The following is a 121896-nucleotide window of genomic DNA, read 5'->3' as shown; positions in this document are numbered from 1 at the left end:
GTGACAGGAGTGCCCCTTCCATACTCAGGTTTTGTGTTCACCACCTTCCTCGTGCATTTCTACAAAGTGAGCCTCCCCTGTCACTCTGTCCAAAATTGCACCCCTCCCACTGCCCACCATTCTAGGCTCTGGAGCGAGAGCAGAGAAGAAATCTGACAAGGATGCTATTTCCTGTTGTCACTGATAACGAAGGCCATAGAGAAGCGAGTGTGTTTTGGAAATTTAGCTCTTCGGTCAACTGACATTTGAGTACCGACAATGAGCCAGGCACACCTCTAGAATCTAACACTGGGCAGTGACAGGTGCCAGGAAGGGAGGCAGAGCCAAGGTGTTGAGCAGCTGCTGTTCTAGGTGCGGTGGGGGGAAGGGCCTCTTTGAGGCTGAGACACTTGAGTCATTGATCACAATTTCCTTTGCTGCATAATACAAAGGGTGCTCAAAAAGTTCACGGAAAGTTGTGCATTATCTTTTAATTCTGTTTTTCCATGAACTTTTTGAAATACCCTCATATATTAGCACTTTTTGTAAATTTCTCAGTGGAACGAGAACACATATTCTCTGTACAGTTACACAGTTTGATACGTAGTTAGAAAACCAAAGTCATGGATTATGGTTTTAGCCAATGTATATCCTCCTTTTGGTTTTGCCCCAAGGATAAGACTCCATTATTTTCCTGTCCATGTCTTCTTCACATATTTCCTACAAATTGTGCTTTCTCTACTTGAATGAGATGCTGCTCAGTTCATAAAGATTCATTATAGTTACCTCTTCATGGTTAAGTGGTCTCTTCATTGACATAAAATTATAATTTTTTTTTTTAAAGATGACCAGTAAGGGGATCTTAACCCTTGGCTTGGTGTTGTCAGCACCACACTCAACCATTGAGCTAACCGGCCATCCCTATATAAGATCCGAACCCGTGGTGGTTTTATCAGCACCGCACTGTCCCGAGTGAACCATGGGCCGGCCCTTAAAATTATACTTTTAATGCCCTTTAATATTCTTTGCATTCTCCTCTGACACTAATATTGCTTTTTCCATTAATTTACATTTGTTGGCCCAAACCAAAGGAGACTGCTCAGAGCAGGGAGGTCTCTGAAGAGTTCAGACAGTTATTCAATTAACTGGCATGTCTGAGGGACAAACCAGTGGCCCTTTGCTTGGAATGGCAGGTCCATGGGGTATAGGTAGGCTAAGGGGGTGTCTTTAGTAACCGGTTCATGTGGAATCATTTTCATTTTAGAAAGAAGTAATTACCTGAAAGGAAACATTCCAGAACCTATGCCAAGATGCTTGATAACAAAATCTAGCAAACCCAGTCGCACAGAGCCACAGCAGTCTGAAGAATGACGTTAGATCCATGAAGGCGCAGAACTCTGAGAAAGCCAAGCATCTGTGGAGCCGCTCTTCCAAAAAGAAACATAAAGGTCTGAAACCATGAGGATATGGGAATAGTAATTCAAAGAATAAAAACAGAGATGGGGGGAGAAGAGGTGGGAGGAAGTTTAAGTGGGCTGATTTTCTTGTCTTTCGATAAAAAATGGATCTTATCAATTGATTTTGGTGTCTTATCAAATAGATGTTCATTGGTCAAGTTATCAAGGTTTAAATTATTGTTTGAAGGTATAAATACAACCACTAAAAATATGAAAGCAATAATGTAGACCAAAAAGCGAGAGGAGCAAGGGCTGGGAAGGAGGGAGATGGCGAGAGTGAACATCTGCAGTAGAGCGTGGCAGGCCCGGCCCTGTTTGTCCTCGAATCCATTCTAACAACGAGTAAAAAGCTGAACAAACTGAAAAGTCAACAGCTATTTTGGACACCACAAGAGAAATGGGGCCACAGGGCAAACCACCGCCCCTGGAATTGGAAAGACAGACAGACAGGTATGGAGAATCACAACGTAGCAGAGCAGAAACCTCCGTGGGAATCAATGCTGGGGTAGGAAAGCCTGATCTGTAATTCACGAATTGCTGGGGGCTAGGCACCGACACATCTGAGAGTTCAAAACTCCAGAGGGACCGGTCACAGGGGACACCTACACTTTTGTGAGTTTTACCTACAGGAGCTCCACCAGGTTCTCACAGTAAATATCTGAGTAAAATCCCCTTTCCCCCCCCCAGCAGGAGGAGGGGAAAAGGAACCACTTAAAAATAACTACATCCTACTTCTCAGAAACCATAAAAGATGAAATACTCCCATTCGCAACGACCTGGATGGACCTAGAGAAAATTATATTAAGTGAAACAAGCCCAGCACAGAAAGAGAAATGTCACATGTTCTCACTTATTTGTGGGAGCTATAAATAAATAAATAAATATACAAACAAACAAAGGGTGGGGGAGGGGAAGAAGACACAACGATCACAGCAATTCGTTGAACGTGTTAAGACAAGTGATCAGAGAGGACGTAGTGGGGGGGAGAGGAACAGGTAAAGGGACACGAACATCAACGACAACGTATATTGAGAAGTTAAAAAGAAAAAAAGAAACCTTAGAAGAAGAGAGTGGAATTGAACGTGTTGAGAGAAAAAAAACCCACAACCTAGAATTCTGTACCTACGTGAAGGAGAAATAAAAACTTTCTCAAGCAAATCCGTATTGCGGGCATTTGTTGCCAGAAGACCTGTCTTGCAGGAAATGTTAAAAGAAGTTCCTTAGAAGAAAAGTGACACAAAGAAGTCGTCAGTGAAGACAAAATAAAAACTTTCATTCCTCTTATTCTCAATTGATAGAACAGATAACACTTTGTTCAAAATAATAACACAGATGTCTTTGATTATGCACACTTATGTATGACATTAATGACACAAGGGATGAGAGGGAGGAATTAGAATTATTTTGTTATTATAAGACACGCTACTAGTGAAGTGGCACAGTGTTAGTTGAAAGTAGGTGTGGATTCGTGGTAAATGTATGTTGTAAACTCTACGGCAGCTGCTAAAAAAAAGCAAAAAAGAGAAGTATAACTGATATGCTAAGAAAGGAGAGAAAATGGAGCCATATAAAATGCTCAATTAAAACCACAAAAGGCAGCTCTTTCCTTTTGCAGCCATCACCGAGGTGGCAGCGGCCAAAATGAAGTTCAATCCCTTTGTGACTTCTGACCGAAGCAAGAACTGTAAAAGGCATTTCAATGCACCTTCCCACGTTCGCAGGAAGATTATGTCTTCCCTTCTTTCCAAAGAGCTGAGACAGAAGTACAATGTTCAATCCATGCCCATTCGAAAAGATAATGAAGTTCAGGTTGTGCAGGGACACTATAAAGGTCAGCAAATTGACAAAGTAGTCCAGGTTTACAGGAAGAAATATGTCATCTACATTGAACGGGTGCAGCGGGAAAAGGCTAATGGCACAACTGTCCATGTGGGCATTCACCCCAGCAAGGTGGTTATCACTAGGCTAAAACTGGACAAAGACCAAAAAAAGATCCTTGAATGGAAAACCAAATCTTGCCAAGTAGGAAAGGAAAAGGGCAAATATAAGGAAGAAACAATTGAGAAGATGCAGGAATAAAGTAATCTTGCATATGACTTTCATTAAAAACTGCTAAGGCCGAAAAAAACCACAAAAGGCAGAAAAAGAGTGAAAAACATAAATAGGAGCAAGGGCAAAAAATAGAAAACAGTACCAAATATGGTAGATATTAATCCAACTATATCAATAATTACTTAAATGTCAATAGTCTAAATACACCGATTAAAAGACAGACATTGTCAGAGTGGGTCAAAAAACATGACCCAACTATATGTTGTCTATGAGAAACCCCCTTTGAATATAAGCACCTATATGGATTAAAAGTAAATAAATGGAGAAAAATATAGCATGCTAACACTAATCAAAAGAAATGAGGAGCAGCCAAAAGAAACCAGCCTTGTAACACCAAGGTCACAGATTCGGATCCCCATACTAGCCAGCCACCAAAACAAACAAACAAACAAACAAACAAACAAAACCCCTCAAGAGTAGCTATGTTGATTTCAGACAGAGCAGATTTCAGAGTAAGGGAAAATTATCAGGGATAAAAGGGGGCATTACATAATGATAAATGGGTCAATTCTCCAAGAAGACATAATAATCTTTAACAAGTAAGTACTTAACAACATAGTCAAAATACATGAGGCAAAACCTGATAGAACTGAAAGCAGAAATAGATAAATTCACTATCATGACTGAAGACTTCAACACCCCTCAATCAAAAATGTATAGATCCAACTGGAAGGAAGGACATAGTTGAGCTCAATAACACCATCAATCAACTGGGTATAATGGCCATCTATAGACTACATCATCCAAGGATAGCAGAATACACATTCTTCTCAAGATCACATGAAACATTCACAAAGATACATCACATTCTGGTCCATAAAACACACCTTAACAAACAAACAAACAAACAAACAAACAAACAAAAAGAATTACATAATGCCTTCTCTCAGACCACAGTGGAATTAAACTAGAAATTAATAACAGAAAGATAACTGGAAAATCCCCAAATACATGGAGATTAAATAACATGCTTCTGAATAACACATGGGTCAAAAAAGAAATCTCAAGAGAAGTTAAGAATTTTTTTTTTTTTTTTTTTTGGTCGTTTTTTCGTGACTGGCACTCAGCCAGTGAGTGCACCGGTCAGTCCTATATAGGATCTAAACCCGCGGCGGGAGCGTCGCCGTGCTGCCAGCGCAGCACTCTACCAAGTGCGCCACAGGCTCGGCCCTTTTTTTTTTTTTTTTTTTTTTTTTAAAGATGACCGGTAAGGGGATCTTAACCCTTGACTTGGTGTTGTCAGCACCACGCTCAGCCAGTGAGCGAACCGGCCATCCGTATATGGGATCCGAACCCGGGGCCTTGGTGTTATCAGCACCGCACTCTCCCGAGTGAGCCACGGGCCGGCCCCGGAAATATTTTGAACTAAATGAAAATGAAAACACAACTTATCAAAATTTGAGGAATGCTATGAAAGCAATGCTTAGGAGGAAATTTATAGCACTAAATGCATATATTAGAAAAGAAGAAAGATCTAAAATGAATAGTCCAAGCTTCCACTTTAGGAAACTAAAAAGGAGAGAGAGAGAGATAGAGAAAGAGAGAGAGAGAGAGAGAGAGAGAGAAAGAAAAGCAAATTAAATCTAAAGTAAGTGGGAGAAAAGAAATAATAAAAATTAGAGCAACTCCAGGTGGCCTTCAGACTTGAGATTGCAGCATCAACTCCTCCCTAGGCCTCCAGCCTACAAGTCTACCCTGCAGATTTTGGACTTGCCAGCCCCCACAATCATGTGAGCCAATTTTTAAAAATCATATAGATAGATAGATATGCATATATTTAGATATAGATATAGAGATATATTGGTTTTGTTTCTCTGCAGAACCCTGACTACTACACCCACTAAATAAACAAACAAAAAAGTTAGAGCAGAAATCAGTGAAATTGAAAACAGGAAATCAATAGAGAAAATCAATGAAACCAACAGCTGGTTCTTTAAAAAGATCAGTAAAATTGATAAGCCTCTAACTAACTAGAGGACAAAGCAAAAGAGAGGGCACAAATTACTAATACAGGAAATTAAAGCATATACATCACTACAGATCACATGGACATGAAAAGGATAATGAAGGAATGCTATGAACAGCTCTATGTCCACAAATTTGATAACCTAGCCGAAATGGACCTATTCCTTGAAAGACACAAACTTCCAAAACTCAAACAAGAAATAATAAACAATCTGAAAGGCCTATATCTATTACAGAAATTGAATCAATAATTAATGTCCTTCTAAAACAGAAACACCAGGTCCAGATGGGTTCATTGATGGATTTTACCAAATATTTAAGGGAGAAATTATACCAATTCTTTATAATTTCCTACAGAAGATTGAAGCTGAGCAAATAGTACCTAACTCATTCTATTAGGTCAGCATTACCTTAATACCAAAACCAGAAAAAGACATTACGAGAAGAGAAAACTACAGAGCGGTATCTCTCATAAGCATAGATGCAAAACTCCTCAACAAAATATTAGCAAATTGAATCCAGCAACGTATAAAAAGAATTATACACTATGACCAAGTGGGATTTATCCCAGGTATGCAAGGCTGGTTCAACATTCAAAAGTCAATTAATATAACCCATCATGTCATAAACAAGAAAAGTCACATGATCATATAAATACGTGCAGAAAAAGCATTTGACAAAACCCAACACCCATTCATGATAAGAAAAACTATCACTAAACTAGGAATAGAGGGAAACCTCCTCAACTTGATAAAGAATATCTACAAAAACAAAAAACAAACAAAAGCCTATAGCTAACATCGTACTTATGGAGAGAAACTAGAAGCCTTCCCAGTAAGATCAGGAACAAGGTAAGGATGTCCTCTCTTACTACTCCTTTTCAACATTGTCCTGGAAGTCCTAGCTAATGCAATAAGACAAGAAAAGGAAATAAAATGTTTATTGACTGGGAGGGAAGAAAAAATGTCTTTGTTCACAGATGACATGATCATCTATAGAGAAAATCCAAGAGAATCAACAAAAAGCTCCTGGTACTAATAAGTGATTATAGCAAGTTTGCAGAATACAAGGTAAATATACAAAAGTCAGTCACTTTTCCATATATAAGCAATGAACAAGTGGAATTTGAAATTAAAAACACAATATTGGGCTGGCTCGTTAGCTCAGTTAGTTAGAGCATGGTGCTAACACCAAGGTCCAAGGCTCAATCCCTGTACTTCCCAGTTGTTAAAAATAACAATAATAATAATAATAAATTAATTAATTTAAAAATAAAAATAAAAACACAACATAATTTACATTAGTACCTCCAGAATATGAAATCGATTTTTTTCTCCTCTTTTTTTTTTGAAATAGATTTATTTAGGTATAAAAATCTAACAAAATATGTACAAGATCTATATGAGGAAAATTACGAAACTTTCATAAAATAAATCAAAGAAGAATTAGATAAATGGGGAGAAATTCCATGTTTATGGACAGGAAGACTCAATATTGTCAAGAAGTCAGTTTTTCCCAACTTGACCTGTAGATTCAATGCAATCCCAACCAAAATCCCAGCAAATTATTTTGTTGACATCAACAAACTGATTCTAAAGTTTATGTGGTGAGGCTAAAGACCCAGAATGGCCAGCACATAAGGAGAACAAAGTTGGAGGACCAATGTCATCTGACTTCAAGACTTACTGTAATCAAAACAGTATGGTATTGCTGAAAGCACAGACAAATACATCAGTGGAACAGAATAGAAAGCACAAAAGTAGGCCCACATAAATATAGTCAATTTATCTTTGACAAAGAAACAAAGGCAACACAATGGAGAAAAGATAAACTTTTCAACAAATGGTGCTGCAACAATTGGACATCCACGTGAAGAAAAATAAGTCACACAAATTAATTCAAAATGAATCCCAGATCTAAATGTGAAACACAGAACTAGAAAATCCTAGAAGATAACGTAGGAGAAAATCTAGATGAGCTTTTGTTTGGCAGTGACTTTTTAGATACAACATCAAAGTCACAATCCATGAAAGAAAGAACTGATAAGCTGGACTTCATTAAAGTAAAAATTGTCTGCTCTGCAAGACACTGTCAAGAGAATGAAAAGACAAGCCACAGACTAGGAGAAAATATTTACGAAGGACGTACCTGATAAAGAACTTTTGTCCAAAATATACAAAGAATGCTTAAAGCTCAACGATAAGAAAGCAAACAACCGACTAAAACTGGGCCAAAGATCATAGATGCCTCACCAAAGAAGATGTACAGATGGCATATAAGCATGTGAAAAGATGCTTCAGGGCTGGTCAGTTAGCTCAGTTGGAGAGAACACAGTGTTATAACACCAAGGCCAGGGTCAAGGGTTCAGATCCCCATACCGGCCAACTGCCAGAAAAGAGAAAAAAAAGAAAAGATGCTTCACATCATATGTCACCAGGGAAATGCAAGTGAAAACAGCAATGAGATACCACTACACACCTCCTAGAATGGCCACAATTCAGAGCACCGAGAACACCAGCTGCTGAGAGGATTCGGAGCAGGAACTCTCACTCATTGCTGGTGGGAATGCAGAATGGTTGCAGCCACTCTAGAAGACAGTTTGGCAGTTTCGTACAAAACTAAACATACCCTTACCATACGTTCAGTCATTGTGCTCCTTGGTATTTACACACATAAGATGAAAACGCATGTCCACACAAAACAACCACACATGGATGTATATAGCAGCTTTATTCATAATTGTCAAAACTTGAAAGCAAGCACAATGTCCTTCAGTAAGTGTGTGGTTAAATAAACTGGTATATCCAGTTGATGGACTATTACTCAGCACTAAAAAGAAATGAGCTATTAAGCCATGGAGGAAGCTTAAATGTACGTTACTAAGTGAAAGAAGCCAATCTGAAAAGGCTACAGATTATATAATTTCAACTGCTCAACTCTGGAACAGGCAAAACTATGGAGACAGTGAAAAGATCAGTGATTTCCATGGGTTTGGGGGAGGGAGGGAGGAATAGGAGGAGCACAGGGGATTTTTAGGGCAGTAAAAATACTCTGTATGATACTACATGTCATTATCCATTGGTCCAAACCCATAGAATGTCCAACACCAAGACCGAACTCTAATGTAGAATATGGTCTTTGGGTAATTATGATGTGTCGATGTAAGTTCATCGACTGTACCGAATGCACCACTCTGGTGGGGGATGTTGATTATGGGGGAGGCTATGCATGTGTGCGGCGGGGGGTATATGGGAATTCTCTCTGTACCTTCCTCTCAGTTTTGCTGTGAAGCTAATACTGCTCGACAAAATAAAGTCTTTCTTTCTTTTTTTTTTTTTAAATCCGTTTCTCACCTCTCCGTCACCCTGCAAGGGCAGGCCCTACTGCCTGCCTTTCCCAGGCTCCAGGCCCAGCTGGTTTCTGGCTGGGCTTGATGGTGGGAGGCATGGGCAAGAGACTAGCAGGTGGGAGGAAGGGGCGAAGCCGGGGTATGGCCTCCCTGCTTCTCTGCTCTGGGGGCATCTCAGCAGCAGCTACGGCTCCTACTGAAAGGCTAGGAAAGACATGATTCCAGGTCTTCTCCCCGTGTCCCTCTGGCCTGGTGATGGCTGTGGCTTCCTGCCCATGCTGGTCCCCAGCTGCCTCACTACTCCCGCCCCACATCAACCTCCCATTAGTCCTAGTTACTGTTTTCCTGGCATTTAATGCCCTCAGTTGAAGTGGTTTCTGTTTCCCTGGGAGGACCCTAACTGATGAAATACCCATTTGGAAGGGGCAGATCGTGCTTCGCATCATGGAAGAAGGGAGCAATGGAGGAGCCATTGACCAAATGTTAAGCCAAAAACGGTTCTCAAGAAATTTCAAAAAAATAGAAACGAAATAATACAGAACACATTCTTGGAATAGAAAATTAACAACAAAAATGGAAAACAAACAAAAGCCTACCTTTAGAATTTAGAACTCCCTTTAAAAAACTTCAGTGAAAAAAAAAAATCAAAGAAAAAGTTGCAGAATATTTAAAAAAACAGGAATGATGAGAACAGCGAAAGTACCAAGTCAGAACACGAAGAAACCAGACAATTAATAAATCAGTCCCAACACTGGTTCTTTGAGACACTAAAACAAAACAAAAGATAAAACAGTAGCCAACCCAAGCAAAGGGAAAAAAAAAGAAAACAAAATAAATCACCAAAACTCACAGAAGTAGCCATAAGCCCCCCCGTGGATCGCAAGCAACTTATGACCAAAGAAACTGAAAAAGTAGTTATGGGGGGCAGGACCCTTGACCACAGAGAAAATTCTCATAAAGAGACACTTGATGCCTGAGTGAGCTACTGCCACCATTTGATGTCACCTTCAGACTTAACCCTGTCCAGGAGGAGCAAATGACTGCAGCTTCCCAGAAGCCCCTGGTAGACTTGCCTACACTTCTTATTGGCTAGAACTAGGTCAATGGCCACCACAGTTCACATGAGAATTCGTTCCTGAATCACACGGATGAAAGAGTGGGTGCTGGAATATAACCAGGGCTCTACTGATAAGGCAGAAGGGACATCTGCCCCCACTGTGTCCGGTTCTCTTTGAGGCTCAATGTGGTTCCATTGATCATTTGTCTGTTTCGGCACCAAAGCCGCACTGTTTTCATCAATGTCATTCTGTAGCGTGTTTTCCTTTGTCAACATTTTCTTGGCTGATCTCGCATGTGATGATCCTTAGAATCACACTCAGGTAGGAAAAACATGGCTATCATTTCTTGGGGCCCTTGAAACCCCAATATGCTTTGGTTCCTCTTTCTCCTACTCTCCCACCTCTCCCTTGGTGATTATATTTTCATCCTTATCAGGATGGGATGTAAATGTTACCCCTGACAATGTAAAATTAAATTATAGCTGATACAAAATGGTCAAGGATAACATGACTATGGAAAGTTAATGGAGCGAGAGATTTAGTATTATTTAATACTAATCCCACATCTCCGAAGAACTAAACTTACAAAGAACTAAAGATAACAGTATGAATATCATACATAGTGTTTCAGGGGTCCTCAAGACCACCCTCAGGAGCACCCAGGCCTGCTGAGTTAACCCTTTCTACACAAAAGGGGATGAGAGGTATGTCCCATCCTGCAACAAAAACCTATCTCTCTGTGTTTTGTGCATAAGTTGACTCTAAAAGTTGAAATCTCCCCCAAAAATTCACATTATGATGTCTATATAAATATTTGTCAATGCCAGGTCAAAAAGAGGAATGCTAGGATTATATTTTCTTTTCACAAGTCTAATTTAATGACCCCTGGGCCCTTTGAAAAGAGAACATTCCTAGCATCAAGGTCCCAATAGATTCTCTTTTCTTATGCACCATCAATTGGTAAAATTATGATATATTTTACTTTGCTTCTTATTTTGGTCATAATTTACTTGTACAGTTCTTTTTTTCATGGTGTTTCTAATTGCTTTTCCTTATTTTCTTGTACTATTTACCATCATCATACCCAAGTTTTCCAAACTCCCAATCATACCAATTAACATGTTGAATTCACATACACACATTAAAAAAAAAATGTTTTTGAGTCCTCTCTCCCAGAGCCTACCATTCTCCTACTCCAACCTGGACTGATTGCCAACCAGGCCTTCTGCCCGGTTGGCATCCCTGGTATTTCCCATCACTGATCTCCTGGATTAGATTCACTGTCCTGTGGATCCCACATCTCCATTTTCTTGGCTTACACCCTTGTTTTGCTGCAGAACATCCTCAAGAAGCTTCTTAAGAAAGTATACTTGAGAGGTAAATTTTCTTAGCTCTTTATGTCTAAAATTTTTATTCCATTGTCACACTTGATGGATATTTTGGCTGGTATAGAATTCTGTATTGAAATCATTTTCCCTTGGAATTTTGAAAGCATGACACATTTTTTCCTTTTTTTTTCTTGTTCCTCCAGTGCTATTTTGATTCTTGTTCCTTTTTCTCAGTATTATTTTTCAAGAACTCTTGTTAGTTGTTTGCTGGACTTCCTGGATCTTCAGAGTCCTTATATTTTCTCTCATATTTTTGTCATTGCTATATTGTTCTATTTTCTGGAAGACTTCCACAGTTTTATCTTTCAATATTTCTATAAAAGTTTGAGCTTTAGTAATCATATTTTAATTTCCAAGAATTCTTTCTTATTCTCCAATTGCTCTTTTCACACAATATTCTGTTCTTGTTTTATGAATACAATATTTTCTCCTAGTTCTCTGAATATACTAATTCAATTAAAATGATTTTTTCATATATTCCCTGAAATATAGGATTCCAAGTTCATTTTTTTCTATATGTTTATGTTGCCTCTTTTTCATGTTGAAGGCTTTCTTCAAATTTCTTATGAAACTTAATGGTTGGTTTATATTTAATAAAGAAGAGCTTAATAGCTATCATGAATTTAATCTGCTGCTGGGCAAATATGTCTGTTTTCCTGCTATGACTCTTCTCTGTGTAGGGCAGGGGGCTGAGGAACAGAGTTCCTATCCCCCAAATGCTACAATTAGGAAAAAATTGTTCAGGGGTTGTCAACATCCATGCTGAAAGCTGTAGCTCTTCACAGACATTTCAATTTCTTTAGAGAATGGTCAAGTGTTTTCTCTGTAGGCTTGTGCCAGCTCCTAGCTCAGCTGTCTGATGGGAGAGAGGAGGTTACAACTGGTAAGGTTATCCTGTATTGGGGCCTTCAATTAATCCCCATGTGTTCAGTCCTATCTAATTCTATTGTTTTCCACCACATGCCTGCTGATTCTGATTCTCTTGTGTTATATCTGGCAAACAGGCTCCCACCTCCTCTGAAGCTCCCATGTCAAATATTCTCAGCTGGATTTTTCCTGCCAATTTTATTCATCAACCAATTCCCATCTGCTGTCTAAAAAATTGTTGAACTCTGTACATTTTCACCATGTTCTCTTCACTCTGATGGGTTTATTCCTCTCTGTTCCTTGACACTTTTCTTTCACTGAGCTTCTAAGAGTAAAGAAGGAAAACTCTGTGTGTATGCATGTGCATATACTCCTGAGCATGAGGGTGATGTCTTCTCTCAGAATCATTTCTTATCTGTTTTTCTATTTTTGAACAAATATAGTTAACACTATTAATTTTTCTACATGACCACTTTGACTACATCTCCTAGGTTTTGATATGTATGGTTCTTTCATTGTTGGCAGTTTCTAAAGAGTTTATAATTTTAGTTTTTGTTTACTGTTTAACCAGAGTTATTATTTTATCTTAATTTATTTTATTTATTGAATCAAAATTGATTATACATATTTTTTGTGTTCAACATTGAGATACGTTGATCAAATCAATATTCCTAGCATATATATTGTTACAAATCGTAATTATTCTTTATGCCCCTTGTCCAATCTCTCCCTCCCCCTACCCCCTCTAATTACCCTAGATTTCTTCTCTCCTTCTGAGAGGATAATGGTTACTCTGTTGATTTGTTGCCTACATGACCTGTTCAATGCTAAGAGGTGTGTTCAGGTCCCCCAATATTATCATAGAGCAGATGCTTCTTCTGTCACTCTGGAATGGGCTTTGTGGAGAGAGACATCCTCTTCTTTTCCTTTTCTCTGCTGGTGACTCTCCTTGTGTCAATGCACTCCAGTGGCTGGTGGACCATCTGCGTGGTGGTTGTGGCATCTAGCCGCTTTCACAGCAGCCATGGTTATTGTGGTGGCTGTGGTGGGCCACCCACATGGAGGTGATGTTTTTGGCATGCTCCTTGGCACTGGCAGTGCGCCTGGTTGTGGGAAGGGGATCTGGCCCCCAGATCCAAGCTTCAGGTCCCCAAATGGGTCCCAAGGCACTGGTGCAGTGTGCCTGGTTGTGTGTGGGGGGTCTGGTCCCCCCCAGATTCATGCCTCAGGTCCCTGGGCAGGCCCCAAGGGGCTGGTGCAGTGTGCCTGGTTGTGGGAAGGGAGTCTGGTCCCCAGATCCATGCCTTGAGTCTCCAGGCAGGCCCTGAGGCACTGGCACAGTGTACCTGGTTGTGGGAGGGGAGAACTGTCCCCTTCTCCATGCCTCGGGTCCCCAGGTAGGCCCCAAGGCACTGGCACGGTGTGCCTAGTTGTGGGAGGGGGGATCGTTTTCCCTTCTCCATGCCTTGGGTCCCCAGGCAGGCCTCAAGGCACCGGCATGGTGTGCCTGGATGTGGGAGTGGGGTCCGGTCCCCGTCTCCAAGCCTCTGGTTCCCAGGCAGGCTCCAGGGTGCTGGTGGTGTGCCTGGGCCAGAACTAATTTTTTGTCCTTTGCTTACTTCTAAAATGGGAGGACTTCCTGTGGGAACCAATACTTGAGCTGTGTGGTTGACCTAAATTGCTGCTTTGCTGCTGTTTCTCTAGGGAAGGCTTTTTGTGCAGCTCAGAGTTTAATGGTTGACCTTACAGGTACTTCCAGCTCTCCAGAGACCTGGTGGATCTGGGTTGTGTGGAAACTCTGATCTGGGCCTGAGTTTTTTCATCAAACTGCACCCCATGCAATTCTGCATTCCCTTCCAGGCTCCTCTGAGTGGTCCAGTGCTGATTCGGGGGCAGGTGGGCTGTCCTTGCTGTATCCCAGTGTTCTCCTGGTGGGCCTGTCTCCCGCACCACCTGTGCTCCAAACACTTCCCATGGGATGGGCCCTGTGCTGGTCTCTTGTGATGACTCACTGGCCTCTGAATGGCTTCCTTTTTTTCAGTTGTTCTGGCTCCTCACTCCTGCGTGGGTTGATGGGAACCCTATTAGTGGTCTTGCTGTCCTGGGGTCCACCAAGGCCCTCTTCTCCCCTGCCACCTCCAAGTAACTACATCTGAAGGACACAGCTGCGGCTTCTGCTGGCTCCTGCTCCATGCGCTCAGCAGCTCCAGCCTTAAAGCAGCTGCAGCCCAAAACCCTCAGAGCAGTTTTTTCTTTCTTTGTGGTTTCTCCCGCCTTCATGAACTCCATAGGTCTCTCCTCCTCTTCCCCTGAGCTCTAGCAGCCCCAGCTTGGCTGATGTTACATTTTTATAGTTGTAAATTGGTTGATTTGTGGGAGAGAGTGATACTGGGAACCGTCTATTCCACCATCTTGGCTGGAACTCTCTAGCCAGAGTTATTTCAAAGCACATTTAAAAAATTCCAAGTGGAGAATAGGTTTTTGCTTTTTTTTTTTTTTTTTTTTGCTAATCCTTTGTTCCTAATTTTAAATTTTATTGTATGTTGCCAGAGACTGTGATCTACATGATTTCTACATTTTGGAAATTACTGACATTGGTTTTTGTGGGTATAATGCATGGGCAACTTTAGAAAATGTACCATAAATGTATTTTGTTGTTGCTTGTTGTTGTTGTTGTTGTTGTTTTGGTGGCTGGCCAGTGCAGGGATTGAACCCTGGACTTTGGTGTTATCAGCACCACACTTTAACCAACTGAGCCAACTGGACAGCCCCTCCAAATTTGAGCAAATTTATGTTTCTAATTTTTGTAGTGTCATCTGAGAGGTTTAGTTCCAAAATTTTGCACTGTGTATTTTACCCTTCTTGTTTGCCATTGTCATTTTGGATCTGCTCCTCTAAAGTATACATTTTTTTATCAGTTCAAGGGATTTTTTAGACAAACAGAGTAGACGTTTGTGCTCTGTCTGCCATATTGATAAAATCCTACTGACTGTTGGTTTTCCATCAAGTGCCATCCATATTATATCTTCCTGATTTTTATCTTCTACAGTCCCGTTTTTAAGGGGACCTATTTTAAAAATGTTACAGTCCCGGTTTTTTAAATGGCCCATTACTACTAGTGAATACTTTTGATTATAGTGTATTTTTCTATTTTTCAATGGCAAGCATGAAATTGTATCATTTAAATCCTTTTACTCAATCTAAGGAATTTGGCAAGACCCCTTCATTGTTTTTCTCCTTTAAAAGTTTCTTGACATCTAGTCTTGTACATTACTCTTCCCAACCTAGAACTGATTTGTTACAGTTCATAAAAACTCTTGGATTTTGATCAGAGCAAAGAATTTCCAGATTAATTTATGAAGAATTGACATTTTTATTATGTTGACTCTTCCCTTTCAGGAATATAGTAGTTTCTATTTTTTCAGGCCTTCTTTTGTAAAGTTTTATAGTTTTTTAATATAGGTTTTGACATTTCCTACTAAGTTTATTCTCAGCCATTTTATAATTTTTGTAGCTAGAGTATGTTGAATTTTTTCTTCCCCATTACGCTTTTCATCTTTTTATTACTGGCTGGATCTACATGCCTGCATCCTAACACCAGGGAATTGGCTTGGGATTAATGGGCCTTTCTCCTCACAGTGAAATGCCAAGGATAAAGTTTAAAAGAGAATGGGAGAAGTATGAATGTGTTTTATTTACATGAATGATATTCCACCATAGATCTTGTTCTGTTTCTTGCTTTGTTCCCACTTAACACCATTAAATGTGATCTTTGCTCTAAATTTTTATAGATATCTTTGATCAGATTAAGAAAGTTCTCTTCTATCCATAATTCTCTAAGTTTTTTTTTAATCATAAGTAGGTGCTGAATTTTATCAAATGCTTTTTCTGCATCTATTGAAATAATCATATTATTTGTTCTCCTTAAATCTGTTAAGGTTGATTTTCTAATTTTAAACTATCCTTGCATTCTTAGTATAAAACTCAACTTGGTTATGATATACCATTATATATGAAAGTACTTCAAAAAGTTTGTGGCAAAACAGAACTGAAAGATAATATGAATCTTTCCATGCTTTTAGAAGTACCCTCGTACTGCTGGATTCTGTTTGTCTTGAATTTTTCCATTTCTTTCCACATCTTGTGTCATGCTTTCCTTGGCTCATCATAGTAGTTATATTAGTCTTATAAAGTAAGTTTGGAGAAATTTCTTTTGCGTGTATGACTGGAATTGCCAACTCATTAAAGATTTGGTAGAACCCATCTGCAAAACTCTCTGGGCCTGTTTGTCTGTGTGTTTGGGGGGTGTGTGTGTGTATAGGTTTTTAAATATATAGTTAATTCCTTTGTGGTTATAGGGGTCTATTCAGGCTTGCTGTTTCTAGAGTCAGTTTTGGTAAGCTATACTTTTCTAGGAATTATTCATTTTGCTAATGTTTTCAAGTTTACTGACATAGAATTGTTCATAATACACTTTTTAAAAATCTCTATTCTTCTGTGGTTATATCTCCTTTTCACTTTTTTTTTTTTTTTTTTTGGTCTTTTTCGTGACCGGCACTCAGCCAGTGAGTGCACCGGCCATTCCTATATAGGATCCGAACCCGCGGCGGGAGCATCGCCGCGCTCCCAGCGCAGCACTCTCCCAAGTGCGCCACGGGCTCGGCCCTCCTTTTCACTTTTAATATAATTCTCTTTTTATTTATATCCAGCTTGTTAGGGGGTTGGCTTTTGTCTCTCAGCTTTTCAAAGAAACAGCTTTTGATTTTCTCAATCCTCTCTATCGTTTGCTCCTATTTCATTAATTTCTGCTCATCCTTATTTTCTTCTGCTTTCTTCAGGTTTACTCTGCTGTTCCTTTGACAGCTTCTTTAGTTGGATGTCTAGCGTGTTGACTTGTTGGCTGCTTTAGCTGCGTCTCTAGACTCTGGCATCACACACCCAACTGCCTGCTCAACATCTCCACTTTCTCACTGTTAAAGCTTGGGCACCCGAAGCTTAATATGGCCAAAACAGAATTCTTGGTCTGCACCTCCAAAAATGTGCTTTTCCTGTAGTTTTCCCCATCATGGCGAAAGGCCTCATTCACTCACTCAGGCCCCAAACCCCAGAATCATCCTTGTTTCTTCTCTTTCTCTATATCCTACATCCAATTCTTTCTGCTCAACTTTGAATGTACATCTTGAATTTCACAACTTCTCAGAACTCCACTGCTACCACCCTAGTTGAAGCCACCATCATCTCTGTCTCCTAGACTGTTGCCAGGGCTTGGCAACTGGTCTCTTGCCCCTAGTTTTGTCCCACCATGGCTAGTTCTCCACTGTGCACCTACAACATAGATCTGATGATGTCAGCTTCTGGCTCAAATCCTCCAAGGGCTTCTCATCTCAGAATAAGCTCCCAGTTTTTGTGGCCCCAGCTGCCTCTCCAACCACCTTTTCTACCACTCTCCAGCCACACTGGCCTTTTTGTTAGTCCCCAACATACCAGGCGTAGCCTCTCCTCAGGGACTTCAAACTTGCATGGAATGTTCTTTCCTCAGATATCCATATGGGGGAATAAAATGCGGGGGAAGCCAGTGGATATCTAAATAGCACCCCCTTCACTATTGCTTTATCTATCTCAAAACCTTTATCACTATATGAAATTATACATTATACTTATTTGTATATTTAGCACGAATCTTCCCCACAAGAATGTTAGTTCACTGTCTCGTACAGTACTGGGAGCCAAATCAGAATCAGAAAGTTTCTTGTTAAGCATAGAACTAGCACAAGGAGCACTGGATGGATTGGATGATGACTGGTATCAGGGTAAGGTCGCCTTAACAAACACTTCTGTCCTGAACAACCCGTTGCCTAAAACTTTTCTCGTACTCTTAAATATTTTCCTGAAACAGAATTGCTGGATCTCAGTTCCAAATCACCTCTTCTATTAAGAAGAATTGCTGGATATTAGCTCCCAAATCACGTCTTCCAGGCAAAGCTAAGTGCTGCTTCCTCTGTGCTCCCATTGCCCCTTATCCACACCTCCACCAAACCATCTGATCCAACGACAGGTCTCACGCGGCCTTGGCATGCACCCTCTTCTCCCGCCAGAGTTCCGCGAAGGCCAGTGTTGTGATTTGTTGTCAGCTTAGTCCCCGCCCCTATGAGAGTGTGGCACCGGGCAGGCTCAGATGAAATAATGCAATGGGAAGGCCTCTTATACCAAGATCCCTCGGCTGGAACAACGTCAGGCTCCAGGGCAGGCAACTTTGCTGCTTCTACTGAAGGTGGAGAAATTGAGAAAATGCGGGTGCAATGAAACACTTATTGCAGCGTACTCGGTGCGTTTGTGGTCAGCGAGTCAACCGCCCGGCTGGGCAGCGCAAACAGGAATCCCGAGCCTGGGCCTTCACTTGCCATGGCATCCGCAAGGGCCCTTTAATCCTTAACATTCAAATTCCGCCCACTAAACCAGCCTCTCTGCGCCCAAGCCGCCTCTTTTCCCCAAATGACTGCCGACAGCAGCCAACCGGCAGCTGGACAGGGCCCGCCCCCTTTTCCCTGCTCAAAACGGACAGGAGCTCCCGCCAATTGACGGCTTGCCGTCGAGGCCCCGCCTCGGCCCGGCTGCCGCAGCCAATGGCGGGCAGGCTTGCGGCGGCACCTGGGGCGGGGCGCGGGCGCGCAGGTGCAGCAGCGCGCGGGCCGACCCTGAGGGCGGGGCGCGACGTCGGCCGTGCGGGGTCCCGGCGTCGGCAGCGCGCGCGCTCCCTCCTCTCTGAGAGAGGGCTGTGGTAAAAGCCGTCCGGAAAATGGCCGCCGCCGCCGCCGCCGCGCCGAGCGGAGGAGGAGGAGGGGGCGAGGAGGAGAGACTGTGAGTGGGACCGCCGCAGCCGCGGGCGGGGGCCCTTGCCGGGGGGCGGAGGACAGGGGCGGGACGTGGCGCGGGAGGGGCCCGCGGGGTCGGACGACACGGCCGGCGGATGGCGTTCCTCCTCTCGACCCTCCCCCTCCCGTCGCCGCCGGTGGTGGCTTTCCCCTAGGCCCGTCACCCGCACTCGCGGGTGACCGTCCTCGGCGCAGCCTCCCCGGGGCCGCCTTCGCCTGGCGACCCCCTCCCGCCCTCGGGGCGCATCCCGGCCCCCGGCCCCGCAGGCGCCCCTGTCGCCGGGGCTTTGCCTGTCGGGGCTGCGCGCGCTCCTGCCCTTCTCGGGGCTTCGGGCCGCGGCGACGTCGCGCGCCCGCGGGCCCGGCCTCTCCCTGGATCGCGCTCTCCCCTCTCCCTCCCTCGCGCGCCCCCTCTCCCGTTACTCGGCCCCCCCCACCGGCGCGCGTGCGCAGTCCGCCTCCCGTCGGGAGAGTGCGCCACAAGGGCTCCTGCGCTCTCACCCCCATCTCCGGGCTTTGCCTCCCCCTCCTTCTCGCCCATTCCATGACTTTCTGCCCCCACTTCGAGCGAGTCGGTCAACCAGTTCCTTTCCTCATCTGGCAGGAACAAGTAGGTGGAGATTGTGGTCCACCCACAGAAGGGACTAGACATTGTGTTCTTGGATCCCACAACTCATCAAAAGAGGTGGTTATAGTTCCCATCAGTGACCGTGCCTAGGGGACTGTGCGTTCGGCAGCATCTGAGGCTCTTCGATGGGAGCGTGCCCCTAGGTTGCTTAGGAGTTCCTTGAGGGTGCTGTGGCCTCGGAATATGAGCGCCCTCCCATCTTCCCCCCCTCCTTCGCCGGCGATCTTCCAGTTACATAAGTGGAGTGGGACATAGTATGTGATGGGCTCTCATCACCCCGGAGCTTGCAGGATCACCAGTATGAGATGGGGCAAGTTCATCGCATCGCTGTGGCTCCTGTCGATTGTCCTTATAAGTTTATTCTCTTTTTAGTTTGATTATGACTGAATCACCCAAAGTGACTTTTATGTGGCAGTGGCAGTGTTTCTGTGATTTTGCACTGAAGACTTAAGGTCATTGTGAAGAGTCTAAAAAGATTGCTCTCACAGAGAAGACTGTTTATGACATTGCTAGGAATGAACCCCAAGGTGGGGGGAAGCTTGCTTTGGAGTACCTCTGTGGTGGTTGCTTCTGTTGTGAGCTTGTTTGGGTGTGGGTTGGTCACAACAGAAATGGGATGGGCTCCATCACAAAATTGATATTCCTGACTCATGGTCAGGCAGATGTGTGCTTCTGGTTATTTTTCCAGGAATGGGAATGGGCTCTGCCGAGCCATTCGCGCCTTGTGTTTGTGCTGTGTGGGATCAGTACCCCAAATTGTGAGTTGATAGGATCTAAAATTTGGGGGATGGTTGATGATCGTGGAACCAAACCTACTGGTGTATGATGCTAAGTGGCTTAGACACTGTGGGACTCTCACAAGTTTTAGGCATTTTCTTAAACTATAAAAACAAAGCATATTTGGGGCTCAGTAGTAAAATTGTATTAACAAGCAAGTTACGAGAATAGGCACTGATAGGAGAATTTTGGATTCCGTGGCTGGAATTTTCCTCAGTTTCAATATCAGTAAAGAGATTAAGCTGACTTCTTCGGTGTTTTGAAATGTGCTGTGTCCCTATAAAAAGACAGGGTCTGGGTTTCTGAGGTCTTTTGGGAATTTCCACCAGGGATTTAGGGAAATAGGCTTATTTATGAGCTTGTCAGGATTCCTACTTCAAATTCCAGTCAGGAAGCCTAGGAAACATTTGCTTTTATTTTCTTACCTGGCTATGTCAGAACCTTAAAGAGCACAGTCAATCTAGTAGAAATACAGTTGATCAAAATACTTATTTTAATCAAAATAAGTCACCATAGATCACCCATTTGTGGCAGGTCAGCTAGGTGGCTGATCCCTGGGGTACATTCACATCCACACACAGACACACAGCCTCACATAACGAAAATTCCAAAGTTTGTACAAATCTGAGCCTAAGGCATGACAAGTCGAGGTCTCTGCTTTGTTTTTCATAGTTGGCAATGTGTTTGCTTCTTCGGGTGCCCCTTCAGTTAGCTGTTCGTCATACCTCTAGCCCTTTAAACAGCATAGGCAGCTTGCAGAATATAGTTTCTCTGCAAAGTGCCTTGTGGCATTTGAAGTCAGTGTGTCCTAACAGCTTGAAGAAATCTTGTACGACTTTCTTGCTAGTACTGGCCTATTATATGTTTCTATTTCCTGTTGTTAAATACTTGCCTGGAATGCTTTAAATCTAGAGTACCAGGTGTTTGTTTCACCTGATAGGAGAGCATCATGCAGTCAAATCTACTCCGACTTTTATGCTGTTTAATCCTGGGATAGGTCTGGGGCAAGGCACAGACCACTGTATATTTGGAGGGTTCAGATACAATTCTGCGTTTTGTGTTTATATGTCTAATATCCAGCCAGAGTTGTTTCCCCTGCCTGCCCTGCATTTGTGTGACCTAATCTAGTGGGGCAGGGAGACAAGCTGTGGAGTTTGGAAGAACAACTGGCAAGATGAGTCCAATGTGATATTGCCCCCACCTGGACACTCTTTCCCCCATGTGGAGATGGAATGAGAATTTTGTTTCTTTAACCTAGAATAGAAAACAGCAGAGGTAAAATTGTTAGCTTCGACTCCTAGTGTACCTGCTCAGGACTATTTGCATGATAAATGATATGTCCTAGAACCCCTAATCTTTGATAAAGGTGAATATCAGTGTAAATCTTTTAACTGGCTAAGAGCAGATTGTTACCACGCTGCCTGATTTATCTTTAAGTAGAAGAGAATCACAGAAGATGTCTGACATTTGTAGTAACCAACACTGTTTTAAGTTCGTGGGGGTAAAGCACAGTCCTAGACTGGTGAGTTCAAGGGAGTGTGGCAGGACACCTGCTTCTTTTCACTGCCCTCTGCTATGGTGACATCCGTGCAGACCAGTCTCATGTGGCTGGCAGACAATCTTTTTTTCTTGGGTAGAGCATTACTGCCACTCTAATGGAAGGACCTTGTCTTCAGTGCTTCCATACCATCCCTTTCCAGTCAAACTACTGTCGTCCAAGTCAAACCCTTGTGCCTTTACATCATTTCTGGTAGGGCAAATAAAACGGGTCTTGCTTACACCAAAGTTATGCTCTTCTGCCTTTTCCTATTCTCTTCTGCCTTTCTCTTACAAGGAACCTTTTTCTATTGAAAGCTTGATTTGCATATCATTGCTTAAATACTTGGTTCCACCACTTTGATGGTAGGTATTGTGTGGGGGATAACTGAATGGGAGCAGGAATTTGGGGGCTGGCATCCTTACTCCCGTATCAAAGAGGGGGTGACAATTCCATTAGAGAATAAAGCCTTAACCTTTATAACTTCTTGAAGCACACTTATGCTGGGTGTGCTGGCATATGAATGTGTCCTCACCATAGCATGTAGTTGTTATGCAGTTATTGCAGATGTCTGGACTCTAATTATTGCTTCTGAAGATGACGGGACCAAGTAAGGCTGCACATGTCCCAGTGCAAGTTTTTTTCCTTGTAAACTGAGGGAGCTGGACTAAAGTTCCTTCCAGCTCTGAAAGTTTAAGATCTTCCTTGCCTAAGAGCTGGGGGTGTTATATGTACGGACCTGTTTTATTGGTTTTCATCGAACTTCTCTCGTTTTCTTGCTCCCCCCCCATCTCACCCCGTGAGAAATCTTGAGTTAATCAAAGATCTTAAACTTTCAGATCTGGAAGGAACTTTAGTCCAGCTCCCTCAGTTTACAAGGAAAAGAACGTGTAGCCATAGGAAGTTGTAACTTTTCCAGGGCCTCCCAGCCAGGATACCAGTTCAATTTTTATTATATAGCTAACCTAGTAATATTGTTAATTTGACTTCTGGGATTTTGTAGCATTCTATGACTTGACTGTTTGTTTAAGGGAATTATGAGGCCTCACTGAACCTCAAAAGATAATTCTAGGTACCATCCTGGTCACTATAGATCAGCCATAAAAAACTTGGTTAGTGTTGCCCTTCCTCTGGGTTTAATTACATCAGTATTTGTGGAATAGTCTCTAAGTTGTACATTTCAAGCTTTTGTTTTTAGTCTAAAGGTAAAAGTGCTACTCTTGGGCCAGCAAGGTATCAGAGATTAGCTAATGTGGAGCAGTTTAGGTTTTTGTTAAGAAAAACATCATTTCTTTGTTGGGAAATGATGGTTATGGCTGTCTTAATGACAAAAAATGTAATGACAAAAGTTCTCTTTTGAGCATGTGTTCAAAAACAAAAGAGAAACTATCAAACTAATAGCTCAGTTTGTTGAGCATCCAGATTTACTGATCTGAGAGGCTTAAAAGTGATTGCTCTGAAAAGACTTGTGATGTTTTGGATGTTAGCTTTGGATCTCCCAGGGCGCTTGGTTTCCGTTGGTGCTGCCTTTTTTCTTTCAGGGGTAAAGCCCCTTTAGGTGATCGTTGTAACTTCAGCTGCCTGAAAAGGAAAGGATTTAATTTAGGGTGATATTTTGAATGTTGCATGTTTTCTTGAACACGTATTCTCTCCCCAAGTATTTCTGTATGACGTGGTGGAAGAAATACTTGCCAGAAATCACCACTAACGGTATGCTTTGTAGTGTTAAAGTGTCCCCCAGAGGTGACAAGACCTGTCATAGTGTTGATTCTAACAAGCATGAATTTTTCCTCTGTTTTAGCACTGTGTGTTATGTACTAGCAATTTGCAGTTTATCCTTTGTTTCTAGCTAGGTAAGCCGGGAAATAGCATAGTTCTTTGTCTATGTGTTTATCTTCAAAATGTCCCAAATAGCTCTGGGAAAAAGGTCCTGCCGCTCAATGGGGGCTTTCAACTTACGATTTTCTTTGTTTTAGGCTCCATAAAAATACAGACTCACCAGTTCCTGCTTTGATGTGACATGTGACTCCCCAGAATACACCTTGCTTCTGTAGACCAGCTCCAACAAGATTCCATGGTAGCTGGGATGTTAGGGCTCAGGTAAGTAACCTTCCTTTTTTTTTTTTTAGTATATGTCCTGGTTTGGCCATCTGTTTTAAAAAAAAAAAAAAAAAAAAAAAAAGGAAAAAATAAGATATACTACTCTTGGACAGTATAAAAGTACCCCAAAGACTAAAGACATAACTGTGCCAAACTGTGCCATATAATAAAAAAAAGTCACTTCCCTGAGCCCTGAAAGGTCAGTTTGGGTAGGGTTACTTGGTGGCCACAGTGTGATCTGGGGGCGGGTGTCAGATTAGAGCCGGAACTGGTGATCTGCAACTTCAGTTCACCTTGAAGCAGGTCAGCTGAGCTGAGAGCACTTGTACTGAGCTCTTCACCTGCGCTGCTGCTGTTGCCTAGCAGTCTTCAGCATGATGCTTTGTTTGCTCTGGTTTTGGGTAAATGACTTAACGGGTCAACATTAGTGAGCAGTGGTGATGCATTTTCAGGTATCGCAGAACAGCGGAGCTCATGGTTAATGGTGTGTGCTTGCCACGCTCTTCCCACCATAACTAAAGTGAGCACCCAGACACATGTCTAGCTTTTGGGACTCTAGAGTAGGATGAATGCTTTTTGAGAAGCTAGAGACCCAAGTCATTCTAAATCTAACACTCAGGTGCTATATCAGCTGTACTTTGGACTACTTTGGCACCATTGTGTAGACTTCAGTTTTTATAAAAATGAGTGGTTTCTTAGCTTTTTTTTTTTGGATCAGTGGTCACTCCACATTTGATGTTTTGACACCTGGATTTCAAAAGTTCTGTGTGGTAAAGCAGAATGTTACAATTAAATCTTCCTGTTTCTTTTCCTAAGAAAAAAATATAATTCTAGCTGAGACCCCAAGTAGCACTTTCTTGTGTCTCTCTAGTGGTTTCTGACTCCACAGTATAAAGCTGTTGTAGGCATCCATAATAAATAGCCTATTTAGGGATTATGTGAGGGGGCAAGGTTTGGGTGGAAGAGAATAGAAGGTGTGGAAGGAAGTGAAGAGCATCACACTGCCTCCAAGTCCCAAATTTGGTTCTGCTCCCTGATCTTGTGACTCAAATTGTCATTCCCCTTTATTGCTGTGGGGTGTGCTCTGGGCCCGGCTGACAGGATGTTCTTTGTACTCCACGTATTTATGCTGGTGGGAGTTGTATGGCTAGTGCTTTGTGCATTGTCTCAGAAATTGTGTGGACTAAATGTAACATGGGCAATGAATGAGTTTCTTCTGGTAGATGTCAGCCTTGGGGGGTGGTTTGTGTTTTTAATAGTCTTTTTCTCATATTACGAATGGGTTTTATAAAACAGGCAGTGGTGACACTATACGGTTTCTCATAAGAAATGTGGAAAGGAAGAGGTCTTTTTTTTTTTAATCTCTTATTATTTATGAATGGAAAAGACACAGCCATTTGAGCTTCAAGGAACTTTGAAGGGAATTCTCAAAGGACAGAACCTGTCTTCAGTAGATAAATGTTTGATATCTTATTTTTCTTCTTTTACTTTTTTAAAAATTACAAAAATAATACATGCTTCTATAGAAATATCAAACCACTTAAAAGTTTATCAAGTAAAGAAAATGAAGGCTCCTCCTTACTCTCTGCTGCCACTAGCCAGGGTAACCATGGTTAATAACTTAATGTAGATCCTTCTAAATCTTCTAAGACTATACAAATATGTACTTTTTGTGTTTTTAACATATGGGAAGGTATTAGAGGCAGTCCCCACTTATGTGATTCAACTTAAATGATTTTTTTTTTTTTTTTTTTTTTGACCGGTAAGGGGATCATAACCCCTGGCTCGGTGTTGTCTGCACCACGCTCAGCCAGTGAGCGCACTGGCCATCCCTATATAGGATCCGAATCTGCGGCCTTGGCGCTATCAGCACCGCACTCTCCCGAGTGAGCCGCAGGGCCGGCCCATGATTTTTTAAATTTAGGATGGTGCGAAAATGGTATACATTCAGTACACTCCTTGGCTTATGATGAGCTTATGATGGGGTTAGATCTGGATAAACCTGTTGTAAGTTGAAAATATTGTAAGTCGAAAATGCTTTTTACCTTAATAATATTTTCAATTTATGATGAGTTTATCGGGACATAAACCCTTCATGAGTTGAGGAGGATCTGTACACTGTTCTGAATCTATCCATGTCATATATTTATCTCCGCCTCATTCTTTTAAATAGTGATGTAGTCTGATGCTGACTTACCGTCATGCATTTCATCATCCCCGTGTTGGTTTTCTCAATGGTTTGCTATTAAAAATACCGTGATAAAGGATGGCTGCTTAGACTTGGAGTTGCTGGTGGGTACTGACACATCACCTTCCAAAATGGCTATCCCAGTTTCCACAACAGTCTGGGGAAGTGCCATTTTCCCATACCCTCCCAGAATTGGATATACAACTTTGAAATTGGTGCTCCTTGGGTTATTACTGAGACTGAACCTCAGGAATCGTTGGCCATTTGTATTTGATCTTTGTGAATTGCCTGTTCGTGTTCTGCATTCATTCTTCCATCAGGATATTTCTTTTTAAATTGATTTGTAAGAACTCAATGTATTAAGGATATTAACTCTATCATCATGCAGGTATTTTTCCTGCTCTCCCATGTTTTTTGATTCTGCTTGTCTTTCTGATATATAAAACTTTTTATAATTTTTTCTTTTGCTTTTATACTTAGAAAGTTCTTTCCTACTCTAAGGACAGATCAATATTCACCTGTATTTTCTTTCTTTCAAAAAGACTGATAAAGTACTATATTCATACATACATATTTAATACATACAAAAGAATCCAATGGGTAAGTTGTCTTGTGTTTTTCCTATGTTTTTTTTAAACAGCTGTTTTTGTATTTAACTCTGGGATGGGGTGAGATTTTAGAGCCCACTTAGCCAGTTGTGTCTTAGACATTTGGTAAATCAATTATCTGGTCTTCAGTTTTATCAAATGTTGAATTCTCCAAGTGTACAATCTCTCAAACTTTTTCTTATTTTCTCTATAAAACTGCTTTTTTCATTCTGAATTTTTTCTTTCTGCGGCTGATGGCAGGCCTGTCAGCAGACAATTGTTCACTCACCCAACAAATATTTGAGCACCTGCTTCGAGCCAGGGGTGGTGCTGAACCCTGGAAATGGTTCCTTTTCCTTGACTGGGGGTGGGGCTACAGTGCTTATTCCGGAAGACTCAAGAAAATAGCACATCTTCACAAAAGTAGGTTTTAGATAAACTAGGAGGAATCCAAAGGGCTGTGTGCATGTGTGTGTTGTTTTAAATTCTGACATATAAGTTAGAGCTTTAGGGTAGACTGTGACATGAGATAGTCTGTTTTCCAACTCATGTAATTGTAGACTGATTTTTGCCTTGAATTATGATGATGGTAACTTTTTTCTGTTGAAACAGTTCCATATTCAGCTAGGTTGGTTGTGATGGCATAAAACTTGTGTACTGACAAAAATGGTAATTTTCTTCTATGATGATTTTGAAGCTTTTCTGTAATAGCTGATAAAAATAAAGACAGGCTTTTGGTGACTATGTTCTTCAGGTAGCTAGTGTAATTTTTGAAACTTGCACGATTTAAATCCAATAAGTACTCTTGAAACTGAAGTGGAATTCTGATTTGGAGAAGGGATATAATAAATGACTTATAATTAAGGAAAGGGCTTTTTATATAAGGCTGTCATTTTAAAAATGATTTTTTTGAATAGTTAGGTGTGTAGTACAGAATGAAAAAGATTGTATAAAAAATTATATGGTAAAAGGTCTTCCTGCTACCATGTTCCCAAATATTCATTTCTCTCCCTGGAGGCAGCTACCAGTACCAGTTTCTTCTACATATGTGTGTGTGTGTTAAATTTTTATTGTGGTAAAATACATACAATAAAATTTACCATTTTAATCATTTTTAAGTGTACAGTTCAGTGACATTAAATACATTCACACTGTTGTGCAGCCATCACTACCATCCATCTCCAGAACCCCTTTCATCTTGGAAAACTGAGATTCCATACCCATTAAACACTAACTCCTAATTCTTCCCTCCTTCCCCAACCACCTGGCAACCACTATTTTACTTTCTGTCTCTATAAATTTGACTATTCTAGAAACCTCATGTTATATATTTTTTATATTTGTGTTTGTATGTTTTGTGTGTGTGTGTGTGTGTGTGTGTGTGTGTGTGTGTGTGTGTGTGTGTGTACAGACAAACAAGGGTATGGGGTGTGTTTTTATACAAAGTATAAAATGTTGTGCACATTTGCAAAGTTCACTCTTTTTAATTAATGTATCTTGGAGATTGTTTGGAATCAGTTCATTTAGAACCATATCATTCTTTTTAAGGGTTGGGTTTAAATAATTTATTATATGGATGTACCATAATTTATTTAACCAGTTTTCTTTTGATGGATATTTGTGTTTCCAATTTTTATGATTTCATCAATGCTGTAATGAATAGTCTTTTACATATACAATTTTGCTCATGGGCAAGTTTATCTGTAGGAGAAATTCCTAGAAGTGGAACTTGCTGGGTCAAAGGGTATGTGCATTTTTGACTTCTGTAGGTACTGCTAAATCAAGGGTGGCCTTTTAATTATAGACTTTTAAAGAAAAAACTATGTATGAGTAGGTAAACACAAATTTATGACTGCAGTATTATTTGCAGAGATTGGAGAACTATTAATTATGTTAGGAAGAAGTAGTTTAGCACTATAGTTAGCACTAGAAAGAAAAACTTTTGAAAGTTTCTATTTCATCAAATGTGACCTCGTGTGAGCAGGGCATGTGAGGCAGGACCTTTTACTTGACAAAGGGAACTTTAGCCAGTTCTTGTTTGTGAATCTTGAACAAAATGGAACGTTTTTGTTTTGGAACTGTTCTAAGTTGTGGTAGCTCCTTGGGACTTAGGGTTGAGGAGTCTCCCTCAGCTGCTGGACCTTCTGCCTCATTTGTATTGTAATATGTATAAGGAATATCCTGGAAGTGTTCAGGATCAGTTTGCTGTTGCTTCATTTCTCTGACCATTGTACTCTTTATATAGTAACACTTTACTCATTTAACCTATACTAATTGAGCATCTATTATGTGTCCCAGGGACTATCTTTACCCTCAGCAATCTTCTGATTCAGTGGGAGATGCAGACAGGCAAACAGGCTGTGACTTTATAAGGGGCTAACTTCTATGATGAATAGAAATACCAGCCACTAAGGGAGCACATAAATATTAGAGGGGATCCTACCTAGACTTAGAATATGGGGTCAGGCGCAACCAGGCCAGCAGCAGAGCCAGCCATGGGGCAATCCCCCTACTTCCTCCCCCAACAACATCTTAGAATGTACCTATTATATTTTTTTAAAAAAAGAAAGAAAGAAAGAAAGAAAGAAAGAAAAAGAATATTGGGTCAGGGAAGAGAAGAGACTTCTTTGACATCTGAGACCTTACAGTAAGGAAACATTACCTAGGTCAAAGTGAAAGCATTAGTGGAGCAAGACGTGCGAGTCTTGTGGAGGGACCAGCATGTATGGAAGCTCAGACTGGGGAGAACCTGTTGGGCTGGTTCAGAGTAGTTATGTGGAGATGAGGCAGGAGCAGCAAGCTCGGCCTTGTGGAGAGGAGTGTTTCTCTTTCAGAGTGTGCAGGCTGCAGGTGTTTGGTCACTGCTGCACCAGGTATGTTGAATAGGCTCGGCTTTCCTTCAAAGCTGTATCACACTTTGAGATGTTTCCCAGGCCCCAGAAGGCACTGTGAGGCACTCTGTCCATTCTTCCTGTTCTCTTTCCACCCAGCATTGTTCCGGAGGCCACCTGCACTGGGCCAACTTCCGGTTGCCTTCTCACCCCACCCATGGGGCCCCCACTCCAGGTCTCTTCACAGAGCCTTGCTTCGCTCCAGTTCTGCCCCAGGAGACCTAGGGGGACCCACAGGGACAGGACTTTCCCCTTTTCACCACAGTTCATTCTCTAATGTTCAAAAGTGCCAGACTGTGAGGTCAGGAGCTTGCGTGGAGCAGGAGTCAACTGTGGTACCAAATGCACTGCTTAGTTCTCCTTGTGTTTGTTTATATTTTGTTAACAAGATTTTCATGGTGAAGGAAACAGTGCATGAACAAACTTGCTTCTGTCTTGTCAAAGACCAGGTTCACCCTGACAAGCCACTGTGGACAGCACCATTGTAATACCTCCAAGCCTGGGCTCAGGAGGTAGGACCAGAGTCCTCCTCTTTGCTCTTTAAGGCTGCCTGCTCTTCCACTCTCCCTCACGTCATTCCAAGGTCCTGCCTTCCCGCAGTCCTTCCCCCAGCTTCTACACTCTGCTCATGTGATAGCTACTGGGGTACTTTCCACCTGGACTTAGGAAATGTAACCAGTTTAACATTCGTGTCAGCCTCTTATGGAACTCGAATATGACAGATCCAGTTGAATCCAGCCCATGGTTGCACCCTCTGCCTTGCTTCCCTGAGGTAGCCCATCCCCTGAAGTGATCAGGATACGCTCTATGCAAGGTTTATGTTGTATTACACATGACAATATAGAGTATTCTAAAATGTTTGCTAATTTACAGGATGAAGGCTGGCCAGTCAGCTCAGTTGGTTAGAGTGCAGTGTTATAACACCAAGGTCAAAGGGATCCCCACACCAGCCAGCAGCCATAAAAAAATTTACGGCATGATAGCCTACTGTATGAAACATTCTGTAACTCACTCTTTTCACTTAATACTTGGCTTTTGAACCTAGTCTGTGTTGCTGTATGCCGACCTTGTTCAATCATTTAACGTCTCCTTGTACTGTGGAAACATTTTTACAACAGAAGCCCCACCAGAGCCCTGAGGGAGAATGGAATTGTAGAGAAACAGGGATTAGCATCTGGTTTATGTTTACATCCCTTGGTCTTATTAACTGAGAAGAAGATATTTTTATTTCTGTGTTTGTGAAAGCTTTCCATAAAAGAAGGCATCCATTTTCTAGACTTATTAATAGGGCAGTCCAAAGGTTTTATTTTTAGATTTGAAAGAAAGCAAAGCAGGCTTCTGAGATATGCACATTTTCCTTTGTCCCTTTCTCCTTTGCAACATTCCACATTGCTGCTAAAACATGAACTTGAGCATTTTCAAGCATGAGATTCCTTTCTACATGTGAATCATTTTTTAAAACATTAAGCATTTTGGTTTCTTTGGGGCTTCTAATGGTACGTAAGTTTTAGCATTACTTTGGTAAGTTGTATTTTAAAGTTTTCTGCATGTATTTAGTAACTTATTTTTAAAATATAAATTTCCATGTGTTTCTGGCTTTTGTGTTTTTGTAAATAGCAGAAGGCATTAGTCCATATTAAGTACTAATTTGCTCTAATATTTTCAGCTGTTTTTGGAATTATACTTGGCAAAAAATGTAGACAAATGTCTGCAGTTGTGACAGTTTGTCTTTTTGTTCCTTTTAACTCCAGAATAAATAATTCCAGTGAATTTTTTTCTAGGCTTGTAAGAACATGGGAATGATTAAAGTCATCATAACACTTAAGTAGTTAAGGAAGGTCAAAAGTTTTTTTTTTTTTAAGTGGTATCACTGTATAAAAATGTTAATATAGCTTGTAAGCAACTGTATAAAATTTTAGTCATCCTTCCAAGTTAAGATAAAACAAACAAAAACATAGTATTTAGTAAGCTCTGTTTTTTTTTTTTTTTTTTTTCCCCTGACCGGTATGGGGATCGCAACCCTCTCTGCACCACGCTCAGCCAGTGAGCACACCGGCCATCCCTACACAGGACCCGAACCCCCTGCCTCAGCGCCACCAGCGCTGCACTCTCCCGAGTGAGCCACGGGGCCGGCCCTAAGCTCTGTGTTTTTTAATTACACAAGTAAAATATCGTAGAAAACTTAGAAAATGCATATGCATACAAAGATAAAAAGTTAAAACCACTCTGGTGATCTCACCATGCAAAGAAAGCTGCTATTGGTATTTGGTATTTATTTTTATAGACCAAGAGATTCTGGGGTTGAGAATTCAGGGGGTCTGTGTCATTGGATGGGGAAAGCACTCCATTTTTATTGTTACTACTCTCACTGAAAATCCAGATTTCCTTACATTGTAGGCAACAGACTATGGTAGTATTAGGAGTACCTGTGAAAGATGCTTTCATATCATATAGTTGTTATAGATGTTTTGAAATTTCCTATATGCTCATCATTGCTTCAAACTTAGAAAAGTTAATAGACCCGCCTGTAGATATGGTTATTTAGTGGTTTACTAAAGAAGCACGTATTATTCTAGCACCAATTCTCAAAATGTCATTAATCAATTTCTATGCATTTTACACATTTGAAAACATTCTTCTGAGGAGGGATCCAGAAGGCCAGAAGGCTTCATGGCAGAAAAAGGTTAAGAACACCTGTTCTGTACATTATATGTAAAACATTCAGCACTTGACTAGTCAGTTATGTGGGAGAAAGAGGTCAAGGGGATTAGTCAGTTATGTGGGGAGAAGCACAGATACAATAAAAGGAGACAAAATGACATTTAAAGCTTAATTCATCTTATTATATTAAACATTTATGAACACATTTAGTGTTTTGCAGATACTATGCAAAGTGTAATGCAACTAAAACTGTTTAAGACTAATTAATAGCACATATATTGCTTGGTGTAAAATAGCCTAAAAGTTACCTTTGCTGTTGGCATTTTAAACATCCTTCTAGAGTCTTCCTTATCTACTTATGTGCATGCACACATATTGTTTTAGATGAATGGGATCATACGTGCTTTCGTAACTTGCCTTCTTTCCTGAACAATATGTCGTAGATACCCGTCCATGTCAATAAAAATAGATTTATATTGTCACTTTTCCCTAAATTGAAAATAACTTATTGCATTTTCTTATTATAAAAGTAATATGTGTTTGATGGGAAATTTTTTTCAGAAAATATGGAAAGAAGAAAAGTAAAAATTGACAGGCTGGCTGGTTAGCTCAGTTGGTTAGAGCACGGTGTTTTAACACCAAGGTCAAAGGTTTGGATCCTCATACCAGCCAGTTGCCAAAAAAAAAAAAATTGTCCATACATCTGTCTACAGATAGATAATGTCTGGGTAATGTTTTTATACCATCATGTTTAGTGATCACATAACATTTCGTTGTATGGCTATGCCTTGATTTAATTAAGGTACATTTTCATTGTTCTGTGTCTTCATCACTCTGAATGAAGGTATGTCTGCGTGCTGATGGTGCCAACTCTGTGTTCATCTCAAACCTCTCTCTTGAGCCCCACATTTCACATCCTCTTCAGTATCCACGTGAGTTGTTCGTAGGCATTTAAAATTTAACAAGTTCCAAATAGAACTCTTGATTTTTTTCCCCCCTTTAAACCTGCTCTTCCTCTTGTCTTCTCCACTTCAGTATATAACATCAACATCTACCCAGTTACCCAATCCAAAATTCCAGGAGTCATCCTTGATTCTGCTTTTGCGCTCACCATCCTCTAATCCGCCAGCAAGTCCTGTGAGGCCAGCCACTTCTCACCATCTCCACTGCTAAGACCTCAGTCCAACCCACAGTCACCTCTTAGACGGATTCAACAGGACTTCAGATGACATATTGAACAGTTTCCTCACAGACATCCTTGTGAAACACTGCATGTTTCATAGGTCTATTTGTTATACTGTCATTCGATTCTAAATGATTGAATTATTTCATATTTAGTATCTTTTTAATCTGGCCAATATGGCTCAGTTTAATACTGAGTTCCATGCCTGCTCCATGCTGAAGGGTATGCAGTGCATCAGGCTCTCATCCATTTATCCATTCCACAATGGAGTGAAGTGTCTGCAGTACCCCAGGCACTGTGTTAGGCAGGGGTAGAATAACCTAGACAGATTTGTACCTTTCCTCATGGAGATCAGGTTTTGTGGCAGAGACAGACTTTAAATAATTACACAGTGCTTGGAAGGACAGATACGGGGGTGGGGTTCATTGTGATCCTAAATAATGGGTGAACAGCTCAGCCTAGGGAGGATTCAAGAAGCCTTCCCTAAGGAGGCAATGCCAAAGCTGGGAACTGAGGGTTGAACAGAAGTGGGCAAGGCACAGAGTGGAGAAGAGCATGTGTGAAGACTGGCAAGAGCTTAGCCCCATGTGGCTAGAGCAAAGTGGCAGAAGGGTGGTCAGAGAGGTCGACGGGTTGGATCATGCAGGATTTGGGATGTTAATGTCAGAGCAATAGGAAATTTGAAGAGTAAGGTCGTTTGGGTTTTGAATTTTTATTAAAACTATTGTGACCACTCAGAAGTCAGATATACCAAAAGAGGTTATAGTGAAAACAGCAGTCTACCCCTTCCCCTCCCTGTTCTCTGATGCAGAGATGTCAGCTTTTAGCCATTCCTGCTTTTTGTTTTTTTCTGCTTTGATGGTTACTGTCAAAATTAAATCATATGCATATTTATCTTTCTTGATTGGTCAACTTTAGGGAATTATGAAAGAGGACGACTTATCTTACATTACCTCCCCATGTTGAGATTCATATTCACATTTCTCTGTAACTTTTAAAGTGTTTCTTGTTCCGTCAGTTTTAGCCCATACAGCAGTTCCCCTCTGTACAAGATGAGGATATTAATAACCCTACTTTTTCTTCCACCTTCCCTCCCCAACTTCTGCCTCCTAAAAGCTATACTTGACCATATCCATTCTTAAAATTATTTACATTTATGTTCTGCCCTGCAACCACAGCCAAGTCATAGGTTAATTCAAAAGTTGAAAATCAGTCAACATTTACATTATTACCCATAAGAGGGTACTTCAAAAAGTTCGTGGAAAAGTAGAATTGAAAGATACATGAGTCTTTCCATGAACTTTTTTGAAGACCCCTTGTATGTAAATGTTGTTCACAGCAAGGCCAAGTAATGAATGCTAGGATTACATTACCTTCCTTTTAGGTCTGGACCACTCACCAAGGTCAAATGGTTTCTCTTTTTTTAGACTCCATCACCTGCTTAAAATCCTTGCCAGGATTTAATCTGCTTCATATTTGGACCTTGGGTTTCTTGTATAGCTCTTTGTTTTTCCCACTGTTTCTGATTGCTTTTCTCTTTTCTTTAATAATATTCTTTGATCTTCTTTTAAAATCTTCTTAATCGTGCTGTTTATTTCCCATGATTTTGTCCACCAGCCCAACCCCCAGCCTTCCTCTTGGAACTCTCTGTCCTCCTCCTGCAATCTGGACAAGTATTTGCTCTTTAAGGTTGCACACAGCTGCTACCTGGATCTTCCCTTCATTGAATTCTCCAGTTGGAGCCATTGTGTCCCAGAACTTATATCATACTTTTACTTGGTTTACTTCCTCATTTTCTGGAATACATTCTTAAATAACTTGCCTTTAGGTAAGGTACTTGGGGAGTAAACTGTAGTGGACACTGTTGTTGCTTACCCCATCTCCATTTCCTCTTTCCCCATTCCTAATGGAACCCTGCTATTATTCACCTTTCTACCTTATTCCCAACTTCATCCTTAAGTCATTCCCCACATTACATTTCCTTAGTAACTGTTAATGGTCAAAGCTCAACATATGATCCAAGTTGGTCCACTCAGACTGAAGGGGAGGGTTTTGATGGCACATTCAGAGAAGACTTTCTCTCTCTCCCTGGAATAAATAAGGAAGGTGCTGCTTACAGCCCTTTTGTAACCTCAGACTGAGGGACTGAGTCTGAGGATAAAGCTTACTCACCAAGGACGGTGGAGCAGAGAGATGGCAGATCCTGGGTTTTGATGCCATTGCTTAGCTGATGATTGCACTGTGTCTGGGGCCTGCCAGTTATGTCAGAGAATAAACTTTCTTGCTGTATAAGCCAGTTTGAGTTGGCTTTTCTATTACTTGTAGCAAAAAGCATCATAATAGGTAGGTCTTCTGAGTCATTGCATGTCTGAAATGTCTTTCTTTTGCTCTTATACTTGATACACTGAGTATAGGATTCCAAGGTGAAAATCACTTTCCCTCCTAACTTTGGAGACATTTTTCCCACTGTCTTCTAGCATGTGGTTACAAATGAAACAAAAACTCCTGATGCCAATCTGATTATGGGTCTTTTGTAGGTGGCCGCTTTTTGTCTTTCCTTCCCTAGGAACTTTTTAGGATCTCTTTTTCTTTAGTGTTCTGAAATCTCATGAGAATGTGTCTAGAGTTGTATCTTTTTCATTCATTGTACTGGTATCATTCAATCAGAATACTTTTGTCTGTTGTCAACTCTTTCCAAAAAAGAAGTTAGCTTTCATCCTTTCATTTCCTCTGTGGGGACTACTGTTTAATTTTGTACCTCTTATGTTGGTCCTCTGTCTCAGTCTTCTCTCATAGTTTCCATTCATTGGGTTTTTTGCTCTGAATTTTGGAAGATCTCCTAGACTTTTTTTTATCCCTTCTGTTAAATTCTTTATTTTAGCCAAACCTTTTTTTCTAACATGCTGTAAAACCTGTGTGTCCACTGCCTAGATTTGACCATTGTTAACATTTTGGCATATCTGCCTAATCTGTATAGATAGGTACATTTTTATACCTTTTTGCTGACCATTTGAAAGGAATTGGTGGACATCATGACATTTCACCTCTAACTACTTTAGCAGACATCTCTTAAAAATAAGGACATTTTCCAATATAAGCACAATGCCCTGATCACATCTAAAAAAATTAACAATAATTCTCTAATGTTATCAGATATCCACTTCAAATTTAAATTTCCCCCAAGTGTCTCTTATAGTTGTTTGGGGGGAGACTGCAAAGCGATTATGATTTATACATTGCATTTGAGTTTTCCTCATTTGTCTTTTTTAACAAGAACAACCTCTCTACCTCCACTTCAACTGTGACATTGACTTTTTGCAACAGTCAGTCCAGTTGTCTTATAGAAGGCCCACATCCTAGATGTCTCTTTTTTCTTGTGATATAATTTAATTTGTTTATCCCTTATAGTAATTATAAATGCAGGCTTGTTTAGGTTAAATATTTTGGGCAAGAATATTTCATAGGCAGTGCTGTGTACTTTATATAGCATCAGATCAGGAGGCACTTAATGGCTGGTTATCCTGAGGTTTGTGGTGCTACATCTTGCCGCTTGGTTAAAGGAGGAGGTGACTGCCAAATCTCTTCATTGTAGATTTATAGTTTTCTTATTGTAATTGGTAAATAATCTGTAATGTGATGCTTTGGCACCATACAAATATCCTGTTGCCCAACAGTTGTTCACTTAATTGTTTTATCATTCATTGATGATCCTTGCCTGAACCCATTATTACATTGCGGGTTACAAAGTGATGGTTTTTCTAATTCTTTTTTCTTCTTTTTTTTGGCGGCTGGCTGGTCCAGGGATCGAACCATGGACCTTGTTATCAGCACCATGCTCTAACCAACTGAGCTAACCAGCCAGCCTGGTTTTTCTAATTCTGTCATCTCATCTACATTTAATATTGGCATTCCTCCATAAAGAATTTTCCCTCATCAAATAAGTAGGAATTATATTTCTTCTTAAAATAACAGTATAGGGCTGGCCAGTTAGCTCACTTGGTTAGAGTGTGGTGTTGATAACACCAAGGTCAAGGGTTTGGATCCCCTTACTGTCCAGCTGCCAAAAAAAAAAAAAGACAGTATAGCTATTTAATCTTTGCCTTTAGTTACTAAATTAATTAACTAAATTTCAGACTAAGGAGTTGGTGTAAGAGTTCCCTTAGATGGTAGCAAAATATTAATGTTTTACAACTCAGCTACAGTCATTATTCTTTTGCAATCAAATTATTACAAATTTGGTCAATGAGAGTCCCTTCATACTGGCACCTATGTTCTCTTGGCACACTCTCATTGCAGTCAGCCCTCTGTATCCATGGGTTCCACATCCACAGATTCAACCAACCACAAATAAAAAATATTTGGGAATAAAACAATAAAAAAAATAAAAAATACAGTACAACAACTGTTTACGTAGCATTTACATTGTATTAGGTATTATAAGTAATTTAGAGATGATGTAAAGTATATGGGAAGGCTGGCCAGTTAGCTCAGTTGGTTAGAGTGCAGTATTATAATACCAAGGTCAAGGGGTTCAGATCCCCATATGGCCAGCTGCCAAAATAATAGCAAAAATAATAAAATATACGGGAGGATGGGCATTATATGCAAATACTATGCCATTGTATATATTGGACTTGAGCATCTGAAGATTTTGATATCCGTGAAAGGTCCTGGAACCAGTCCTCCCTCAGATACTGAGAGACGACTGTAATTAGTCTTTGAGTGATTCCTTGTTTTTTGGCTTAAGATATTTTATCCCAGTGTTTGCTTTTCCTTTCCCAGAACTAGTTCCAAGGAACTCTGGTTCCTTTTAGTGGGAAATGGTATATAGAATCCAAGATGTGAGTGTTAGATGTGCTCATTCTTACTGGGGTGACATTGTATCTAGGCCTTTTCAGTGGACACAGCTAAGAAATATATTGAAAAATTTTTAAAGTCATGAATACATAATGATATCTTCAATGGCAATATAACATTACAGGCTTCTTTATTTTTATCCTTATATATCTTTTTCATACACTAAAAATGTTGATTCCTAATAACATTAACATAGTTACTTATTTGTTTTATGTTGTAATACACATAAAGTAATTGTAAAATTATACCAGTATTATGATTAACAATAAAAATACTGAATAAGGTTTAAGATTTCTTTCTGTCCTTAGGGTATATCTTACTAAGGATATAAAATCAAGATTACTGTATTCAAAAGTCACCTGGATGGTTAGTGGCAAGGTAGCTCACTTTGGTTTACCCCTCTTGCAGATAATTTTTTAAAACTCTAGACAAAATAAAGAACAGTTTTTTGAAGGTACTGGAAAGTGACTAAAAGCAGGCAGAAACTAGAGGAAATTGATACTTGGAAGAAGGGAGCTTCATTGGACAAATTTCTTGTTTATAATCACTGTTCACCTGACAGCAGTCCCAGTCAGTGCTGCTGCAGGGAGGCTAAGACTTGGATAGAAGACTGCAGTTTCATGTTGAGAAATCAGAGGACACAGTTCAAAGCAACTACAGCAGCTGGAAACTGAGGGAGGAAACCCTGGAAAGAAGATAGCCACAAGCAGGGGGCTCAAATTCTTCATATAAATTCTGCTGAACTCCAGGTGTATTAGTTAGTTTTCTGTCACTCAGAATACCTGAAACTGGTAATTTATAAAGAAAGGGAATTTATTTCTTACATTTTTGGATGCTGGAAGTCCAAGGCCCAGGAGGCACATCTGATGAGGCATTTCTTGGTGGGGCTCTCTACAGAGTCCTGTGGTGACACAGGGCATCACATGGCGAAGGCTGAGCAAGAGCACAGGGGTCAAGAGCATGTCCACATGCTTCCTTCCTCTCCTTATAAAGCCACCAGTCTACTCCTTGGTAACCCATTAAACCATTAACCCATTATTTCATGAATGGATCAATCCATGATGGCATAGTTCTCATGATCCAGTTACCTCTTAAAGGTCCCACCTTTTAAATTCCATATTGGGATTTAAGCTCCAACATAAACTTAAGAGGACATTCGAACCATAGCACCAGCTAAAGCAAAAGAACTGAAGAGAGGTTTCAGCTGCTTCCTGCCATAGAGAAGACAGTTTGGAGTTCAACCAAATTAATTTGCCTGCTAAAATAAAAAATTAAAACTCTTTGTTGGAACATAACAGAATACAAAATCTGACAGTGTATCACTCACAATGTCTAGACATTTGAAGAAACAGGAAAATGTGACCTTTACTCAAGAGCAGGGGTCAGCAAATTCTTTTCCACAAACAGTAGCTATTTTAGATTCCGTGGGCCTTATGGTCTCTATTGCAACCACACAACTCTACTATTGTTATGTGAAAGTAGCTATAGACTGTATGTAAATAAATGAGTATGGCTGCGTTCAAAATAAAACTTTATTTACAAAAATAGGCAGTGGGTCAGATTTGGTCTGCAGGCTATACTTTGCCCACCCCTGTTCAAGAGAGAAGGCACTCAGTGGAGACTTACCCCAAGATGTCCCAGGTGAAAATTAGCAGAGAAGGATTTTAAAGCAGCTGTTATAAGGACATAAAAAGAGAATATGCCTGTAATGAAAGAACAAATCAATGTCCTAAATCCAGTCATATCAATAATTACATTAAGCATAAACAGATTGAAAATTTCAGTTAAAAGGCAGAGATCGTAGACTGATTAAAAAGCAAAACCCAACTATATGTTGTCTATAAGATATGCAGTTGTAATTAAGATTTAATTAAGACACAGCTAGGTTGAAAATAATAGGATGAGAAAAGATACACCACAAAAATGGTAAACATAGGAAAGCTAGAGTGACAATACTAATATTTTTTAAAAAGTAGACTTCAAAACAAAGTATATTACCAGAGGTCAAGAGATACATTTCATAATGATAAAAGGACCAGTTTGTTAGGAAGGCATTAACATTTGCAAATGTGTATGTGCCTAATTACAGAGCTGCAAAATACATGAAGAAAGATTACAAAATTAAAGAGAGATAGATAAATCCATAATCATACTTCACAATTTTAATACCCTTCTCTCAATAACTGATAAAACCAAACCAAAAAAAATCAGTAAGAACATAGAAGATCTGAATATTACCAGCCACCCTTGACCTAATTGACATTTATAGAATAATGCACTCAACAAATCCAGAATACATGTTCTTTTCAAGTGTACATGATACAGTTCAACAATCATTTGCTGGACCGTAAAACAAGTCTCAGTAAATTTCAGAAGCTTGAAATCCTACAGATTGTTTTCTGATCAGAATGAAATTAAATTGGAAATCATAACAATAAGACCTAGAAAAAGCATCAAATACTTGAAAGTTAAACAACACATTTCTAAGTAATCCATGAGTCAAAGAAGAAATCACAAGAAAAATCAGAAAAGATTTCAAGTGATAATGAATTATAATGAAAATGCTACATTTTAAGATTTGCGGGATGTAGTTAGAGGAGTGTATAGAGGGAAATGTGTAGCTTCAGATGCGTTTATTAGAAAGAAGAAAGGTGTATAAAAGTGACCTAAGGTTCTACCTTACAAAGCTAGAAGAAGAAGAGCAAAGTAAACCCAAAGTAAGTAGAGGGAAGGAAGGAAGGAAGTGATAAAGGTAAGAGCAGAAATTAGTGAGTTAGAAAACAGACGAACAGATAAACATAGAGAAAATTTAAAAAGGCAAACATTCGTTTTTTGGCTATATCAACAAAGTTGGTAATCCCTTAACTAGATTAATCAAGATAAAAAGAGGAGCACATAAGTTACCAATATCAGGTATTAGAGGATATGACCAAAGACCCTTCAGACATTAAAAGGATTATAAGGGAATATTATGAACAACTAAACAATGACTTGGATGAAATGGACAGATTCCTTGAAAAATAGGGGAACTTCCTCATCTGGTAAAATGCATGTATGAAAGAGCTACAGATATATTGTACTTAATAGTGAAGTATTGAACATGTTACCATTAAAATCAGGAAAAAGGCAAAGATGTTCACTCTAACCACTTCTATTCAACATTGTACTGGAGGTCTTAGCCAGTATAATAAGGTAAGAAAAAAATGTAAGAGGCATTGAAAGGAAGTAAAATTGTTTTTATTTTCAAGTAATGTAGAAAATGCAAAAGAATCTATCAAAAATAAGAATGAACCTACTAGAACTAAAAAATGAATTCAGCAAGGTCTCCGGATATAAGATCAATATACAAAAATTAATCTGAAATGAAATGTACAATGCAATATCATTAGGGAATAATTTAATAAAAAATGCACAAGATCAGTACACTGAAACTGAAAACAGTGCTGAAAGAAAGTAAAGACCTAAATGAATGGAAAGATATATCATGTTCATGGATTGAAAGACTAAGTATCTTTACAGTGTCACTTTCCCTTTTATTGATCTGTAGATTCAACATAATCCCAATCATAACTGCAGGGGTTTTTGTGGAAATTGACAAGCTGGTTCTAAAATGTGTATGGAAATGCAAAGGACCTAGAATAGCCAAAGAAATCTTGAAAAAGAACAAAACTGGAGGGCTTATACTACCTGACTTTGATTTAATGTAAATCTACAATAATCAAGACTCCCTAGTACTGGTATCAAGTTAAACACGTAGTTCAATAGAATAGAATACAGAGCCCAGAAATCGACCACTCATGTACAGTCATTTGATTTTTGACAGAGGCACTAGAGCAATCCAGGAAAGTCTTTTCAGCACATGGTACTGGATGATAGCAAATAATACCCATAACTCAAAAATGAACCTTAGGCCTACCCATATTAGTTTCCTAGGGCTGCGATAACAAAGTACCACAAACTAGGTGGCTTGAAACAACATAAATTTACTTTCTCACAGTCTGGAGGCTAGAAGTCTGAAATCAACATGTCTGCAGAGCCTTGCTTCCTGTGAAACCTGTAGGGGAATCCTTCCTTGTCTCTTCCTAACTTCTGGTGGTTTGCTGGCAATCTTTGTCAGTCCTTGACTTGCAGCTGCGTAACTCCAATATCTGCCTTCCTTATCACACAGCATTCTCAATGTGTATCTCTGTCTTTACATGGCCATCTCCTTGTAAGAACACCTGTCGTATTGGATCAGGGCCCACCCTACTCCAGTATGACCTCATCTTAACTAATAACATCTGCAACAATGCTGTTTCCAAATAAGGTCACATTCTGAGGTACTGGAGGTTAGGACGTCAACATATCTTTTTGGGGGGCACACAGTTCAACCCGTAACATTACCTCACACCATACGTAAAAATTAATTCAAGATAGATCATATGTCTAAATGTTTTAAAAACTAAAAATATAAAGCTTCTAGAAGAAAACATAGGAGAATATTTTTGCAACCTGAAGATAGAAAAAGATTTCTTAGGATACTGAAAGCAACAACTATTAAAAAGAAAAAATGGATAAAAAGGCAACTTAATTTTTAAAAGGGGAAAAGATTTTAATGGGTACTTCACAAAGGAAGGCATGTGAATATGACTAGTATGCTCATGAAGAGGTGCTCAACATTGGTTATCAGAGAAATGCAAATTACAGCTACAGTGACATATCACTACACTGCCACTGGATTGGCCAAAGTTGACAACTGACAACAGCAAATGTTGCTGAGAATGTGGAGTGGGGCTGACTGGGAAAGGGTGCCAGGGAAGTTTCTGTGGCCATGGTAATATCTTCTGCCTTATTAAGGGTTTGGGTTACACAGCTGCATACACTTGACAAAACTCATCAAATGGTGCACTTAAGATTTGTGCGTCTCACTGGATGAAAATTTTATCTAAAAAATGAAGCAGTCTTTAGTTAATGATATGGGTATGAAATGTACTGGTGTGTGAACTTTGAAATATATCAGAAATAACGTGGATTGATGGATGGATGATGTTAACAGTGGTAGAATCTAGGTTATGAGTATATGGGTGTTGTTTTTGCAGTGTTCTCAATTTTTCTGTATGTTTGATATTTTTCTCTATAATATGTTGAAAAAAGTCACTTGAAATAATTCTTTTCTATGTAGTTATGTTATCAATTTAATATACAGTTAGGTTTATTTGTTTTCATTTTTGTGGTTTGCTTTTTTCAGCTCTTGATTTTTAGATTATGTAAAGTATTTCGTTGATTCAAAAGTCAAGCCTAATTTAATGTGGGGAATTTCTACTTCACCCAACTTCTGTTTAGTTATGATTGTGGAATAACAAAAAGTTATGAACTTAATGGTAATTCTTTATATTAATTGCCCGTATGCACACATAAACAGCATGTATGGGTTCCCCCCCTTTTTTTGTAGTAAAACATATATAACATAAGGACTGCCATTTTCAACATTTTTAAACATATAGTTGTCACTTAGAATTAATTACATTCACAATACTGTGCAACCACTACTTCTGTCTATTTCCAAAACTTTTTCATCATCCTAAAGATAAACTCCATACCCATTAAGCAATAACTTTTCATTATTCCTTCCCCCCATTTCTGGTAATCCGTAATCTACTTCTGTCTCTGAAAAATTTTTTTCTTTTTCTTTTAATTGGTCCATGATAATTGTATATATTTATGAAGTACAGTGTGATATTTGGGTACATTTATGCAGTGTGCAATGATCATATCAGGCTGTTTAGCACATTCATCACCTCAAACTTTTGTCACCTCATTGTGTTGAGAACATTTAATATCCTCTCAACTAGCTACTTGTAGTTACACAGTAATTCGCTGTTGACTGTAGTCTCCCTATATTGCTGTAGAACACTAAGTCTTATTCTTTCTCTCTACAGTTGTGTATCCGTTGACCACCCTCTCCCTATCCTCCTCCCCTTACTAGTCTCTAGTAACAACTATTCTACTCTCTCCTTCTATGAGATGAACTTTTTTAGCTTTCACATATGAGTGAGAATATGTGGTATTTCTCTTTCTGTGTGTGCCTGGTTTATTTCACTTAAAATAATTTTATCCGAGTTCAGCCATGTTGTTGCAAATGGCACAATTTCATTCTTTATTATGTTTGAGTAGTATTCCATTGTGTGTATATACCACATTTTCCTTATCCAATCATCCATTGATGGACATTTAGGTTGGTTCCACATCTTGGCTATTGTAAACAGAGCTGCCGTGAGCATGGGGGTCCAGGTATCCCTTCGACTTGTTGATTTCCTTTCCTTCAGATATATCCCCAGAAGTGGGATTGCTGGATCATATGGTAGTCCTATCTGTAGTTGTTTGAGAAACCTCCGTACTATTTTCTGTAATGGTTGTACTAATTTACAGTCCCACCAACAGTGTAGAAGCATTCCCTTCTCTCCACATCCTCACCAGCATTTGTTAACGTGTGGTTTTTATGATTTTTTTCTTTATGTTTTATTTGTTCTGATTATATGTCTTGAAATGCAATTTGGTGTCTGTCGAATCTAATAAAACAGGCTCGAATTAAAAAAAAGAAAAAGTGTATTTGGAGAAGTCACTTTTCTGTCTCTGTCGCCCTTGATCCTAATTCCCCTCATCCCTTATAGATGACCATCTGTATTAGTCTCATTCATCCTTCTAGTGTTTCCTTTTGCAAAAATAAGCCAAAAAATGTATGTATTCTTGTTTCCCCTTCTTTCTTACACAGAAAGTTAGTATGCTGGATATACTGTGCTGCATCTTGTTTTTTTGTTTGCTTTCACTTAATTAGTCCTGGAGATCACTCCCTGCCAGCGTAGAGATACACCTTTTTTATGGCTGCGTTGAGCTTTTCCTTCTTCCATTGCACAGACTTCATTGTATAGATGAACCATTCTTTAGTCAAGCAGTTCCCTGTGGATGGACATTTGGGTCCTCTTTAGTCTTTTCTTATTGTAAACAATGCCACACTGAAAAACCTTGCACGTGTTGTTTTGTGTTTATAGCTAACCCAGTTTTCATCTCTAAACTCTTATCGTCTGTTTCTTTCTTGTTTATGTATGTTTCTGTTCTGGTTTTATGGCTGTATTATTTTCTAGGATTTCTCTGAGGGTATTATCTGTTTCCTCTAGGGACAGAATTTGTCTTTCTTTCATGGTGTTGGTTCTCTTCCACTGGCCCTGGAGAACTGTTTGAGTTGGGGAGCTGTCCACTGTGATAGAGTTGCCTGTTTTCTGTGGGGTCTCTTCCCAGAGGGGGGTTTGGAGGAGGAGTTCTGTGGAAGGCAGGGCAGGCTGACAGGCAGACTAGGCTTTAGGGGGAAGCAGACAGGGGTCAACCCTTGTAATATAGACACTCAGAGGCCAGAAAGAGGTGGGCTTCACCTGGGCTGCCACCAGCTGCATCACGAGACTTTGGGGAGGAAGGGAAGGTTCTAGCCATTGATTCAGGAAAGACCCTTTGATTTCTTGTCCAAGGCAGGAAGTGCTGACCAGCCCCAGTAGCATCAGCCTCACCTGGGAGTTTGCTGGGAGTGCCCTGTCCCAAACTTTCTGGATCAGCATCTGGCAGTCAACAAGCTCCCCAGCTGGTTTGTGTGCACACGAGAGTTTGAGGGACACTGCTTGCCCCTTATCTAGTCTGGTCTGATCTGAGAATCTCTTTGGGGTTCTGACAGGTACATGGGCTCCCATCTCCTTTGTACCTCCCATGTAGTACATTCTACTCTGTTCCGTTAGTCACCATGTTCCTGCCTACTTCCAACATCTAGAAATTTGCTAAACATATCTTTTTTTGCTTGTAAATCCCTTCCTGCTATGGTCTCTATTAGAGGTTTCTTCCCCTTTATATGTCTGTATTTCTATTTCTTTGGGGTTTGAAGGGCCAAGTGGCAAATGCACATACATAGTCAGCCATTCTCTAGTGAAGGATTTTAAGCCAGGAAGAACAGGATCCACTTATGTTTAAAAACTAGCAAGGACCTTACCTGTAATGTGATGAACTTAATTGGAGTTAGTGGGGCTGTCCATTACCAGCCCCATTGGAGTTAGATTGGAGTGGGTGGTGAGTGGGAGGTGAGGGAGTAGAGATCAGGTGAAGAGTTGTCTAACTCTTTTTAAGAAGTTTTGCTTTAATGAGGACCAGAGAAATAGGAGTGGGGTGAAGGGATATGTGGAGTTGTAGAGGGTCTTTTTCAGGTGGACAAATATGAGAGCATGTTTGTATTTCTCTGGGAATGGCCCAGTAGAGAGGGGAACATGAGGAGGAGGAGACAGGAAACTGGAGAAACAGAGTCCTTGCACGGAGAGGGGAAGTAGCATTCAGAGCGGCCACAGGAGGGTGGACTTTGGGCAGACATTTCCTCTTTGATAAAGACAGGGAGGGTAGAAGCCACATGGATGCTTTGTTAAAGCTCAGGAGTCTAGTGAGAATCGGAGCTAAAGTAGAAGCTAGTGATTTTATGGGGCAGTCAGAATAAAGTCTCCAAACTGGGTGGCTTATACTGAACAACAATGTATTCTTGCATAGCGCTGGAGGCCAGAGGTCTGAAACCCCATTCCCTCTGGAGGCTCTGGCATGGGACCTGTCCTTGTCTTTTCCAGCTTATGGTGGCTGCCTGGCAATTGTAGACTTTTCCTTGGTCACATCACTCCATCTCTGCTTCCATCTTCATGTGGCCTTCTGTGTTTAGGGCCCACTCTAAATCCCGGTCAATCTCATCTTAGGACCTCTCTTCCAAATAAGGTGGCATTCACAGGATTTGGGGGTTAAGGCATGCATATATCTTTTTGGGTCCACCATTGAACCTACTGTAGAAGCCTGTTCATCTCCAGGATAGAAGGGCTTCAGGAAGGGCCAGGAAGCCCGACAGAACAGTTGTTTTCACTATACTCCTGGCTATAAGTAGATGGACAGTGACAGTCCTACTACATATTGCATGACCACAATAGTTTAGCCTATAGGAATTCATGGTAGACTTAATAAGATGCTTATCTTGTCCTAAGTAGTCTTCACAATAACACCCATATAATTTCTGGGTTTCAGTGAAGATGGCACGCTCTTGTCTGGTTGCTATAGTTCAGTAGCTATAAACAGGACAACCCTCATTATTCACTGGAAAGTTTGTGTAGTTAAAATCAAGCGTCCCCTTGAGTCTATTCTCATACTTCTCTGTACCTTGTTCTATGACTAGACATGGAAACAAAACATTAAAAAGTTAAAGTACTTACAATTATGCTCTTAAAGACAACTTTTTAAAGATGCGTATACTCTGATACTCTGTGGCTAGCCACATCTTTTTATTCTTTCTCAAAGTCAAACAACTTTTACAGTGGCTAGTGATGGCTCCAGATAATTTAACCCTAATCATTTTATCTTTTTTGTCATCTGTAAAAGCAGAGATCCTCCTATATTTCTAGCTCATTGCCTCTAGTACCTGACTCCAACACTCCTTTGCCCTTGTGGGCACTTAGAATCCATTGACGGTTCCATCTTTTCTCAGGCTTTGCCTTCCTTGTTTCCTCTCTCATCTCCTTCCCAGTTTAAATGCCATGGTCAGTTATTAAGCATCCCTGGCATTCCACCTCAGCAGCCTCACCACTTTCTTGCTTTGTCATACTCAGCCAACAAAGCCCTATCGCTGGTGAAATTCAGTCATCTACCTGCCCTGTTCCTGCTCTACCCCAAAGCTGAATGTGGCCGTATTGATCCCCTTTTAAGTTCACGTCCACGCCAGATGAACGTCATGCTCATTCTCTCCTTACCCCTCTCACCCTCATCAGCTGTCACACCTCTTCTCAACTGGTGTCTCAGTTCTTAATCCCAGAGGCCGGCATCTGCCTCCTAACTCTGCTTCCCTCCTACTACCAGGGAGCCCCTGTCCTGGGCCATCTCCTTTTCTTTTTTTTTTTCTTTCTGTGGGTTGGAAATCCAGGGATATTTTATTTATTTATTTTTATTTTATTTTTTTAAATTTTATTTTGTCGATATACATTGTAGCTGATTATTGCTCCCCATCACCAAAACCTCCCTCCCTTCTCCCTCCCCCCCACCCCCCCAACAATGTCCTTTCTGTTTGCTTGTCGTATCAACTTCAAATAATTGTAGTTGTTATATCTTCTCCCCCCCCGTGTGTGTGTGTGTGTGTGTGTGTGTGTGTGTGTGTGTGTGTGTGTGTGTGAATTTATATATTAATTTTTAGCTCCCACCAATAAGTGAGAACATGTGGTATTTCTCTTTCTGTGCCTGACTTGTTTCACTTAATATAATTCTCTCAAGGTCCATCCATGTTGTTGCAAATGGCAGTATTTCATTCGTTTTTATAGCTGAGTAGTATTCCATTGTGTAGATGTACCACATAAAAATATGGAACGCTTCACGAATTTGCGTGTCATCCTTGCGCAGGGGCCATGCTAATCTTCTCTGTATCGTTCCAATTTTAGTATATGTGCTGCCGAAGCGAGCACGGCCATCTCCTTTTCTGAGGCATCTCTCCAGCCCTCTCCCACACTCTCCCACATCAGAGATTCCTTTCTCACTGCTGGGTCCTTCCCATCACCCTAGAAGACTGCTGCTAATTCACCCACCTTGTCAAAAGCTGCTTCCAACACCACCACCCTCCCAGCTTCTCTGCTTCCCTTTACAAGCAAGACTCCAGTACCTCTCTCCACACAGTCTCTTGAGACCCCTCTAGTTGGTCCTTTGCTGCCACAGCTCTGCCAGGTTGCTCTGTGAGGTCTCCAGTGACAACCTTCGTGTAGTTAAACCCGGAGGCCAGTTGTCACTTCTCCTCTTCCCGGAATTGTCAGCATCAGTCAACCCCATTGTTCATGTGAGTCAGTCCCGTCCCTCCTTTGAATCTCTGTACTGATGTGTACCTTCTCAGTGGGGTCTACTCTAGCCACCCTGTTCTTTTCCAGACTACAGCTTTTGTCTCTTTTTAACAGAATATGTAACTGACTGTGCTTATCTTAACTGTCACCCTTGCTAGAGCAGAAGCTGTACAAGGCACTGTTGTGCACTTGATTCACAGTGTAGCCCAAGAGCCTAGAATGGTGCCTGGCGTCCATGGGTCCTGGTTGGGCATGTGAATGTCTACCCCTCCTCAGTCTTCCTCTGCTACCCCATGTGATGTTGGATGGCCTCAGGCTCACACTTGACTTCTCCACTCTCACTCCCAAAGTGATTTTATGCAGTCTCATGGCTCTCCATCTCATTTGCAAGCCACTGGCTCCCAAATTTATGTCTCTAGGCTGACCAGATTACTGGAGCTCCTGGTGTTCCCCCCCACGCACCCACACACACCTTCTCTTTCCCTGGTCATCTTCTTTCCAGTAAACATCAACTCCATCTTTCTGCTCCTCAGGTCAGAAACCTGGTGCCAGTTTTCCATCCTGTTTGTTCACAAATGCTGTTCATTATACTGCCACATAGATGCAGAAGCCGATGAATTCTCCTCACTTCTACTGCCCCCATCCTGGCCCAAGCATCCTTCCTCTGCCCTTGTCCCCCAGGTCTCTGCTGAGTCCTGCAGCACAAAGGCCAGACTATTGCACTCTTCTATTCAGAACTCTCCAGTGGGTCCCCTCTCCCTAGAGTCACAGCCCAAATCCTTACACTGGCCTGTTTTACTGGTTGGTTTTGTTTGTGCTCTGCCCTACCTGTCTCCCTTCCCAGACTCCCTTCCCCTCTCCCTACCTGCCGTCCACCAGAATCTAAGCCCCCTGAGGGCAGAGACCCTTTTTTTTTTTTTTTTTTGCCTCTTCCCTGCTATATCTTCAGAGTCTAGAATCATGCATATTTATTGAATGAATGAATAAATTCTGCAGTGGAACCTTGCCCTAATGTTTTGCATTATAGTAGGAGGGGCAGATTAGAACACAGCCTGCTCTGCTATTGGCTCATCAGCTTCTACAGGGCTAACAGAAACATTATCAACTATGGGTTAATCAAACCCATAGTCCTGAGTCAGAAGATACACATATAAAGGGCAAATATGTGGATGGAGTTTGAGTTACTTTTGGGGGGATTGCAGTTACCTGAAAACATGGAACAAATCAGTGAGTCTAAATAACACTCAAACATTTCCCCCTCTTTTTAAGCATACCTCCTTTATGAGTGTATTAATTTAACAGCACAATTTCTAAATGCAGTTTTGCATAACAGGAAAAATGAATTTTAAAGGCTGTCAGGTGCCTTTGCAATCTGTGGATTTGTATCTGTGTAACATTTGTGTTTTGCCAACAGATGTACTGCTTAAAGTATCTGTGAGAATGGCCTCTGTGGTTTTCCACTTGACTGGACGGAACGTTAGGAACTGATTATTGTCAAGAGGCTTACACTACCCACTCCAGCTCCAAGGCCTCAGGGATGTAGCCACTTCCCCTTTGGGCCCTCACTGACCCCTGCAGACATCTTTTATAGCCTCTGTAGGCAGGAAGGACAACGGCTTTCTGGCATGTTGCTCTTTCCCTAATGGGTTAAGAGCTGCTTGAGCTCAGAACTACATGTAACTTCCCTGGGCCTTTTGTGTAGTATAGCACCCAGCATAATCACTGAGTAAGGAATGATCAGTTGATGGAGCTTCTCTTGGATCTCTGAGGGAATGGGAAGGGGCAGGATTTCTGGGCTCGCTCACATGGAATCTAGCCGTTGCATCTAAGTATGCTCGTCACTTGTGCCTGATGTCTGGGTTCACTCTGTAGGCTTAGACTGTTCTTTTCACTGCTAGGTAGCTGTAGTTTAGGAGAGCATTTTTTGTGCTCCAGCTAATTGAACTTTCTGGGTCTCAGCAATTTGAACAATGTTTTGTTTTTGTTCTGGTCAGGTTATGAAGGAAAGGAAAGGAATCTGATGTCGTAGGAGTTGATGTATAATTACTTGTTTTATTTTAAGGGTTTTTTTATATTTTTGCAATGAGGCAAGTTTTGTTTGAATAAATCATACTGGTAGCTTATCACATAGAAGGCATATGTGTTGTACTTAGTACATTCTGAATTATCTGGGTTTATTTTTGTCTGTTGAATTCACTTACAAACAATTTGAGGCTGGGTTTTTTTTAGCTAACAAATAGGAAGAAAGAATTTTATAATTTATTTTGTAATTTTTTCCAACGGCTTGAGTTATAGTGAATGTGATAACTTGGTGAAAAAGCGGTGTAGTGAGTAAACCTCACATATGGTATGTCATGAACATTTTGTTGTCTTTTTTGTTTGTTTGTTTGTTTGTTTCTGATTGTTTCTGACCATCTTGACAACTTTTTTGTATTAAAAGAATTCCCCGTTGTTTATATCTTGAGTAGGAGGCAGGTGGGGGCTTTTAATATACTTTTCCCTCATATGCCATGAAGTCTGGAGGTTGGCTGTCCATGGCTACTGCAGTGGCTCTGTAAGCATCCAGGATCCAGGGCCCCTCAGCGGATGACTTCCATCCTAAAGGTTGTCTCATGGTGGTAAAGATGGTAGTTGTAGCTCTGCCCATTGTATCCACCTTTCCAGGTGGGAAGAAGAATAGGGAAGGGCAAAAGGGCACTTAACAGCTCAACTTTCAGGCCCCTTGAGTAATTTCCATTTCCATCTCCACATTCATCTTTTACGAGGTAACAAACAGCCTTAGCAGCTCAGTGGCTACAAAGCAGCAGTCATTCATTTCTCACTCGTGGGTCTGGGTCAGCAGTAAAATGGGGTTCAGTTCTATTCTCAAGTCTGTCATTCCAGGTCCCACGTGGGAGAAGCAGCTGCCAGGGGCAGTCTCTTCGTAGGTAGAGGTCAGGAGCCCAGGGGAAGTGAACAGAGACTCAAATGCATCTTAAGCCTCTTCCTCTCCCTTCCCATCAATGGAAGTGAGCAAACCCAGAGCCAGCAGGTGGGAGGTGCGTTCCTCCCAGTCAACAGGGTAAAAGCAGGCATGAATGAGAGTGATGAACAGGCAGTGCACTCTGCCACCATCTTGGCCAGAACATTTGCCGCATTGGCCAGAACGTCGTCCCATGGTCTGCTGTGCAGCTGGGAATTAATCTTTCCTTAGCTGAGTGCAGGTCCCTTTAGTAAGATAGATGGAGAACATGGGTGTTGGGGGGCAGCTGGCAATTCCTGCCACAGGTGGACAAATATATTCTCTCCCCTTGCTCCCTGGAAGGTAGGGGATGGTGATAAGGCTTGGCTACACCCATTTTGTGCCTAGGGTAGGTGTTCCAACCAAACGGTCCTTTTAATACAGACTTGGTTATGTTTTCGGTTGTGCAGCCTCTCCGTTCCTTCTCCTTTTCTGAGCCTAGTTCTCTAGTCTTCTCTCCATTTCCAGATCTGCTGCCCAAGAACTCCTTTGTGATTGAAGTTAGCCAGAGTTGGTTTCTGTTGCTTGCAACCCAGGACCCTGATGTAATGTGCAGGGTCTGGGCAAGGTAAAAACACACTTTCATGATTTTACCTCAAGTACAGTGGATGAACTTAGGCTTTTAGAGTCATGTAGCCTTGGGATTAAATCACAGCTATTTCACCTAGCTGGTGACCTCAACAGTTAAGTCACTTCCATCCTTGAGCCTCAGTGTTGCCTTCAGGTAAACACTGCTTTTGTGTGTTGCTGAGCATTCATTGAAATTGTATGTTAACTGATGATTGTGAACATATTGGGAAATGACTTGGGAAAATGTCCCAGTCTAAGCTTATTGATTGGCCCTATGTCATTTGAGTAATGAGATAGTAATTTAGGAGCACTGATAGCAGCTCAAGGGGCCCTTCTGGAAAGGAGATGAAGAAGAGCAGTGACAAGTCTGAAATGTTTGGATTGGGAAAAACAGTTTGGCTACAAATCACCATCCAATGAATCATCATCCTGGGTTTAATGCCTCTGACTGGGCAGTGGGTAGTTATCTTGGGCTGTTCAATAGTCATTTATTATGAATACATGTGGGCAGATTTTTAAACTTCATTCTCAGTCTAAACTTGAATGCAACAGTTCTTATTGCTAACTTGCCACTAGTCACTATTAATGACCAAAAAATATAAACAGGAAATTTCATGAAAGAAGGATACAGATGGCCAGTGAAGATAGGAAAAGAGTTCTGCCTCAGTGGTAATCAAGGAGATGCAAATGAAAACAAAAAAAGATGCCTTTTTCACCTACCAAATTTGTAAAGATTAAAAAGAAAGCAAAGACCCAGCATCAGCTGATGTACAGACCTTCTCCTTCTCCGTAGCTGGCTAATGATCTGCCTGTTCCTCACCATGCCAGGCCAGCCTCTATGGTGCAGCCAGGTGAGGCCTTTCCTTGTATATGCATGTGGTTTGGATTCACTGTTGTGCAGGTGACACATGCACATGGTTCACAATTCAGGAATGCAAACAGGAGAGTGACATTTGGTTTGGGTGTCCCTGCTACCCTGGTTTGAGTTTCAGCCACCTGGCCCCTCTGCAGTGAACACCTGCTTCCAGGGTCTTGTATATGTCCTTTGAGGTGTTTCCATGCATGTACAGACACATCTAACCCAATTTTTATTTTCCCAGCACCTGCTTGGGCTAGTGTGGAATAAGGTATATTTTTTCTAGGAATTTGTCCATTTTGTCTGTTTAAATTGATTAGCATGAAGTTGTTCACATCATCTTTTTTTAAACCTTTGCAACATCTATAGTTATGTCTCCCATTTCTTTACTAGTATTGTTTACTTGTACCTTCTCCCTTTTTTCCTTGTCTTGATAGAAGTTCGTCAGTTTTTTATTAGTCTTTCAAAGAGCAAACTTGTAGGCATTGTTGTCGTGTATTACTCTATGTCTGTTCTCTAGTTCACTAAGTTCTACTTTTCATTTATTTATTTTTTTTTAAAAAGATGACCGGTAAGGGGATCTTAACCCTTGACTTGGTGTTGTCAGCACCATGCTCACCCAGTGAGCTAACCGGCCCTCCCTATATAGGGATCCAAACCCGTGGCCTTGGTGTTATCAGCATTACACTCTCCCGAGTGAGCCACGGGCCAGCGCTACTTTTTATCTTTATTATTTTTCCTACATTCTTGGAGTACATTGTCTGTTTTTCTTTTTCTAACTTCTTAAATTGTAAACTTCGCTCATTTATTTTCAATCTTTTTTCCTAGTTACTTTTTTAAAAGAAATGAAGTTCTAGGGTGAATGACACTTTCAATTTCCTTTTTTCTATGTCTTTATGAGTTAGGTGTAACTATTGAAAATGGCACATAGCTGGATTTTTATTTATTGTTATTTTTGTTTCTTTTTTTACTTTTATAGCTGGATTTTTTTGAAAAATCCGTTCTGTTTTGCCCTTTGACATCTATTTGATTACTGATGCATTTAGATTCATTTATACAATTTTTTTTTGTTCATTCTACTTTGTTCCACATTTTCTGTTTTCTGTGTGTGTGTGTGTGTGTGTGTGTGTGTTTTAAATTTTCCTCCTTTCTTGCCTTCTTTTGGATTTTTTTAAATTGTGGAAAAATATATATCACCTAAAATTTACTGTCTTAATCATTTCTAAGTGTACAGTTCAGTGATATTAATACATTCAAATTGAGTACCATCTCTTGGATTGAGTTTTAATTGATATCTCACAGTATACATGGTGCCATACCCTGCTTTTTCATTTAATGTTAAAACATAAACATCCCATCGTGTGTGTGTCCTCCAAAATTCATATGTTGAAGCCCTAACCTCCAGTGTGATTGTATTTGGAGATGGGGTCTTTGGGAGATAATTAGAGTTAGATGAGGTCAGGAGGGTGGGTCTCTCGTGATGGGATTAATGTTCTTACAAGAAGAAAAACCAGAGAGCTTGCTCTCTCTCCATTATGTGTGAACTCAGTGAGAAGATGGCCATCTACAAGCCAGGAAGAGAGCCCTCACCAGGAACCAAATCTGCATGCACCTTGATCTTGGACTTCCAGCCTCCAGAACTGTGAGAAATAAATGTTTGTTGATTAAGCCACCCAGTCTGTGCTATTTTGTTATGATAGCCTGTGCAGACTAATACACCCATCTTATGAAAAGCTGTAAACATCCTTTTAAAGGCTAGCTAACATTCTGTCTTATTCTCTAATGTATCTTCTGTCTTGGCCTTCTCTCACCTTTTCTCTTGCCTCTGAACACAACCACATCTTCTCTGAGCTGAGCTGTCTGCAACAGTAGCTTAAATACACAATGTCCACCTCCCCGTTGATCCACTGGCCAGCCTCTGGGATTGAGCAACTGGGATTGGATCTCCATTGGGTCCCTCCACACACTCCATTCGCATGTGTGGTGGTGCCTGATGAGCTGCTGTTCATCTGCCTGGTCATAGGATCCAGCAGCATCCAAGGGCTCACTCACTGAATCCATACTACCTCGCAAGGAAGGCTTGTCCTTACCCGCACTCTTCACCTGAAAACCTACCAGACTCAAGCATTTATCTTAGTGGCCTCTCTTGGCATGTGAAAATGTTGATTTCCTTTCTTCATGCAACTCCTCGCTGGCAAAAACACTTCACTGGGAGGTAAACCAGGTTGTGGTCTTCTACTGTTGTCCTTTTTTCCCCCACACCTACCCTGGGTTCTCTGTCCTTCTCTCCAAGCAGTCCCATGTGACAGTGAAGTTACCTATTGCTGCATGTTCCCCTCTCCTTGTCACCTCTGGTATGGCACTTGTTACATTTCTTGTTCAGCATGTTGGAACTATGGGAGGAAGGCAATTAGCAATTGCTTTGCCCTGAGAGCAAATACATTTGCATTCCCAAATTTGTACAATACGCCTAAACCTAGAGTTGGTACATTAAACACTAGAACCTAAAACTGAGTTCAAGTAGGCTCAACTGATCCAGAATTTTTGTCCCACCAAACAACAGTTCCATGGATATTTACAAACTGGTTCCCTCAATATGCCTCAGTTTGATACCTGATCCTGAGAGTGCAGAGTAGTCAAGGTCAGGTACATCTGCTGAAAATGATCTTGAGTTGAACTAGGTATAATTAACAAATGAGTTTCTCTTTTTGCTCCAGAAACTTCTGGTCTTCTAGAAGGTAGTCTCGATGATCTTCCAAAAGCAGGTGGGCTTCTTCTGGTCATCCTCCACCCAGGGGCTGTCCCATTGCCCCTGCCTGGGTAGATTTGGTTCTGCTAGCCACAGGGTGGGCCAAGCTGCTGTCTCTGGAGCCTCTTCCAACAGTCAGTCCACAGGCAAGTCTTTGGGTTTCAGTTGACATTCCATTAGGTGGCGACAGAGAGTACTAAAAGGAAATATGAAGAAAAGAAAACTGGTTTTGCTTCATGTTAGAAAAAGGCATTTTAGTCACATTTACTGTTCAAGGCATTTGAAGGTTTTTTGCCCTCTTTTCTCTTTCCCATTCTTCTCAACCTGCCGCCTGCCCTACCACCCCCATGCCTCCTCTAAAATAAGGTGGATAGATCAGAAAACCAAACAGCCAAATGCCGTGTTCTCTGTTCTCTATCACAGTTGATAGCCACACCAGTTACGCAAGCCAGAAATCTGAAAGGTCCCTGCCCTGCCCTTCACTGCCCACATCCTGTGAGCCACCAGGCCCTACCCATTGTTCCTTTAGTATTTCTCCCACCTCTCTCTTCTTCACCCCTTCCACCGCTGTACTGGTTTAAACCCTTATCTCGCTCTCTAGGACTCCTGCAACAGCTCATGAGCTTTCTTACACATTTCTGTCTTCCGCACAATCCCTAGTCAAATCTCACTCCCCTGCTTTAAACCTCAGAGTGGTACCCGTGCCTTCAAATGACATCAAGGCCCCCAAGGTGGTTCCTGCTTCGCTTTCTGCCTTCAGTTGCTCTCCTTTTTTCATGCATGTACCCCTAGGCAATACAGGATGTTTATAGTTCCTCTCAAATATCACACTCTTTGGTACTACTGGTCTTTTAAGGCTCAGCTCAGGTATATCTTCCTCCAAAAAGCTCTTCCTAAACCACCGCCCCTCCTACTCCCCATCTTGGTTAGGTCCCCGCCTCTCTGCACCTGTATCTCTTACCAAATCCTCACCAGCTCTTCTGAGAGCAGCATGTTGATTGTATCACATCCTGTGTAACTCGAGCAGGAAGAGCTGTGACACTCAGCTGTTAAAGCCCACAGACTCTCTGTTGCAGGCTTGCTTACTGCCCCAGACAGTCCTCCTCCACTGAGGATTCAGTGCCAGGCCCACAGTCTTTGTCTCTCTGATCCAGTCTCTTCCATCCCATGTGTGACTTCAGTGTGCACGTAGACAGCCCTCCTAGTGCCTGGCGGGTCTCCTTGATCACCTCTGCTCCAGTGACCTCAACCACCCACTCCCACAGTCACAGCCTGGACTTTGTCATCACTGGAAACTGCTCCACCCATGGAGCTCTAACTCAGACAGCTCTGCCTGTGACAAGGACTTCCTGTCCTCCTAGCTTGCAGTGTCAAACACTGTTTCATGTTCCCTGGGACTTCAGTTAGTCTTTCCTCCTCTCACGAATCGTGCCTGTACCACACCGTACGAACAGGTTTTAGAATTTTCCGTCTTAACTAAGCACTGCCTTCGGCTTACACCCTCCTCAGCTCCTGCCCAGTCTCTGTTTCCCCTTTTAGCCAAACTCTTCAATAGTTTTCTCTCCTCATCAACCCCCTTCCTCACCTCCTACTCTTTGCTCATCCCACTCCTGAAGGCTTTCTTCCCATATTTCATGAAACAGTTTTATCAGAGACCCTGGTGGTTGTCCATATTGTTGTGGCCAGTGGCGAGTACTCCTCTTTCTTGAAATGATTGTTCACTCCTCGAAACCCTTTCCTCATGTCTCTTCTGGGACCCTGTGTTCTCCATGTGTCATGTACACTGGCCTCACCTCACTCTTTGAGCCCCCTTTCATGTTTCAGCGGAATTCTCACCCCACCTTATAAGTTTGATGGGAGGCCAAGTGGCCTCTAACTATAGTCACTGTAAATGACAGATGCTCGTTTGCATAGCTTCCCTTTCAGTTGGGACAGCAGTTGGCAAACTACATCTCAAGTGCCAAATCCTGTCCACCACCTGTTTTTGTAAAGTTTTATTAGAACCCAACTCCACCCATTCTTTTATGCGTGATCTTTGGCTACTCTCCTGCTACAATAGCAAGTTGAGTGGTTGTGACAGACTGTGTGGCCTGCAAAGTGGAAAATGTTTACTCTCTAGCCCTTTATAGGGAAAAATCACCTGAATCCTGAGTGAGGGTATGGGTGTGTGCCCTGGGCTCTACCAGTCAGACTCACATGCTGAGAGGAGCAGGGCCAGGCAGAAGAGCCTCTCTCAGCAGAAGGGCTGCAGGAAACGAGAGCTCCTGGGCCTGCTCAGCAGCAGGATTTGACGTATTGTTCCTGGCCAACTAGACTCAAATCTGTTCCTCGAGCCGTCTAGAGATTCTCTCACCACCCAGTAGCTTTTTTTTTTTCCTCCAATTTTCTTTGTTGCACTAAAATGCACATTAGATAGAATTGACTATCTTAACCATTTTTAAGTGTACGGTTCTGTGATATTAAGCACATTTGTGTTGTGCAACCACCACCACATCCACTTTCAATAGCTTTTAATCAGTCCTTGTCTGTGTAAATCAGCTAGAATTGGTTCCTGTTGCTTGCCACCAATATTCTTGACAGATACATCTTTTTTTTTTTTTTTTTTTTTGTCTTTTTCGTGACCGGTACTCAGCCAGTGAGTGCACTGGCCATTCCTATGTAGGATCCGAACCCGCGGCGGGAATGTTGCCGCACTCCCAGCGCCACACTCTCCCGAGTGCGCCACGGGCTCGGCCCCTTGACAGATACATCTGATCTTCCTTCTGCCGTACTGATTCCTCTTTCTCTGTTTCCTTTGCTGGTTTTTTCTCCTCCTCACAACTCCAAGTAGTGGAGGGAGTATCATCCACGCTCACGTCTGAGGTGCTCTCACTCACTCACCTGGCTCTTCACACCTTTCCCTTGAACTCCAGACTCATATATCCAACTGCCCTTGAGACCTCTAGAGGTTTAAATACCTTGATATTGAAAACATAAAATATGAAAATCAGAGCCCTGGATCTCCTGCACTCCCTCTGCCCCTGGTGCACAAGCCCTTCACTGATGGCACCTAGACCAGCCACCCACATCTCCTGCCTAGGCTCTGCAATAGCCTCTTATGGCAGACCCAAAGGTCACTGCCCAGATCCTCAGTGGGGACTGTGGTTAGCAGGCAGCGTCCAACTGCCTGTTCCTTCAGGCTGGCCTTTGTTTCAAGAGCCTCCTCACCCTAGGTCACACTGTTCGCAGGACAGCACCCTAGTGAGTGAGTGAAGGAGGGGTACAAAAGCCCGTGAGGCCCATCTCACACTTTGACTTTTTCCTCCTGCTTCTTTGTATGGGTATCAGTCCCTGGTAAACGTCTTACACCCCAAACCATGACCCAGTGTCTGCTTTTGCAGAGTCCACCCTAGGCACTTTATGTCTTTCTGCCTCTCTACATCTTCCCATAGTTAGGATGGGGGTTTTGAAAATGTTCATCTGATCAGGTTACTCCCCTGAGTAAAACGTCAGAATAAAACCCAAAGTTCGTTGCTTGGAAGCAGCACTGGTTTCATGGGCATATAGCCTATGTAGTTACCCAGGGCTTAGAAGAACCTGTGCTTGGTTTAGTGCCCTTCTGTCACCATCTCGAAATTCTTAATTATTGAACAAGAGGTCCTGAGTTTTCATTTTGCACCAGGCCCCACAAATTATGTAGGTGGGCCTGCCTCAACAGCCAGATGTAACCTGGCCCCTACCTGCCTCTTTGAGCTCATTTTCTACCGTTCTCCCCCTTGCTCACTTGGCTCCAGCCCACTGCTCTCGCTTTTCCAGGAACATGCCAGATTGTTCCTGAAGTAAGGGCCTTGGCTTTTGCAGCTCCTTATGTCTGGGCCCCTCTTTACATGACCTGCTCCTTCATCACTCACTTCCTTCAAATCTGTGTTCAGATTTCATCTTCTCAAATAGGCTCTGGCCCCTACTCTCCTCTCTGACCTTACCTCTGACCTCTCTGTGTGTGCCCACCCCCCACCCACCCCCGCACTAAGCTGCATCAGAAGTTTGTAGACATTATGCCTGGTTTTCTGATGTTCCCCCTCGGAAGTCATTTGCTTTTTCCTGCCAGGATGCCTGAAGAATCCTTTCTTTATCCTTTAAGTTGAGTAGTTTGACTACAGTATGTCTTGCTGTTGAGCATTCTTCATCAAATTTTCCTGGTATACGGCATGCTCTTTCAGTCTACAGATGCAGTCATCTTCGTTTCAGGTCAGTTCTCTTATAATATGTCTTTGATGGCATCTTTTATTCCATTTGTTGGGTTCTCTACTTCAGGAGCACAAATTATCCTTACGTTGGATTGGTTTTGTCTCTCTTCACCCTAATTGCTTTAGCCTTTGTCTTTTTCATCTGCATTCACTGTGTTGTGTAATTTGATTTTCAGCTACGTATATTCTGTTTCTGGCTGGTTTTTTAATGTATTTATTAGTTCCATAATGGTGGATTTTAGTCTGCAGTTTGTTTCTCTAGGTTGGGAATTTGTCTTTTCATCTTAATATGTTTTATCATCTCATCTTTGAACTCTTTTATTGGGAACGTGTTCTTATAGAGTTAGGAGGATTTTCCTTCTCTTCTTTGTGGTGTGTTTTCTTCTTGGTGGGAGACTTCACCTCTCCCTTGCCATCTCATTGCCTATGTCTCTCTCTTTTTTTTTTTTTTTTTTCTTTTGGCCATAATATGTTTGCAGAGTTACCATGTCACATTTTTTCATCTTGGCTCGGGCTTGGATGGCTCTGTACCTTCGTTCTGATTACTTTGTGACAGTAGGGGAGTTTTGGCTCTCTCCTCCCGGCCTCTTGGCATACTTTCTTACTGTTTTCCCCTCTGGGCTGTCGTCTGTGCAGGCTCGTTAGCTTGTGTTTATTTTATTTTATTTTATTTTTATTTATTTTTATTATTATTATTATTATTATTATTTTTACCAGTAAGGGGATCGCAACCCTTGGCTTGGTGTTGTCAGCACCACGCTCTCCCAAGTGAGCTAACCGGCCATCCCCATATAGGGATCCAAACCCGTGGCCTTCATGTTATCAGCACCACACTCTCCCACGTGAGCCACAGGCCAGCCCCTGTTAGCTTGTGTTTAGATAGAATTTGCACACTGGGGGGAGCTGCAGCTGGATAGTCTTCACTAGTGTCTAGATTCTTCTCTCTGTTCTAAGAATTGTGTTAAATGCCTTATCCTAAGGCTCACTCTGGCAGCTTGAGGAATAGGTATACCATTCCCATAGGAATGGAGGAGGGGCACCTCAGGCTCTGGGTGATAAATCTGTATGTACCTAAGATCAGTCGCTTCCCACAGAGCCAGCCTGCCTTGATGGGCACTTAGTTATTTCTCCACCCTCCCAGCAGGAGTTTCTGTAGTTCGTGGGCCTAAAAAGAAAAAGTGAAGGACTCCCACTCGGTTGCTTCTGTCCAACTTACTGACTTTGAATTCTCGGTATTATCAGTTCCCCAGCATGGTTCTGGGGGCAAGAGCAGGAGCTAGGTCTTGCTGCTTTGTCCTCTGGAGTCTTTTCCTAGGCTGCTTTCAGTTATGTCCCTTTCCTTCGTTTGATGAATTCTTCCCTTCATACTCTACTTCCTTACCTTTGTTTCGCATTTTAGTAGGGGCTGGGAGAGAGCAATTGTGTGAAGGAGTTTGAATCTAATTCTCTGATTTGCATGGGATCACTTTTGTGTGGTGTGTAATGCAATGGTAGGAAATACTCTGTAGAACAGTAGTCACCAGAAGCCACAGCCCCACCCACCTTCCCCCACCCCTAGTACTTTCTCTGGCTGTTCTCAGATGCTTATTCTAGATAAATGTCAGGTTCCAAAGAAAATCTAGTTGGGATCTTGATTGGGATGACTAGTATTCAGTCTTATCACTTTATTTTCTACCTAGTTAGTATTTGTGGACGGGGAAGTTACTGATTTGTGGATATTTGTTTTGTCTCCAGGCATGTTACTTACTTTTCAGCCAATCCCTAGAGTTGTTCATGGGATAGAGATTTAGTCCCTGCTTCTTCCCCTGCAGCAGAAACTGGGGTGGGAGTGGGGACCCAGGGTGCTACTGAGAGATCACTGAGACAAGAAAAATCTCGATCCATTTCTATGTATCTCTTTCTCTGTGTCCCATCAGTACCTCTTCACTGCTCAACAGTGCTCAGGGAAACCTGGTTAGCCTGTCACCAGCCTTTCCACCCAGGACACTAGTGGACTTCCAGGCCTTTCCATTTGCCACCAACAAACTGCACTTAAGCCAGCCTGGCTTATAGGCCCAGTTTTTCTGACCTTGAAGATTTTCTGGGGTTCTCTTGGGTAATCGTATCCTCATACCTCCTGATGGGTCCCTCCTTTGCTCTTGGGTTTAATTAAGTGTGGTAGAATCATGTGAGCTCAGCTTCTCTCACATTGATCCTAACTGCACCACATCCTGCAGCAGTTTCTTGATATGTTGCCTCGTGATGAAAAATTATTTTGGCAAATATTCTGTTCTTCAATAAAAACAGCTGACACTTGGTAAAAGTCTGTAAAACTTATTTACATGAAGTATATGAAGGTAAGAAAAAAAACATTAGCGACAGGAAACTAGGGGAAAGCAGCAGCTGTGGGAATGTATTGCTGGGGACAGAGAAGTCATGTCAGTGTCTATGGAAATGGGCTGTTTGCACCTTGAGGACTAGATATTTGGCATCAGAAGCATTGGAGGCCAACCTGGCCCTGGTGAATCTCTAACCACTCATGGAGGATCAACATGTAAATGGAGGAAAAATGATGAAGGAGAAGTTGCTAGAGAATGGAGAACTAATCTTAAAAATACGTGCTTTCCTGGGAAGAACAACAAAAACATCAGCAATAAGGAATGGTTCTCTCTTTTCTTCTATTCTTCTCTTGTTTGGTCATCTGCCTCTGTCGACACCTTTATGGGAACAGTCAGTGGTGAAGCCACCCTGTGTGGGTTTCAGTCATGGCTGCACGTCTTCCAGCTTTGCCACCTTGGGCTGATCCTTACCCCACCCCCAGTGGGTCACAGTGTAACCATAATATCCTTATTCTGGAGCTCTTCTGTGGTTCCTTAGTGGGTGTCTCTTACCTCCCAGTATCTCCTCTTTTGCACCATTCATCAAAATTGCTATTATTCAAGGTCAAGGGTTTGGATCCCCATAGTGGCCAGCTGCCAAAAAAAAAAGCTATTATTTCATTATTGACTGTCTTCCTCAGGACACTGTCCGCACCATGAAAAAGAGAAGAAACATACTTTGTGCAGGTAGAAAGTGAGTCTTGTTGCTGTGCCATCCCTGGCCCTAGCACAGTACATAGAAGGTGCTCAGGGAACATTGGCTCATGTGAATGAGGAGTGAGTAGGTAAAATGAAACAACCTGTCATTCTTGCTGTGATGAATTCTCTTTGGAGCTTGCCCCTAGCTGCTAAGCATTCCAGAAGGGAAGCGGTTTCTTCCACCCAACTTTACTCCTATCTAGTTCCAGAGTATTTTTATCACCCCCAATGGAAAACAGTCTGGCAGCTCCTCAGAAGGTTAGACGTGGAGTTACCATATGACCCAGCAATTTTATTCCTAGGTTTATAGACCCAAGAGAATTGAAAACATATGTTCACACAAAAATTTGTACACAGTGTTTATAGCAGCACTATTCATAACAGCCAAAAGGTGGAAAGAACCCAGATGTCATCAGTGGATGAATGGATAAACAAAGTGTGGTTATTTCTACACAATGGAATATTATTCAGCCATAAAAAGGAAAGAAGTTCTGATATATGCTGCAGCATGGATGAACCTTGAAGATATGCTCAGTGAAGAAAACCAAACAGAAAAGGCCATATATTATATGATTCCACTTGTATGAAATGTCCAGAATTCATAGAGCAGAGACAGGTTAGTGATTGCCAGGGACTGAGAGGAGTGAGAATGGGGAGCAGCTGCTTAGTGAGTACGGGGCTTCCTTTGGGAGTTATGAAAATGTTCAAGAACTAGATGGTGGTGACAGTTGCACAACATTGTTAATGTACATGCTGTCACTAATGGTAAATTTTATGTAACATGTATTTTACCACTTTTTTTTTTTTTTTTTAAAGATGACCGGTACGGGGATCTTAGCCCTTGACTTGGTGTTGTCAGCACCACGCTCTCCCAAGTGAGCTAACCGGCCATCCCTATATGGGATCCGAACCCGTGGCCTTGGTGTTGTCAGCACCGCACTCTCCCGAGTGAGCCATGGGCCGGGCCTTACCACAATTTTTAAAAATGATAAAATGCTCTCAGAATATTTGCCAACAACCTTCAACTTGGCTAAATGCCTAGTCATAAAACTTCTTGGTCTGCTCTAGCTTATATCACCGTAGGTCCCCACACTGGCCTCTTTCTCTTAGACGGATGACAGAGCTGCCTGCCATGGCTCTGTGCCACAGCTGGACAGACTTTCTCAGAGACAGCTGTGGGCTCTGAGCGCTGCCTGGGCATTACAAAACCTACCTTCATGATTTAGAACAATTTGAAGTCAGCTGCTGTTTTAGTGTTTAAAAAAAAAAAAATGAAATTCACTCATTTAAAGTGTACAATTCAGTGGCATTTAGTACATTCACAGTGTTGTGCCACCATCACTTCTATGTAATTCCAATAACATTTTCATCACCCGTAAAAGAAACCCCAGACCCGTTAGCAGTCACTCCTTATTACCCTACACCCCGGGAATGACTAATCTTTCTGTCTCTGTGGATTTGCATATTCTGGACATTTCATATGAATGGAATCATATACTCTGTGGCCTTTTGTGACTGGCTTCTTTCACTTAGCATTATGTCCTCAAGGTCCATCCATGTTGTAGCATATGTTAGAATTCCCTTCCATTTTAAGGCTGAATAATATTCTGTTGTATAGACAGACTACATTTTGTTTATCCATTCATCAGTTGATGGACATTTGGATTGCTTCCACCATTTGGCTATTGTGAATGAGGCTGCCATGAACATTGGAATACAAACTCTGTGTGAGTTCCTGTTTTCATTTCTTTGGGGTCTGTACCTAGGAGTGGAATTGCTGGGTCATATGGTAACTATATGTTTAACATTTTGAGAAACTGCCAGACTGTTTTTCACAGTGGGAATATTTTTTTAACCCATGTGTGATGGTCTTGTGTTTAGGTTTTCATTTTACACACGTATACCGTATAAAGATGAGATTTACTATATGTTACTGGTTACCTTTATTTGGGGAGGGATCTACTTTTGGTTGGCAAGAACTATATTTTATTTAGCTTTTCAAAACAGATGGTTTCTTGCATCTTCTCAAAAGTAGGGGATTAAAAATGCACTGTGAATTGAGATCAGGGCAACTGAACCTGAAGCTCTACCATTATAGCCTTTGAGCTGAACACCATCTCCTCTTGCTCCCTGGAGACCATTAAGACGCTCTTCCAGTACCAGTTTGATTCCTCAGATTTTTCAAGGGCTAAAGCTGACATCTTAAGGTGCTGCTGCCTTTATTTGTGTAGAGAAGCCTCCTTGAGTCTGAGATTCTGCAGCTCATACTGGAAGTAGAAAGAATTGGAAGTGATTGAATGACACTTTAGGATGGAAGCAGCCAGTACTAGGAGGCTAATACTCTCCTCTGGTCCCAGACTGTTCACCTAGGGAAGTAGCCACCACTCAGCCCTCAGATTCATGGCCTCCTGAACCTGATGGTACTTCAGCTCTTTATGCCACTCCATGGAATAACTGGAAAGGAAAAGGTGCTAAGAAATGCCATCTCCTAAAATTGTCCTACCACAAATGTGAGTGAAATTAGGAAAGGTCAGGATAGTGCTGGAGCTCTGGAAGTTTCCCTGGAGCTCACCCTGGAGGGAAGAGAAGGGGTTATTCTAATTCAAGTGAAAAACACCTTTCCAGCTGCAGCTTTCACCTGGGGATTGAGTAGTCCTTCTCAACTGCAGTCGTCTGGCTGGATGGACATGCCAGGTGTTGCTTGGGTTCCTGTAATGTGCAGGAGCCTTGGGTCAGATGAGTGCCAGGTATAGCCTCTTGCCAAGTCTCCATTGGCATTTGCACACAGCGTCACCACCATCCTTTCTTGCCATAACCTTAGGCTGTGCTTGCTTCATGTTGCTCCAGTCCTTGACGTCATTCCCTCTTGCACAGACAAGTTGTTCCGGTCTCAGGCAAGGCGTTCTTTGGTGATGCTTTCTTTTTTAAACACGGGGGAAGTACCTTTGAAACTTCTTCATTCACATTTACAGCTTCACTAGATAAAGTGTAATATTGTGGGAAGCATTGTGGTTCTTTGAGGTACTTCCTCAAGGTTCCAGCTTTTTCGCCAAATGTCTTCATTTAACATGAAGGCATTATTTAATTGTTAAAAAGCTTGCACATCACTGCTTCAAAATATTACTGTCAACCAGTGCAGCTTCCAATTATATTGATATCATCTCCCCCTTTTTAAATATGTTACCATATTGGCAGTATATATATATTTTGTTGTTGTTGTTTTTCCAAAAGATGACCAGTAAGGGGATTCCAACTCTCGACTTGGTGTCGTCAGCACCACACTCTCCCAAGCGAGCCACGGGCCAGCCCTGCACTATATATATTTTCCCCCCTGAATCATTTACCATTTGAAAATTAGTCACGGTCATCATGACACTTCACCCCTAAATACTTTAAGCATGGCTTTCCTAAGAGCAGACAGTGAAGTTATGACACCCGGGAAGTTTAGCAATGAGCTGACATAGAGCCTTATTCCCATTTCCCCAAATGCCCCATCAATGCCTTTTGTAGTGCCTTTGAACCCAAAATCCAGCAAGACCTATGATTGTGTGTTGCATTCAGTTGTTCCATCTCTTCGGTATCCTTTAGTCAGGAACATTCCCCTGCCCTTCTCCCCCCAACCCTCCACCCTCATTTTTTCTCTTGCCACAGGCCATCTTGAAGAGTCCAGGCCCCTTGTGTGGAATTCCCGTCTCTTGGACGCTTCTTGCTGTTTCCTTATAGTGAGCTTCAGTTACCCCTTCCTGATGCTCATCCTCCTCAGGCAGCACCTGCAGAGGCCAGAGCTCAGTTTGATTGCTTATGAAGGTGGTGCCTGCCAGATTTCTCCACAGAACAGGGCCCCATATTTTCCCTTACTCTTTAGCCAGTGTATTCCTTACTTTCTTGCCAACTTGTGGGTGCATTTAAGACATTCTTATAATGTCTTCTCTAGCGCCCTCTGTAACATACTTAGTCCAGCATTTCTAGTTGTTTCAGCAAGCAGGTTGTCTACATTCCTGACTGCCACATTGCTGGAAGCCGATCTGTTTTCATGGTGTAACCAGCTTCCATACTGCTACCCCTATGACGCTGAGGCCCGCAGTGACCTCCCCAGTCTCATCTCCTGCCATTCCCAAGCTACTAGTGTCCAACAGACTACTGGTAGTTCCCAAACTCATCATTCATTTATTCACTTACTTAGAGTCTGCTTGCTTTTGGCACCAAGCTAGCCCCTGCTTATGGTCAGAGAGATACAGCCATCAAAACAAGCAAATACAGCAGTGTCTGTGTTGCGATTATTCATTCAGCATGTATTTAAGTGTCACTCCTGTGCCTGGCCTTGTGCCTTCAGCAGGGAGATTTGATGGGGGTTGACATGCACAGTGATGTATTCCAAGTGCAGTAGGGAGTATAGGGTGCTCTGGCTCATAGAGCAGGAGGGGCGGGGAGGGGACAGGAGAGGCAGGAGCAAGGAAGACTTCTCAGAAGTACCATCCTAACTGAACCTGAAAGACGAAAGTTCTCCAAATGAAAATGGGAGAGAGAGTAGGCCCAGAGTTACTGGTGACACAAGGTGGGCGTCATTGGTCACTTTTCCCTCTAGGGAGGAGTGTCCCAGTGGTGATGGGATAGGAACAATAACCATGTTGTTGGTATCATTGCCTCTGTCCATCTGGTCTGGTGTGCTCTGAGACCTCCTTGCCGGCCTGTGGAACTCCTCATCAGCACTAACAACCCAGCTCAGGTCTTCGTCCTCCAGGGAGCCTACACGCTCCCAATTAATTGTCCCCATTTCTATGCTTCCACTATGTCTGGAACAAGCTTTTTTTAGGGGGAGAGGAGGGTGTTGTTACTCTTTATTATCTGTTTGTCTCCCCTATCAAACTGTGAGCTCTTGAAGGTGACAAAATGATGCTAATTCAGCCCCGGATTCCCAGCTCCTAGCAGGGGCTGGCTCAAGACAAAGGCGGCTGATGAACACACATGCATGTTTGTGACTCAACAGTGACCTGAGACAAGTTCCTTCATCTAGTCGAACTTCCTTTTTTTAAATCTGCAACACTTGAATAGGTGGTTTTTCTGAGGGTACTTCCAACTCTAAAATGTATGAACTTGTGAAATAGGTGCTCAGTGCTCCTCATAATCAGCTTGAGAGAGAGAGAGAGAGAGTGTGTGTGTGTGTGTGTGTGTACACACACGTATGGTCTGATTAGAGGGAAGATGAAGAGGGGCGTTTGGTTTCTTTGAAAAAGTTTGTATTTTAGCAAACCCCATAAACTCCCTGGGGGACAACCTTGGGGAGTTGCCTGGCACCACAGCCTGGCCTCCCTCCCTTGGGTCCTGCGGTGAAGGTCACCCAAGGACTGAGCAGACCTGTGGGCCAAGGGTAAAGTCATTTGGATTACCTGTTTTGTATCATTTTTACCTCCACTCCATACCCAGCAGAATCCAGGCTTCTTTGTGGGCTTTTGTTATTTGTTTTTAAATATAGAAGTAGCACTTAGAAAATAAAGTAACAAACACCTGTGTGCCCTTCAGTGCATTGAATTGAAAATCACCTTATTGTCATATATGCTTCAAGTAATTTCAATTTGATAGAACTAGAATATTACAGATAGAGCTAAAGCCCCTTAGTTCCTCATCTTCAGTGCTATTAAAAGTTCATTTATTGTACATTTACAAATGGTTAAAAGTTAAACTTTATTTTACCACACACATTCCAAAAAAAACTTCTTTAAAAAAAGCAAAAAACGGTTCATTTAGGCCCAAGTCAGAGTCTGAGCACAGCTGGATCTCTCCGCCCACCCCGCCCCGTCCCCTTTATAGCTAGTAGCTGAAGAACTGTGTTTTCTCTCCTTTACCTTCTAACCATCATTGTGGGTATAAACCCCACCTGCTCCTCTTTCCTTCACAGTCAATGGCACTGCCCCTCACCAATCCACCAGAGAGCTCTGTCACTCCACCTCCTGGACAAGTCCCAGAGCCAGTTTCATTAGTTTTTGGCATGTCCTTCCTTAATTCCCTTCTTTCTTTACACAAAAGGTAGCAATACAGTATACAGTTTTGCACTTTGCTTTTTTCTCTTCACAATAAATCCTGGAGATCACCCCACAGCAGTTCGTAGGGCTCTTCTTTTGTCCCTTGCTAGCTGCATAGTGCTCCAGTGTGTGGGCATACCATGGTTGATGCAACAAGTTCCCCAGTGACGGGGGTCCAAGGTGTCAGCGATCTTCAGCTAGTAAAAATAATGCTGTAGCAAATACCGTCATGTGTATGTTGTTTGGCATTTCTGGAGGTGTTTCCTCAGGGTAGATTTCTAGTCGTGGTGGTTACAGTACTTGGGAATACAAATGAAAACTCTGAAGAAGCCAGACCCTTCCCAGTGGTGCGGTGTTTTTCTCTGACTCCTGGACTGTCCAGGGAACAGTGCTGGCATTAGGCAGTGCCATGGTGGATTGTGTGGAAGTGGCGATTCCCATCTGCCTGCTACTCTGGCCTTTCTCTTGGGCCGCTCTACTGGGGAGCTGCCTAGTGGACCAGTCCCAAAGGATGAACAGGTGGGCCACAGGCCACTCCTAGCTTCCCAGGTTCTTCTTCATTTCCCATCTAGAACCCTAAGACTAGGAGAATTGAAAAGTGACCTCTGAAAAGAAAAGTGAGCTGTATGCTGGAACAGGTTAGGGACCCCCACTTTACAGCAAGAAAAGTTACCCTGCGGGCTCTGGGATACCTCTGTGTATAGAATGGTTCTTGGTGACCCTGTGGCAGCCACACTCTGAGCCCTAAACTGTTCGGGGAAGATACACGATAGGGAAGAACTCAGAGGCAAGCCAGAGTGGGCCAGGACATTCCCTCACTAGGACCTTGTCTCTCAACTGTAGCCACTCCTGTCCTCCAACACCTGACCAGACTGTTCTGGAAAGGCGTGTACTTGTAGCTTCTGAGTCCATGTGCTAACCAGCCTTTGGTGACTTACCATCGTCCTTTGAGTCCTGGTTTCCCAATGATGCTTGCCAGTGCACACCAGGGTGCCAGCATTGCACAGTCTCTGCACTGTACACAAGAGGGGAAGTTGCTCAGGGTAGACCAGCCACAAGGCAGTGACCAGCACTGACACAAGTCATGTGGGATGGGGGAGCTCTGGGGCTGAAAACACAGAGGATAGGAATAGTTGTGCTCTTTCCGAGAAGGAACTGCTAACTAAGGGACTAGCGGGCAGCAATTTCTTCTCTCCAAGCCTCCCTTGGCCTGACCTGTGGCTAAGAGCTGTAGGTGACAACAGCAGGGTTGCTAAGGCTCTGCAGTGCTAGGGGGGTCTCACTGTGTCTTCCTCAGGTGGGTCACTAGAGCTTCATGGCCAGACTCTGATCCCAGGGTCTGGGGCCTCACAGTGGCCATTTCTAAAGTACCCATGGAAGGAGCCCTACCAGGCTGGGGATGTGTAGGGAAGGAGCTGCTTCTGTCAGCATAAAAGAGTAGGGAAGCATCCCGCCCTGGAATGGAGAAGGTGCTCTTCTGCCAGAGGAAAGGGACTCACAGTTCTGCCTGGACCACACCTTTCTCCTTGTTCTTCCCTCTGCCTCTGCTGAGGCCACCATCCCTTGTGAGGGAGCTTCTTGTGATAGAGGCCCACACAACCTGGGATCACTTGTCTTCTCATGCCAGAACTCTGGGCAGCAGTTTCCGTTTGCCCAAATTAGCTGGTATTTATATAGGTGGTATTTATATAGACCTTTGTGCCTTTTCTCCCTGTGATTCTCACAGTAAGGATGCCTCAGGGATGGGGTTACCCATTGTCAAGATGAGGGAATGGAGGCATGGAATGCTGAGGTCACTTGCTTGGGTTCATGTTTGGAAAGTGGCAAAACCAGGATTTGAGCTCAGGTTGTCTGGCTCCAAACCTGTGTGTTGTTTCCATGACACTGCTGTATGCCACCTTATCAGCAAGTTGTGCTGTGCCTCACAGGCTGTTTTTTATTGAGCATAAATTTGATAGGTGTGTTAACACACTTGAGAAAACCAAAAATACACCCAAGCCCAGGCCTTTGTGGAGGGAACTCCCCCACCCCCATTTTGGGTGGGCAGCTCCCTTTCCAGCAGTCAAAGTCCTCTTGTTAGCTGTCAAGCCCCAGAGGCCCTTGAGTGCAGCTCATAAAGTGGCCTCTTCCGAGGTGATGTGGTGAGAAGCCACAAGGTGTTTCTACTCAGAAGAACAACACCTGTGCAGGTTGCTCACTGCCCTGCAGGGCTAGCAGGGAGACTTGGGGGTGGCCACAGTGCAGGTCGGGTGCACTTGGCCAACACCACCAGCAGTGCAGAGCCTCTAAAGAAATCTTTGGTCCCCAGTCTGACCTAAGGCTCCATTGTCCCAGGGAAGGGCATCAAGATCTGAATACACAATGGCCTGGGGCCTTGTATGTGGCGGGATGCCCCAAGCCTGCTCTTGCTCACTTTTTCTGCAGACTGATGTGCTCTCTTTGATACTTACATGCTTGTTTAACACTTCAGGGAAGAAAAGTCAGAAGACCAGGACCTCCAGGGCCTCAAGGACAAACCCCTGAAATTTAAAAAGGTGAAGAAAGATAAGAAAGAAGACAAAGAGGGCAAGCATGAGCCTCTGCAGCCGTCAGCCCACCACTCTGCTGAGCCAGCAGAGGCCGGCAAAGCAGAGACATCAGAAGGGTCAGGCTCTGCCCCAGCTGTGCCAGAAGCATCTGCCTCCCCTAAACAGCGGCGCTCCATCATTCGTGACCGGGGACCCATGTATGATGACCCCACCCTGCCTGAAGGTTGGACACGAAAGCTTAAGCAAAGGAAATCTGGCCGCTCCGCTGGGAAGTACGATGTGTATTTGATCAAGTAAGTAAGAGCAACTCTTGTCTCTACAGGGTGGGGAGGGCTAGTGACAGGGATGCTTTGGAGTGACAGCTCTTTGCTGCTCACTGATGAGGAAAATTCATGTGCATAATCCCACGGGGGGGGGAGGGACATAAATAATGAACACTTAGACCAGATATGCTTGGAATGACTGTGTTCAGAGGTCACTACTCTGAGGGTAGCAGACCCTTTTTCCTCTCCCCAGTTTGAGTCCTTGTCTGAAGATGGAATAGCAGTAGGACCTACTCTGATTTTGTTTTTGTCTGCAAATCAGTGTGGGGAAAGGTGTACTCTCTAATAGGGCCTCTGAGAAGAGAGAGAGACGGGCTCCATGTGCCTTTCCAACTGTCTCTTTTGCATTTGTCCAGCTTTGGACTGATAGCAGGGCATTTTCTGTTGAAGCAGAATAACTTCCAGAGCCAGAGGTTCAGAAGAGGAGTGAGTAAAGAAGCACATTTCATTTCTGCCCCTTAAATAATCTCAAAATGGTTAGCAGTTTTCAAAGGACATTTGCAGACGGCCTTCCTTATTTAATTCTACATCTCTGAGAAGGGCGAGCAAAGCATTATCCTGTTGAAACCAATCCTCAGAGAGGCTAAGTGCCATGCCCAAGTTCAGACACAGAAGTGTTCAGATAGTGGATCAGGCCCAGGTACCAACCAGCAGTATGGTCCTCAGCCTGCTAATGGCCCTTTCTGTACCAGGCCTGACCCCTTTGGTTGCTGGATTGTGGAGAGACCTGGTGGGGTGGAGGGTGGGGTGGACAGAGGAGTGGCCTCGATGGCAGGCAGATCTTCAGGGGCATCCAGGCAACAGCTGTTGAGCAGCCAGCACTGAGATATTTTGGCATTAGAGCAGGCCACGCAGGTGCCAACTGCCACCAGGTGACCTGATTCCTGCTTCATGTATAACCCTGGCTGTGCCCTTCTAGTTTCAACTTAATCCTGGCTTTTCTTAAATCAGACTCTTATTCAGTAGTGCAATGTTGATAATAGTAATGTCTATCAGAGAGTTTCTCATCACCATTCACTCTGCTCTCTCTCTGACATTGCCTTGGAAGCTTCTAATTGTTCTTTGTGTCTGTCCATTTGTCCCCACAGTCCCCAGGGAAAAGCCTTTCGTTCTAAAGTGGAGTTGATTGCATACTTCGAAAAGGTAGGCGACACTTCCCTGGACCCTAATGATTTTGACTTCACGGTAACTGGGAGAGGGAGCCCCTCCCGGCGAGAGCAGAAACCACCTAAGAAGCCCAAATCTCCCAAAGCTCCAGGAACTGGCAGAGGTCGGGGACGCCCCAAAGGGAGTGGCACTGCAAGACCCAAGGTGGCAGCATCAGAGGGAGTGCAGGTGAAAAGGGTCCTGGAGAAAAGTCCTGGGAAGCTCCTCGTTAAGATGCCTTTTCAAGCTTCACCAGGGGGCAAAGCTGAGGGGGGTGGGGCCACCACATCTGCCCAGGTCATGGTGATCAAACGCCCTGGCAGGAAGCGAAAAGCTGAGGCCGACCCCCAGGCCATTCCCAAGAAACGGGGTCGAAAGCCAGGGAGTGTGGTGGTCGCGGCTGCTGCTGAGGCCAAGAAGAAAGCTGTGAAGGAGTCTTCCATCCGGTCCGTGCAGGAGACTGTGCTCCCCATCAAGAAGCGTAAGACCCGGGAGACAGTCAGCATCGAGGTTAAGGAAGTGGTAAAGCCCCTGCTAGTATCCACTCTTGGTGAGAAGAGCGGGAAGGGACTGAAGACCTGCAAGAGCCCCGGGCGGAAAAGCAAGGAGAGCAGCCCTAAGGGGCGCAGCAGCAGCGCCTCCTCACCCCCCAAGAAGGAGCACCACCATCATCACCACCACTCAGAGTCCCCAAAGGCCCCTGTGCCACTGCTTCCGCCACCGCCCCCACCTCCACCTGAGCCCGAGAGCTCTGAGGACCCCACCAGCCCCCCTGAGCCCCAGGACTTGAGCAGCACTGTCTGCAAAGAGGAGAAGATGCCCAGAGGAGGCTCCCTGGAGAGCGACGGCTGCCCCAAGGAGCCAGCTAAGACTCAGCCCGCGGTCACTACCGCTGCCACGGCCGCAGAAAAGTACAAACACCGAGGGGAGGGAGAGCGCAAAGACATTGTTTCATCCTCCATGCCAAGGCCAAACAGAGAGGAGCCTGTGGACAGCCGGACGCCCGTGACCGAGAGAGTTAGCTGACTTTACACAGAGCGGATTGCAAAGCAAACCAACAAGAATAAAGGCAGCTGTTGTCTCTTCTCCTTATGGGTAGGGCTCTGACAAAGCTTCCCGATTAACTGAAATAAAAAATATTTTTTTTTCTTTCAGTAAACTTAGAGTTTCGTGGCTTCAGGGTGGGAATAGTTGGAGCATTGGGGATGTTTTTCTTACCGACAAGCACAGTCAGGTTGAAGACCTAACCAGGGCCAGAAGTAGCTTTGCACTTTTCTAAACTAGGCTCCTTCAACAAGGCTTGCTGCAGATACTACTGACCAGACAAGCTGTTGATCAGGCACCTCCCCTCCCACCCAGACCTTTCCCCCATGTGGTCGTTAGGAGAGAGAGCAGTTAAGAGGACACTCTCTTTTTTGGTGCCATTGGTGCCCCACTCACAGCTCCCCTGCTTCCCCCACTTACCCCACTCCCAACCACGTTGGGATAGGGAGGTGTGAGACAGGAGAAACAGTTGGATTCTTTAGAGAAGACGGAGATGGCCAGTGCCTATGGCCCATGTGATCCCACCCGCGGTAGCACAGGTCTGGCCCCACGCCAGCCCCAATCTAAAACTGACAAGGACATTTCACAGGACAGGAAAGTGGTACCTGTCTGCTCCAGCTCTGGCATGGCTAGGAGGCAGTCGTCCCTTGAACTGCTGGGTGTAAACTGGCCTGAGCCACAGGAAAGGATGGCCCAAGGTGAGGTGGCATTGCCCATTCTCAAGGGACATCCTCGAGTGGGTGGCACTAGAGAGAGAGGCCATGCAGGCAGCAGGAGGAGATGCAGGCAGGTTGGCCTGGGTTGGGGCCAGGCCAAGAACAGCGGGGCCAGAGGGATTCCTAGTTGCTCAGAACAGCCTGTGTTTGGTAGTTAGGGACTTAGTAGATGGGACACGGCGCAAGGGGGGAGGAGAGGAAAATGTTCTTCCAATTACTTTACAATTCTACTCCTTTAGGGACAGCTTAGAATTATTTGCACTATTGAGTCTTCATGTTCCCACTTCAAAACAAACATGCTCTGACAGCAAACTGGCTTGAATTGGTGACACTTTGTCCCTCAAGCCACAAGACATGATGGTGTTCAGAACTACCTGGATCTGTATATACCTGGGCGCTTGTTTTAAAGTGGGCTCAGCACATAGGGTTCCCACGAAGCTCCGAAACTCTAAGTGTTTGCTGCAATTTTATAAGGACTTCCTGATTGGTTTCTCTTCTCTGCCTTCCTTTCATCCTTTCATTTCTTCCCCTTCCTCCTTTCTTTTTCCTAGTTCATTCCTTCTGTTCCAGGCAGCCTCAGTGCCCAGGTATACCACGAGCCGACACCTGTCAGCTCCAGTCCCTAGAACTCTCCCTTACTTTTGTCTTCCCGCTGCCAGTACCAGCCCCACCCTGTTCTGAGCCCTGAGGAAGCCCTGGGCTCTGTTGAGTCCAACCTGGCCTCTCTGTGAAGAGCAAGAGAGCAACAAGGTCTTACTCTTCTACGTAGCCCCCTCTTCCCTGGTAACAAAAAAAGCAAAAGGCTTTTCAGACCCTGGGACAATGAGCCTTTTCACTCTTCTGCTCTAGAGGAGCAGGCCAGAGAGGCTGGGCTGGGTTTGGTAGCTGAGGGAAGGAAGCGCAGAGGGCCCCCCTGTGGCCTCTCAGGGTCATTGAGTGGCCCGGCAGGGGCTCCATGCCACTTCACTCAGAAGTCTAGCTCTAGCATAGTGCCACAGGGCAGCAGCAAGACAAGTGTCCCCCAGCTCCTCCCTGTTCCTCTTTTTCCCATGGAGTTCTTTTCTAATGGAAATGCTTTTACTCACTGGATGCTGGGTCAGGCCAGTACACCACACATTTCAATATCTGGTCCATTGGTGTGGTGTGGAGGTTTAGAGGCTTGGGCTTGCTGTGGGTTTTTAATTGATCAATTTTCATTTGGGATCCCATCTGTTTAACCTCTTCTGTTCAGGAAGTCCTTATCTAGCTGCATATCTTCATCATATTGGTATATCCTTTTCTGTGTTTACAGAGATGTCTCTTATATCTAAATCTGTCCAACTGAGAAGTACCTTATCAAAGTAGCAAATGAGACAGCAGTCTTATGCTTCCAGAAACACCCACAGGCACATCCCATGTGAGCTGCTGCCATGAACTGTCAAGTGCGTGTTGTCTTGTGTATTTCAGTTATTGTCCCCTGGCTTCCTTACTACCGTGTAATCATGAAGGAGTGAAACATCATAGAAACTGTCTAACACTTCCTTGCCAGTCTGTAGTGATCAGGAACCATAGTTGACAGTTCCAATCAGTAGCTTAAGAAAAAAATGTGTTTGTCTCTTCTGGAATGGTTAGAAGCAAGGAAGTTTGCCCCATTCTGTTTGTAGAGTCATAGTTAGACTTTCTAACACATATGTATCCATTTCCTTATGCTGTAAAAGCAAGTCCTGCACAAAACTTCCATTGGTCCAATCCCTAATCCCTTCCACCTGCTTTGCTGTTGATCCTCCCAGCTTCACTTCTGACTCCTCCCCAAGAAGGGAAGGGGAGTCAGAGGAGAGGGACGAGCCCTTCTGAACTCCTCTTCCTCCAAGGACAAAAGGCTCCTGACCCCGCAGTGGCCTCAAACTCCTGGCACCCCCAAAGGACACCTATCCACGCGAGTGCAGCAACTGGCCAGGTTGTCACTGAGATGTTTGTTTTGGTCTGTCAAGTTTTTACACATTAGATTTAGTCCAGTGAAATGTGGCTGCTGGGCCCAGTGTCAGGAGCTGGCTTCTCCATTGGCTTGGTACTGTCTGGTCCTGGGAAGAGGAGTGTGGGGCCTAGCAGGCACCCCTGTCGCCCATGACAGTTCATTCAGGGGCTGACTGGGCATTCGTGGTTGGGAACACATTTCAGGTGTCATTTTCTTTCAGTTGGGTCTCACCTGCAGCTCCCTCACTCCCAACTTCTTTCTCAAAGTTTGTTCCAAAGCTGCAGGTGGTGCCTGAGACTCCTTAGGGTTTTCTCTGTTTCCCCCTTTCTTCCCCATTCCCTCTTCCTCCCCAAATAAAGGCATCACAAGTCGGTTGCCTTTAAACAGGCAGCCTTGGCAGTTTATCGCCCAAACGGGCAGGGGTCCTGCAGCTCCTGTGCTGCCCTGCCTTGGGGTCAAGTTGACAAGAGGTTGGAGGGGAAAGCCTTAAGCCACGGGATTCTCACCAGCTGTGTCCGGCCCAGTTTTGGGGTGTGACCTCAATTTTGTCTGTACTTGAAAACTATGAAGATTGGGGGGCATCTTTTACTGAATATGTGAAGAATACAGGAATTGACCAACAGCTTTCAAATACCCATGGGGCTAGGTCATTAAGGTCACATCCACAGTCTCCCCACCCTCGTTCTAGTCGTTAGTTACTACCTCCTCTCCTGACAGAATACTGTATGTCCTCGAGCTCTTCCCAGGTACACCCAGCCCAGCCCTGCCCTGCCTATTGGTGGGCTTGTCATAACCAGTGGAATTGCCAGCCTTGACAATGCAGTGAGCTGGGGACAATTGGCCACAGCCAGGCTCTAGTACAGCTCCCTTCTGCTGGTGCTGTATCTCCATATCAAAAGGCACAGGGGACATCTAGAAATGCCTCATTCCCCAATCCATCGGTGCCAAACCAGCCAAGGGCCCAGCCTCTCAGCTCGCTCGATGGTGAAAGCTGCTACTCCTGAGACTCCAATGCCAATGCAGACAGCAGTCTGTTCAGTGGCATTTTTACAGGCTAGAGGGCATGAACAGTGGAAATGGGAACCGGAGCAGCCTTAAATTGTCACCTGCTTGTCTGCCCAGCTTGTCGTTGCTGTGACAGTGATCATGAAAGAGGGTAATAACCAGAAACAAACTGCCAAGTTTGATAGAGAAAGGAGTTTCCTTAGCTGGCAGGACCTCTGAATTTTAAGTAACTTTTAATAAGCAGCTCAAGCCCAGGAGAGAGCAAAAGGGTATGAACTGAAGCCATCAGGTGGGACCAGCTGGATTTCATTTAGCCCAAGTGGAGCCCCGACAGCCAGAGCTCTGTATTTCCAGATCATTCCAGCCAGGCTCTTTGGGCCGACTGGGCCGGGACAGCTCACAGGTACTGGTTCTTTGAGAAGACCTTAGTGCATCAATTCTTAGCCTGTTTCGTTGCCTCAAATTGTTTCCTGATTGGAGTTCACACCTACAGATTCAAGGACCTATGGCCTAGACTTAAGGAAGTAAACTGTTTCTAGAGCCCCTGTGGATGATCCCATAGCAAATCCCCCGAGTTCCTGCCTACCAATCAAGCCAGCATGCCTGGAGAACCTGCCGCAGCAGGGTGGGGGCAGATGCAGCAGCCCCCACGCCTGGGGCAGAGCCCTCTGCTCCCTCCATGGCTTCTTCCTGCTCTTCCTCTCAGCTGGGCATCAGTGAACTAGCGCCACCCTGAAGGGATTTGTGATTCTCTCCATTTTGGTGTCTTTCTCTTTTAGATACTGTATCAATCTTTTAAAAAGGCATAGTCTAATTGTTATAAGTCGCTAGGATACTGCCTCCCCCAGGCTCTAAAATTACATATTAAAGGGGAAAAACAACACTAAAACCAGTTCTCAGCAATTTAGAAGGAAAACCTAGAAAATATTTGGCTGAAAATTACATTTTGATGTTTCTGAATGAATAAGAGCAAGCCTTGCAAAAATCCTGATCTAAAAATACTTAGCACTTGGCCTGAGATGTCTGGTGAGCGTTAGAGGCGAAAGGAAATCCAGCATGAAGTCTCCTGTATCTGAGGAGATGGAACTAGGGGCCTCCTGAGACTCTGGGCCATTTTGTCATTGGAGAACCAGTCTCTCTTTGGGTAGCAGTCCCCCAGGACACAGCTTCTGACTCTGTCCTTTGGGGGCGGTATGGGGTTTAACCTGGTCCCAAAGCTATAAGAGCCTAGCTCTTGGTATGGAAGGCCCAGCACCACCCTACCTCCTGTTCTTTTCTCATCCTGACAGAGCCTGCCCTAGCACTGATTGGTCAGGAAGACCATGAGTTCTGAGTGTGGACTGCCCTTGCACATTCCTCCTGCTCTGCTCTCCTCGGGGTCTTCTGGCCCTGAAGTGGCAGAGCACCCCGGCGCTCTCTTCTGAACTCGTCCCTCACCCCAGAGCCTCTCACTGCCTCTGCAAGCCACTCTGCCTACCCTGTCACTCAGTCAAGAAGCTCCAGAGCCCCCAGGGCAGAGGGAGGGCAAGTGAGGGCAGTGCAGGGAGGGAGGACAGTCCTACACACACACACACAAACACACACACACCCGGTCTTTGCACAGGCAGAGCCCAGATCTTCAGTCACAGAAGGAAATCCTTCCTTTGAATTCAGCATTTGAGAAACTTGCAAATCACCCTTGCTCCCTGGCTCCCCCCTTTCTGTCTTACCTTTTATTGGGTCCTGCTCAGCAGCGAGAGCAAATGAGGTGAAAAGGCCAAGAGATTTGTCTCCTGCTCACTGATAGTCCCTCTCCCCACAGTGTTTGTGTGTCAAGTGGCAAAGCTGTTTTTCCTGGTGACCCTGATTCTATCCAGTAACTTATAGACTATATGCATAGGACTGCTTTGTTTCCTCTATCCTGGACTTTTGTTTTGCTTTTTAGTTTGGCTTTTAGTTTTTTTGGTCCCTTTTATTTAATGCACTGGCTAGACACACAAAGCAGTTGAATTTTTATATATATATCTGTATATTGCACAATTACAAACTCATTTTGCTTGTGGCTCCACACACAAAAAAGACCTGTTAAAATTATACCTGTTGCTTAATTACAATATTTCTGATAACCATAGCATAGGACAAGGGAAAATAAAAAAAGAAAAAAAAAAGAAAAAAATGACAAATCTGTCTGCTGGTCACTTCTTCTGTCCAAGCAGATCCACGGTCTCTCCTCGCTTCTTTCAAGGGCTTCCCTGGGCCAAGCGAAGGAGGCTTCAGGCAGCACCAGGTTTTGCACTCTGTTCCTCCTGGATGCAGGATACCCCTTGACCTGCTGAAGTCCCCTTCCACCTGTGGGGGGAGCTGGAGTCCACAGGGATGGCCTGACTCCGCTGCTCCAGTGACCCAGTCAGGGTGAGCCCTTGTGGAGAGTCAGCCTAGCAGGACTCCCCACCAGTAGGGCTTGAAGTGTGTTTCACCCTCCCCACCTTGCTAAGTCCAGGGGGCGTCGGTACAGATGGGAGGCCTGTTCTGTCTCTGAACCTGTGAGCTGCACCAGGTAGAACACCAGAGCCCCAGAACCACATGCGACAGCCCAATTGGTCCCCTCCAGGAAGTAGCGAAGACTCCAGTAACGTCCCTTTCTCTTCTCCCCATCCCACGAGTAATTGCATTTGCTTTTGTAATTCTTAATGAGCAATATCTGCTAGAGAGTTTAGCTGTAACAGTTCTTTTTGATCATTTTTTTAAGTAACTAAAAACACCAAAAAAATTCAGAAACTTGTTCTTCCAAAGCAGAGAGCATTATAATCACCAGGGCCAAAAGCTTCCCTCCCTGCGTCATTGCTTCTGAGGCCTGAGTCCAAAAGAGAAACAGTTGCAGCCCGTTGAGTGGCCGGGCTACCCTCAGGCCCCTGGAGGACCAGGGCTGGGGCAGCCTCTGGGCCCACATCCCCGGGCCTGCTCCCGCGTGCATTCAGTATTAGCAGTGGGTCACGAAGATCTTTCCCACACAGCCTGGGATGGGGGCAGAGGAGGCCGTTGCCGCTGATGTTTGGCCACTAACAGGTGGGTGTCTGCGTGTGTCCACGTGCGTGCTTTCTGACTGACATGAAATCAGCACCCAAGTTAGCCTCACCCGGTGACTTCGAGCCCCGCCCGGATGGAGCGGGGCCCACCTGGTCAGTGTTTCTGGGGAGCTGGACAGTGGAATGCAAAAGGTTTGCAGAACTTGAAGCCTGCTCCTTCCCTTGCTACCACGGCCTCCTTTTCCGTTTGATTTGTCACTGCTTCAATCAATAACAGCCGCTCCAGAGTCAGTAGTTGATGAATATATGACCAAATATCACCAGGACTGTTACTCAATGTGTGCCGAGCCCTTTCCTCGCGCTGGGCTCCCGTGTATCTGGACACTGTAATGTGTGCTGTGTTTGCTCTCCCCCTTCCTTCCTAGCCTTTTCCTTGTCTTTCTGGGGTTTTTCTGTTTGGGTTTGGTTTGGTTTTGATTTCTCCTTTTGTGTTCCAAACATGAGGTTCTCTCTACTGGTCCTCTTAACTGTGGCGTTGAGGCTTATATTTGTGTAATTTTTGGTGGGTGAAAGGAACTTCGCTAAGTAAATCTCTTCTGTGTTTGAACTGAAATCTGTATTGTAACCTTGTTTAAAGTAATTGTTCCAGAGACAAATGCTTCTAGACACCTTTTCTTTACAAACAAAAGCATTCGGAGGGAGGGGGATGGTGACTGGGGAGGAGGAGACCCGAAAAGACCCCTGCCCAGGTCAGCCAGAAACCACCCAAAGAAGCTAAGCCGGGAGTCCCATTCCGAGCCAACAGACCGAATAGCTGCTGTGTTGCGACTTTCAAAGTCAGAGCAAAACCAGTTTTTGTTCCACCCACTGGATTCTTTGGTTCCCCCCCGCCGCCCCCCCACTGCCCCAATATTATTACCACCACCATTATTTTTAAGGAAAGACAAGGTTGATGTTCTTTTGAGGGGAGCCAGGAGGGAATGTGTGTGAGCAGAGCTTACCTCACTGAAGACAGGGAGGATGGGGCTGAGCCTGCCTGAGGGTGTGGCCAGGACACTTCATTTGGGCACAGGTCAGGCATATGTCGGCAGATGTATTGGCCACTGTTGCCTGATGCAACTGTTCCTGGACAAGCCAGGCAGTGGGTATTCTCCTCTCCAAGGTGTGCCCTGTGGGCATTACCGTTCAAGACACTTCTCTCTCCACCCTGTCCCCCAGTGCACAACACTCATATGACATCTCTGTTCCCTGCCATCCTGGGAGAATAAAATGATGATGGAGGAGGCACTTCTTCTCGCTCTTTGCCATCATCCGATTCCCAGCAAAACTTAAGATGTGAGAAACCCCCTAGGCCTTTCCATGGCACAAACATACTTCTCAGAGAAGCTGTTATCCTCATTAGACATTGTTTTTAGACTCGTGAGACAAGGATAATTCCCTTTAGCACCTGACAGATCCTCCTCTGAAAGGTGAAGAGGATGGTTCTGACTGCAGTGACCATTTGCACATGGGGTATAGTAGCTGGAAGAACCAGGCAGGGTGTCCGCCCCCTCCCAAGTTGAAGTGATGCTCCCCTGTGCCAGCCCAGAGGCTGAGATCTGTGGATAGTGCTGCCAGTGACACAGGCCACCCTGTGCAGAAAGGAGATGACTATGGCCCAAAAAGCCATCTGAGGATGGGAGTGGTACACGTGGGGCAAGGGGAGAGGCCCGGGACAGACTTAGCTGGAGATGTCTCTAAAAGCCCTCTATCACATTCACCTTCAGTTTTTGTGTTTTGGGACAATTACTTTAGAAAATAAGTAGATCGTTTTAAAAACAAAAAATATTGATTGCTTTTTTGTAGTGTTCAAAAAAAAGGTTCTTTGTGTATAGCCAAATGACTGAAAGCACTGATATATTTAAAAACAAAAGGCAATTTATTAAGGAAATTTGTACCATTTCAGTAAACCTGTCTGAATGTACCTGTATACGTTTCAAAAACACCCCCCACTGAATCCCTGTAACCTATTTATTATATAAAGAGTTTGCCTTATAAATTTACATAAAAATGTCCGTTTGTGTCTTTTGTTGTAAAATCAAGTGATTTTTTCATAAGGTTCTTTTACTATTTGAAAAGATGGGCAGCACGCAGTTTTATTTTATTTTTGTAAGTTTTTTAATACATGTGAAAGCAAAGAATACTCAGCATGCCTTTCTAAGTGACGCGTTTGCACTTCTTGTTGGGAAGTACTGTATCCTGTGCTGTTAGCATTCTCGATAAATCTCTCTGTGAAAGTGACTCAAGGTCTGGGCTTTCATTATAAGACAGCAGTCCCCCTGCAGCTCACATGACAGCATGGTGGTGCGCTTCCTCATTGGAGCTGACTGTCCCTAAATACAGCGAGCCACATTCAGGACTGCCATGATGGGAAGGGAAGCCCACTTCTAGCACTGGCCTCACTGGCAGCCTCTTTGGCTTGCTCTGTGCCAGTGCTTTCCAGTGTGGGACAGGAAGGGCCTGGCACGAGTCTGCCTGCAGCACAACTTCCCTGTTCTGACAGGAATGGCAGTGGCACCTCCTAGGTCTGGATGTGCCGTGGTGCTTTTGGACAACTTCCCACCTGGGGCTCTGGCTCCTTTTGTGTCCCACACCAGCTGAGTCCCTTGAATGGCCTCTACTGAGTGCTAACCTGTTTCCCTGACCAGGCAAAGGCATGCTGAGGAACTGTCCAAAGGGGGCCCTGTTGTCACTGGCTTCCCATAAGGGTGTAGGCTCTCAGGAGCTGCCTACCCAGGCCACAGCTGTCCTCACCAGCCTGGTGCCAGGCCGGAGGAGATGACAGCTGCATAGAGCAGAGGGACTGTGGATTTGCTTAGAGTCCAGCTTCACATGCTACTGGAAGTTACCCTCTAAAATCCTGGCCTTGAATGTTAAATGAAACAGTTGAAAATTCGACCTATATACATATAGCATTTCCTGTGTGCCAGGCCTGTTCCAGGACTGATATCCCCCATTGTGTACGTAGGACCAAGTTCCTGCTCCCACTGAGCTCAGTGTGTGTGTGCATGATAATGTCAGATACTGCAGTTGGTATATCAGTAACGGCTCTCCCCGTGAGAAGCCACTGGGACTCAGGGCGTGGTTGGCCTCCTCTTTGGGAATGGCCACAGTGGCTGCAGCTCCTGGGAAGAGGCTCCAGTGGGGGCCAGTTGGGGACCTTGGGTGGACCTCATTTCTGTAAACAGCCCTAAGTTCCCCTTTGCAGCCAGGATTGAGAGGACAAGTGGGACTGTTGGGAGGAGACCTATTGCCTTATAAGCATGCATCCAGCTGGAGAAACTTTAAGAGTCAGACCCCACTGCTTCTTGTGGGGTCTTCCCCTATCTAGAGGGGGAGTCAGACAAGTGCTGAGGCACAGAACTCCAGTATGTTCAAGAAGGGTGCACACGGAAGGACTGTACAATGGGCTGTGGGCAGCTCCGCCTACGGGGCTTGGGAAGCTTTCACCACAGCTGAGTAAGGGCTGGGGAGGGCTGGAGGAGCGGTATGTGCAACCTCACGGCCACGGGGGACAGCATTCTTGATACCTTTGAGGATACCTAAGCAGTTTTGAATGGCTTAAGGCTGCTGATGTGTGCAGAGGGCTAGACTTGAGGTGGGCGGGCAGGGGCTACATTGTGACAGCCCTGTGGCTGCACTGAAGAGCTGGGACTCCATAGGAGGGCTTTGGGAACCTTGGGAAGGTCTTGTGCAGGAAAGTGCTATGGGTTGATTTGTGCCTGAGCAAGGCCATCCAGAGAAGAGACAGGGAACCCGGTCAGGAAGCTAGTGTGTTCATCCAGGTAAGAGGTAATGGTGAGAGCAGTGGGCCTGTGGGGAAGGGACAGACTCCAATGTTTAGTGAGACGACAGGAAAATTATGGTCGCCGAAATGTGGGGTGACCAGAAAAGCCAGAGAAATCAGTGGATAGAGAACATCGAGGGAACAGGCAAGAGAGACTGATGGGGCTAAGAGGTCTAGATGGGGTAAGAGGTCTAACGGGCAGGGAGCTGAGCTTGGTGACTGACAACTGCGTGCTGAGCTTGGTGACTGACAACTGCGTATGTCCTCTCAGGGGGAAGTGCAGACTGAGCCAGAAGTGTGACAGAAAAGGGAGGAGGGACAGCAGGAGGTGAAGAAGCATGAGGGGTAGAGCAAAGGCCTGTGGGAGCCAGCAAAGAAGGAAAAGTGGCAAATACTGCAAAGAGCTAACAATTGGCTGGCGCAGGTTACTGAAGGAGCGGAAAAGATGGGATCCAGGGCACAAGAGGCGGCCTGCTGGACAAGCTTCCAGACCGTTCTCCCCGTATCCGGCCTCACCAACAGCTGACAGTAATCAGCTGGGGGCTTTCTGTGACCCACATCTGACCCTGTCCTGCCTAGAACTCTCCAATGCCCTCCTAATGAAGCCAAAACTTCATAACGGCGCCTCCCAGTGACTTTCACCAAGCTAGTAGTGAGACGCCTTTCTGGAACATCCCGTGCCTTTTGCTGTGCCCTTTGTCCCCAGTGCTGCGAGCTGCTCTTCATCCTTCGGAGTGCCACCCTCCTCCCGGAAGCCTGCCCTGCCTACCCCGCCGGCCTCGCGCCGACCGAGGTCCCTTCGCCCCGCGGCACGGCGAGGACAGCGCGTGGCGCCCCCGTGCGGCTACGGGGCGCGGCGCCGCGGCGGCCAAGATGGCGGCGGGCCCGGGCACCGCCTCTTCCGCCCCGCCGAGCGCCTCACGAGGCCGGCTCGAAGGGGAAGTGAGTCAGTGTCCGCGGACCCGGCCGGCCCAGGCCCGCGCCCGCCGCGGCCCCGAGAGGCCCCGGCCCGGCGGCGGCGGCGGCGGCGGCGGCGGCGGCGGCCATGGCCGGGGGGCCGGGCCCGGGAGAGCCCGCGGCCCCCGGCGCCCAGCACTTCTTGTACGAGGTGCCGCCCTGGGTCATGTGCCGCTTCTACAAAGTGATGGACGCCCTGGAGCCCGCCGATTGGTGCCAGTTCGGTGGGTGGCGGGTGGGAGCGGGGGCGGGGGGCGCGGGCTCCCGGGCGCCGAGGCTGACGCCCCTGCCCCGCAGCCGCCCTGATCGTGCGCGACCAGACCGAGCTGCGGCTGTGCGAGCGCTCCGGCCAGCGCACGGCCAGCGTCCTGTGGCCCTGGATCAACCGCAACGCCCGCGTGGCCGACCTCGTGCGCATCCTCACGCACCTGCAGCTGCTCCGCGCGCGGGACATCATCACGGCCTGTGAGCGCGCGCGCACACGGCCCCGAGCGCCCCGGGGCTGGGGACCTCCCACGGGCCCTCCCCCTCTCGGGCCTCAACCCTCCTTTCCTTCCTCGGCGTCCCAGGGCACCCTCCCGCCCCGCTGCCGCCCCCAAGCATCCCTGGCCCGCGGCCCAGCAGCATCTCTGCACCCTCTGAGGCCGAGCCCCCGAGCTCCCGGAAGTTGCAGTCCTCAGCCTCCACCTTCCTCTCTCCAGGTAAGAGGGCCCTGGTGTTGGGCTTGACGGACCTGAGGAAGGGGCCACCCTGACCAGTGCCATGGCTGTTGACCCTGCTGCCGGTCTCTGCCTGCCTCTCACTGGCGTCTTTATGAAGCTTTTCCAGGCTCCCAGACCCATTCGGAGCCTGAGCTCGGCCCCGTCCCAAGCCCTGCTTCCCTCCAGCCACCACCACCATCTCCAGCCCCTTCTTCTACCAAGGTAGGTGCCCCCTGCCCCCCAGAGAAAATTCGAGACAAGGAGAACGAAAGCCTTTGGTGCACTGCGGATTCCCTGTCAGCCAAGCTGGGTCAGCTGGGAGGCAGCTGGGGCAGGGGGATCTTGTGGCCTTGGGCAGAGGGGAGAAGACAGGGACCTCACCTGATCCAGGGTCTCTTCCCACAGCCAAGGCCAGAGAGCCCAGTGTCCCTCCTGCAGGGGGCCCACCCCTCTCCGTTGTGCTGGCCCCTCTGTGAGATTTCCCAGGGCACCCACAACTTCTCAGACGATCTCAAGATCGGGGAGGGCGGCTTTGGGTGCGTGTACCGGGCAGTGATGAGGAACACGGTGTACGCTGTGAAGAGGCTGAAGGAGGTGGGTGTAGCATCCCAGTGAAGACCCTGGAAGGCCAGTAGCCAGCCCTCACTTCTCCAGCCCTTCCCTCCTGGCTTCCCCATGCAACTCTTTCAGCCCTCTGATTCCAGTTCAAGGTCCCCGGCCCCTCGGTTCTCTGGGCCTCGGACAGGTGGCATTGGAAGTGGCTGGCAAGCCTCGGCTGCAGGAGCCTCACACTGTCCATTTTCCCTGCCCCCTTCATCACACCCCGGGGCTGCAGGACGCTGACCTAGAGTGGACTTCGGTGAAGCAGAGCTTCCTCACCGAGGTGGAGCAGCTGTCGAGGTGAGCCTGGGGATCCCCCCTGGCTGGGGCATAGGGAGAGCCACAGCAGGGCCGCAGCAGGTTCTAGGACTGAATGCCACAGGACCTGGCTCCCTTGGGCCCCTGAAGCCTGTCAGGCCCAGCCTAGCTGAGGGACCAGTAAGGACTGGCCACCCAGTCCGGCCAGGTGGAAAGTGTAGTGGGGCCAGGGGGCCAGAGTGCTCAGGCCCCACTTTTTCAAATAGGTTTCGTCACCCAAACATTGTGGACTTTTCTGGCTACTGTGCTCAGAGTGGCTTCTACTGCCTTGTCTACGGCTTTCTGCCCAACGGCTCCCTGGAAGACCGTCTTCACTTCCAGGTAGGCTCACCTGGCCTGACACTCTTCCCCGGCCCCACAGCACTCTTGGCACCTGGGCAGAGCTGGGCACACGGGGTGGGGGCAGCATGGGGCTCTGAGCCTTTGTGAGTGGGTCCTGCTGGCAGGCAGGCATTGGACCTCCAGCTCCCCTACAGCTCTTAGCTCAGGACTGGGCCCCAGCTGGACCACCGTTTTCTACAGAACTCTTTCCCGTGGCCTCTCCGTGGCTGCTCCTCTAAAAGGGGGATTGTTGACTCAAGCTCCTACCCTGTGCGAGCAGAGTAGCTGAAGGATCTTGTCAGCAAAAATGCTTGAGGAAAGGTGGCCAGTGGGCAGCAGGCCGTGCATCTGAACCCAAGACTTGGCCCATCCGAGTGAGGTACCCCGGAGACACCAGGGCTAACTAAGTGCACAGGGCAAGAGCTTCTTTGCCTTTTACCTAAGCTCTGTTGGGGCAGGGTGGATGAAGGCCTTCCACGACTTCCTGACTGTCTAGAGGCAAAGTAATGAACTCTGGGAACAGAGGTGCATCGGATTCTGTCACGAATCCCAAGAACGCGTTCCCCAGCCATTTTCCCAGCCTTGGAGGGCTCCACGAGGCACTGGAATACCATAGTCTCTGCCTGCTTGTGAATTAGGTCATGGAGATCTTGCTCCTTGTTTTCCAGAAGGGGAAACAGGCCCAGAGGGTGAAGTGACTTGTTCCAGGCCATGCAGTGACAGGTGGAGGGAGAGTTGGGGGTCAAGGAACAGCCGCCCCCCAGCCTCCTCTATGTCTCTTTGCTGCTACAGACCCAGGGCTGTCCCCCTCTCTCCTGGCCTCAGCGACTGGACATCCTTCTGGGCACAGCCCGGGCAATTCAGTTTTTACACCAGAACAGCCCCAGCCTCATCCATGGAGACATCAAGAGGTGAGGAGGGGCCGTGCCCTGGCCTGCTGGTGTGCGGGACCGACGCAGCCTGGCTTTCAGAGCCCGAGTGGCCTGGGGGCTGCTGTGGGCAAGGCACTGGCTTGGCAGCTTGAGTCCAGTTTCGTCAGGGCCGGGCAGGTGTGGGGGACAGAGCAGGCTGGGGCCGGGGCCGGACTGATGCCACTCTCTCCCCTCCCCAAGTTCCAATGTCCTTCTAGATGCGAGACTCATCCCCAAATTGGGAGACTTTGGCCTGGCCCGTTTCAGCCGCTTTGCCGGGGCCAACCCCAGCCAGAGCAGTGCCGTGGCCCGGACGCGGACTGTGCGGGGCACCCTGGCCTACCTGCCCGAGGAGTACATCAAGACGGGGAGGCTGGCTGTGGATACTGATACCTTCAGCTTTGGGGTGGTGAGCCGCTGGCCCTCCGTCCCTTGCAGGGTCCCCTTCCTCACTCTGCATCTAATTTTGTGTTTGTAATTTCACGTTCTTTTTCTTCAAGTGGGCCTTCCAAATCGCCTAAGCTTCAGTCTCATAACACATAGCTTTGTCCCTGTTGGGAGCCAGTCATGTGCCCGTTCCAGGGCCGTACCCCTGTCAGCCCCAAACCATGTCCACCCCAGAGGCCTCTGCAGACAGCTCCTCCCTGCCAAGGCCTGGGGTGGCACCATCGCAGAAGCCACTGCTATGTTGTCCACCCTGCCTCCTCTCCAGGTAGTGCTGGAGACCCTGACTGGCCAGAGGGCTGTGAGGACGCACGGTGCCAGGACCAAGTATCTGGTGAGCCTCCTGAGGCAGGGCCGAGAGGTGCTCCTGGCAGCCAACAGGTGCAGCCCCAGAGGGCGGATGATCCAGAACGCAGCGCCCCACGGAAGCCTGCCTTTGCTGCTGCTGACTCATCTTTGAAAGTGGGCAGGGCCCCTAATAGCTTCCTTCACCTTGCCGAGGAGAACCCCTGTCTTTCTTCTCTAGATGCCATGGGCAGGGGCAGGGGAGCAGTCCCAGGGTGCAGGGGCCTGGGTGAGGCAGTGCTGCAGAATCGGGTGGCTCTGAGAAGCCTTCTCCTGGGCCCCATCACGCAAGCTGCAGACGGACGAACGCTCTGTACTGGGGACAGGTCGGAGCTGCCCTCACACCCCTACTCCTTCATTTGTCTGCCTTTCCATAGACGGGGATGGCGCCAAAAGACAGAAGACCTGGGTTCTAGTCCCAGCTTGACAGTGGCCTTGTAGCAAATTCTTCCTGCTCCCCGCTGGGACTCAGTTTCCCCATATGCAAAACAGACTTAACACACGTGAGGCGCTCAGACAGTTCCTAGGCCCAGAACATGCTTGGCCAGTGTGTGTTCTTCACTGTTTTGGGGCAGCTGGCTGGTATGGGGACACTCTTCACTTTTCACAAACTTGTACACATCCTGCTGCCTCTTCTGCTGGCTGGGCTCCTGCTGTCCGTTAGGGCGTCTCAGCAGGGACTCAGCTCAGCTGAGAATACACGTGCCAGACTTGACCCTTCCTTCCTTCACTTTCTGCAGCCGTCAGCGCGTCCTGCTGGTGCTGTCTCTAGAGCTGGCCCTGACTTGGGCTTCTCTCCACTGTCACCATCACTGCCCTGGAGAAGCATAGCATCTCAGGGGTCTTTCTTTGGTCTTCTTTGGACCCTTCTCATTTGCTCTCCATCTGCAGCCAAAGTGATCTTTCAGAAAGCTCCTTTGCCTTCCCACTGCTCTTGGGATGAAGGCCCAATCCCTTAATGTGGCATGACCCCACCACTCCCCAGGTCCCCTGTACTTGGGGAGCTCCCTGCTGCCTGCCCCAGGACTTTCATATGTGCCATTCCCTGTACCTTAAAGACCACCACCCACCCAGGTGGTTTCTTCTGGTCTGTCGTGGCCTCTGGTCACGTTTGCACCCCTTAGCTCTGCCCTCTCTGGCTAGTTCATACCTTCAGATCCCAGCTCAAGTGCCATTTGCTCAGGACCTTGTTGAATGCCCTGGGGGCCTCTTCAACAATTTGATAGGCTTGTTGGTGTTTGCCCCACCAGGAAGTCAGGTCTGTGAAGCCAGAGTCCAGGATGTTCTGTTTGTCGTCATATCCCTAGAGGCGGGGGCAGCACTGGGCACGCAGTGGGTGTTTAATAAACCCATAGAAAGAAGACCACAGGATTGAGTGACAAGGGTCTGGGAAATGCAGCTGAAGGTAAGGCCACCTGGTGGCCATGCTTACAGTATCTGTCTCACAGAAAGACCTGGTTGAAGAGGAAGCTGAGGAGGCTGGGGTGGTCCTGAAAAGCACCCAGACCACACTTCAAGCGGGTCTGGCCGCAGATGCCTGGGCTGCTCCCATTGCTACCCAGATCTACAAGAAGCACCTGGACCCCAGGCCCGGGCCATGCCCACCTGAGTTGGGCCTGGCCCTGGGTCGGCTGGCTTGCTGCTGCCTGCACCGCCGGGCCAAGAGGAGACCTGCCATGACTCAGGTAGCCCTAGGGGGGTGGGAAGCAGTTTAGAAGCCAGCTGCCCATAAGAATGGGGTGGCCAGCTAGAGACCCCACCTTCCTGACCCTGCTCTGTAGTGAGCCGAACACAGCGCCTGCCAGGCCTCTTTCTGAAGATGAGCCTCCAGACATTCCTTGCTAGCAGTTTGTTTCTGCCTGGGGCAGTGCCCCCCTGAGCTCAGGTCCAGGGTGGTCCTGCTTTGCTGGGGGGGGGGCCTCTGACGCCACTTCACATGGATAGAGGGAGAGGGCTCTATCACGCCCCCTGCTGGGTATACTGTGCCACTGCGTCTGCCCTTTTCTGTCCCCTTCCTGGTCCCCCCCACCTCTTCCCTCCTGTTGACAGTTGAGAATAGAGAAGCCCCATTTGAGGGCAGCAGGACAGTGAGATTCACTTTCTAGAAGAGAAAGAGAGGCCGTTCTCAGTCCTTGGCTTTGGTGGCTGTGACTCGTAGCACTCCTTGTGACAGGGACAAAGCTTTCCCAGCTGAAAGGTGTGCCGGCTTAGTGGTTCCTACAGCCCCCAGGGCAGCTGTTCAGGGCCTGGGATGGCGATCTGAGGCTGGGCGCCAGTCCTGGGCAACCTGGCGCAGCCTGTGGTTTGAGCAAGGGGTGCTGGGCTGTGCGGCAAGCCCCGCCCAGGGCATCGGCCCTGCTCACACTGAGCCTCTTTTCTCTCCTCAAAGGTGTACGAGAGGCTGGAGGAGCTGCAGGCAGCAGCGGCAAGGCCGCCCTGGGAGCTAGAAGCCGCCAGCCGCAGCCCTGATTCCCCACAGGAGAACTCCTATGTGTCCACCATCGGCAGTGCCCAGAGCGGGGGTGTCCCATGGCAGCCCCTGGCAGTGCCCCCAGGAGCCGCGGCCCAGGCTGCAGAGCCGCTCCCGAGAGGCCCCAGCCAGCCCGTGGAGAGCGATGAGAGCGTGTCCAGCCTCTCTGCTGCCCTGCACTCCTGGCACTTGACCGCAAGCTGTCCCCCAGGCCCGGCACCCCTCAGGGAGGCTGGCTGTCCTCAAGGGGGTACCACTGGAGAGTCGAGCTGGGGCAGTGGCCCAGGGCTCCGGCCCACAGCCATGGAAGGTAGCTAGGGTGACAAGTCCCAATACTCCCCACCCTAGCCTTCTGGAAGGAGAGAACTAGGGCCAGCTGTTCAGCTCACTGTGGCCTTAGTAAGCTCGAGGCCACAGAAAGGGACCCAGAGAGTAGCCTGTTGCCATCTCGTTTCAGACCCCCAGGTTGTGCCCCACTCCCCCTTTAGTGGATGAGGAAAGGCCAGGAGCTTGCATCCTAGCCCTTCTCCCTGCCCCAGTCCCGAAAGCCAGGAACAAGGAAGGCTCTGTCTAGGGCCGGACTCCTGGCCTAGCCTGAGAGCTGGGCCCGTGGTGTGGCCCCGTCCGGGCCCACTTCAGAGTTCACTGAGGAATTCTGTGCCGAGGCCAGGATGGCAGGGTGCTAGGCTGGGGCTGGGAAGACTTGTGAGGCTGGAAGTGTCACCAGGCAGTTCCCAGGGACAGCTAAGAGGATGCTATCTCCATCCCAGGAACGCCCCTGGGCAGCTCCGTGTCATCATCGTCAGCGCCACCACAGATTGTCATCAACCCAGCCCGACAGAAGATGGTGCAGAAGCTGGCCCTGTATGAGGATGGGATCCTGGACAGCCTGCAGCTGCTATCGTCAAGCTCCCTCCCAGGTACCCAGGGACTGCTCCGACTCTGCTTTCTGGGCACCAGCACCCAGAGGAGCCCCCTGCACCCCCCTGCACCCCCCTCCCGTGTACACTCTGCAGCCTGATGGCTGGCCTCCGGGGTTGCTCAGACATGCTTCCTTGTGCCAACCACAAACAGCAGAGCATTTGTTCTGAGTGGTGAGGCCCCTGCTTACCAAGGGCACGGGACAGCCAGGCAGGCCACTCCCTTTAACCATGGCTGGAAGCCCAGTCCGCCCCCACACCTCCCTTAGGAATACTCTGTCCCAGCTCCCTCCTCTCCTGACGACAGCATCTTCCTTTCGCCTGAGGGTGCCAGCCTCCCTCACACCTCCAGAACATACAGATCCCCCGTAGGAACTTTCTATTCCAGGTATTATTTGAAGAGCCAGTGCTTAGGGATCAAAACGCCCTATTCCAGATAGCGCCCCAAGAGCTGAGGAGGAGGTGTGGCCCAGCCCTCGGGCCGGGAGCCCCCCGCCCCCATGTGTTAGGTGGCATTTCTCTCTCTCTCCCCTAGGCTTGGGCCTGGAACGCAAAGACAGGCAGGCGCCCGAAGAGAGTGATGAATTTCAGAGCTGATTTGTTCACATGGGCAGATTCCCCAAACCTGGAAGTCAAAGTTCTCATGGTCGCAAGTTCTCATGGTGCCCGAACCCTTGGCAGCCCACAGGCAGCGGGGGTGAGGCCCCATCCTCAAAAGGGAGAAAAGGTGGTGGCCCCCGCTGCTCTAGGGGCATGGGCACAGGCAGGGCTCAGGGCCAGCTGGGCGGGCTGCTGAAAGCCATTGATAGGACAAGACACCTCAGAGGCCTGCCTGCAGTCCAGCGTCTAGCGGGTGGGGTGGTATGGTGCATGTGGGAAAGCTGCTGGCTGCACAGGCCGGACAGGAGAGGCCAGTGTGGCTGCTGGTGCAATGGGATGGAGCAGGGAGCCAGGCAGGCCATCTGCAGCCCAGGCCTGCAGCAGCAGCCCTTAGCCCATCTCTGGACTTTCCTGAAGCCCAGAGGAAAAGCAGCTACTCTGCACAACAGAGCAGATGAGGCCCAGGCTCTCCACTTGCTTATAATTTGGAAAAGAGAAGTATGGCTGTCCTATGGTTCAGTCCACTAGTAAGAAGCAAAAGTTCTGAGATCCCTCAGAGGGCAGCAGCACCCCCCTCGGGCCAGTGTCTGCAGGCCTCACTGGGAGACCTGTGAGCTAGCCTACTGTGACTGTGACTGCCTGCCAGCCAGGCCACCCCTAGGCGCTACAGATGGCTTCCAAGCCAAATCAGGCTCCAGAGGCCACAGGCTCAGGCTCAAGCCCAGGCACTGATTGTGGCAGAGGGACCACTACTCAAGGTCCAGCTAAGCCCAAGCCTTGAGTTACCCAGACGGTGAGAAGCCCCAAGAAGGAAGGAAGTTGGGAGCAAGGCAAAGAGGGAAGGGGACCCTTTTCAGGGAAAAAAAAAATGTGACTTCGTTTTTTAGAAGCAAGTCAGGTTTTGTGTAACCGAGCGCCCTCTTGAGCATCTTCGAAAGTAGCCCAGGGCTGTAGCACAGGCTTCCAATGAGTCCGTGTTCACAATCATTAGTCACACTACATGCCCCGTGAAGCTAGATGTTGGTGATTCCAAGTTATCCTTGAGTAATAAAAATTGACATTTTGATCTGTGGCTGTACTTGTGGAGTTCATTGTACTGCGAACTTTGAGCTTTGCGACTGCTTTGCTTTTTTTCTTTTCTTTTGTTTCTTTGGGTTTTTGGGTTTTGGGCAGCTGACTGGTACAGGGGTCCAAGCTGGTTTTTTACTTTTATTTTTTTATGATGAATGCCAGAGGGCTCCCAGTGCTTTACACCTCAGGTTTCCTGAGTGTCCAACCAAAACTCCAGACACCCCACCCCTGCAGGCTCGTTTCCACTCCCAGTCAGCCACACCCGGACTGGTGACAGATCTACAGCACTGCTACCCAGTACTCCACGTGCCATTTAGTTTTTCCTGATGTATTTCATGTTTTTTGATACTATTGTAGATGGAATCTGTATTAGTCAGGGTTCTCCAGAGAGACAGAACCAGTAGGATATGTTATAAATAGATGAGCGGGGATTTATTAGGGGAATTAGCTCGCACGACTGTGAAGAGGAGTCCCACGACAGGCCATCTGCAGACTGGATGCGTGCAGCGTGGCTCAGTCCAAGTCTGAAGGCCTCAGAACCAGGGAAGCCAGTCATGTCCTTGGTGTAACTCTGGAACCCAAAAGCTGAAAAGTCTCGAGATCTGATGTTCACGGACAGGAGAGCAGGATGTATCCCAGCTCCAGCAGATAGAGAGAGATTCGCCTTTTCCTCAGTTTTTGTTCTCTCTGGGTCCCCAGCAGATCAGATGGTGCCCACCCATATTGAGGGCAGATCCTTCCCACCCAGTCCACTCAGGCTGCCCTGCTGATCCCTTCTGGAAACACCCTCAGGGACACACCTAAGAAGATGGCTCTACCAGGTTTCTTGGCATGGCATTCCTTAATCTAATCAAGTTGACACCTAGAATTAACTTTCACAGTATCTTTTTTTATTTTTTGGCAGCTGGCTGGTAGGGGGATCTGAACCTTTGCCCTTGGTGTTACAATACCATGCTGCAAGCAACTGAGCTAAATCACAGCATCTTTATTTCATTTTCTAATTGGTCATTGATAGTATATACAAATACAGTTGAGTTTTGTATATGGACCTCGTATTCTGTGGCCTTGCCTGAATTCACCTATTAGTTCTATCAGGTTTTTGGTAAATACTTTAGGATAGTTTATGTATACAGTCATCTCGTCTGCAAATAGAGTTTTACTTCTTCCTTCCCAATCTGTATGCCTTTATAGTTCTTTCTCTTGCTTTATTGCAGTGGCTAGGGCCTCTAGTCAAATGTTAAACAGAGGCGGTGAAAGTGGACATCCTCACCTGTCGCAGGTGGAAGGTGTTGTCTTTCACCATTAAGTATGATGTTAGCCGTAAGGTTGTCATAGATGTATTTTGTCAGGTCATCCTAGTTTTCTGAGAATTTTTATTATACGTGGTTGTTAAATTTGGGGGGAGGCAGGGGGTTATTGAATTTTTTTCAAGTGTTGTTTTCTGCATCTACTGAAGTGAGCACATGATTTTTCTCTTTTATTCTGTTAATGTGGTGAGCCACGTTGATTGGCTTTCAAATGTTAAACCAACCTTGTATTCTTTAGGTAGAAACAGTAAGTTGCTCGTGATGTGTTATATACTTTTATATATTACCGAATTCCATTTGTAATATCTCCTGAGAAGTTTTGCATCTATGTTTCTGAGGGATATTGGTGTGCAGTTTTCTGGTAATATTTTTGTCTGGTTTTGGTATCAGGGCCTCATAAAATAAGTTGGAAAGTGTTCCCTCCTCTTACATTCTTAATGGGCTTGTGTATGGCTGGTGTTATTCTTTAAATGTTTGATAGATTGAGAGGCGAAGCCATCTGCACCCGGAGTTTTCTTTGTGAGAAGGCTTTAATTACAGATTCAATTTCTTTAATTAGATATTGGGCCATTGAGATTTTCTGTTTCTTGTGTCAATTTTCATAATTTGTGTGTTTGTGTCTTTTAGTGAATGTGTCCATTTCAAAGTTGGCATAAAGTTAATAATATCCCCTTTCTCATTCTTTTAATGCCTGTAGGATCTATAGTGACAACCGTCCTTTCATTCCTGATATTGCTAATTTGTCTCTTTCCTTTTTTTCTTGATCAGCCTAGATAGAAGCTTATCAGTTTTAATGATAATTTCCAAGAACTGGTTTTTGGTTTCATTGACTTTTCTTTTCTCTATTTTTTGTCTCTTGTATTTTGTGGATTTCCACTCTTTAGCATTTCCTTTCTTTTGCTTATTTTGGGTTTAATTTGCTTGTCTTTTTCAGCTTCTTAAGGTGTAACTTTAAATCATTGATTTTTAACCTTTCTTCTTTTCTAATACAAGCATTTAAAGCTATAAAATTCCCTTCGAGCACAGCTTTAGCTGCATTCTATACATTTGAATGTGTTCTGTTTTGTTATGTTTCAGTTCATTACGTTTTTTAATTTCCCTTGTGATTTCTTCTTTAACCAAACACTGAAGCATGTTCATTTACAAATTTGGGGGCATTTTTCAGGTTATCTTTTTTGCTCTCTGTTTAATTTCATAGTGATCAGAGAGTTTTGTGTAACTTAATTTCTTTCCAATTTATTCAGACTTGTTTTATGTCCCAACATATTTTAGCTTGGTGGTGTTCCATGTGTATTTGAATAGAGTATATATTCTTTAATTGGGGAGAGTGTTCTATAAATGTCAGGTAGGTCAAGGAGGTTGATAGTGTACAAGTCCTCAGTCTCCTTGCTGATTTCCTGTCTACCATTTCTATCTGGTAGACTGAGAAAAGTATTGCAGTCTTCAGCTGTAATTGTGAATTCGTCTCTCTTTCGGTTCTGCCAGATTTTGCTACATGCATTACGGGGCTCTCCTACTGGATGCATACACATTTATGAATATGTGTTCTTGATAAATTGACCCTTTTATTATTACAAAATACGCCTCTTTATCTCTAGTAGTGTTCCTTCTTCTGAAGTCTGCTTTGTCTGGTATGAATATAGACACTCCAGCTTTCCTATGCTTAGTTTTTGTCATGGTGTAACTTTTTCCATTCTTTCCTTTTAACCTATCTGTGTCTTTATATTTAAAGTCCATTTATTATAGACAGCATATGGTTCAGTCTTAGTCTTTTAACCAGTCTGACAACCTTTGCCTTTTAGTTGGTCTGTTTAATTCATTCACATTTAATGGTTGGGCTCAAATCTACCATTTTGTTGTTTGTTTTCTATTTGTCCCATCTGTCCTTTTTTCCTCTGTTCCTGACTTCTTTTGGATGAATCATTTCTGATATTCTGTTTTTTCTCTGCTATTGGCTTATTAGCTCTAGTAATTCAGTGAGACTCTGGTTCTGCTCAGCAGCCCCCTTCCTTCTCCATGGTCTGGAATGTGCCTCTAGGCAGAAACCCAGGGTGCTCGTAGTGGTCGCCACATTTGTTTTCCTTCTAATCACAGTCCTGCACTGCCTGTTGACCAATATCTGGAGATAGTTTCAAATACTGTGCCCAGTTGTTTAGTTGTTTACAACTGGTATCAGCACGTTTAAAACCACTCCAAGGGCATTCCATCACCCCGGAAAGGTCCCTTGCATGAGAAAACCACTATCCATGTTCAAAACCATGGTTTTGAACACATAGATTGGCTTTGCATGTTCTTGTATTCCACACAATGTGTCTGGCTTCTGTCACTGCACGCTGTTTTGAGATGCAGCATGATGTTGCAAGCAGCACTTTACTGTTTTTCATTCCCAGTAGTATTCCATCATGTGACTGTACCACATTTTATCCATTCTACCCTTGATGGACTTTTGGGTAGTTTTCAAGTTGGGGCTGATATAGAAAAAGCTGCTATGACCCAGTACAGAAGCAGCACAGGCATGTATCCCGGGAGCAGAGTTGCCGGCTCATAAGAACACAGATGTTCAGCTTTGGTGGATCCTGCCAAACATTTTCCAGAGCAGCTGGAAATTTGCATGTCCCCAGCAGCATATGAGAGTTCCAGGTGCTGCACATCCTCAGCAACACTTGGTATTGTCGGCATGTTTTCATTCTAGCCATTATAGTAGGTGTGAAATGGTATCTCATTGTGGTTTTAATTTGCATTTCCCTAATGACTAATGATGTTCAGCATTAGTTCATTCGCTCATTGGCCTTTCTGTGAAAGGCATATTCAGATCTTTGGCTCATTGTTTAATTAGGTTGTCTTTTCCTTGTTAATGTGTAATACTTCTTTTCATATTCAGGATACAAGTCTTTTGCATGCTATGTGTATTATAAACATCTTTTGCTACTCTAGAGTTTGCCTTTTCACTTGTCTCAATGATGACTTTTGATGAACAGTTCTTTATTTTTAGTAAAATCCAATTTATCACTTGTAGAGGATTCATAAAGCAAATGTACTTCACAGGGCCTGGTTTTCCAAAGCCTTGCAGTTTCAAATATTGACCTTGCAAAGGACAGGACATTTTCCCCAGGCTATTGAGTCTCTGTTTCAAGATAAGAATTGTAACACAGCAAGGCTGCTGGCTCAAAGACAGACAAGTTACTGAATGATAAGTAAAGATCCTGGGAAATTGTGGTAAGAAGAGAATGTTTGCTAAAATCAAGTCTTTGTTGCAAATTGTGTTACAGAAGGTCACTTTGCTTGACTTACTGAATGTTACCAGCTTCTATTGTTAAACTTGTTAAAATGTACTTTGCAAAACCCCACCTATGTCTCTTCCTGTAACTTCTTGGTCTGGAGAATAAATGCAGGAAGAGAACCCCAATTCGTGATTAATTTCCCAAATGGAAGGATGCCTTCAGGCTTGAGGGTCCTGGGAAATTAACCCCTTTCTGGGGCTTCTCACTGCTCAAAAGAGATGGGCTGTGAGTAATCTTTGGTGGCTCCGTCACCCAGGGAAAAAGGGGTGACAAATCCGTGGTAGGCAAAGCAACAATCACCCTTCTCTTATGGCTAATGCTTTCTATGTTCTGTTTAAGAGTGTTGCTTACCCTGAGGTCATGAAGATATTTCCGTTTGACTTCTAGACACTTCATTGCTTTCTCTTTCCTATTTAGGTCTGTGCTACATCTCAAATTGATTTTTGTGTCTGGGGGTAGGTAGGCATCAAGATGTCCTTTTGCTCCGCATGACATCCAATTTATCCCACATCAGTTAGGAAAAAGACTGTCCCCCCACTGAATCAAAGTGGGGCCTCTGTCACAAAGCTAGTGGCTGTATTTGCACAGGCCTCTGTCTGGCCTCTCTCTTCTGTTAAATTAATCTATATGTCTGTTATGTGTATTCCTGTCCTAATACCATAGTGGCTTAATTCCTATGATTTTTAGTAAGTCTCGGTTTCTGTTAGTGGTGAGCCCTCCAATATGCTCATCTAGATTGTCTTAGTCAAGGCCCTTTGCATCTCCATATAAACTGTACAGCAGTTGGAACCCTCATGCACTGCTGGTGGGAATGTAAAATGGTGCAGCAGGTACTTTCCAAAGTGGTTGCTGTGAAAATGGCAGTGTCTTAAAATGTTAAACACAGGCTGTCAGATTAGCTCAGTTGGTTAGAGTATGGTGTTAGTAACACCAAGGTCAAGGGTTCAGATCTATGTACGAGCCAGACACCAAAAATAAAAAAGGTTAAACTTATAATATGATACAGTGATTCCAGTCCTCTGTATTTACTCAAGAGAAATAGTTCATACACCCTCCCAGAGACTTGTACCTGAACGTTCACAGCAGCTTCATGCACAGTAACCAGACAGTGGAAATAACCCCATGACCATCAGGTGACTGGATAGACAAACTGAATATTCATACGAAGGAATACTACCTAGCAATACAGAGGGACGGTGGGTGGAGGTCAGGGGTGGTGGGTTAGCTCAATTGGTAGAGCATGGTGCTGATAACACCAGGGTTTGGATTCCTGTCGCCACCAGCTGCCAAAAAAAAAAAGGTAGAGAGAAAGAAAGGGACGAACCACTGAACTCAGAATCGCTGTGCTGTGTGAAAGGAGCTGGAGAGACCAGCGCACGCGCTGGATGGTGCCATTTCTATAAAATTCTAGGAAGCGCCCACTTATCTCTAGTGACAGCTGCTGTGTGACGCCTGGGGTGGATGGGGAGGGGTGGGATGGGGGAGGGAGGATGGGGGCACAAGGAAACCTTTGGGAGTGACAGATAATGTGCATTCTCTTGATTGTGGTGATGGTTTGGCAGATGGAACTTTCAAACTGGACACTTCAAACATGTGCAGCTTATTGTGTGTCAACTATACCTCAGTAAAGCGGTTTTAAAAAATTAAAACATGTCTCTTTGAAGCAGCACATTGTTTGGCTTGGTTTCCCCTCTAGTCCAGCCCGGCCGTCCTTGCGAGTTCACCCACTTCCACGTAATGCGTTTGCCGATGCGGTCGCGTGTGTGCTTTTTATCGTGGTAAAACATACATAACAGGAGCACTTATTCTATTTTACAGAATCATGTATTGCCCAGTTCTAGAATTGCAACAAAGCCAATTGAGCTCTTTAACTAAAAATAGATAAATAGAATATCCGAAACATATCATCTTAACCATTTGTACATGGACAACTTGGGGGCATCAGATACACTCACCGGCTGTGTAACCATCGCCACCAGCTGTGTCCCGGAGCTTTTCACCATCCCCTGCGTGAACCCTGCACGCCCTAAACAGTGGCTGCCCATGCCCCTCCTGACACGATCGCGGTGGGCGCTCATCTGTTCCCTGTCCCTTCCCGCCCTTGCTTTGCGCGACTGCCCCTGAGCTGCAGGCCGCGGCCGACTGTCCGCTGACTTCACACTTGCAGCGTCTGGAGCAACACCAGAGCCTCCGCGGCGCACCTGCGTTTGCCCCCTTGCCTTCGGTGCCTTCCCCACGCTTTGAACCCCCAACAGACATCGTTGCTGCTGTTTAAGCAGTCCATTCTTACTTATATTTACCCATATATATGCTTTTCTAGTGCTTTCCATGCCTTCTTGCACATCTGTTCCTCTATCTTGGATCTCGATCTCTCTCTCTCTCTCTCAAGTTACTTTATATCTTGGCAGAAAATAGCATCAAGAAAATAACAAGAGGATGCCATCCTCCCAATAGAAGACGTTAAAGAGCATGAGTGGACGCTCCTTCTCAGCTGTTTTCTGATGTTGACTACTCCTACAAACATTACCCCAAACCCTCCATGGCTCCCACAGCACAGGAGGCAGTATACTTTGAGTAACGTTTTTGGGGGGCGAGGGCAGGTGGGCCTGGCCTGGGGCTGGCCGGTAAGGGGATCTGAACCTGTGACCTTGGCATTACCAGCTTGAGTAACATTTTAAACAACAATCTTATGGATTCTCCTCTACAACACAGAGGAAAGCATGCATCTCCATATGTTTACTAAGAAGCCTGGGGTTTTTAACAGCTTTGTTAGATAACATTTACATACCATAAGGTTCACCTGTTTAAAGTGTGCAATTCAATGGCTTTTAATAGACTTACAGAGCTGTGCGATTATCGCCACAATCTATTTTAGCACATTTTCCTCATTCCAAAAACAAATACTGTACTTTTTAATAGTCACTCCCCATCCCCCAGCCCTGTCCCTTTCCAACCACAGGCAATCAGAACGCTACTTTCTAGGGCCGGCCTGTGGCTCACTCGGGAGAGTGCGGTGCTGATAACACCAAGGCCGTGGGTTTGGATCCCTGTATAGGGATGACCGGTTCGCTCACTTGGGAGAGTGTGGTGCTGACAACACCACGTCAAGGGTTAAGATCCCCTTACCGGTCATCTTTAAAAAAAAAAAACCAACTCTACTCTCTGCCTCTACAGATTTACCTTTTCTGGACATTTCATATAAATGGGATCATACAAACGGCATCTTTTGTGTTTGGCTTCTTTTACTTAGTATGATTTCTAGGTTCATCCATGTTGTGTTATCTGTCAGCACTTCATTCCTTCTTTATGGCTGAATAATATTTAATTACATGGATGGACCACATTTTGTTTATCCATTCATCTGTTGATGGACATTTGAGCTGTCCATTTTGGAACTACTATGAGAGAGCGCCGAATCCTAACCACTAGACCACCAGGGACGCTTTGGAACTACTATGAATAGTGCTGCTATAAACATTTGTGTGCAAGTTTTTGTATGGATGTGTTTTCATTTCTCTACGAGCGGAATTGCTGGATCATATGGTAACATTTTGAGGATCTGTCACGTTATTTCCAGAGAGGCTGCGCCATTTTCCATTCCCACCAGCAGCACATGAGGGTTCAATTTGTCTGCATCCTCCCCAGCTCTTGCTATTGTCTGTGCTTTTGATTATAGCCATTCTAGTTGGTGTGAAGTGTTACCCTACTGTGGTTTTAATTTTCTTTTCCATAATGATGAAGGATGTTGAGCATCTTTTTGGGTGTAGGATTATTTTTCTTCCACTTGAAGAACCACCTGTAACATTTTTTATAGTACAAGAAGGCTGGCATTGCAGCAACCTCACCCATTGTCAGAAAATATATTTATTTTGCCTTCATTTTTAAAAGCTATTTTGTTGGATATAGAATTCTAGGTTGGCAGTTTTTCTCTCTCAGCACGTTTAAAAATATCATTCCATCACCTTCCATTATTTTTGTCAAAAAGTCAGCCTTATTATTTCACCTTTGTAGATACTGTCTTTTTTCCTCTCTTTGTCTTTGATTTTCAACAGTTGGACTGTGATGTGCCCCGGTGTGGTTTTCTTTGTATTTATCCTGCTTAATGGTTGTAAACTTTCTTGAATCTGTGCTTTGATGTCTTTTTGTCAGTTTTGCAAAATTCTTGGGTAGCATTTCTGAAAATATTGCTTCCATCTTTCTCCCTGCCACTGGAGGGACAGACACCTCAAGTCATGCCTGTGCTGATTGTCGTCTGTGGAGTGTGCATAAAGCAAATGTACTTCACAGGGCCTGGACTTCCAAAGCTTTGCAATTTCAAATATTGACCTTGCAAAGGACAGGAAATTTTCCCCAGGCTACAGTGTCCGTTGTAAGATAAGGAATTGTAACAAAGCAAGGCTGCTGGCAGACAGGTTACTGATTGATATGTAAAGATCCTGGGAAATTGTGGTAAGAAGAGAATGTTTGCTAAAATGAAGCTTTTGTTAGCGGATTGACTTAACTTCTTGCAAATTGCATTATGGAATGTCACCTTGCTTGTCTTACTGAATGTTACCAGCTTCTATTGTTAAACTTGTTAAACTATACTTAGCAAAAACCCCACCCATGTTCTCTTCCTGTAACTTCCTGGTCTGGAGAATAAATGTGGGAAGAGAACCCCAATACCCAGTAACCAATGTGTCTTCCACATTTTACATTTCTCCCATTTAACCTCTCCACATCGGCAGTGCCCTGCCCCTGCTGGCCGCTGGCATCTCCCAGCTCAGCACACGCCAGCCTCTGAAGTCATCTTTCAGTTCTGTGGACATGAACATGAAGCAAAGGTCACTTCACAAAACGAACATGTCTTATCCTTCTGGTCTCAGATGTTAAACTTCACTGTTGGTTTATCCTCATTCAAGACAGATCTGGCTCCAGGCGAGCCAGAATGAAGTCAGATCAAACCTGCGTCCCTTAGCTTTTCTCTTGGTTGAATTTATGAACCATACTCAGTTCCACCACTAGTGATATTTGGTTTGGTTTGGTTTGTTTTTTTCTAGAAATCTCCAAGAGCCATGCTGTGGTCTATAGGACACTAGTTGCTGTAGCAACCTTGAGCAAACATTTGTGAAAGGAAGCTTGTTCCACACTGTCAGCAGGAGGGTCTTAGAGGAAGCTGCCATGAGTGGAGGCTGCATATTAAGTAGAGCCAAAGGATAGGCTGGCAGAGGGAAGGGACCTGTGGTCTCTGAGGGACAGGGGAGCAGAGAAACAAGGCCTGCCTAGTGAAAAGCAAGAGAGGGTCGATTTCTACCACCTTGATTTTTCAGCATCTCACCAGACTGTAAATGTAACATCGGAAATATGCCCTCACTGTTGTTTTTCTAGAAGAGAATGAACATCAGCAGGAGGAGACAGTGAATGGAGGCCTCCCCTTGGGCTGGGTTTCTGCTGAGTCACTGCCTTCACGGCTACCGAGATCACCAACTCCCCCTCTTTTATCCCGTTTCTAAGGCAACCATTGAGCACAGCCGCCAGCAAGGAGCACAGCCAGCCTCGGATCACCGGCGACTCCATGCCCAGCCACCATGTTCCCTGCTTTGTCTATCCAGAACATTTTTAGAGCCTTTTTAAAAAAAAAAAAAAAAAAAAAAAAAAAAAAGCTTTTCCTTTTAAAATTACCAGCTCATTTTAAAAAAAGCCACACAGTATAGAAGCAAGAAAAACCCCTTCTCACTTGCCCAACCTCGAATGCCCTACCTAAGAGCCACTGCAGCCACCAGTTCCTTCCAGCCACACGCAAACGTCCCTGGTTGAACGCCCCTTTATCACTGTTCTCTAGCGACTCCACACCTTGCCTGCCGGGTTCCACTTAAAGATACACGTCAAGACTGTTCCCTGTCGGCACAGGCCAACCCCATGTATTCTTTTATAGAGCTGTATGAATATAATTTATTTCACCCAACCCCACCAAGGGGCAGTGCAGTTGTTCCCAATTTCTCTTTGTGTTTTTGACATCAAAAACAATTCTGCACCCTTGCTGTTGGGAAAATAGAATAGTTTGGTCAGGGCCCCCCCACCCCACCCCCGCCTCGGGTCCTGTTGGGTGTGGTTTTAGCACATCCTTTGTAAGCAAATTGTGTGTGTGTGTGTGTGTGTGTGTGTGTGTGTGTGTGTGTGTATGTGTGGAGTTAGTGCACATGTGCACCAATGTATCTTTTTAGTTTTGTTGCTATTCTTGTGTTCTTCAGAGAGAAAGAGAGTTTTAGTGAAGCAGGCGGGAGGGCATCTGCCACGCCAGGCATCTGCCACGGGTGTCTGCCACAGTTGTCTGCCTCTAGCGTCCGCCTGGTGCAGCCATGCTTTCCAACCTATGGCTTCTGAGGACCTTTTGGCTAGTTACCTAGCTCATAGACCTGCGTGAAGGGGTCTGGTGACCCAGCCTGGCATGTGTGGGGTCTGGTGACCCAGCCTGGCATATGAAGGGTTTGTGACCCAGTCTGTGAATGGGCTTGAGGGGTCTGTGAGCTCCAGACCCAGCCCTAGCTCAACCATCAGCCTAGTCGGTGCAGGATTAGCAGCAGGTAAAAGAGCCCGACAACTGGCATGGTCTAGTAGCTTTACAATTGGCGTCACGAACAGGACTAAGAGCTAGAAAATTGGCGCTGTGAGCAGGATTCCAACATTAGCCGCAGCCCAACAATTGGTGCTGTCAACAGGCTTAGCCTAGCAGAACACTTGCACATGTATTTTTTCACACTGAGGCAAGTGTATATTTACGTGAGACCTCTAGGAGCAGGACTGTTAGGTTGTTTTGATAGATGTAGCTAACATGGCCTCCAAAACATTGGGTATTGGCAAAAGTTTCACCTTTGCAAATCTAATAGGTAAAAAATGCATATCTTGTTTTTTATTTGCATCACTTTCATTATGAGTGAGTCAGACATTCCTTCACTGTCTCCGTTGGCCTTTCGAGCTATCTAGTCATATCTACAGCACTTTCTCAGATTTCCAGCCGGTTGTGGGTCTTTTTCTTGTTGGAGGGTAGAGGTCCCTCCCCATTCAGGACTGTAACGCTTGGTCTATCCACAGGTGTCGCAAATATTCTGCCCTGGTTTGTGATGTCTTTGAGTGTGTTCATTTTTTTTGTACTTTCCGTGCAAAAATTGACCAATTTTTTCTTTTACAGCTTATAGCTTGCAAAGCAGTCTTAGAAAGGCTTTCCTCACTTCAAGATCATTTTATTAACAAGCCACTCATATTTTCTTCTAGTATGAGTTTATCTTTTAATGTTTAAATATTTTCTGCAAAAGAACAACATTAATCTGATAGATATACACAGAAAACTGTGCCCGACAAACAGAGGATACATTCTTTTCAAACATACATGAAGCATTCAGAGAAATATCATGCCGTGGGCCACAAAGAAAAGGTCAACCAATTGCAAGCAGTGGAAATCCAACAGACCCCATTACTGACAGCAATGCAAAGAAAATAAGAGATTAACCAGGAACAGATAACACCCTCTCCCCCTAAAATGTCCCACTGGAGATTGAAAAATCACCCTTCTAAATAAATCTTGGGTTAAGGAGGAAATAAGTTTTTTAAATACTAAATTTAACTTCATGCCAATACATTTGAACATTTACATGAACTAAATGATATTCTATGAAAAACAGAAATCTCCAAAGTTGTCACAAGAAGTAGTAAAAGTGGATAGATCCAAAGTCACGTGAAGTGGAATTGCCAACACAGCACCGAGTTGTTTTTTTATTCCAAGGCTAGCTAGTAAGGGGATCAGAGCCCCTTACTTCGGTGTTATCAACACCGTGCTCTAAACAACTGAGCCAGCCCCAAAGGCAAACAATAAACACGTTTTGTTTTGTTTTGTTTCTCTGCGGCTGGCCGGTCAGCACTAAGTTTCCAAAGGGTCCTTACAGGGCCCAAGGCCGCACAATGTGACAGGCACAACCCATTGCCCCCGTGGAACAAATTGTTTTAGGCTTTTATGAGGTGATAGAGGCCTCCCAGAAGATGGAGAAGCGAGGGAGCCCTGAGTATAACAGGACATGAGCTTTTTTCAGCCCCGGGAGGCCACCGCAGTGGGCTGTGGCATGGTGGGGGTGGCAGGTCTGAGCCTGCCATGCTCAGTGTGGCCATCTGACTCTGGATAGTACTCTGTACCTTTGGCTAATTAAATTGGGAGTCGAACACAACCTACATCTCTACCTATCTGCAGCCACCGGAGCCACTAGAGGTGCTAAAAGGGATCCCCACACCCCTCAGTTTTCTGAATTGCAACCGTTGGCTACAGACTCCCCAAAATGACCCCCGGCAAAACCTGTTGATCAGGCAAAGCTGAGTTTGTTGGACTCACTGCAGCGAGGAAGAACACTACCTCAACAGAGTCAGAGCGGTGCTGCCGGTGAGGAAACCAAGAGAGGACATGCCCAGAGCCTTCGAGCCATAGTGGGCATTTCAAGGTGGGAAGCTGTGGTCAGGCGGCGTTTATGGCACAATCGCTTCGGATTGGTGGCACAGCCTAGGGGCGGGGCTTGGCCCGTGGCTCGGGTCCGAAGCAAGGTCTGTCATTGTTGGTCACAGCTTTATCTTCCAGGAGCAAAGAGTTCCTGGCGCCGGAGGCTAATTTACTCTGGCTAGTTCCAGGTACTGTCTGCCATCGCCACAGGAAAGTATACCCGGTCCCAGAATTGTTTATCATGGGAACAGGAAGACATGTTTGCTCCCAGTATTGTTTAACACAGCGCTAGGAAATGATCTTGGTTTCATATTTTACAACTAAGATCCCCAGCAGAGAATAAAAGGCCACTGTTGACTTCCACACCGCTATAAGACCACCAAGATCACCTGTCGGTAAAGCAAAGCCAAGATCATTGCAACCTGCAGCAGGGAGACCACGACTTCAACAAGATATTAGAAGCTTCTTGGAAGGGTGAGATTAAGAGTGGGATGTTTTTAATAAGATTTTTAGGGACTGGTTTAGGGCAGGTCTTTCAATGAGGGGATCTGATTGGGATTGAGCAAAACTTTTTTAGGATTGGTAGATACAGCAAGATGAAGGCATTGAAGGTAACCTTGAAGAATAAATGGCCATCTAAAAAGTCCAGCTTGAGTGATCTATTGTTGTGTGTGTCTGAGCTGGAGGCTGTCACCCTGATGAGGGCTAGTTGAATAATCTAGTGTTTGGATGAGTGGATTTTCAGGAAGTTCCTGAAATAGACAATAAATTTGTTTGCAACTTGCTCTTCCTAGACGTAAAATTTCCTGGAATAGTGAAGTCATGTTAATGCCGGGAGTCAAATAGTAAAAGTCCAGTCGCTGGGTGACAATGGATGGTTTCAGTTCTCCCCTGAATAGCTCACATTCTGAGGTCAAAAGCTGCCCTGCACGGGGCCCGCTGAGAGGTGTAATTGAGCAGAGCTGGCCCTGCCAACAACATCACCTCCCGCGCCACTGCTCAGGTGCCAAGGGGCACTGGGTGGGATAACACGTGAGGGGAGCACGGGGAGGGCTTGCCCTCTACAAAGCCAAGGGAGGGGCGCCCCAAGACAATTGCTCCTAGAGAGAGAGGTGCTTGAATCCTCCATCCCTGTCTCATCTGAAAGGTGCTCGGCCCCGCGTGCTGCTCACCCACTGTTTGCATGGCAGGCTTCCGTCATGCAGCTGGCTGAGCTTCCGCTGTCCTGCTGAGCCAAGTACCGAGGTCTCCTACTGAGGGGCCCCCAGCAGCAAGGCCCAGTGGCTGCGATGAATGAAGGACCCGGAAGAAGTGTCGCCCAAGGCAGGTAGGTGGGCTCCCAGGGAGGGAAGCTCTTTGAGTTAGATACTAGGTTAACTGTTGGGTTTAAGAACCAGAACGAGACTGAGAAACTACAGGCAACCGGAAAGATGATGGAATGAGGCTCATGACTGAAGGGGGATTTGGTACAACCCAACGGAGGGGGGCAGTTGCTGGTAAGAACAAAAGCATTTCATGCGTGTACGACAAAGAGTTGAGACTACTACCAAGACTGGTTACGGCAGTGAACTTGACACTGAAATCAGACAAGACCAAAGAAAATGGTGCCCAGTCTCAGGCAGACCCAGTAAAGAAAGCCAGCATCTCCTGAGTCAAACTGTCCCAGCAGATTGGGACTGAAAGGACATCGCCTCCCTAACTAATGCCAGGTGCCTGCTGGACTCTCACAGCCACAGCCACCACCACTGCCACCACCGCACTGCCACATCTGCCTGGCAGGGACCACTAAACTGGAGCCTTGCTGGTCAGCAAGGGGCAAGGCAGGCGTGGGACTGCAGGAAGAGGACCAGCCGCTGCACTGCAGGGCCCAGTCACTTACAGGAGCATGGAGCTGCCACGTTGCCAAATGAGATATCATCTGACATCTGTTAGGATGGGTACTATAAAAAAGGACAGCAGACAGCAAGTGCTGGCAAGGATGTGGAGAAGGGGGAATCCCTGAACACTGTTGGTGGGACTGTAAATTCGTGCAGCCATTATGGAAAACAGTATGGAGGTTCCTCAGACAACGACAGATAGAGCTGCCATATGATCCTGCAGTCCCACTGCTGGGAATATACCCAGAGGAAATGCTATCAGGAAGTCAAAGAGGTACCTGCCCGCACGGTCACTGCAGCAGTATTCACAACAGGCAAGATATGGAATCGGTGTAAGCGTCCATCAGCGGACGGATGGATAAAGACGTGGTGCGCACACGGTGGAACAGTGCCCGTTAAAAACGGAGGGGGGACTGGCCGGTTAGTTCAGTTGGTTCGGCCAGCCCCCAAAATAGCCCCCCCAAAACGCCAAATAAAACCAAAACAGCGAGGAGCTGGGTCCTAAGGGGCCCCAAAGCGTTTCCTGTCCCCGCCCCCTCCTCGTACTGCCCTTCCCCCTCCCTTCCCCACCCCAGGCCCTTCCTCGCTGCCGCCCACGCCCCCCAGCCACACTGAGATGCCACTTGCGAGAGCTGTTCAGCAGTTTCTTATGAGCTTGAACTTGACCTGCCCTAGCCAAGGAATTCACCTTTCCGTGGATGCCAGAAAGGAAGGAGGGCGTACTTCTATCCCCGCGCTTGTGCATGGCTGTTCTAACAGCGCAAGGACGCCGCTGCACGGCCGCCCACGGCTACCCCATGGCCACCCCGCGGCTACCCCGCGGCCACCCCACGGCCGCCCCGCTAACGGCGGGAGACTCCACGCTGCACGCTTGCACTTCCGCCCGTGTGAAGCCTGAGCACGTGCCCAACCCAGCCGCAGGGAGCGCTGCGCCGGCGTCTCCGCTGGTGCGCACGACAGACGGACGGACAAACGGCGCCAGCAGCCTACTGTGTGCCTGCCTACTCGACGGGGTCGGGCGACAGCTCGATTCGCACACCACAGCTTAGAACTGAGTTGCTTCTGGCTGTGTGCCTCAGCTGCTGCCATTGCATCCAGATGTCCCTCGTGGCCGCGGCGGTGAGCTCTGCACATATGTGGGGTGCGGGGCTGCACACCTGGCCTGCCGGGCAGGGCGCTTGCAGCCACAGGCCTGTTTGCATTTTCTGTCTTCACAGAGCCGTTGCGTGCCTGACCTAAATACCTTCGAGGAAAGCCTGTAGAAGCCCCCTCCAACAACGCTAGATTTGTCTGTTTATCGCTAGAGTTCGGTCAATTTTTGCTTGAGATATTTTGAGCCTCTTTTAACATTATTCCTAAACTATTTTTGTTATGTCTCTAACTGTTTTGTCTGATATTAATAGAGCTCTGCCAGCTTTCTTTTGGTTAGTAATTGCCTAGCATATCTTTTTTCTCATTCTTTCACATGTCATCTTTCCACGCACATATGTTTTAGGTGTATCTCTAGTAAACAGCATATGCCTGGAAGTTGTGGTTTTGATCCAATCTGACAATCTCTGTAATCTGTGACAGTTCCCAATCTGAAGCTCCCAAGGAGGCTACAGCATCATTTATTGTGTCATGTCTCAGCAGAAGCCCCCAGTGAGGTCAGCTCGGCAGCCCTGCAAATCTGGGCTCATTGTGGATGTCGCAGGCTCAACTCCTCCGCCTGTTTGGGTCGTCTGGTATACAGAACAATCTGGGAGAGAAGCCCATCCAGACCGCCGAGATGAAGAGTCTCGAATGGTAAACACTTCAGAAGGGCTTGCCAGGCAAGGGCAGGGAACTCCCCAGTGAAGCTGAGGTGCTGGGGGCCAGGCACGGCCGACTCCCTGAGTCCACACTTGACCTGTGACATATCTTAAGGGTGGCTTCTAGGAGCTCGGGGAACAGGTGACTGGGGAGTTAGTGGTTAATGGGGACAGGGTTTCAGTTTTTACAAGATGAAAAGAGTTCTGGAGATGGATGGTGGGTGATGGCTGCACATTATGTGTAGAGGATTCTTAAAGCAAATGTACTTCACAGGGCCCGGTTTTCCAAAGCCTTGCAGTTTCAAATATTGACCTTGCGGAGGACAGGAAAATTTCCCCAGGCTATAAAGTCTCTGGTTTAAGATAAAGATTTGTGGCACAGTAAGGTTGCTGGCTCAAGGACAGACTAGTGACTGATTGTTATGTAAAGATACTGAGAAATTGCTGTAAGATCACTTAATTGTCTAATGGAATGTCATCTGGCTTGTTTCACTGAAAGTTACCAGCCTATACTGTTAAACTATAACCCCACCTATGTTCTCTTCCTTTAATTTCCTGGTCTGGAAAATAAATGCAGGAAGAGAACCCCAATTCAGGGTTAATTTCCCAAGAAAGGGATGCCTCTCACTTGAGGGTTCTGGGGGAGATTAACCACTTTGGGGTCTCTCACTGCTCAGAAGAGATGGGCTTTGAGTAATCCTTTGCATCTTCATCACCCAGGGGAAGAGGGGTGACAAATCTGTGGGGGGCGAAGCAACACAAAGCAACAATTATGAATGTATTTAATACCACTTACACTTAAATGGTTAAGATGGCAAACTTTATGTTATGTGTGAAAGGACGAGTCGACACCAGTTGATGATCCACCGGAGAGAGCTCGTTTATTAGGCGGCACACACACACATATATAGGGCTTTTAGGGAAGGCTGATTGGCTTAAAATACAATCCCTACGTAGCATACTGCATGGGGCTTGGGGTGAGCTGATTGGTGTGCGATTCGCGCCGGCGGGAAGGAGAGTACGGAAGAGAAGGGCAACCAGCGCCATGATGGGGTGTGGATGAGAAGGACTTATGTGATCAGGGTGTGATCCCTTGGGGCATTTGGGTCCCTACATTCCTCTCTTTTTCTTGTTTTAGGAAAGGGGACGTTGAAGTCATCGAGCTACTTCCTGCTGAACTGGGGCGTTGTGGGGGGGCAAAGGGAGGAAGGTACATAAATACCCATTATGAAACCCCAAAGGAGGGTGGAGAAACAAGTAATTTCCAAAGGGGAAAAGTCCATAAACGTTCCTTGAAGCCACAAATCGAATATGCACCGGTTCCGTTGTTCGTAGTTGGAGACTGAAAGGAGCAGCCAGGCGTCCGTGGCGAGGGCGTGTAGGATGCGTTCCCTCTGTAAGGTGGTGTCTCTTCAGCATCGGCTGAGGCGCTCACGAGATGAGGCGGGGGGTTCATCGGTATCTAGGAGCTGGTAGTTTCTAAGCAAAAGCTAGTTAAAGGCCTGATTAGAGATTTTTCCCACTTGGGTTTGAAGAAACCTAATGATGCAGGGCAAGAAAAGGCAGGTTATGAGGATAATGATTAGAGGTCCCAAAATGGGCCAAATCCAAGTTAGGACAGGGTTTAAGATAAAAGAAGAAAAGGGGTTAGAACTGGATGTGGTTCGTAGGCTGGAAGCTAAGTCGGTGAGTTTGATGATGTTTGTTTCTACTAGACCGGATTCATTGATATAATAACAGCATTCTTCCCCAAGGAAGATGCAAGTACCTCCTTTTTCTGCGGTGAGGAGGTCTAGTGCTCTATGGTTTTGGAGGGTGACCTGAGCTAAAGAGGTAATTTGTCTCTGTAGAGAGGAAAGAGATTCAGCAGTGGAGGTCAGAGCCCCTTCAAGTTTAGCATTGATGTCTTTGACCGCCCATAAACTGTGTCCTAAGGCTCCTCCCAACAGGCCGGCTCCGACCGCTGATGTTGTTAGGGAAATACCAACCATGATCGGGAGGAAGGTGGCCCTTTTTTGTCTTGAGGGGGGATGAAGAAGATGGAACAGTTCTGAACTGGTGTACAGAGTGAGTTGAGGGACGATGGTGACAAGAAGGCATGGGACAGTAAGATTAGGCAGGATGGAGGTAGAGAGGGTTCCATTGCACCAGAAGAAAGAGCCTGGTGGGGCGACGGTGTGGTTATAAATGGTTGAGGAAGGGAAGCGTTTAAGGGGACGGCCACCAGGAGCGGTTGCATTAGAGATCTGTTGCCAGGTGTAAATGGGTGACCCTGGGGAGCTAGCAGAGGGGCCTGAAAGCTCCCTGGGTGAAATGAAAATAAGAGGAGAAGGCCAAGGAGAAGGTTCATGTCTCCGGAATTGGGGGAAGGGCTGAGGTCCAGGATAGGCAGAGTTTGAAAGGGTCGGTAGGATGAGGGATACACTGAAAAGAATGGTGTGTTCAGTTCTTTTGCAGCTTGTTATTGGAGTTCTCGGTGGCCGAGGGCGGATCCTGAGTGTAAGGCTTCAGCCTGGAAATATGAATCCATGGAGTAACACGATTACCTGGCAGGGCAAGTTTAGCAGCAGTTGAAGTGCCAAGGATGACAGGACATGGGCCTTCCCACTTAGGGGTTAGGGGGGTTTTGGGTTCCGGGGAAGTGTAGAATACTAATTGGCCTGGGCTGAGTGAAAGGTTATTTTTGGAAAGTGACGGATCTGGAAGTAGCCAGTCCTGGTACTTCTGTAATTCGATGCGAAGGTGGGAGAGCAAGGGTAAGGCCATGGTGGGTGGTATGGGTCCTTCAGTTGCTGTGATCCCCGGGGGTAGGAGGGGCCTACCATACTTGACTTCAAAAGGGGAAAGATTGGAGGGCCTTTTTGGGAGAGCTCTAGTCTTGAGTAGAGCGAGAGGTAGAAGACAGACCCAATCAAGGTGTAATTCCAGAGACAATTTAGTTAGTATGGTTCTCTCTACCTTGCCAGATGCCTGAGGTCGGTAAGGGCAATGTAGGTGCCAGGGGAGAGAGAGTGACTGGGAGAGTTTTTGTATTATCTGGGCCATTGTCAGATTGAATGGAAGTGGGCATCCCAAATCGTGGGATGATTTGGGAAAGGAGAGTCTGGGCTATGGTGGAGGCCTTTTTATTGGATGTTGGGAATGCCTCTACCCATCCTAAAAAGGTATCAACAAACACCAAGGGGTATTTGAGGCGCCGGACAGAAGGCATGTGAAAATCGACTTGCCAGTCGGCCGCGGGTGTGAGACCTCTGGCCTGGTGGGAGGGTATGGCCCAGGTTTGAGAGGGGTGTTGGGATTGGTACGCTGGCAGATTGTGCGTGAGGAGGAAATTTTTGCAAGAGGGCTTTGTCAGATGGGGTGACTGAGAAGAAGGCTTGTAAAAACTGGGATAAAGCTTGGGGGCTAGAGTGAAACAGGTCATGGAGCAAGCGAAAGAGAGAGGACTTACCACCATTAGGCGGTTGAGGCTGAGAGGGTGTCTGTGAACCTTGGGAGCCGTATGGAAGAATGGGAAGTTGGTTTTGTGTCTGTGGGTGGCAGTGCGTGCGGCGAGGTCAGCCTTACAATTCCCGCGAGTGATTGGGGAATCGTCCCTCTGGTGGGCTCTGCAATGAATGACTCCTAATTCACAAGGTAAATGGGATGCCTCGATTAATGTGGAGATTAAAGCTGAGTTGGTGATTGTGTTACCCTTGGTGTTAAGCAGACCGCGTTCTTTCCATATGGCGGCATGAGAGAGAAGTATATGAAAGACATATTTGGAGTCCGTGTATAAGTTAAGAGTTCTTCCTTCAGCTAGAACGCAGGCGCGCGTGGCGGCGATAAGTTCGGCCTGCTGGTTGGTAGTACCGTTGAGTAAAGGTTGGGCCTCTATAACCGAATCAAGGGAGACTATGGCATAACCTGCGTAATGAGTGTTTCCTTCCTTGAATGAGGACCTATCCGTGAACCATGTGAGATCAGCGTGAGACAGGGGCCCCTCAGTGATGGAAGAGCGGTAAGGTATGAAATTCTGAAGGCTTTCTACGCAGCTGTGCAAAGGCGTGTTGTGGGGAATCTGATATAGGCAGTAGGGTGGCCGGATTTAGGGGTGGGCAGGTATTGAAGGATAGGGCAGGATTTTCCAGAAACGAGGATAGGAGGGTTAGGATTCTGGAAGGTGGGAGGGATTGGAGAGCCTTATAGGTAAGGAGGTCTTTGAGGTGATGTGGTGAGAGAATGGTGAGAGGTGCCCCAAATGTTAATTTGGATGCCTCCTTATGCAGTAACTGCCCCGCTGCTAGGGCTCTTAAACAGGGTGCCCAGCCTCGTACAGTGGGGTCCAACTGTTTTGATAGGTACAAGGGGGTGAATGGGAATGACAGCGGCGTTAACAAGGCGGAGATCTTGGACGAGACGAAAGGCGCCATTAGGTTTTTTTACAGCGAGTATGGGAGTATTGAAAGGGGAGCGAGTGGGACGGAGATACCCCTTTTTTAATAGGTACAAATATATTTGGAGGGGTCTTTTAGTTTTATGTGTACAGGGGAACACTGGGCCAGAGCGGGGCTGGCAGTGTCCCAAACTGTGGGGTTAACAGGGTGCGTTAGCATGGGTAAGGACTTCTTTGGAGGGGTGGAATTAGTAGGATCTTGGGCTTGAAGCCGTGATAGAATGTCCCGATCTAACAAGGGGACGGGGCACTGTGGCATGACTAGAAAGGAATGGGAGAAAACGGATTGAGTGTCTTGAAGGCAGCAGGTTAAAAGAGGGGTTTTTGGGGAAAGATTTGTTTACCTCCTACCCCGACTACAGGAGAGCTGCTGGAGGTGGTGGGGCCTTTATATTCCCTTAAGACCGAAAAGGTGGCTCCAGTGTCCAGGAGGAAAGATATTGGGTGGCCGTCCACAACCATGGATACCCTGGGCTCCTGCTTTGTTATAGAGATGGTCGGGAAGGGCCCAAGGCTCCGTCAGTCCTCCTCAGGGAGGCCCACCATAGGTGGAGTCCACGGTTCGGGAGACTGTGGGGCAGTTGGTCCCTCACCCCTTCGGGCGAGGGGGCAATCAGATCCCCAATGTCCCTTCTTTTTGCATTTTGGACAAGGAGTGGTGGGTGGCCTGAGGGTGGGGCAAGCCTTTGCCCAATGCCCTTCCCTCCCACATTTAAAGCAGGCTCCAGGTGGAGGCTTAGAGGTGGAGGCTGTGGGAGGGCGCCCAGGGGGTTTGATAAGCCGGGCCAACATCTGGAAGTTGCCGTGGTCGGCCTTTTGTTTTCGACGTTCTTTTTCCTCCTCCCGATTATGAAAAACCTTGAAGGCCACTGACAGGATTTCGGTCTGAGGGGTTGCAGGACCCTGCTCTAATTTTTTAAGTTTAGTTTTAATGTCGGGGTAGGATTGGGCCAGGAAATAGGTCATAAGGACATGCCGGCCGTCTTCTGAGTTGGGGTCTAAGTTAGTGTATTGTTGAAAGGCCTGAGTTAATCTACTGAGGAACTCGGAGGGAGTTTCCTCCTTTTTTTGGACAATTTCTTGAATTTTTTGGAAATTGACGACCTTGCGAGCCGATTTTTTGAGGCCAATTATTAAGCAAGAGGCAAAACGGTCTCGAGCCTGGATTCCCCGGGCTGCGTTATAATCCCAATTAGGTTCCTGTTCTGGGACTGCTTGGGGGCCTGGCGGGTGATCCGGATTGGGACGATGGGTGTCAGTGGCATGGGTTTGGGCTGACTCCCAGACCCTGCGGCGTTCCTCGGGGAGGAGGGTATTGGCCAGGAGCATGACGATGTCATGATGTGTGAGGCTGTAGGCCTGCAGGATCCATTGGAATTCTTTAATGTAGGTGGTAGGGTCGGTAGGGAAAGAGCCTAGTCTTTTTTCTAATTCTGTAAGGTCAGCTAGGGAAAAGGGAACATGGACCCTAAATACTCCTTCAGCCCCAGCTACCTCACGTAGTGGGGCGATTGTTAAAGGGGCGGGGGGGTCCTCGGGAACGGGTGAAAGGGGGGCTTAGTGGGTCAGGGGTAGGGGAGGGTAAAGACGGGGGAGTGGATGGCGCAGGAGGTGCAGAAGGTGATGCAGATGTTGGGGGAGGAGGAGGTCGGTAGGGTGGGGGTTCATCAGCAGGGTCGAAGGTGGAAGGATCGAGGGGTGACTGTGAAGATGGTTTACAGGCTAAAAGGACTTGAGAGGGAGCACAGGAGGGGCAGAAGGTGGGTTCTGAGCCAAGAGGCGAAAAGCCTCCATGTAGGGGATCTCCTTCCATATTTTTAGGTGCTGGCAGTAGTTAAAGAGGTCTCGTAGACTGTTAGGATCTAGTGTGCCCTCAGGGGGCCATGTGTTCTGATTATCTAAAGGATAATAAGGCCAATCTTGTGTGCAGAGTTTGGTGAGGAGTTTGGGCTCAATATCCGGCCTGAGGGAAAGGTTGGTGAGGTTTTTCAGAAGGCATTGAAGTGGAGAGTCCCCTAGGGAGGAGGAGGAAGCACCCATTCTGGTCTCTTAATGGGAATTTAGACAGAAATCGGACAGAGATTTAGTGATAAGACAGATCCTTCGGCTGGTTGGGAAAGGCGGGATCCTAGAGGGCGTCCCCAGTAGATCACGTCAGTCCCGGCAGGTTCAGGTACGAACCAGGAGGAGAGAAGGGAGGTGTGGGTCGTCACTCAGACCTCCACTTCTCTAGGGCAAAAGCCCGGTGCCTGAAGGAACCTAGCGCCAGGATTTTCTGGTCAGGTCCCGGACCCGGGAAGTGGAGAGAAGAGAGTGGTGGACAGGAGGGTGAAGGAGAGAACAGAATGGGGCTTTTAACCTCCAAAAATGAAAGTAAAAGTTTACCGGGGCTTTGGAACCTGTTATAGTTTGGGAATTTATGGTGGTCGTGAAGACCGTGGTGGGGTGGGGTATGGGCGTTAGGGGCCACCGGATGATCTAGACTCCCTGTGGTAGCCTGAAAAAGGGCTGGTGCCCTTTAGGAAAGGGGGCTTACCTAATGATGAGCCGGTGGTGAGTGGAAGGAGCCAGCGCCAAAAAGAATGGACGAGGGTGGACCGTCAATGGTGAGTGGTGGTTGGGAGGCCGGTCCTGGCTGGACGGAGTTCCCGAGGGGCGACTTGGAAAGTGCTGCCGCTGCGATTCGAAAAGTGTTACAGCTCGAGGGAGCCCTGAGGGGCGACTTGGAGGGTGTTGCCGCTGGGATCCAAAAAGTGTCGCCGCTCGAGAGAAACTCCGTCCCGGGTTTCGGCACCAAATGAAAGGACGAGTCGACACCAGTTGACGATCCACCAGAGAGAGCTCGTTTATTAGGCGGCACACACACATATATATAGGGCTTCTAGGGAAGGCTGATTGGCTTAAAATACAATCCCTACTTAGCATACCGTATGGGGCTTGGGGTGAGCTGATTGGTGTGCGATTCGCGCCGGCGGGAAGGAGAGTACGGAAGAGAAGGGCAACCAGCGCCATGATGGGGTGTGGCCGAGAAGGACTTATGTGATCAGGGTGTGATCCCTTGGGGCATTTGGGTTCTTACAATGTGTATTTTAGCACAATAAAAAAAATAGAATAAAAAAGTATTTTCAAAGTGAAATTCGGATCCAAAGTCATGGCACCAAGGGCTCCTTGGAATATAGTTACAAACTAGAGTGACAGAGGGAAGTCCAAATCCCACCTTGGCCACTTCCTACCTCTATGAACTTGAAGGTCATTCCATTTGTCTAACTTTCCTCAACAGTAAGCCCTCATAACTGTTTGCTACTGCCGTACAGTCATAGCACAGGCATAGCACAGCCGTGGGATCACCTCCGCCACTCCTCACCACCTGCCACAGCCTCCAAGACGGGAAACTGAGGCACAGAGAGCTTACAAAACTCATCCAAGGCCTCCCAACTAATGAATTACAGTAAACAACCTCGATTAAAAAAAAAACTGTAGTAAAATTCACATCACATGAAATTTACCATCTTAACCATTTTAGAAGTGTACAGTTTAATGACATGAAATATATTCATAATGTGCAACCACAACCACCATTTTCCCCCAGAACTCTTTGCATCGTGCAAAACGGAACCTCTGTCCCCATTCAACCCCGACTCCCACCCCGTCCCCCAGCCCCTGGCACCCACTCTTCTTTCTGTCTCTATGAATCTGACTACTCTAGGTCCCTCACATCAGTGCAATCAAACGGTATTTGTCCTTTTGTATTGGTTTCTTTCACTGAGCACAATGTCCTCAAGGGTCATCCATGCAGCACGTGTCACAATGTCCTTCCTTTTTAAGGCTGAATAATATTCCGTTCTGCGGAGCTTCCAGTTAGCTCAGTTGGTTAAAGCGTGGTGCTGGTAACAGCAAGGTCCAGGGTTCAATCCCTGTACCAGCCAGCTGCCAACAACAACAAATTCTATTGCATGGTTAGACTACACCGCATTTTGTTCATCCATTCAACAGTTAATGGACACTGGGCTACTTCCGCTTCTTGGCTACTGTGAGTAATACTGCTGTGAACATGGCTGTGCAGATATCTCTTTGAAACCCTGCTTTCAAGTCTTCTGGGTATACACCTAGGAGTGGGATTACTGCATCCTATGAAAAATCTATTTCTGATTTTTTGAGGCAACCTCGATTTTAAGCTGGGAAAGGCAATTGAAATTCTAGTTCACTCCCATCAGATCCTTAGATAGTAAATCCTGTGGCAACACCAAGTGCTGGTGAGGCCGTAGCGCAAGTGGGAACTCTAGGAGCAGTAATTTCAGCGATCACTTTGGTCAGGGATTTGGCAACTTCTGGCCAAGTCGAAGTGCGAAGCTCTCAAACATAAGCACCAAGGCACACACACTGGGACATGCACAGCAGTGCTGTTCTGAAGGGCACCACGTGATGAACTCCTCCACGGGCACCACAGGAGACCAGGGAAAACCTGCCATCAATCTGGTCCTGCAGCTGGTCCCAAAGGATCTGGACAGCGAGGTGCATTCATACAAAGTGAAAACACAGGGAGCAGTCACTTGCTCCTGCATATAACCACTTGCAGGAAAGGCATGCGAGCGGATATACCCGAAGCTGATTGGCGGGGGGCTGGGGGTGGGGGTGGTTACCTCTGGGGCAGGAGGGCCGGGCTGGGCTCCAAATGAGTCTGTTAGGTTTCACTTCTTTGAAAGAAAGAGACCTGAGGTGGCCAAGATGGTGGTGGCACAGACACCCTGGCTGAGGCTGCAGTGGAAGTGAGGTGGGGCCAAGAAGGAACAGGCAGCAGTAAAAGCAGAAGTCAATGGTTTGAAGAGAAGAGCAAAGATCAAAGTGAAAGGCAGGCAACGGAAGAAAAGACTAGAAAAACATGAAAAGTTGGAAGGACCTGACGTGCTGCCACAGCAACAGGCCCCAGTGGCTCTCCAGACGCACAAAAGCCCGGCCCTGGAAACAAGACGGCCACAGGGGCGCCTCCAGCCGCCTGGTCACTGAGCCGGGAGGCAGCACCTAGCACGAAGGCTGCCTGTCGTAGCACGGAAGGCAGGGAGTGCCGAAATAGACCTGGGCTGGAAACCCAGGTCCCTAAGGCCCCCATCACATGACTATGTGGAGTCTCGCTTGAGGACATGAGCCACCTAGTTTCTATTTATCCACTATTTCTGCTTATGGAGACCTTCAAAGGGGGAGGGAAATGCTTCACCTGTGGATATGCCTGGTGAAAACCAAGTGCCAAGAAACAAAATTTCCTTTGTTCTCCCAGGCTGCAATGAGACATCTTACACAGGGCGCTGGCAGTTCCTTTCCGCAATAAAACATGATCACAAAGTGCACCAGTTCACTAGGGTTTGGTAAACCGTAGTGTTAACACAGTGACAACTGCACTGTTTTATTTATAAATACAAATTGATACTATTTAATAATAATTTTATAGTAACTATTATTTTAGGATAATTTTACAGTGAAAAAGAGCCAAAGCAGCTTTTGGAGATGTTAAGATTTAACGAAACTAGCTGATGTGCGGCCAAGTATAGCCTTAGCACCTGGAAAACTGTTTTAAGCAAGACCAGAACCCCAAAAGCTATGAAGAAAAAGACAGACATATAGGACTAGATAAATCTTCAACTATTTTGTTTTAAGATACCCACAAAGTCAAAAGACAAACAATAGATTAAGAAAACACATTTCTCATCTGTCTGACAGATGAAGGATTAACATGTATAATATAAAAAGAGCTTCTGCAAATC

The 121896-nt window shown here is 45.5% G+C and overlaps 3 protein-coding genes and 1 non-coding gene across 4 annotated transcripts; 3 read left to right on the top strand and 1 right to left on the bottom strand.

Moving 5' to 3' along the window:
• The first annotated feature begins 3062 nt into the window (after positions 1-3062).
• LOC134367358 (large ribosomal subunit protein uL24-like) lies at positions 3063-3515 on the top strand. The gene has a single exon (XM_063084086.1). It carries the CDS (start codon positions 3078-3080, stop codon positions 3513-3515), a length of 438 nt encoding a protein of 145 aa, XP_062940156.1. The 5' UTR covers positions 3063-3077.
• Positions 3516-18898: 15383 nt separating this feature from the next.
• MECP2 (methyl-CpG binding protein 2) lies at positions 18899-74943 on the top strand. Its single transcript, XM_063083067.1, has 3 exons — positions 18899-19033; positions 72258-72608; positions 73727-74943. Exons 1-3 carry the CDS (start codon positions 18972-18974, stop codon positions 74808-74810), a joined length of 1497 nt encoding a protein of 498 aa, XP_062939137.1. The 5' UTR covers positions 18899-18971; the 3' UTR covers positions 74811-74943.
• Positions 48837-48943, bottom strand: LOC134368751 (U6 spliceosomal RNA). The gene has a single exon (XR_010022461.1). It is a non-coding gene; the product is annotated as a U6 spliceosomal RNA (small nuclear RNA).
• An 11434-nt stretch (positions 74944-86377) lies between the features above and the next one.
• IRAK1 (interleukin 1 receptor associated kinase 1) lies at positions 86378-94987 on the top strand. The gene is made up of 14 exons (XM_063083970.1): positions 86378-86515; positions 86589-86756; positions 86861-86992; positions 87111-87214; positions 87398-87586; positions 87828-87892; positions 88117-88231; positions 89024-89142; positions 89344-89551; positions 89855-89920; positions 91380-91616; positions 92321-92711; positions 93172-93321; positions 93857-94987. Exons 1-14 carry the CDS (start codon positions 86380-86382, stop codon positions 93916-93918), a joined length of 2142 nt encoding a protein of 713 aa, XP_062940040.1. The 5' UTR covers positions 86378-86379; the 3' UTR covers positions 93919-94987.
• The last annotated feature ends 26909 nt before the right edge of the window (positions 94988-121896 follow it).

This window comes from Cynocephalus volans, chromosome X (assembly GCF_027409185.1).
Source record: "Cynocephalus volans isolate mCynVol1 chromosome X, mCynVol1.pri, whole genome shotgun sequence".
Taxonomy (NCBI): domain Eukaryota; kingdom Metazoa; phylum Chordata; class Mammalia; order Dermoptera; family Cynocephalidae; genus Cynocephalus; species Cynocephalus volans.
This window is presented reverse-complemented; position numbering and strand designations above follow the sequence as displayed.

Bases quoted from the DNA above. Each gene is read 5' to 3' on its own strand.
- LOC134367358 (XM_063084086.1), top strand. From the start codon at position 3,078: ATGAAGTTCAATCCCTTTGTGACTTCTGACCGAAGCAAGAACTGTAAA.
- MECP2 (XM_063083067.1), top strand. From the start codon at position 18,972: ATGGCCGCCGCCGCCGCCGCCGCGCCGAGCGGAGGAGGAGGAGGGGGC. The intron at 19,034-72,257 runs GTGAGTGGGACC...TTAACACTTCAG, and splicing joins GGGGGCGAGGAGGAGAGACT to GGAAGAAAAGTCAGAAGACC. The intron at 72,609-73,726 runs GTAAGTAAGAGC...TTGTCCCCACAG, and splicing joins TACGATGTGTATTTGATCAA to TCCCCAGGGAAAAGCCTTTC.
- IRAK1 (XM_063083970.1), top strand. From the start codon at position 86,380: ATGGCCGGGGGGCCGGGCCCGGGAGAGCCCGCGGCCCCCGGCGCCCAG. The intron at 87,587-87,827 runs GTGGGTGTAGCA...CCGGGGCTGCAG, and splicing joins CTGTGAAGAGGCTGAAGGAG to GACGCTGACCTAGAGTGGAC. The intron at 89,921-91,379 runs GTGAGCCTCCTG...TCTGTCTCACAG, and splicing joins GTGCCAGGACCAAGTATCTG to AAAGACCTGGTTGAAGAGGA.